Source organism: Coregonus lavaretus, assembly GCF_964263955.1.
Source record: "Coregonus lavaretus genome assembly, chromosome: 14".
NCBI classification, from domain to species: domain Eukaryota; kingdom Metazoa; phylum Chordata; class Actinopteri; order Salmoniformes; family Salmonidae; genus Coregonus; species Coregonus lavaretus.
This window is the reverse complement of record NC_140001.1, coordinates 18,462,092-18,605,606: the sequence shown is the minus strand read 5'-3', so window position 1 is coordinate 18,605,606 and position 143,515 is coordinate 18,462,092. Positions and strand designations below refer to the sequence as shown.

Genomic DNA, 143,515 nt, shown 5'->3' with positions numbered 1-143,515 from the left:
TTGAGGGAGAGGTTGTTATCCTGGCACCACACGGCCAGGTCTGTGACCTCCTCCCTATAGGCTGTCTCATCGTTGTCGGTGATCAGGCCTACCACTGTTGTGTCGTCGGCAAACTTAATGTTGGTGTTGGAGTTGTGCCTGGCCATGCAGTCATGGGTGAACAGGGAGTACAGGAGGGGACTGAGCACGCACCCCTGAGGGGCCCCATGTTGAGGATCAGTGTGGCAGATGTGTTGTTACCTACCCTTACCACCTGGGGGCGGCCCGTCAGGAGGTCCAGGATCCAGTTGCAGAGGGAGGTGTTTAGTCCCAGGGTCCTTAGCTTAGTGATGAGCTTTGAGGGCACTATGGTGTTGAACGCTGAGCTGTAGTCAATTAATAGCATTCTCAAGTAGGTGTTCCTTTTGTCCAGGTGGGAAAGGGCAGTGTGGAGTGCAATAGAGATTGCATCATCTGTGGATCTGTTGGGGCGGTATGCAAATTGGAGTGGGTCTATGGTTTTTGGGATAATGGTGTTGATGTGAGCCATGACCAGCCTTTCAAAGCACTTCATGGCTACAGACGTGAGTGCTACGGGTCGGTAGTCATTTACATTAGTGTTCTTGGGCACAGGGACTATGGTGGTCTGCTTGAAACATGTTGGTATTACAGACTCAGTCAGGGACAGGTTGAAAATGTCAGTGAAGACACTTTCCAGTTGTTCAGCGCATGCTCGGAGTACACGTCCTGGTAATCCATCTGGCCCTGCGGCCTTGTGAATGTTGACCTGTTTAAAGGTCTTACTCACATCGGCTACGGAGAGCATGATCACACAGTCATCCGGAACAGCTGGTGCTCTCATGCATGCTTCTAGTTGCTTGCCTCGAAGCGAGCATAGAAGTAATTTAGCTCGTCTGGTAGGCTCTTGTCACTGGGCAACACACGGCTGTGCTTCTCTTTGTAGTCTGTAATAGTTTGCAAGCCCTGCCACATCCGACAAGCGTCGGAGCCGGTGTAGTATGATTCAATCTTAGTCCTGTATTGACGCTTTGCCTGTTTGCTGGTTCGTCGGAGGGCATAGCAGGATTTCTTATAAGCGCCCGGGTTAGAGTCCCACTCCTCGAAAGCGGCACTGATGTGGTGTACTCCTCAATGCCATCGGAAGAATCCCGGAACATATTCCAGTCTGTGTTAGCAAAATAGTCCTGTAGCTTAGCATCTGCGTCATCTGACCACTTCTTTATTGACCGAGTCACTGGTGCTTCCTGCTTTAGTTTTTGCTTGTAAGCAGGAATCAGGAGGATAGAGTTATGGTCAGATTTGCCAAATGGAGGGCAAAGTACTCAGTACTTTGTTGAAGCACCTTTGGCAGCGCTTACAGCCTCAAGTCTTCTTGGGTATGACGCTACAAGCTTGGCACACCTGTATTTGGGGAGTTTCTCCCATTCTTCTCTGCAGATCGTCTCAAGCTCTGTCAGGTTGGATGGGGAGCGTCGCTGCACAGCTATTTTCAGGTCTCTCCAGAGATGTTCGATCGGGTTCATGTCCAGGCACTGGCTGGGCCACTCAAGGACATTCAGAGACTTGTCCCATAGCCACTCCTGCGTTGTCTTGGCTGTGTGCTTAGGGTCGTTGTCCTGTTGGAAGGTGAACCTTCGCCCCAGTCTGAGGTCCTGAACGCTCTGGAGCAGGTTTTCATCAAGGATCTCTCTGTACTTTGCTCCGTTCATCTTTCCCTCGATCCTGACTAGTCTCCCAGTCCCTGCCGCTGAAAAACATTCCCACAGCATGATACTGCCACCACCATGCTTCACCGTAGGGATGGTGCTAAGTTTCCTCCAGACGTGAAGCTTGGCATTCAGGCCAAATAATTAATTATTGGTTTCATCAGACAAGAGAATCTTGTTTCTCATGGTCTGAGAGTCTTTAAGTGCCTTTTGGCAAACTCCAAGCAGGCTGTCATGTGCCTTTTACTGAGGAGTGGCTTCCGTTTGGCCACTCTACCATAAAGGCCTGATTGGTGGAGTGCTGCAGAGATGGTTGTCCTTCTGGAAGGTTCTCCCATCTCCACAGAGGAACTCTGGAGCTCTGTCAGAGTGACCATCATGTTCTTGGTCACCTCCCTGACCAAGACCCTTCTCCCCCGATTGCTCAGTTTGTCAGGCGGCCAGCTCTAGGAAAAGTCTTGCTGGTTCCAAACTTCTTCCATTTAAGAATGATGGAGGCCACTGTTTTCTTGGGGACCTTCAATGCTGCAAAAAATTGACACAATCCTGTCTTGGAGCTCTACGGACAATTCCTTCGACCTCGTGGCTTGGTTTTTGCGCTGACATGCACTGCCAACTGTGGGACCTTTATATAAACAGTTGTGTGCCTTTCCAAGTCATGTCCAATCAATTGATTTTACCACAGGTGGACTCCAATCAAGTTGTAGAAACTTCTCAAGGATGATCAATGGAAACAGGATTCACCTGAGTTCAATTTCGAGTCTCATAGCAAAGGGTCTGAATACTTATTTTTAATACATTTGCAAACATTTCTAAAAACCTCTTTTCGTTTTGTCATTATGCAGTATTGTGTGTAGATTGATGAGGAAAAAAAATAATTGAAACGATTTTAGAATAAGGCTGTAATGTAACAAAATGTGGAATAAGTCAAAGGGTCTGAATACTTTCCGAATGCACTGTATATTCCCCATTTGCACAAGGCTACTAGGCTACTGTTGCCTTCTTGCAATGCAATACTTCAACCACTAGAAACTGTGCGTACGCATGGTTTAAAGTTTGCGGGAGGAGAAACACATTCTCACGTCAAGTAAAGTTTTTATAAACGCCAATTTTGCATGAAAACTGCCACACACATGTTTTGGGGCACATTTTGTACATACACAACTTTTATAAATGAGGCCCCTGGCAAGGTCATTTATAAACACACAATGCCCAGAGGTATTGGGCTACCTTCTGGGTACTTTGGATCACCCTTTTGTATTGAAATATTACCCTTCTGGAAAATGGGAAGTTTGAAAATATTTGATGGGTGTATTTTTATTGGAAGAGAATGTTGGGAATTTGAAAGAAGAATGCCCCTGTGTGCTGACAATAGGTACACAGATCTGGTCAAATCTGAGAGAAGAGAGTATTGGGGCACAGTCTCATAGCAGTGTAGCAGATGCCATTCCATATGTGTGTCATCTCACTCTGGGGAATGGTGCATAGCAAAACTCCACTGCAAGCCTAAAATGTCACTCATACCATTCATAGCCATGAATGCACAATCAACAAGGCCTTGAGGAATTTGAAGATCTGATAATCTGCAAGGAGGTCAAGAGTGATGGAACCCCAATTAGGACCCATTATTTACATTTTAGTCATTTAGCAGACGCTCTTATCCAGAGCGACTTACAGGAGCAATTAGGGTTAAGTGCCTTGGTCAAGGGCACACCGACAGATTGTTCACCTAGTCAGTTCTGGGATTAGAACCAGCGACCTTTTGGTTACTGGCCCAAAGCTCTTAACTGCTAGGCTACCCTGCAGGGACCCCATTAATAATCATATAAACTGTGAAGAGATATAAAATAGATTTAAAGTTACAGTGTTGCATGACCATACTGTTTTACAGGCTATCCTATGTTTGAGTTAAATGATGCCATGTGACCCAGCAATCCCATCAAAAAGTTCCCTAGTCAGCCAGTGCACTCGATCCATCCTTGATTACCTTTAAGAGCACAATTAAGGGAAAGAAACACAGCTTTTATTCCCCTTGATTCCCCAGACAAACATAATGGGTCCCACAAGACTTATTCAGTTAACCGTCCATGTAAATGAAACACACACCAGTGCAGGGGGAGCAAATTGACCATTAAATGGCAACTGCAGCCAGACGTTAGACCCAAAGGCTTTACTGAACTCTTCCAGCTCAATGGACTGAGATTACTATTTGGCAGTCAACACTGAGTTCATGTCTACGTGTTCCTAACAATTTACTAGTAATTCAAGATGAACCAGCCAGAGTATACAACCCTGGCAACGATTCCCTGTTTGGTTTGCCAGACAGACATGACAACTGAAGCATGTTCTGTTCCTGTGTTGGAACAGCAAAGGCTACAAGGCGTTTTTCCAATAGCTCCAATCTGTCAGTCTGTCTAAACAAGAGGATTGTGGTCAAGTAAACTCCTTAGGTATTAGATGTTATCCCCTTCCTCCACTGATAATGCAGCCTGCTCTCTCTCTCTCCATTCAATTCAATTTCAATTTAAGGACTTTATTGGCATGGGAAATGAATGTTAACATTGCCAAAGCAAGTGAAGTAGATAGTAAACAAAAGTGAAATAAACAATACATATTAACAGTAAACATTACACTCAGAAGTTCCAAAAGAATAAAGACATTTCAAATGTCTTATTATGTCTATATACAGTCGTGGTCAAAGGTTTTGAGAATGACACAAGTTTTGGTCTTCACAAAGTTCGCTGCTTCAGTGTTATGAGATCTTTTTGTCAGATGTTACTATGGTATACTGAAGTATAATTACAAGCATTCCATAAGTGTCAAAGGCTTTTATTGAGAATTACATTAAGTTTATGCAAAGAGTCAATATTTGCGGTGTTGACCCTTCTTTTTCAAGACCTCTGCAATCCGCCCTGGCATGCTGTCAATTAACTTCTGTGCCACATCCTGACTGATGGCAGCCCATTCTTGCATAATCAATGCTTGGAGTTTGTCAGAATTTGTGGGTTTTTGTTTGTCCACCCGCCTCTTGAGGATCGACCACAAGTTCTCAATGGGATTAAGGTCTGGGGAGTTTCCTGGCCATGGACCCAAAATCTCAATGTTTTGTTCCCCGAGCCACGTAGTTATCACTTTTGCCTTATGGCAAGGTGCTCCACCATGCTGGAAAAGGCATTGTTTGTCACCAAACTGTTCTTGGATGGTTGGGAGAAGTTGCTCTTGGAGGATGTGTTGGTACCATTATTTATTCATGGCTGTGTTCTTAGGCAAAATTGTGAGTGAGCCCACTCCCTTGGCTGAGAAGCAACCCCACACATGAAAGGTCTCAGAATGCTTTACTGTTGGCATGACAAAGGACTGATGGTAGCGCTCACCTTGTCTTCTCCGGACAATATGTTTTCCGGATGATCCAAACAATTGGAAAGGGGATTCATCAGAGAAAATGACTTTACCCCAGTCCTCAGCAGTCCAATCCCTGTACCTTTTGAAGAATATCAGTCTGTCCCTGATTTTTCCTGGAGAGAAGTGGCTTCCTCGCTGCCCTTCTTGACACCAGGCCATCCTCCAAAAGTCTTTGCCTCACTGGGCGTGCAGATGCACTCACACCTGCCTGCTGCCATTCCTGAGCAAGCTCTGCACTGGTGGTGCCCCGATCCCACAGCTGAATCAACTTTAGGAGACGGTCCTGGCGCTTGCTGGACTTTCTTGGGCGTCCTGACGCCTTCTTCACAACAATTTAACCTCTCTCCTTGAAGTTCTTGATGTTCCGATAAATGTTTGATTTAGGTGCAATCTTACTAGCAGCAATATCCTTGCCTGTGAAGCCCTTTTTGCGCAAAGCATTGATGACGGCACGTGTTTCCTTGCAGGTAACCATGGTTAACAGAGGAAGAACAATGATTTCAAGCACCACCCTCCTTTTAAAGCTTCCAGTCTGTTATTCTAACTCAATCAGCATGACAGAGTGATCTCCAGCCTTGTCCTCGTCAACACTCTCACCTGTGTTAACGAGATAATCACTGACATGATGGCAGCTGGACCTTTTGTGGCAGGGCTGAAATGCAGTGGAAATGTTTTTTTGGGATTAAGTTCATTTTCATGGCAAAGAGGGACTTTGCAATTAATTGCAATTCATCTGATCACACTTCATGACATTCTGGAGTATATGCAAATTGCCAAAATCAAAACTGAGGCAGCAGACTTTGTGAAAATTAGTATTTGTGTCATTCTCAAAACATTTGACCACAACTGTACAGTGTTGTAACAATGTGCAAATAGTTAAAGTACAAATGGGAAAATAAATAAACATAAATATGGGTTGTATTTACAATGGTGTTTGTTCTTCACTGGTTGCCCTTTTCTTGTGGCAACAGGTAACAAATCTTGCTGCTATGATGGCACACTGTGTTATTTCACCCAGTAGATAAGGAAGTTTATCAAAATTGGGTTTGTTTTCGAATTCTTTGTGGATCTGTGTAATCCAAGGGAAATATGTGTCTCTAATATGGTCATACATTTGGCAGGAGGTTAGGAAGTGCAGCTCAGTTTCCACCTCATTTTGTGGGCAGTGTGCACATAGCCTGTCTTCTCTTGAGAGCCAGGTCTGCCTACGGTGGCCTTTCTCAATAGCAAGGCTATGCTCACTGAGTCTGTACATAGTCAAAGCTTTCCTTAAGTTTGCGTCAGTCACAGTGGTCAGGTATTCTGCCACTGTGTACTCTCTGTTTAGGGCCAAATATCATTCTAGTTTGCTCTGTTTTTATGTTAATTATTTCCAATGTGTCAAGTAATTCTCTTTTTGTTTTCTCATGATTTGGTTGGGTCTAATTGTGTTGTTGTTGTTGTTGTCCTGGGGCTCTGTGGGGTCTGTTTGTGTTTGTGAACAGAGCCCCAGGACCAGCTTGCTTAGGGGACTCTTCTCCAAGTTCGTCTCTCTGTAGGTGATGGCATAGGATAGCCTATAAGACATCTCTCTCTCTCTTGACACTCGGCGCTGGGCCTGCCATTGGGCCTCTGTCAGATGTTTGGGATCAAGCCAAACACAACTCTGCCAATAGTGGAAGAGTGGAGACAAGATGGGGTGTGTTTGTCCTGCAGACAGGTTTAAAACACATTATTCAGCTGAGATTATCTTCCAGTTTCCCAGCCTAGATGTTTCACTTTGTACAAAAGCACACTCCACTCTACTGTGGTCTTACTTGTTAGTTTGTCAGGTATTTTGTGCTGTTCCCTGTGGTGTACGGATGTACTGTAGTGTTGGCACTGGCAGGGACCTATAATCTCCTCTCCACTTTGTTCCTCTCCTCTCCTCCTGTCTCTCCTCCTCTCCTCTCCTCCTGTCTCTCCTCCTCCCCTCTCCTCCTGTCTCTCCTCCTCTCCTCCTCCTGTCTCTCCACCTCTCCTCTCCTCCTCTCTCCACCTCTCCTTTTGTCTCTCCTCCTCTCCTCTCCTCTCCTCCTGTCTCTCCTCCTCTCCTCCTGTCTCTCCTCCTCTCCTCTCCTCCTGTCTCTCCACCTCTCCTCTCCTCTCTCCACCTCTCCTCTCCTCCTCTCTACACCTCTCCTCTCCTCCTGTCTCTCCTCCTCTCCTCTCCTCCTGTCTTTCCTCCTCTCCTCTCCTCTCCTCTCCTCTCCTCTCCTCTCCTCTCCTCTCCTCTCCTCTCCTCTCCTCTCCTCTCCTCTCCTCTCCTCTCCTCTCCTCTCCTCTCCTCTCCTCTCCTCTCCTCTCCTCTCCTCTCCTCTCCTCTCCTCTCCTCTCCTCTCCTCTCCTCTCCTCCTGTCTCTCCACCTCTTCACCATCTCCTCCTTTCCCAGCTCCTCTCTCAGCACATGGGCTCAAGATGCTTGTCAGAGTTTTTCTGTTCCCACCTGTATGCAAGTCATTCAGTCGGCTTTGAAATGCCCTTTTCCCACTCCACAGATATGGCTGTGTTCCCTTTTGTTAGCCTCTACATGTCATACTGAGCTGTTTAAAAAGAGCCGCTGACGACTCTACGGCATTTACCTTGATACATGCATAAGAAGATTTGTACAGTATAATAATGTTGTATTACAAAAATACATACTCCACGTAATGGAACATAACAATACAGTAATCAATGGATTAGGCTTAATACAGGCATGCTGGAATGTCCAACCATAAGCACCTTGTTTTCAACACCTTGCTCTGTTCAGTACCGTGCTGTAACTGTACAGTGGACTATATGCCCTGGTGAGTTGTGGAATGCTGAATGTGGCTCACAGCAGGCTTTTCATCAAGTTATCAGAGAGTAGTCATGTGTGACTGGAGTCCTCCAGGTCTGGAGGGAGACTGCTGCAATGTGAGAGACAGGCGACTGAAAGATTAATGTGATCTGCAGTTAACATGGGAGTGTTTTCACCACACACACACATGCACGCAGGAACACACATGCACAGGCATGCACGCAAACACACATAGTCACACACACACCACAAGAGGTTGGTGGCACCCTAATTCGGGAGAATGAGCTAATGGTAACGACTGGAGCGGAATCAGTGGAAGGGTATCAAATACATCAAACACATGGTTTCCATTTACTCAGTTCCAGCCATTATTATGAGCTGTCCTTCCCTCAGCAGCCTCCTGTGACACACACACACACTCCAGATAAGGAACCTGCTAGTAAGCATTTCGTTGGACGGTGAATACCATGTGTATCACGTACATATGACTAGTACAACTTGAAACTCAGAAAAAAGCAATGGGCTTCCGTATGTATATCCGGGTTGTTCTTGAATTGCTGTGGTATTTGCGTCCCTTGACTTTGCAACCATGAAATACACTTTAAAATACAACTAGTTACAGATCATACATGTTTTTGTTTATATTTAACTGTTTTTCAATTATAAAGCATAATGCAAGTCCTTTATACTGCAAAACTTTATGCTTATGCATTGTTTAATGTACTTAGGGTAAGCAAATTGGCTTGTCCCAGTAGTGATGTGTAGAGGTGTAGTGACATGTTTTGGGGATTTAGAGATATCTATTATTTTGAACAAAAGTATTTAATATATTATATAGATCAATAAAAACAAAGGAGGCTATTAAAATGGGGAAAAATTTACAAAATTATTTTTTAATCTTCAACATAGGAATGCTACCCAAAAGAACTTAATGAAACTGGTTACAATTGACGGAGTCACCCATAATTCACCAAATGATATTTTGAAGGAAGAAACAAAGTACTTTAAGCATATGTTTTCTTTTCAGTCGCCTCCATCTCCTCTAACTGAAGCTAATTGTAGAGATTTTTTTTCTATTGATAATGTCAAATTAACAGCCACACAGAAAGACTCATGTGAAGGTGAAATTACAGAGGAGGAACTTCTGGATGCAATTAAAGACTTTAAGTCTGGGAAAACTCCAGGGTTGGATGGCATACCAGTCGAGGTATACCAAACCTTTTTTGATATACTAAGAGGACCGTTATTAGCATGTTTTAACCACTCCTATGTAAATGGTAGATTATCTGACACTCAAGAAGAAGGTCTGATATCATTATTACTGAAACAGGATACAAGTGGAAAATATAAAGATCCAGTCCATTTACAAAATTGGAGGCCACTTACACTTCAGTGTTGTGATGCAAAAATCCTAGCAAATGTATAGCGCATAGAATTAAAAAGGTATTGTCGGATATTATTCATTCTAATCAGACAGGTTTTTTACATGGAAGATACATTGGAGATAATATAAGGCAAGTATTGGAAACAATAGAACACTATGGAAAATATGGGAAACCAGGCCTGCTATTCATAGCAGACTTCGAAAAGGCATTTGATAAAGTTTGACTGGGGTTTATATATAAATGCCTGGAGCATTTCAATTTTGGAGAATCTCTTATAAAATGGGTCAAAATCATGTTTAGTAACCCTAGGTGTAAAATAGTAAACAATGGCTATTTCTCAGAAAGTTTTAAATTGTCAAGAGGAGTGAAACAAGGTTGTCCACTATCGGCATATCTATTTATTGTGGCCATCGAGATGTTAGCTATTAAAATCAGATCCAATAATAAGGATCTGAGGATTAGAAATACAGGGCTTAAAAACAAAGGTGTCATTGTACGCTGATGATTCATGTTTTCTTTTAAATCCACAACTAGAATCCCTCCACAGCCTCATAGAGGATCTAGATACATTTTCTAACCTCTCTGGATTACAACCAAATTATGACAAATGTCCTATATTACGCATTGGATCACTAAAAAATACAATTTTTACATTACCATGTAGTTTACCAATAAAATGGTCTGATGATGATGTGGATATACTCGGAATACATATCTCAAAGGAAATAAATGATCTCACTTCAATAAATTTTAATAGAAAGTTAGCAAAAGTAGATAAAATCTTACTACCATGGAAAGGAAAATACCTGTCAATTTGTGGAAAAATCACCCTGATTAACTCTTTAGTATTATCCCAGTTTACCTATTTGCTTATGGTCTTGCCTACGCCTAGCGAACAGTTTTTTAAATTATATGAGAAAAAAATATTCAATTTTATTTGGAACGGCAAGCCAGACAAAATTAAAAGGGCATATTTATATAATGAATATGAATTCGGAGGACAGAAATTATTAAATATTAAAGCATTAGACCTATCACTAAAAGCTTCAGTCATACAAAAGTTATACTTAAATCCAAACTGGTTCTCAAGCAAATTAGTAAGATTTTCTCACCCAATGTTCAAGAAAGGCCTTTTTCCCTTTATTCAGATTACAACAACTCATTTGCAGTTATTTGAAAAGGAAATCATCTCCCAAATATCACTATTTCTAAAACAAGCCATAGAAAGTTGGTTGCAATTTCAATTTAATCCTCCAGAAACAACAGAACAAATAATGCAACAATTATTGTGGTTAAATTCAAATATACTAATTGACAAAAAACCTTAATTTTTTGACAGAATGTTTAAAAAAGGTATAATCTTCGTAAATTATATAATCGGTAGGACTGGTGGAGTTATGTCGCACATGCAGCTAACATTTACATTTACATTTTAGTCATTTAGCAGACGCTCTTATCCAGAGCGACTTACAGGAGCAATTAGGGTTAAGTGCCTTGCTCAAGGGCACATTTACGTCATTTAGCAGACGCTCTTATCCAGAGCGACTTACAAATTGGTGCATTCACCCTATAGCCAGTGGGATAACCACTTTACACTTTTTTCTTTTTTTTGGGGGGGGGGTATTCCTTAAAGAGGTGGGGTTTCAAATGTCTCCGGAAGGTGATGAGTGACTCCGCTGTCCTGGCGTCGTGAGGGAGCTTGTTCCACCATTGGGGTGCCAGAGCAGCGAACAGTTTTGACTGGGCTGAGCGGGAACTATGCTTCCGCAGAGGAAGGGGAGCCAGCAGGCCAGAGGTGGATGAACGCAATGCCCTCGTTTGGGTGTAGGGACTGATCAGAGCCCGAAGGTACGGAGGTGCCGTTCCCCTCACTGCTCCATAGGCAAGCACCATGGTCTTGTAACGGATGCGAGCTTCAACTGGAAGCCAGTGGAGTGTGCGGAGGAGGGGGGTGACGTGAGAGAACTTGGGAAGGTTGAACACCAGACGGGCTGCGGCATTCTGGATGAGTTGTAGGGGTTTAATGGCACAGGCAGGGAGGCCAGCCAACAGCGAGTTGCAGTAATCCAGACGGGAGATGACAAGTGCCTGGATTAGGACCTGTGCCGCTTCCTGTGTAAGGCAGGGTCGTACTCTCCGAATGTTGTAGAGCATGAACCTGCAGGATCGGGTCACCGCCTTGATGTTAGCGGAGAACGACAGGGTGTTGTCCAGGGTCACGCCAAGGCTCTTCGCACTCTGGGAGGAGGACACAACGGAGTTGTCAACCGTGATGGCGAGATCATGGAACGGGCAGTCCTTCCCCGGGAGGAAGAGCAGCTCCGTCTTGCCAGGGTTCAGCTTGAGGTGGTGATCCGTCATCCACACTGATATGTCTGCCAGACATGCAGAGATGCGATTCGCCACCTGGTTATCAGAAGGGGGAAAGGAGAAGATTAGTTGTGTATCGTCAGCGTAGCAATGATAGGAGAGGCCATGTGAGGATATGACAGAGCCAAGTGACTTGGTGTATAGGGAGAATAGGAGAGGGCCTAGAACTGAGCCCTGGGGGACACCAGTGGTGAGAGCACGTGGTGCGGAGACAGCTTCTCGCCACGCCACGCCACTTGGTAGGAGCGACCGGTCAGGTAGGACGCAATCCAGGAGTGAGCCGCGCCGGAGATGCCCAGCTCGGAGAGGGTGGAGAGGAGGATCTGATGGTTCACAGTATCAAAGGCAGCAGACAGGTCTAGAAGGACAAGAGCAGAGGAGAGAGAGTTAGCTTTAGCAGTGCGGAGAGCCTCCGTGACACAGAGAAGAGCAGTCTCAGTTGAATGACCAGTCCTGAAACCTGACTGGTTTAGATCAAGAAGGTCATTCTGAGAGAGATAGCAAGAGAGTTGGCTAAAGACGGCACGCTCAATAGTTTTGGAAAGAAACGAAAGAAGGGATACTGGTCTGTAGTTGTTGACATCAGTGGGATCGAGTGTTGGTTTTTTGAGAAGGGGTGCAACTCTCGCTCTCTTGAAGACGGAAGGGACATGGCCAGCGGTCAAGGATGAGTTGATCAGCGAGGTGAGGTAGGGGAGAAGGTCACCGGAGATGGTCTGGAGCAGAGAGGAGGGGATGGGTTCAAGTGGGCAGGTTATTGGGCGGCCTGCAGTCACAAGTCGCAGGATTTTATCTGGAGAGAGAGGGGAGAAAGAAGTCAAAGCATAGGGTAGGGCAGTGTGAGTAAGACCAGCAGTGTCATTAGACTTAACAAACGAGGATCGGATGTCGTCAACCTTCTTTTCAAAGTGGTTGACGAAGTCATCCACAGAGAGAGAGGAGGGGGGGGGGGGGGGGGATTCAGCAGGGAGGAAAATGTGGCAAAGAGCTTCCTAGGGTTAGAGGCAGATGCTTGGAATTTAGAGTGGTAGAAAGTGGCCTTAGCAGCAGAAACAGATGAAGAAAATGTAGAGAGGAAGGAGTGAAAAGATGCCAGGTCGGCAGGGAGTTTAGTTTTCTTCCATTTCCGCCCAGAGCCCTGGGGAGAGGAGGGTTGAGGAGGCAGAATCAGGAGATTGGAGGGAGAAGGATTGAGCAGAGGGAAGAGATGATAGGATGGAAGAGGAGAGAGTAGTGGGAGAGAGAGAGCGAAGGTTGCGGCGGCGCATTACCATCTGTGTAGGGGCAGAGTGAGTAGTGTTGGAGGAGAGCGAGAGAGAAAAGGAAACAAAGTAGTGGTCGGAGACATGGAGGGGAGTTGCAGTGAGATTAGTAGAAGAGCAGCATCTAGTAAAGATGAGGTCAAGCGTATTGCCTGCCTTGTGAGTAGGGGGGGACGGTGAGAGGGTGAGGTCAAAAGAGGAGAGGAGTGGAAAGAAGGAGGCAGAGAGAAATGAGTCAAATGTGGACGTAGGGAGGTTGAAATCCCCCAAAACTGTGAGGGGTGAGCCATCCTCAGGAAAGGAACTTATGAAGGCGTCAAGCTCATTGATGAACTCTCCAAGGGGACCTGGAGGGCGATAGATGACAAGGATATTAAGCTTAAATGGGCTAGTGACTGTGACAGCATGGAATTCAAATGAGGAGATAGACAGGTGGGTTAGGGGAAAAATTGAGAATGTCCACTTGGGAGAGATGAGGATTCCTGTGCCACCACCCCTCTGACCAGATGCTCTCAGGGTATGCGAGAACACATGGTCAGACGAGGAGAGAGCAGTAGGAGTAGCAGTGTTTTCAGTGGTAATCCATGTTTCCGTCAGCGCCAGGAAGTCGAGGGACTGGAGGTTAGCATAGGCTGGGATGAAGTCAGCTTTGTTGGCAGCAGAACGGCAGTTCCAGAGGCTGCCTGAGACCTGGAACTCCAGGTGTGGGGTGCGTGCAGGGACCACCAGGTTAGAGAGGCAGCAGCCACGCGGTGTGAGGCGTTTGTGTAGCCTGTGCAGAGAGGAGAGAACAGGGATAGGCAGAGGCATAGTTGACAGGCTGTAGCAAATGGCTACAATAATGCAGAGGAGATCGGAATGAAATGAACTAAACATCTGGGAGAGGAGAGAGCAGGGCCTCCCTCACCAAAACTTTCACCTCAGAAACTATAATTGTTTCACTGAACCACCCGAACAAAAACTCTCCCAACTTCCACCTTTAGAAATCAGAATTGTTGTGAACCACAGCGGTTCAATGTTTCAAGGAATAGACTCAACCCACTTTATTCAGCTAGCTAACTATGACACCATAGCTAACTAGCATGCTAGCATCCAATAACACACAGTTTAGCACCAACACTTGGTCACAACAAACCACCAATAGTGTGTTAACACACTAAACAGATAATTCGTGTCCGTGTCTAGTTCCTTTCATAACGCAGCAATAATTAAACGTTGGCTAGCTAGCACAAATATATTGTATTTTGCTGCCACAGTACAGCACACAATGGCTACTGTGTTGACTCTGTTCGAAAAACGGCTAGCTAGCTAGCTTCGTGCTACACCCGGCACCGCCGAAAACAATGCTAACCTACAATAACTACCCACAACAGCCCACGATGCCTAACTATGACACCATAGCTAACTAGCATGCTAGCATCCAATAACACACAGTTTAGCACCAATACTTGGTTACAACAAACTACCAATAGTGTGTTAACACACTAAACAGATAATTCGTGTCCGTGTCTAGTTCCTTTCATAACGCAGCAATAATTAAACGTTGACTAGCTAGCACAAGTATATTGTATTTAGCTACTACAGTACAGTTAGCTGGTCGTGTTGGCTAGCTAGCAATGGCTACTGTGTTGACTTTGTTTGAAAAACGGCTAGCTAGCTAGCTTCGTGCTACACCCGGCACCGCCGAAAACAATGCTAACCTACAATAACTACCCACAACAGCCCACGGTGCCTAACTATGACGCCATAGCTAACTAGCATGCTAGCATCCAATAACACACAGTTTAGCACCAATACTTGGTTACAACAAACTACCAATAGTGTGTTAACACACTAAACAGATAATTCTTGTCCGTGTCTAGTTCCTTTCATAACGCAGCAAACCTCCTGCTAGAGAAAACACAACCTCTCCTGACCACAGCTCCTTGTTCAGCTAACAAAAACATATGGAAATGTCTGCTCTACCCAAAATTACAACCAAATAATTGCAGCCTTACCGCAAAAGTGGAAGAGGAAAGTGGAAGGGGGAGAAAGTAAGGAAGTTGTCTGTCGGCCTTGCATTAAAGAACATAATTGGTTAAGGAAAACTGTAATAAATAAAAAAGTATATCAGTTTCACTTAAGGATCAAAGGATTGACAGCCGTCCCATATAGATTGCAAAATAGTTGGGAAGAGATCTTTGACGTACCGATCCCATGGCATAGTGTTTATGAACTGACACGCAAAACGACACCGGATCAAAAATTAGAATCTTTCAATTTAAATTATTATATAAAATTCTTGCTACCAATAGAATGTTATTTATATGGTGGATACAATCTTCCCAGCTCTGCAGATTTTCCTGTGAAGAGACAGAATCATTAGATCATTTGTTTTGGTTCTGTCCATTTGTAGCTTGTTTTTGGACACAGGTCCAGGAATGGCTAAAGGATTGCAATATTTACCTGGAGCTAACCTTGCAGATAGCATTACTGGGTGATCTGAAAAGTCATAGTCAATCGATCAATAATATAATAATACTTTTAGCAAAACATTTTATTTTTAATTCACAATCTGTAGAAGCAAAGAGAATAGAAAGGTTCAGAACTTTTGTAAAACATCACAGTACGGTTGAAATATATATGGCAAATAGAAATCCTATATGGATGGTGTTAAGAGATAGATAGGAGGTATTGAATAGAGATGAAGGATGGGGCTAATAACAAATAACAACAAATAATAACAAAGATAGCTAATAATGTAAGCATACTGTGTCCATAATAAGTATATAGGTTGTATGTTGGGAGCTTTTGGGAAAGAGCACAGTTAGAAAGATATGGCATATAGAAGCAAACCGGATGGACATCATGAAAATGATCGGAGAGGTTGAGAGTAGAAGAAGTTCAGGAGCAAAAAAATAAAAATATATATAATTATTGTAAAATTAACTGTGTCCATAAGGTGTAGATAGTAAGTATAGACCGGAAGTAGAGGCCTGGGCATTGTTGTTCACTAATTTACTCCAAGTAGGGAAAGGATGGCAGGGTTGAAAAGTAATAAAGGGGAGTATATATATAAAAAACATGGGGGATTGGAAGTGTTGCAGACAATTACATTGATAGAAGATACAATCTATCTGCAATATTAAGCTGAACCACCCCCCCCCAAAAAAAAATAATAATAATAGTAATAAGAATAATAATAAGAAGGCTATTAAAATACTTTTTTTTTTTACTTGTATAATGTCTGTCCCTCAGTTTTATGTCATTGGTGTTACCGCCTTAAAAATAACTCATTACAAAGATATACAAGGACCTTGAGCATTCCCTCCAGTGGCAAACTGTTATCGGGGGAGGGGTCTATATTAATGAAAATGATTAGCTAATCACACCGTTTTAGTATGTCATAAATTTGAGGAATCCATTGATCATTTTCTGTGTCTAAATCAAAAGTGTCACTTGGTGTTACTCAATTTAAATTAAGGGAAATAACATTGTGAGCTAAATTATTAATCATATCAATTGAGTAAATTATTTTTTAAAGGTTAATGACCTTAGATTTGATCATCTGTGGCCTCCATTTAAGAAAATCCTCAATAACCTAATATGTCTCATTGGTGTTACCATCATTGGTGCTACTACTCCTACTGGTAGCACAATGTTATCACAATGGTCAAAAGTATTTAAAGTAATTAAGCTGCCATATTAGTTGATTTAGAATGGGAAGATGTACCCAAAAACATTTAATAAATAAAACATCTAGAAAATACAAGCACATGTTTTTCCAGCATGCCAATGCCAAATGCTACCGTAATTCAAGAACGACCCATCTGCCAAGAAGAAAGGGTCAAATTAGATGCTTTTGGAACTCTTGGCAATAAAGAAGGAGAACCCTGAGGCCTGTGATGTCTTGATCCTCTCAGTACACATGTACAGACATCATTATCTATCTATCTATCTATCTATCTATCTATCTATCTATCTATCTATCTATCTATCTATCTATCTATCTATCTATCTATCTATCTATCTATCTATCTATCTATCTATCTGTCTGTCTGTCTGTCTGTCTGTCTGTCTGTCTGTCTGTCTGTCTGTCTGTCTGTCTGTCTGTCTGTCTGTCTGTCTGTCTGTCTGTCTGTCTGTCTGTCTGTCTGTCTGTCTGTCTGTCTGTCTGTCTGTCTGTCTGTCTGTCTGTCTGTCTGTCTGTCTGTCTGTGTCTATCTATCTATCTATCTATCTATCAATATATATATATATATATATATATATATATATATATACAGTACCAGTCAAAAGTTTGGGAACACCTACTCATTCAAGGGTTTTTCTTTATTTTTACTATTTTCTACATTGTAGAATAATAGTGAAGGCATCAACACTATGAAAAATACATATGGAATCATGTTGTAGCCAAAATATATTTTATATTTGAGATTCTTTAAAGTAGCCACCCTTTGCCTTGATGACAGCTTTGCACACACTTGGCATTCTCTCAACCAGCTTCATGAGGTAGTCACCTGGAATGCATTTCAATTAACAGGTGTACCTTGTTAAAAGTTAATTTGTGGAATTTCTTTCCTTCTCAATGCATTTGAGCCAATCAGTTGTGTTGTTACAAGATAGGGTTGGTATACAGAATATAGCCCTATTTGGTAAAATACCAAGTCCATATTATGGCAAGAACAGCTCAAATAAGCAAAGAGAAACAACAGTCCGTCATTACTTTAAGACATGAAGGTCAGTCAAGACAGAACATTTCAAGAACTTTGAAAGTTTCTTCAAGTGCAGTCGCAAAAACCATAAAGCGCTATGATGAAACTGGCTCTCATGAGGACCACCACAGGAAGGGAAGACCCAGAGTTACCTCTGCTGCAGAAGATAGAGTTACCAGCCTCAGATTGCAGCCCAAATAAATGCTTCACAGAGTTGAAGTAACAGACACATCTCAACATCAACTGTTCAGAGGAGACTGTGTGAATCAGGCCTTCATGGTCGAATTGCTGCAAACAAACCACTACTAAAGAACACCAATAAGAAGAAGAGACTTGCGTGGGCCAAGAAACACGAGCAATTGACATTAGACCGGTGGAAATGTGTCCTTTGGTCTGGAGTCCAACCACTGTGGCTTTGTGAGACGCGGTGTGGGTGAACGGATGATCTCCGCATGTGTAGTTCCCACCGTAAAGCATGGAGGAGGAGGTGTTATGGTGTGGGGGTGCTTTGCTGTTGACACTGTCTGTGATTTATTTAGAATTCAAGGCACTCTTAACCATCATGGCTACCACAGCACTCTGCAGCGATACACCATCCCATCTGGTTTGGGCTTAGTGGGACTTGCATTTGTTTTTCAACAGGACAATGACCCAACACACCTCCAGGCTGTGTAAGGGCTATTTGACCAAGAAGGAGAGTGATGGAGTGCTGCATCAGATGACCTGGCCTCCACAATCCCCCGAGCTCAACCCAATTGAGATGGTTTGGGATGAGTCCGACCACAGAGTGAAGGAAAAGCAGCCAACAAGTGCTCAGCATATTTGGGAACTCCTTCAAGACTGTTGGAAAAGCATTCCAGGTGAAGCTGGTTGAGAGAATGCCAAGAGTGTGCAAAGCTGTCATCAAGGCAAAGGGTGGCTATTTAAAGAATCTCAAATATAAAATATATTTTGATTTGTTTAACACTTTTTTTGGTTACTACATGATTCCATATGTGTTATTTCATAATTTTGATGTCTTCATTATCATTCTACAATGTAGAAAATAGTAAAAATTAAAAAAAGCCTTGAATGAGTAGGTGTGTCCAAACTTTTGACTGGTACTGTATATATACACTACTGTTCAAAAGTTTGGAGTCACTTAGAAATGTCCTTGTTTTCCATGAAAACATACATGAAATGAGTTTGAATAGGAAACATAGCAAAATGCATAGGAAATGTAGTCATTGACAAGGTTAGAAATAAGGATTTTTAATTGAAATAATAATTGTGTCCCTCAAACTTAGCTTTCGTCAAAGAATCCTCCATTTGCAGCAATTACAGTCTTGCAGACCTTTGGCATTCTAGTTGTCAATTTGTTGAGGTAATCTGAAGAGATTTCACCCCATGCTTCCTGAAGCACCTCCCACAAATTGGATTGGCTTGATGGGCACTTCTTACGTACCAAACGGTCAAGCTGCTCCCACAACATCTGGTGACTGTTCTGGCCACTCCATTATAGACAGAATACCAGCTGACTGCTTCTTCCCTAAATAGTTATTGCATAGTTTGGAGCTGTGCTTTGGGTCATTGTATACACTAACGTTCAAAAGTTTGTGGTCACTTAGAAATGTCCTTGTTTTCAAAAGAAAAGCAATTTTTTTGTCCATTAAAATAACATCAAATTGATCAGAAATACAGTGTAGACATTGTTAATGTTGTAAATGGCTATTGTAGCTGGAAACGGCTGATTGTTAATGGAATATCTACAGAGGCCCATTATCAGCAACCATCAGTCCTGTGTTCCAATGGCACGTTGTGTTTGCTAATCCAAGTTTATCATTTTAAAAGGCTAATTGATCATTAGAAAACCCTTTTGCAATTATTTCTCAGAACAAGAATAGACTGACGAGTTTCAGAAGAAAGTTCTTTGTTTCTGGCCATTTTGAGCCTGTAATCGAACCCACAATTACTGATGCTCCAGATACTCAACTAGTCTCAAGAAGGCCAGTTTTATTGCTTCTTTAATCAGCACAACAGTTCTCAGCTGTGCTAACATAATTGCAAAAGGGTTTTCTAATTATCAATTAGACTTTTAAAATGATAAACTTGGATTAGCAAACACAACGTGCCATTGGAACACAGGACTGATGGTTGCTGATAATGGGCCTCTGTACGCCTATGTAGATATTACATTAACAATCAGCCGTTTCCAGCTACAATAGCCATTTACAACATTAAGAATGTCTACACGGTATTTCTGATCAATTTGATGTTATTTTAATGTACAAAAAAATTGCTTTTCTTTCGAAAACAAGGACATTTCTAAGTGACCCCAAACTTTTGAACAGTAGTGTATGTATATATTTTTTTTACATTATCCATTGCTGTGTGGAGTCATTATCATGGGTGGACATTTATTCTCTAAATAATGCATTAGTTCTCAGATGACCACCTAGCTGGCTACTGGCTAAAAGGCACTGTTAGTAGTTTTCCTTTTGCAGCATCAGTTTATTTATAGATGCAACAGGTGCCTGGGAAAACATACATCAACTTATTTTTTCACAAAATTGGAAGCTTTTGGAAATTAAACTTTTAGCCATTAGGTTTCTTCTTTACTATTATGGCAGCTATGACTTTTACTTCATGCAATGACAAACTCTTTATCTTCTAAATCGAATTTGTCTGAAAGTTCTGCTTTTGTCAAACCATGCCAAAATGAAGCATGCCAGAACATGAGAATGAGCTCACGAACTCCGTCATCACAATGAATAGTAGGCATGCTAAGTTACTTAGGGAGTACTCCTCTAGATCCCCTCTCCCCGGGGTACTAAGCGAGATAAATGAATTCTGCCATGGGTATTTCTGCAGCTCACCTCCGAATCATCCATTAGGGTTGCTGTGGGAGCTTCTGGCAGGGAGGCAAGGCCGGGGCTGGGTGGTCAACAGGACAAAACACTGAGCCAGCCTCTGCTTGGCTTCTCGTACATCGTTAACCATGGAATGGATGATGTACCCACTCTGCATGAAAACCAGACTGTGGTGTGAAACTAACAGCCAACATGTAGGATAACTGAGATGTGGTGCAATGAAGCATTTTTTCTTCTTTTGACTCTATACTTCAAAAGTTTGGATTTCAAATCAAACAATTACTTTGAGGCTTAGGGGAGCAAAAGTATTGGGATAAATTCACTTATATGTGTATTAAAGTAGTCAATGTTTAGCATTTGGTCCCATATTCCAAGCACACAATGACTACATCAAGCTTGTGACTCTACAAATTTGTTGGATGCATTTGCTGTTTGTTTTGGTTGTGTTTCAAATTGTTTTGTGCCCAATAGAAATGAATGGTAAATAATGTATTGTGTCATTTGGATGCTACCATGATTACGGAAAATCCTGAATGAATCAGGATTATCCGTAATGATAGTAGCATCCACATTCATGTAGAAGTGTTTAGAAACATATTCTATTCTTATTTAAAATAAAAGTGACACAGTGCATGCCTCCAGCACCATTTTGTGGATCCATTACTGGTAACGTCTTGATGGCCGGAGGTCCTCTCTCCGCAGCGGTGATAAAGTGTCTGTTTGTTCATCATCCTTCATTCAAGGCTGTTTCTGTTCTGGGCTGCTGCCCCAGTCCTCACTGAAAAATAAATGAACAATATTAGGGCGTCATTTCTCACCCACTGTGTGCACTCAAAGAAAATACTGCTCTCTGTGTCCCTGCTCTGCTAAATGATTACACTGGCTCTACTGTGACTACATGTGGAGAAGTGCAGGCTTGAGGTGAGATGTCAAGGGAGCAGAACTGAGAATGAGACCCGGATGGAAACGCTGTTCAATCTGTCATGTTGGCCAGGGGAGGACTCAGTGGTGTAAGAGGTGTAGTGAATTGCTGCTGTCTTGTCCTGTTCTTCCTACAGAGAAGGTGAACGTGTTGGAGCTCCTGTCCCAACTGGCAGTCAACACTACTAATGTATCCTTATCTGTGGGGACCCAGAGGTGTCCGACTCTTCACATTGGCCTGTACGCCACACTGGCAATGGCCACACGCCAGGCATTTGGACCAAGGTACTATTCTGCATAACATACTATTATATTATACTGACATAAATTAACATTTTGTTAAAGTTATTTATATTGTGTTCCCTCCCAGGTTTGTAGATGAGTTCAGTGTGCTGATGGAGCTGCGTAGTGTTCAGCAGGAGGAGAGTAGCCTGGTCACCATGCTCAATCCCTACAGCCACATCCAGCTGCAGCTCCGTCTCAGCCCACACACAGTCACCTTCGTCTCCACTCACCACAGACATTACGAGTACGTTGTTAGTTTCACCTCCTAGTTAAGATGAATTCTGTCTTTCTGTCTTTTTGTACAGTATATCTAAGTAAATGAAGCTGAGGTACTTTGCTCCATTTGGAGCTAAAAATAATAAGTCAGGCAATACAAGTCGAGTAAATTAAGTTTGTGAAGCTGAGTCCAGTAACCCCTCCCGTCCTGTCCCTCTAGGTTCCCAGTAGGTATGCTGCCCGACGGCCTGTGGCACCAGGTCTCTGTAGGTGTGTCCTCCAGCTGGCTGGCCCTCTATGTGGACTGTGAGCTGGTGGAGAGGGTGAACTGGACCTACCCTGGACAGGACATTACCACTGATGGACTGCTGATGCTGGGAGGCATCATAGAGGGCTTTGAGACCCCATTTGAAGTAAGGGTTTCTCAGATGCTCAAATGTTACTCTCACTTTCATCTACAGTATTCACTAGTAATGTAACAGTATATAATAAATAATAATCTGAATATTTTTCTATTTCTCATTATGATTTCAAGCACTAGATATGTTCAGAGAGAAGGTGCCTGCCACTCGATGGCAGTAGAGAGAAGTTACTGTCCCGTCTCACCAATTACTAGGCAGTTGTCAGCTTGACTTACTCAGTGAGAATGATTTCACTTAATTTGCTGTTGGTTTTCTGCAGTTGTAATACTATATATCATCAATCCAGAATGTATCTTTCGAATTCAGTCATGCAATGAGCTTTGTCATCTTAAGTGATGTAACAAAATGTAAACAGAAATAGTTATAGGGAATCTGGTCATTCTCTCTGCCTGCTCATTAATCCTCCAAGAGAGAGTTTACTGATTCTTCTGAAACCAGCTCCTCTTCACTTTAATTTAATCCAAAGCCGTTACTCTCGGTGCCAATTCATCACGGACGGACACAGGCAGAGTTTGGTTGCCATATCTTATTGGCTCTAGTCAGTTCCTATATTACTATCACAGTACTGCCAAAGTATCTAGATGATCTCAGCCTACTATACTGCAAAGAGTAAAGGTTAGGAACAGCTGGCTGGGCTGGTTGGAAGGGATGGTATGGGAACTTCATGGTCAGGGTTGGGATTTCCTTGGGTATTTACACTTGACTGCCTGTCCAATTGACCTGTCCTAAATAAATCTCAGTGAGATAATCCAGTACTTTAGACTGTGACTGTTGTAAGTAATTAGGCTGGGGTGGTAGGTGGAAGGTGAAGCCTTCCTTCCTGTGTGTCTGAGGAAGGAAGGCTTCACCTTTCAGCAACAGAGTTTCAGGTTTCTACCTGTCTGTTATTCTGTTCAACCTGTCGGTCTGTCTGTCTGTCTCAGGGTGCTCTGAGACAGATGACCTTTGTGATGGGTGACCCCGACGCAGCCAGACACCACTGTAAGCTCCACCTCCCTGTGTGTGACGGACCAGCCCCCAAAGCTCCACGCTCCCCCAGGACACCCCACACACACCAGGTACTAACTAACTACAGCACTTTGAAGTCCTCTCTGAAATATCAAGATATTTTATTATTATTATTATATTTCATAAAAAATTCAGACAATATGTATGTAATTTATAATGGGATTAAAAATGAGAATGTATTATACAATATGCATTTAGATCGATTATTTTACATCTACTGCCTTTTTATTTCTCAATATTTTAGGATGTCGAGTTGTCCTCTGGTGACCTGCTAGATGACTTCACAAACATTACAGGGAGTTCCAGAGAGAGTTCCACAGATAAAGTGGATGCTGTCATGGTGAGTACCTTTGATAGGGAGATAAGTTTCATTGTCATGAACAGTAGTTGATGTAAAGCCATGTGAGTCAGCCCAATTTAGACAAAAGCCACTGATTTGCCAGTGTTTAAAGTCTTTAATCTCTTTTGAATGATAGTGCATTAGGGGATAATGGGTCCCTCACATGTGTTTCGAACAGGCTTCCAGTGTACCAGTGGTAACAGTTGTAGTAATCTATGCTTACAACACAATGAAAGGCAAATAAGTGACAGAAGGAGTGGTTGGTTAGAGATATTGCCTGAACAATCTGGATAGTGTATCATTGATGGAGGTGAGGTGAGGGGATTCCACTGATTTCTCATTTGTCGCCATAAAGCTCTAGTTTTATTTTCCTAATGGGGAAGGCTGTGATTCATTAGAGTACTGGGAAAAAGCCTGGTTCACAGCCGGCCTCTTCAGAGCAGTGTGTGTGTGCTGAAAGCAGTGCTGGCTTTGACAAACGCCCCATCAGGGAGGGATATGGGGCTGCCCTGGCCCTGGGTCTCACACACTGCACTGCAGCTCATATATACATCCAGAGTACTTTTACCAGCTGTCCTCAAAAGTCATTACCCACCTCGCAGGCTCTTTACTATAGGCTTAAAAAGACCAAGTGCATACTTCAGAATTAGCAGTGTATACTTGTTATTTTAAACATTTGACAATAAGTTTTCCTCATTATAGATTATGTGTTCAAGTTGGCATTTCTTTGTTTTATTGAAATCTGGTTGCCCATGGCTGTTCTAGACTTGATGATGCTCTGTTTAAATTATCTCTGGGTGTACTATACATTAAAAATATTTACTGCCTTTGTTAATCTGTTTTACGTACACAGCATGTTTGAGGAGTGCATTAAGGGTTTTCACTGTTTTCTTGAACTGGCCTTGCTTGCTTAGAGTCCTCAAATGCCCAGAGTAACATACCTTTAGTATAACAATGATAGTTTCACCAGTCCATACCTGTCTTAGATCATCAGTCAACCACTAAATGGGGGGAAGTACTGATTTATAACTTCAACTCAAAGTGTTAAGATTTGCAGGCAGCCTTGTGGGCTCCACTTCACTTGTTGAGAGGTCAAATTGAGTGTGACACAAAAAAATTCTTGTCTGACCCCCATAATACCCCCACAGGATGTGTACTCACTCTGTCCTTTTAAGATGAGCGATATGGGCCACAGAAGGTGCCGAAGAGCCTCTGGATCATAATTCAGAAGTACTTAAACTCAGGATCAGATGAGGTCTATTTCCATTATCCATTACCCTACAACCTCTGTGCTGAAAGTGAAAGTGAGGGGACTGTTGATCTGATGTCCACGCTGTCACTAACACATAGGTTAACCTGCTAATGAACCATCATTAGAGGATGACTTTACAAGGGGCAATAGAATAAAAGGTGAGCTTGCAGGTCAGGGGCCATTTAGCAAAAATCAAGGCAAATCTAGATCAGACATCAGCCCAAGAGCAATACCATTTACAACTTGCCAACTATTTCTCCCAAACCACAACCTCATGACTCACAACCTTATGTGGTGTTTTATTACATTGTATCCCAAGTAGCAGGTTCCAAATAACATTTCTTGACTGTTCTGCCATTTATCAGCATATTAGATTGGGACATTCATCCACAGGTTTGTCGCTGTACTGCACGCATCCATCTATGGTAGCTTATACTGTAAGTCACATCATTGAAATGACAAAAACGGAGGAACAAGAAAGAAGCGGTTATGACTCATGGTTGCTAAGCTACTGTACCTCACTAGTGAGCAGAGTAATAATGGCCCAGGCTTGTGGGAGTTCTGCTCTGAGCTGGTACTGTATCACACAGCTCTGTGTTCTCATCTCTCGTCCCAGTCTATCATCTGCGACTTTGACCTCAGACCACTGAAACTTGTAATCATATTCACTGGGCTATCATTTAGTTAAACCCACTTCAGCCGAATAAAAAAGAATATGAGAAGAGAGGGAGGTGCTGAAAAAGGGTTGCTTTATTACTAGCCTATTGTCTCCCATCTCTATTCACACCCTTGCTAAAATGTACATGAGAAAAATGTGTTCTCTCACCTTATGTTTTAATGGAAACCACATGCTATATACTGCGGCCTAGCCTCGATGTGGTAAGTGTAGAGAGCAGCTTATTCCATGGACAGAGGCTCTGGAAGCAGTTAGCAAACCTGTGTAGATTGGTGATGGGACTGATGGAAGTTTATTTGCTAAGGGATTTTCCTCTTATGTCTCCAGTCTAGTGAAAATGGGGAAAACCTCAAGAGATTTTTCCCACTCTTAAGTAAAGCATATTCTGTAGTGGTTTCCCTTGGTTTATGCTATTGCCATGGTTTCTCATTAATACCCATAATCCCTCCTGTTTTAATGACCTTGTGGTCACTGCTGCTTTGATTCTGAGTGCTGTAGGTCTCCAGCATAATAATTGTAATAGCCTCCGTCAGATCATTAGCTGTGGTTTTATATATTACATCTGTCTCTGTGGCCTCGCTGTGTCATTTCAACAGCTCTGAAGTCTCTTTACCAGTAGTAATTGGACTCCATCTACAGAATGTGTGTGATCCTTCCTATTTTCCCACCAAGTTATCTCATTCACCTCTTGGTATGTTTAATTATACAACATTAGCGCATACATTCATATCACTTAGTACTAGAAGTCTAGTGGTGGAAGTCCTAAGATCCACCTGTGCCTCGGGCAGCCATGATAGAGTGATGAGGTGATGGTCATCCATCCTCCTGTCCCCTGGCTTAGCCTGGCACAGCCCACCACACCCCACCCACCCCAGCCACCCCTACCCACCCAGCCACCCCACCCCACCCCATTCCACCACACCCCACCCCACCACACCCCACCCACACAGCCCCCCCACCTCATCTCATCCCACCCCACATCACCAAGCCACCCCACCCAGCCACCACACCACACCCCAACCCACCCCACCCCAGGCAGCCATGCCCAGCTGTGGGTGGGAGACTGGGAGTGGGAGCTCAGCCCAGGGTGTGTCTATGTGTTCCTGCTCACGGGGAGGGCACTAGGAGAGAGCACTGCATACTCTGCCTGGGAAGACTCCTGTGGACTAGGAGGGGTGTAGTAGGAGTGATGCTCATCTCTTACTGTCCTGTAGCCATGCAGTGTTTTACCTGGATACTGGGCTGCTTAATGATGGATTATTTCCTCCTTGGACTGTGTGTGGAGGGTCAATGGAGAGCATCTTACATGGTAGGGAACCACCAGACCATTTAGATACTATAGGGAGAATTCACTACTATATAGTTCATAGTTGTGATGATCAGATTGTAGACTTTAATGTCAAATACATTTGCTGCTGTGCTGACTACAGGAACACTATTGTCCCCAGGTGATAAATACAGAACTGCTTAGAAATCCCAGATGTAACATCCACTGTTGTGATTGTGTTGATGTACTGTAGTACAGTGTATGTATGTTCATCCTGGTTATTAGCCCATGGTTTGTTTACTTTACGTCTATCATAGACATTGACATGCTTGTTTTTGCCTTAGAAATATTTTCTTTGGTGTTATTTAGTTCATCATGGGGTATTATACTTTAGCCAGAAGACAGAGATTCCTCTAAACAGATCCATATGAAGCAAGCTGCTTCATTGCCAGCACATGTGGGTACATCCTTTTTAAACAAAGGTTTTCTTATGGCCTTGTTGTAGAACATCAGAAATTCTGTAATCTGTAGTGATCTATCCTAAAATAGAATGTGACAACAACAGAAGATGTGGTATAGAAATGATACTCACAGAACAAAGGAAAATGTCAAATATACATTATTAATTCTAGGGACCTGGGACATCTTTGACCCCACTGTTGTATCTCCTCTTTGAATTACATCATGTGCTCATCCCTCTTTTTACTCTTCTGCAAATATCCCATTTCCTGCTCGAATAATTCTAATACAGGACACGTCCTCATAACATCTCTGATGATTATATAAAGCTTGGGATGATGGAGTGTATTTGCCCAGCTGCATTTTTAAACACATGGCCGGTGAAGATCATCCTCTTACCTGTGTCTAAGATTGATGGTCCTCCATCATAATTTACTGTTAGGTCAGCCCATTGGATACAGATTCTCCCCTGCCTGGGGGCCAGCGGGCTGGCCCTTCCTTCAGGAGTCTCTCACATGGTGCTCTGTCATACTAAAGTCTCTGGGTGACATAGTCTTTGTTTACATTTTCCAGTCTGACCGTAGCGATGACCTTGTCAGCTATACGTCTTCCCCGTAATGAAACCATTTCCTGGCTGTAGAATGCACCGGTCCCCATTCAAACCTCACTGCTACATGATACAGGAATAATGCACTCATCTCATCAGTCAATCACTGTTCGGGAAGCATACAAATAGCTAGATAGTTTATATTTATATAGGTTCATTTATACGTTATATATGTTTAGCTATTACACAAATGATCTGTCACCAGGGTTTTGTGTTTGTTTGCACTATTGGAAAAGCAAATTATATTTTATGGAATTCTAATGTTTTGTGTGTCTATCTGGTAAGATGTGTTTAGAGATACATGCATGATTTATGACTTTATAATCAATGTGAGTTTGTAAAGTATGTACTGTATTATGCTGAGATGAATACCAGGGATCCATATTGGCCTACTGCAGAGATCAAAGAGTCTGGACTACAGAGTACTGTATTCCCTGGCCACATGCTCACCTCCAGTTCACACTGTAGAGCAGAGCTCCACACCTCCAGACCCCACTCACTCATCGAACTCTGTTCAATTCTCCTGCAGCCACTGGCAGTGGGCCAAGTATGGTGCCTCTCTGTCAGATGTTAACAGTGTATTTTCCCACAGTGTTTCCATACGGCATCAAACCTCCTATAGTAAGATTGTGCCTGACGTGTGCAAGGCTCTCACCAGCACTATTGTTCTGTTAGTGCTCTGCCTCCTCCAATACAGTGCTTCCACTCTAGGGCTCAGCCTGAGGATGAAAGGCAGAGCTATAGGGAGGTTGAGGAGATTAGTTGGACAAATAGTTTCAGACCCAGGGAGATCAAGTATCCGCTCATCTAAGAGAGAGAGAGAGAGAGAGAGAGAGAGAGAGAGAGAGAGAGAGAGAGAGAGAGAGAGAGAGAGAGAGAGAGAGAGAGAGAGAGAGAGAGAGAGAGAGAGAGAGAGAGAGAGAGAGAGAGAGAGAGAGAGAGAGAGAGAGAGAGAGAGAGAGAGAGATGCAATGCAATGCTAGCTTATTACAGATAAAGGCCCATTGTCTTCTGTAGGAGAGGCCAGTGTGAGGTGGATTGAAGCTCTGCCACTCACCTGGGTGCAGTTATCTCTAATGTAATCCCAGTTTCTCTTTGAAGTTCATGGTCATCAGGCCCAGACTTAATAACCCATTTTTATACTTATGTAAGTGATGCACAGCATTGGTTATAGTAAAAAACGACCAGTACTGTTTTTATATTAGAGATGTAGGATCTTAATTTGAGCCAGTTTACTACAGCAGGAAAATTATCCTGCAGCAACAGGAAATGTGAATTACTATGTGGATTATAATTATATTTCGTTGGGGCAAATCAAATCAGAATTTTGAAAGTGGAAATTACAAACTTTAGAAGCCTTTTTAAAACTTAAATAAGTTTGCATTTCCTGCTGGAAAATTCTCAGCAACAAAAGAGTGATCAAATTAAGATCCTACATCTGTACGCACCTTTTATGTTGAGGTGAAAAAAAGAACATGTAATTGTTGAAATGTCTACCTATTTAATGCTGTTTCAGTCAATTGTTGTTCATTTGATGGAACTGTTTGATAGAGATGTATCTGTTATGGGTGAGTGATCATTCTAGACACTGTGTATCAGGGGGATCTGGTTATGTGGCTGCAACCATTAACCATAGTTTTCTCTTTCTCTCTTTGTAGGATCCCTCCCTCCCAGAAGGCAACTCTCCTATCTCCCAGCACGCAGCCACCCTACAACAACAAGGGAATGGGTTTGTGGGAGTTGATGATGCAGACCCCTCTATCCTCACCCTACACCACACGGATACAGGTGCCCATGACAGCAATTCCCCCTATACAGTCACAGCCTTGGATGAGAACATCACCACAGACGCAGAAGACAGACCACAACATGACATCATCGACCTGGACTCCCCCGGCCCCTCCCCCAGTTTCCAAAGGAAAGGCTCTGACCAGAAGAGCCCATCCCAGTCTGGTCACCCTGACCCCAGTGTGCTCATGGAGGAGAACCTGTTGCCTCCTGCAGTGGAGCAGGGAAGGACTAGTAGTGGCTCTCTCACACAGAGGGGCCAGGGGAACAGTCAGGGGGTCGGAAAGGCTGGCTCTGACCACACAGGCTTGCTGACAGTGGCACCCAGTGAGGGTGATGTCATAGTCGGATCTGACAACAAGATTTACAGGCTCCTTAGTGGTCCTCTAGGGCCAGTTGGCCCTCCAGGAAAACAAGTAAGAATCTCTTAGGGACAGTTTTTAGAGTCAGAAATGCTCATATAGATATCTGTTTTCAAACTCAGATCCTTTAAATATCACCAGGACTTACATGCCACATAGAATCAAAGTCAGTGATTTCATAAAAGCAAAGTGATGTTCTGAACACATTATTTTATGGAGACAGGAAGCAGAATAAACTGACATGAGTGGGGATCTTAGAATAGAGAATAGTCATCCATTTGTTCCTCATGAGAAGTACTTCAGGGGTTTATTCAGCTATGGTTTTCTTGTAAAACACTGATATCTTTGTCTCTATTGGAAAAAATGAAAACATCAGTGGTTTAATAATTGTCTTTAATTTTAATTCAAATATTCCCCACTGCAGCTCACGTAATGCAAAAAAACTAACTCCCTTTAATCTTTTGATTTTTTATTGCTTATAAGTACAGGTTACGGAAATACTGTACAAGCGCTGTGGTTAAATCTACCCATATGACATGGACACAGACTGATTCATATGCATTCTACAAAATTACAGGAGAGAAAATAAACATCTCAAAAAGATGTGGCAGTAATATGCTGCTGCAGACCAAAATGTACACTTAGCCACTCTGTTGCATCATCTTTAAGTTCTATTGCCAAACCGTGATCTTTGCCGGTTGTTCCAGTATTATTATAACTTCCTGTAGATATCTGTCCCTATGTTCACCACATTGTCGTGTTTACAGGGATGTGCTGGCAAAGAAGGCTATCTTGGGTTCAAGGGAGACAAGGTAAGGGAATAGATCACTGGTGAAATAATTGTTTTTAAAATGTTTCAGTAATGCTGCTGATTGATGAGTAAACCCCAAATGACTTATGAATGTCATTTTTATGGTAAATACAGTATGTGAATGTGTTTTTTCAGTGTGTGTGTTGGTTCTATACATAAGGGAAAATCATCTGAAGTTTCAAAGTGGAAATTACAAACTTCAGAAGCTTTTTTAAACCTCAAATACACAGTTTTACATTTCCTGCATTGCAGGAAAGTTCTCCTGCAACAGGGTGATCAAATTAAGATCCTATGTCTGTACCTGTTGTGACTTGCACTTTGTTGACCATCACTTACTGGCATAGACTGCTCTCTTATCTCTGCTTTCCTAGGGATCTCAGGGTGTCAGAGGGCAGGAGGGCAGGAGAGGTGAGACAGGCCTCCCAGGTCCTCCAGGCCTACCCACCCTCTACCTGTGGAGGAACTCCCAGGAGGATTGGACGGACTTCAGGGTGAGATTCTTTCTGTCTGCCCAGTGTCCACCTATCTCACAGCAGCCTGCCTGGGAGTATTATAAAACTTAATGTAACAATGCAGTTTTGGTGTATGTGCTGTGCTGTCGAAGAATAACTTGACCTCCCAGTTCACCTGGATATGCTGTTGGAGGCTATACAGTAGAGCAGCAGCCACCACCGCCCACTGCTCTGGCCCTGGCTCCGGCCCTGGCTCCGGCCCTGGCAGTGACTCAGCCATTGCAGTTTTCTCACCAGACTCCCCAGTCAGGCTATTTCGGACTGGAAATTTCAGCTTTCCTTAATACCACAGTCCAGCCAGGTTGCTGTAATTGAAGGCAGTTGTATATAAACTCAGCAAAAAAAGAAACGTCCTCTCACTGTCAACTTGGCTTATTTTCAGCAAACTTAACATGTGTAAATATTTGTATGAACATAACAAGATTCAACAACTGAGACATAAACTGAACAAGTTCCATAGACATGTGACTAACAGAAATTGAATAATTTGTTCCTGAACAAAGGGGGGGTCAAAATCAAAAGTAACAGTCAGTATCTGGTGTGGCCACAAGCTGCATTAAGTACTGCAGTGCATCTCCTCCTCATGAACTGCACCAGATTTGCCAGTTCTTGCTGTGAGATGTTACCCCACTCTTCCACCAAGGCACCTGCAAGTTCCCAGACATTTAGCCCTCACCCTCCGATCCAACAGGTCCCAGACGTGCTCAATGGGATTGAGATCCGGGCTCTTCGCTGGCCATGGCAGAACACTGACATTCCTGTCTTGCAGGAAATCATGCACAGAACGAGCAGTATGGCTGGTGGCATTGTCATGCTGGAGGGTCATGTCAGGATGAGCCTGCAGGAAGGGTACCACATGAGGGAGGAGGATGTCTTCCCTGTAACGCACAGTGTTGAGATTGCCTGCAATGACAACAAGCTCAGTCCGATGATGCTGTGACACACCGCCCCAGACCATGACGGACCCTCCACCTCCAAATCGATCCCGCTCCAGAGTACTGGCCTCGGTGTAACGCTCATTCCTTTGACGATAAACGCGAATCCGACCATCACCCCTGGTGAGACAAAACCGCGACTCGTCAGTGAAGAGCACTTTTTGCCAGTCCTGTCTGGTCCAGCGATGGTGGGTTTGTGCCCATAGGCAACATTGTTGTCAGTGATGTCTGGTGAGGACCTGCCTTACAACTGGCCTACAAGCCCTCAGTCCAGCCTCTCTCAGCCTATTGCAGACAGTCTGAGCACTGATGGAGGGATTGTGCATTCCTGGTGTAACTCGGGCAGTTGTTGTTGCCATCCTGTACCTGTCCCGCAGCTGTGATGTTCGGATGTACCGATCCTGTGCAGGTGTTGTTACACGTGGTCTGCCACTGCGAGGATGATCAGCTGTCAGTCCTGTCTCTCTGTAGCGCTGTCTTAGGCGTCTCACAGTACGGACATTGCAATTTATTGCCCTGGCCACATCTGCAGTCCTCATGCCTCCTTGCAGCATGCCTAAGGCACGTTCACACAGATGAGCAGGGACCCTGGGCATCTTTCTTTTGGTGTTTTTCAGAGTCAGTAGAAAGGCCTCTTTAGTGTCCTAAGTTTTCATAACTGTGCCCTTAATTGCCTACTGTCTGTAAGCTGTTAGTGTCTTAACGACCGTTCCACAGGTGCATGTTCATTAATTGTTTATGGTTAATTGAACAAACATGGGAAACAGTGTTTAAACCCTTTACAATGAAGATATGTGAAGTTATTTAGTTTTTTGCAAATTATCTTTGAAAGAAAGGGTCCTGAAAAAGGGACGTTTCTTTTTTTGCTGAGTTTATTATTCTTATGATGATACTATAGGTCTAAATGCTAAAATTAGCCGGCTAAATTAGCATGACTCACTCATTATGAGCACAAACAAGCTCTGTGCGATTATATTCCCCAGTATATATCAACATTTCATCCAAATAAACCAAATAATTGTTATTTTGGTAAACATTTTGTTTTCAGTGTGTGAATGCTTTGTGGGTGATAATATGTTTGCTCTTTGTCTTTTCCCTACAACGTTTATCGCTCCAGTTTTGACATCTTGTATACAATATTTAGTCTCAATGGTTGAGTTTGATTACATTATTTACATAAAATAATTAAATGCTTTGTTTCTTGAATAAAATTGATTGCTGCAATTCTGTAAGTGCGTCAACGTGGCAGATAAGTTACTGGAAGTATATTTTAAGGATCAATGAATTTGTGACACAACATAAAAGTTGTATCTTATAATCATACACACATACACAAGACTAGTATGGATTTTATACACAAGAGCTCCCTGCATCTCATTTTCAAATGGATACGTTGTATTCAAACTTTACTTTCTCAAGTCGTGTTTATCTCCCACATAAACATCTTGATGTGTGATTAGATTAGGCAAGTGCATGTTTTTCCATATGTAATGAAAATGTAAACCTAGGCAGGTTTTTATAGACTCAAGGCCCTCTGTGATCCTTTGGGGGTAAAGCCTGCTTCTATTTCAGGGCTGGCTTGTGTAACCCCTTCCCAGTGGTTTCTAGCTGGAGCCTTAAAGCCTGTTTAGATGGCCACAGCTGAATGAGACTGAAGCAGGTCTCCAGCTCCATCAGGAACACTCTGATGTAGCTAACTACAGTAATGAGGCTTGATGTGTCAGCGGAGGGAGAATTGTAACTGAAACCGCCAGTATGATGCAACGGTCAGCTTATGTGCTCTGGATTCCCCCTCTCTCTGCAGTGATTAAAGGCCCTGAGCTGTGTGAATGGTCTACAGTGTTGCTGGCTGCTGGGAGCACACTGGGGGCTCTGACAGCCTGTTAACCCCCACTCACCCTTCAGTTTAGCTAGGCCAGTCTGTGGAGACCAAGATTTAGGGGAGGTCCAGGCCTCTCATCCTTTCTGAGCTTCACCTTAACTGGGCATGCAAGGCAAGCCTTCTGCCCTGGGGAGCAGAACCAGAACCGGAGCTCTGGGCCAAGACAAACACTACCCAAGCAGAGGCAGCCAAGGCGGTTTCATATAAGCCCTATGTGTAATTCTGTGGGAGTCAGTTGCCTCCAACTTACCCAGCCCACAGCTTACAGTGACAGCATGCTCTGTGCCAATGCCACATCCCTTATCTACCATCTGAGCAGGCAGGGAGACTGCATGGGGCTCTCAACACTTTGCCCTTATTTCATTTGGCTGCATCTCAATGCAACGGCCGTAAGTGTTACAAGAAATTATGGTTGAGATTTGACCTTGAGCAAACAGTTGCGTGTTTCCCTCTCAGCAGTATCTGGGTGAAGTAGCTGGCACTTATTCCATATACTGTAATAGTGTTGCAGTAGAGCCTGTATGAGCCCAAATCTACCTGGGAGCTTAACACATCTGTTCTCCATAAAGAAATAACTACATTACCATTCTTGCCATTATATACAGTACAGCAGTGTCTGCATTACAATGTAGTTTTATCACGCTGTTGTTAGCTAGACATGGGGAAGTTGTGTTATTGTCGTAAGGCAGGTTTCGTTCACATGATGTAACAACTCTCCGTCCTATATTATGCCAATGATCTCTGCTTGTTTTTTTCCAGCGATCATCCTTCTTCCAGTTGCTGCAGGCAGGCTGGCCTGTAAGTATCACAACTCTGTTATGTGTACTAGCTGCACTACAGTGGGTCAAAGAGGCTGTGTGTGTCTGAGTGTGTTACTGATGGACCTCTTCCTATTAAATCCTCAGACAGAACAGGGACCTACTGGACCGATAGGGGAAATGGGAAAACCTGGCCTACCAGTGAGTGATATATCCATTTACAGTACACTAATCACAAATGAATTATGGTCATATGCCCTTGCATGAACTTATCAATGCAAAGACATTCATGCAAGTGTAGGTGACGTTGGGCTAGTAACCGATAGGTCGCTGGTTCGAATACCTGAGCCGACAAGGTGAAAAATCAGTCGATGTTTCTCTCCACCTATCCCGTGTATGTGACAATAAAACATATTTTTTTATTTTTCTGCAGGGCATTCCTGGAGATCCTGGACATAGAGGAATGCCAGGACACAGGGGAGACATGGTAATATTAACAATACAACTAGCAACTTGTTATACAAATGTTCTCCTAGTGGTTAATGCACATTCAAGGCTCAGTATTGTCTGCCATCTGAGATCTCCTAGTCTTCTCTGAAGTTTTGTTCTAAGCAGCTAAACGTATGAATCATGCCTGGTGTTATGTCTGTGCCAGGGTTACCCTGGGCCAAAGGGCGTGTCAGGTCGAGCAGGGACCTGGGGCAGAGATGGTGGACATGGCCTGGATGGACAGCCAGGACCACCGGGATTCCCTGGGTTTCAGGTAACACCAAAGACAATCAGATGATACATTATTTACAGTCAGTCTATACATTTTAACTGAGTAAAATCAACTCATACAAGACAAGATTTGATTAGAATGAAATGAGAAAGAAAGTATGGACTTCTATGACTGTAATGGCGATGGTTTCTATTTCAGGGTCCTATAGGCTATAAGGGAGAGAATGCTCCTCTAGGGGAGAGAGGAGATGAGGTGAGAATACCAGTTTAAGGCACAGTACACTACATGTCTGTACGGTACTCAGTACTATTCAGTAGCAAAATGTCCGATTAGTGCAGGGAAGTGGCTGTCAAACAAGCACCCTTCTCCAAACTGTGCCTATGGTCAGATCTCACAGTTAATACAGTATACCCAGTCAGTGGAAACAACCAGTATGACAGTAGGTCCAGGAGCTTTTCCTTGTCACAGAACCTGGAAAACCATGAGACATGCTCTAGTAATAAGCCGTCTAATAAGCCGTCATCATCTAGAGTCTGTTAGTTACTGTGTTCTATTCCCCTGTGATGATGATGACCGATTCCACATTTGTGTGTGAAGCTGCCTGGTTCCCAAACATGCCACCAGTCACCAGCTGGTGGCACTAGGGGACACTGCAAACCCCATGGTCATACATGTTGGTTTATAGCAGGAGTCTCCAACCCTGTTCCTGGAGAGCTACCTTCTTGTAGGTTTTCACTCCAACCCCAGTTGTAACTAACCTTGTTCAGCTTATCAACCAGCTAATTATTAGAATCAGGTGTTCTAGATTAGGGTTGGAGTGAAAACCTACAGGAGGGTAGCTCTCCAGGAACAGGGCTGGAGAGCCCTGGTTTATGGTAACATCACTGGCATGTCTCCTCTGTCTCTCTCCTCACTGAACTACAGGGTTTCACTGGTGAGATAGGTCCATGTGGAGACAGAGGGAAGACTGGAGAGAAGGTAACTTTTTAAATATCAAAATTGCTACTCTTTAAACCTATTTTGTCCTCAAAGTGGAAGTAGGCTGATGTTGCGCTACACGTCCATAAAAGTGTTATTGCACTGCCCTCTAGTGGAAGGAAATTGACGCTTTACTCAACACTAGAGCTGGTTTCTTTTCAACTCATCCAAGCCTGTTTAGAACATGCTTGTATTTTTTTGTGGTTTCACTATCATAGGCATACATAGAATAATTGTATATATTATATTAAATATATTAATTCACTTTTCATTATCATCTTGTAGCCTATGCTTAGTACTGTAGTTTTCCCCAAGTGTAGACATATTACTTGTTATGTTCTCCAGGGTTCTAAAGGGGAGCCAGGGGAACCAGGTTCTGTTGGCCCACTTGTGAGTAGAACACTTCCATCCTCTGGCCCTAATTCAGCTCTCAAATGCTGACAAGTGCTGTTGTATTGACTGTACTGTGGGTAATAAAGATGTTGTGGTTTATAAAGCTTGTGCATCATACAGTAACTGTTTTAATTTCAGGGGCCGGTTGGTAAAAGAGGAGTCCAAGGGTTTTCAGGGCCACTTGGGCCTCAGGTAAGACTTTGCATAACAATCAATAATCCTTATGGAACACAACTGTGTTACAATCCATGCATCCACACTATTTGATGGTGGGGTGTCCTAGATCAGTGGATCCCAACTCCAGTCCTCCAGTACCCCCAACAGCTCACACTTTTGTTGTTACCCCGGACAAAAAACAACTGGTACAGGTGTCCCTCTACATGACTCTCTTCTTGTTAACTGTTTTTCAGGGCGATTCTGGGTATGATGGCGCCCAAGGTCCACTCGGGCCAATGGTGAGTGTAGGAGTCCCATGCAAGCACTGACGGTTACTATCACATCTACCTACATTACCTCCGCAGTCAGAACACACTTGACAAATCAGTGCAGACGTACCACTTGCAGAGGAAGACAATGGACGATGGTAGTTTTTTTATGTTTGCATATTCACATATGTACTGTATGTGCCCAAACAGGGGGCTCCAGGTGTGACAGGCATGATAGGAGCACAGGGGGTGAACGGCTCAAGGGTCAGTATACTGTATTTACCAATGCACAGTGGATTGATGATTGATTGGCACAGACCAAAATTGTGTAGCTGGTCGGCACTCAAAAAGGAGATTCAAGGTTTCTAGTATTTATTTCATTCAGGAGTGGGTAGATAGACAAACATTTCGGCCTTTGTCAGTGTCATCAGTGTCTCCTCCCAAGGTGAGATTCTTTATTGTGAGCTCATTAAGGGTATCGACCGACAGGTGCGTTCATGTGTGCGCTCCTGGAACAGACACACATGTCAATAATGCATCTAAAATATACAATACACAATCTAATATCAAACAAGTAACTTTCTATAATGCATTGGAAAAACATCAATGTCTATAAATAGTTACAGGAAAATAGGAATTAACAATATAAGCTAGGTTCAGAACCCCCCTGCAACAAGCAGCCTAGTCACAAAAAGGGCACCAAATCCATCTCCTCGTTAAGTCCACCTGGGTATAGTGTGCGTAATGTGAAAATCCAAAAGGACTCTCTCTGCAGGAGACTTCTTTCAATATTGCCACCTTTAGCCTGAACCTTTTCTATACCAATACACCATAAGTCCATTCTATGGCCCGCTTCCATAAAATGTCTGGCAACAGGAGAGTGCGGACCAGCTACACAATTTTGGAATTCTATTACATTTTGGTCAACGCACCTGTTCTGAGCGCAGTGGTCACAACAACTTTGATTGACACATACTGCATGGTATTGAATTTTATTTGACAATAGATGAAAAACAGCCATGTAACAGCCATCCTGTGTAAGGGTTTGTCCCTCTGCTGTGTTACTCACAGGGAGAAGCAGGGCCAGATGGACCACTTGGCCGTAAAGGGCCCCCAGTATGTGTCTTTGTTTTATTATTATATCATTGAGACTTCCTTTTTTCTTTTAGACATTTGTTCAAATTGAATCAACAGTCATTCTTATGCGTATTGTTTTTCTCATAGGGTCCTATAGGATTGTCAGGACAGAGAGGATCTCCTGGACTTCGAGGAATCCAAGTAAGCAGGGGCGGACTTGGACCAGAAATCAGCTCTGGCATTTTTCCTTGAGGCCCCACACCGGACCATTTTAGTCCTTGAGGCCCCCATTATTAGTCAGAAAATGATCATTTTGCGCAAAAAAAAACTACTTAAACAGGCCCACTAGGCAAAAAATGTGTGATGGCGAAACAATATTGCGATATCATATACATATCGCAATATTATTTATTGACGATATTATATTGATATTTGACTCCAAGTATCGATTTGTAAACAAATATATGTATATATATTCAAATCAAATTGTATTGGTCACATGCGCCGAATACAACAGGTGCAGACATCACAGTGAAATGCTTACTTACAGCCCTTAACCAACAGTGCATTTATTTTTAACAAAAAAAGTAAAAAATAAAACAACAACAAAGAAAGTGTTGAGAAAAAAAGAGCAGAAGTAAAATAAAATAACAGTAGGGAGGCTATATATACAGGGGGGTACCGGTGCAGAGTCAATGTGCGGGGGCACCGGCTAGTTGAGGTAGTTGAAGTAATATGTACATGTGGGTAGAGTTAAAGTGACTATGCATAAATAATTAACAGAGTAGAAGCAGCGTAAAAAGGATGGGGTGGGGGGGCAGTGCAAATAGTCCGGGTAGCCATGAGTAGCTGTTCAGGAGTCTTATGGCTTGGGGGTAGAAGCTGTTGAGAAGTCTTTTGGACCTAGACTTGGCACTCCGGTACCGCTTGCCGTGCGGTAGCAGAGAGAACAGTCTATGACTAGGGTGGCTGGAGTCTTTGACAATTTTGAGGGCCTTCCTCTGACACCGCCTGGTATAGAGGTCCTGGATGGCAGGAAGCTTGGCCCCAGTGATGTACTGGGCCGTACGCACTACCCTCTGTAGTGCCTTGCGGTCGGAGGCCAAGCAGTTGCCATACCAGGCGGTGATGCAACCAGTCAGGATGCTCTCGATGGTGCAGCTGTATAATTTTTTGAGGATCTGAGGACCCATGCCAAATCTTTTCAGTCTCCTGAGGGGGAATAGGCTTTGTCGTGCCCTCTTCACGACTGTCTTGGTGTGTTTGGACCATGATAGTTCATTGGTGATGTGGACACCAAGGAACTTGAAGCTCTCAACCTGTTCCACTACAGCCCCGTCGATGAGAATTTGCTACTGTAGGTGTGAAAATCCAGATTTGCTACTGTAGGTAGCGTTAGCTAGCGCTAGTCGGCTGTACCTGCGCCAAAACTTCTGTATTTTTCATTCTATAGCTTGTTCTCCATCTTCTTTTTACACTGAACACAAATATAAACGCAACATGTAAAGTGTTGGTCCCATGTTTCATGAGCTGAAATAAAAGATCCCAGACATTTTCCACACACACAAAAAGCTTATTTCTCTCAAATGTTGTGCACACATTTGTTTACATCCCTGTTAGTGAGCATTTCTCCTCTGACAGATGTGGCATATCATGAAGCTGATTAAACAGCATGATCATTACACAGGTGCATCTTGTTCTGGGGACAAAAAAAGCCACACTAAAATGTGCAGTTTTGTCACCACACAATGCCACACATGTCTCAAGTTTTGAGGGAGTGTGCAATTGGCATGCTTACTGCAGGAATGAATTGAGTGTTCATTTCTCTACCATAAGCCGCCTCCAACGTCGTTTTAGAGAATTTGGCAGTACGTCCAACCGGCCTCACAACTGCAGACCACGTGTATGGCGTCGTGTGGGAGAGCGGTTTGCTGATGTCAACGTTGTGAACAGAGTGACCCATGGTGGCGGTGGGGTTATGGTATGGGGAGGCATAAACTATGGACAACGAACACAATTGCATTTTATTGATGACAATTTGAATGCACAGAGATACCATGACGAGATCCTGAGGCCTATTGTTGTGCCATTCATCTTCCGCTATCATCTCATGTTTCAGCATGATAATTCACGACCCCATGTCACAAGGATCTGTACACAATTCCTGGAAGCTGAAAATGTCTGAGTTCTTCCATGGCCTGTATACTCACCAGACATGTCACCCATTGAGCATGTTCTGTATGCTCTGGATTGACGTGTACGACAGTGGGTTCCAGTTCCTGCCAATATCCAGCAACTTTGTACAGCCATTGAAGAGGAGTGGGACAACATTCCACAGGCCACAATCAACAGCCTGATCAACTCTATGCAAAGGAGATGTGTCGCGTTGCATGTGGCAAATGGTGGTCACACCAGATACTAACTGGTTTTCTGATCCACGCCCCTACCTTTTTTTTAAGGTATCTGTGACCAACAGATGCACATTTGTATTCGCAATCATGTGAAATCCATAGATTAATGGATTTATTTCAATTGACTGATTTCCTTATATGAACTGTAACTCAGTAAAACCTTTGAAATTGTTTCATGTTGAGTTTATATTTTTGTTCAATATAAATAGTGAGCCAACATATTTTCAGGACTTTTATTTCCATGACTGATGAACTTCTTTTCTCATGGCTCTCTCTTGTCTCTCTGCAGCAGACATATAGTGAGCAATATGTTTGGAACATCAAATCACAATAAAATTGTAGTATCGAATCGCAATACATATAGAATTGTGAGAATCGTGAGTATACCAATACATATTGTATCGGCACCTAAGTATCGTGATAATATCGTATTGTAAGGTCCCTGGCAAATCCCATGCCTACTAAAAATGGACCCGCCCATCTGTCATTTGCCTAAAATGCCAGATGGCCAGTCCGCCACTGCAAGTAAGACATGCCAGCTAATTTGCACAGCAAATAAACAGGCTCTGTGGTTATAATATTCACTTGATCCTTATGCGTTTTGATATACTGTGTCAGGAAAATAGGTGAAATTATATGATTATAGATAGCCATTTCCAGTTGATTCAATAATAGCACTGGTGGAAATCTCAATGTTCTTGCCAGCTACAGTAGATCTAGGAGGTTACTTGTTGTGTTTTCCTGGTATTCTCTCAGTAAATGTCCAGTTGAGTCTGGGGCTACCTGTTTAGTTTTTGGCATGGTCTAGTCCTAATGACTGCTCCTGCAGACCGAACGCTGGCTCCTGGCAAGCAGAGCAGACAATGGGGCTCTCCCTGAAGCCTTGTAAGACAGCGGTGTAGAGGTGAAAACCTACTTTTAAAATATCCATCTCCTGGCTTGTCTCAGTCTAGTGAAACATTAGCCATATCCAGATGGCCTCATGAAAAGACATAACCATGTGATTCAGATCCTGGGACAGGCCTTATAATCATATTGTTCAGCATTTCAATCATGCAATCATACTGTATGATGACTTAGATGTACTTTATGAACTATTTATAAACAGGCTCTGACATACACAATGTGTATGCATACAACTGGTCTACTTAACATATAGCTTCATCATACGTCAACAATTTATTTTGCTGAAACAGTATTGCATATTCTCATGTATTTTGTTGTCAGGGACATCCAGGGATGGATGGTCTTCCAGGTCAAAAAGGTGACATGGTAAGTTTAGCCACGTTCATCTTCTGTTTAATAAAATGAATATCTTGTCAAAACCCACATAGGCCCAGTCATAAATCAACCCCTGCCTCTATCCCCTAGACACTTGTTGATGGCACCTGGTAGGAGTATGAGTTGGTTTAGTCTATTTGATTATGTTTGTCTATTTCTGATTCTCTAAAGGGTGAAGTGGGGCCAATGGGAATGCAGGGTTTACCAGGCCTTGAAGGGCCCATGGTGAGTCCTTTGTGGATGAGCTGCACATTACTCTACATTTTTATTTGGAGAAACAAGTTTTGGGATAAAACACACACAGCATTCTGCATGGCATAATCAAGATGCCAATATGGACTATCGTGAAAAGTGATTCTAAGAGCTGTTTTGAAACTGGGTCATCAGAATATAAAAGGTTCATTCGCCAGCTTTGTTGTTTGACTTATGGCCACACTGCAGCAATAAAGTTCTTGAAAATCACAAATCTCCATGTGGCTTGCATCTCAAAGCTGGCTTTTATACAGAAACATATGAGTTGACTTCTCACTCATTTTACAACTCTGCCAGCTGGTATTTCACTCACATGTTTTAGCTCCTGGTTTTAGTTCAAGCTCCAAAACAACAGAAATGGAAAACATATTTTGGAAACGCCAATCTGTTTTACAGGGGTTTCCCTATTGGAATGAGGTCATACCTATATTTACTCTTAACATAGTATATAATAAAATGGTCCCTACTTTATCTCACCAAACAATGGGCCTGAGATCAGATCTAGCTAGATACACTGGGATACACTGTAGTGTAGAGAATCAAAAGCATCTGTGTGAAATCCACATTTCACTGTCTCTCTACCTCCTCTCCTCTCTCTGTCTATGTGTCTGTCTTTTAGGGGACTGCTGGAATTCCAGGTCTGAAGGGGGTTCCAGCTGGAACAGTAAGATGTATATAATTATTATCTTGTTTATTAAACAGAAGTGGCATCTTTAGAGAGGAGTGAGGCTCTATTCTATGAATCCTATCTGAGCGGATCTGACTTTTCCTGTAGGGCTTCAGAGGACAAGATGGAGAGAAAGGAGATGCTGGACCCAAAGGAGACAGGGTAAGGACTTGATTATGGGTTTGGAAAGCCTTTTCTTGGAAGCAGTAGTAAAATAGTCATGACTATCACAAAGGTCATGTTCATGAAGATCTCGTAACATGTTTTTTTCTGAAAAACATACATCTTCATATCATATGGTGTTTTGATACCATTTGTATTTTTTTCCGTCAGGGTTCTGTTGGCGCGTCAGGGATCCTAGGCCGTCAGGGTGAGAGGGGTCAGAGTGGCCTCTCAGGCCTTCCTGGTCTCAGAGGTCAAGCTGGCCCCCAAGGCATTCCGGTAAACATCAGGATGACACCTGCTATTCACAGCTTTTATCAACATACACTAATAACACTCCCCATCCTCCTACTGTACCTCTTCTGCTGTTACATACTGATACATGATTAATGTAAAATGTATAAAGTATTATGTTGGATACCTGTAGTTTGTGTTTATGAAATGGCACGGCTCATTTGAACCTTTGATGAGAGAGGCTCTGATCCCTTTCTCTCACATGCAGGGTGAAGACGGAGAAGTCGGCCTCCAGGGAGTGGTTGGAAAGGAGGGGTCAAAGGTCAGGAGAGTTTATCAATGTCTGGTGGAGTGATTACAACAAACTAGACTTAGACTTTGAATGACTTTATTTTTCCTGAGGGAACTTCATGTCCTGAGGGAACAACTAGAGCTCTGCTGTTAGACCTCACCTCTGTTCTAGTCTACTTGCACCTGCATTCAATGAGCCAATATTGAATGGCCAGCTTCCCAAAGATGTCGAAGTCTTATAACCTGAGTTTCAATACAATACAATACTGACTGAGAGTTATGTCATGCCATATTCTTGTATCACATGCCATATACAGACTCATAATCTTCATTTTGAATGTCTCTCTTTGTTTCCACCTAAGGCCCACAGGGGAACTCCAGGCCGTAACGGGAAATCAGGACCTAAAGGACCCAGGGTAACTGTCTCCTCTAATACAGTGTTTCCCAACTCCAGTCCTCCAGTACCCCCAATAGTACACATTTTTGTTGTAGCCCCTGACAAACTCACCTGATTCTACTCATTGAGGGCTTAATGATTAGTTGACAAGTTGAATCAGGTCTGCTCGTCCGGGGCTACAACAAGAATGTGGGGTACTGGAGGACTGGAGTTGGGAAACACTGATGTAATAGATAATCTTTGTAGATACATTACTATACCCTTCTCTGGAAGATGTTGTTGGGACTGGGGGAATAATCACATTCTCCCTCTGATGTCTTCTATTTCCAGGGTCATACTGGACAGCCTGGTCTTTTTGGTATACCTGGAATCCCGGTAAGAGAACAGTACTCATTCTCATATGAATATTACTTGACAGACAATCCTTGATGGATACTGTAGCTATAGTAACAATCAGCTGTCCTTTTTGTGTGTAGTATGTACTGTATGCCAGACGTGTTTGTGTGTATGTCTGTGTGTTCTGTTGCAGGGTTTTAGAGGCCTCATTGGGACTGAGGGTGCAGAAGGAAAGCCTGGTACACAGGTTCCCATTTTATAAGTTTTCATTTTTTAATATAATTTATTAGGATTTTCTACTGACTCCTTAATTGTCTACTGTGCATTGTCAATGCAGTTCCTTGAACAGGTACTAACCCAGCTATTTCAATCATTATTGATATGTAGCCTACACAAAAATCTGAAGTTTCAGGAAACATTTCTGTGTACAGATATGTTGCATAGAACTTTCCTGCACAGCAGGAAATGCAAACTTGTAGTGTATTTGAGTTTTTTAAAGACTTCTAAAGTTTGCAATTTCAACTTTGAAATGTCAGACTTGATTTGCCCCTACAAAAATCTCCATGAATTATAATCCACATAATAATTCACATTTCCTGTTGCTGCAGGATTATTTTCCTGCTGTAGCAAACTGGCTCAAATGAAGATCCTACATCTGTACAAAAAATAAATGTATGGCATGATTTAAATAATATGTGTAATGTGTTGTTGTGTGTGATTGTAGGGTGAGCTTGGCTGTACTGGTATTCCTGGAACTAAAGGAGACAGAGTGAGTCACACCCCTTTAGCCAATCAGCTCTAAACAAGTAAAAGTCAACAGTAAAAAGAACAGAAACACAAATTGCTCAATCATTGCTGAACTCTCATAAACCACAGCAATAAAGAGAGGAGGTGTGATTGGTTCATTATCAGATGATCCTCCTTAGACACAGATGTAACCGCCTGCTGTGGGCCTGTGGTGGTTATTGCTGTCACAGCACTCCTCTTTATACGAGCACCTAAATGTCAGACAGACAAGACTAGATAGGGTACCAGTAAGAGGTTTACAAGGCCCTGAGCATCCCAAGGGGTTTGTAGGCTCAGTCAGTCAGTGTCCTTGTAAGACACATTCAGCATGGCACAGCCGTGGATGATCTGAGGTCATCAACACTGCTTTGTAAAGTCTTGATATGTGATGTTGGTAGGGCACATTGAATTAGGGTATGGATTTGTTGCTACAGTACATGGTTGTATATTCACCAGTTAATGTGTGTTTAACCTCTCTGTCATAAATCCAGGGATTCTCAGGTCTGGGGGGAGAGCCAGGACGAGCAGGTCCCCCAGGTGCTCCGGTATGTCCAACAATAAATGTCGCTCACCTATCATTGCTGAACCTGCACATTCCCCCTCAACCTACTCATTCTTACCCTCTATGTTTGTATCTATTTCATGATGCCAACAGGGTCCTCCAGGAAAGTCTGGGCAAGACGGCAGTCCTGGGCCACCTGGTGATAGGGTGAGTACTGTAGGCCAAAAGCCTCTGTCTCAGAACGAAATATTACCGACATTACTCGTTAATGAGTCTCTGTCTGTTCACTAGGGCTTCACAGGGAAAGCTGGCGTGGAGGGTCGCCAGGGGCCAGTGGGCATGTATGTAAGTGTTACCTGTCCAAACCCAACAAGGTGTTATGGCTAGTGGCCATAACCAGTCTACATTTCATTTATCTTAATGTGTTTAGAAAAGTATTTTTATAATCCCGCTGTGAGAGTTCATGCTCTGTAGGTGTTACTGTAATCTGTTATTTTTTCAAAGAAAAGTGTAACAGATAGATGTTTAAACCAATTATTATCTTAGTGCAGTGGTACCTACTGCTGCCAACAACCAACTTTGTGTGGAACAACCAACTGTAACCGTAACTGTGGAAACCCATTCCTTGTGCAGGGCTACCCAGGAGCAGTGGGTTTAACTGGGAGACCTGGTCATTTTGGAGAGAGGGTAAAAAAAATACCCCCTACAGTTCTACAACATGTTAGTATTAGTATAGTTGTTGATTTCATTGAATGCCACCTGTCTGTCTGTCTGTCTGTCTAACCTCAGGGAGAACCTGGTGTGAGAGGCCCCGCTGGTATTCCTGGGAAGAGTGGACCACCGGTGAGGACACTGTACTGACACTCACATTATGGAGAGAATAGTGTAAACTAATATTGGTGGAAATATTACACATTGGTACCTTTTTATTACCACGTTGATGTTTTTGATCTGTCTTACAGGGGTTAAAGGGATCTCATGGGGAGAGAGGGCCCGCTGGACCTCAGGTAAGGAAGCTCACTTTTTAAGACGTATTTTACTCATACAGACTAGCTTTAGACACACTGGATGAGGTTTTCCCCTGGGGTTATAACCTGACTCTGTTGTGATGTTTTTCTGGTTTATCCACCTCAGGGTCGTCAAGGAGACACTGGACTCAATGGCATACAGGGGTCACCAGTGAGTAGCACTTTTACATCATGTCCTTGTCCTCTTGTGTGGTTAGATGGCACTTTGACAACTGTATGATGATTTGGTCATTTTGTTTTCTAGAGACAGAGGAAGTTATGAGGTCCATGGTTGACTGATGTGAATGCACTATGGTCCATATTTGTCTTGTGGTTGAATCATAAAACAATATGTTTTTATTGTCACATTCACCAGATAGGTGCTATGAAGTGTTGTTTTACAGGGGCAGCCATAGTAGTACGGAGCCCCTGGAGCAAATTAGGGTTAAGTGCCTTGCTCAAGGGCACATCAACAGATTTTTCACCTTGTCGGCTCTGGTATTCGAACCAGCGACCTTTCGGTTACTGGCCCAATGCTCTAACCGCTATGTAACTGGTTTTAGGGTCCTCCAGGCATACCAGGGCCAGAAGGCAGGACCGGGAAGCCAGGCCCCCCAGGAAGCCAGGGGCCTCTGGGGCCTCAGGGGCCAGCCGGGCCAACCGGGTTTCCAGTGAGTGGGTACTTTTCATCTTTCTCATTGTTTCATTCCAATAAAAAAAATTGTCATCGGAGGCCTACCTGTATATTATTCCTGTACCAAAGTTAGAAAGATATTTTAGTATTATTCAAAATTCTGTTGATTTTATATTTTAATGAACATTACAGAGATTAAAATGTATTATCAATACATGTATAGTCACTCTTGAGTCTGGTAATGTATATTATCTACTGTATCCAGGGCTCTCCTGGGATGGATGGAGTGACGGGGCAGGTTGGAGAAAATGGAGTGCAGGTGAGTTCAGTGCCTGTTACAAGAGGGGGGTCGCAATTCCGGAGCGACCCACTAGGTGTCATCCTCCGACAACCTTAGGCACCTCCTCACTCACAGTCTGGACTAATCATCATCCTGTTGGTGTCACCTGTGTCTATCTGTTCACCTGTGTATTTATGCCTTCACTTCCCTGTGTTCCCTTGCTCAGTTTTCTCTGCTAGTTTCTTTATGTCCAGCAGTACTACTCAGTGTCTGATCGGAGATCTATGTACAGGTACTTGAGAAGTGTTCTCCCTGTTTCGTTATTTGTTTCAGTCTTGGGTAGTATTTTGTATTTTGGCTGTCAGATGGTTTTTGGAGACTTATTTGCTCCGTCTTTCTTTTATCGTGATAAGTCCATTATTTTGTATTTTGTCTTCGGGACCACCAGTAAAGATCCTTGTTTCACCATCTCTGCCTACTGCCTACTGTATATCCTGCACCGCACCTGGATCACACCTCACCCCAACCCTTACAAATGCCAGCCCTAGCTCTTGTCTTTTTCTGTTTTCCAATGATAGATTGAAAGGAATCGAGCATGAATCATGACAGTCAGTAATGCATTGAGTGATGTACTGTTGTGTCTGTTTAGGGAGCAGCAGGGCCTGTTGGGGACAGTGGGCCATCTGGACTGGACGGACAGCAGGTGGGCAGTGGATCTGTGTCTGTTCTTAGACAGTCATATACCCATCCACCTCCAATATGACTGCTGTTGTGTTTTTTCAATTTTTTTGTTTTCATGGTGTCAAGTGTGGTATATCATACAATACCTTTGCAATAGTGCTATCATTGCTGACATTGATGACCCTGTACTGTATTCTTCTGCCTCCCAGGGTCTCCCAGGAACAGTTGGTGAGGAGGGGCCGTCTGGCAGGAAGGGGGAACCGGTCAGTGACGTCGTCACAATAGGATTTCCTCCCTTTTTCAGTAGTTCAGTTCAAATGTGTTAATAAGATCTCTCCCTAATCTATCCCCACCTCGCTGACTCCATCTATGTTGCTGTGAGACAGGGAGCTCCAGGTCCCTTTGGAAAGCCAGGGCCGAATGGACTACAGGGAGAGCCAGGGCCACAGGGCTCACAGGGGCTGCAGGGTGAGCCTGGGCCAAGGGGCAAAGAGGTCAGTTGTATTACCCTCGCTACTAAGCTCATCTACAGATACAGGCTGCGATCATTATCAGGGTGGGATGTGGTTTCATGGTTTTCTGTGATTGTCTGTTGCAGGGAGAGATTGGAGGTTTCGGCATCAGAGGAGATCCTGGTCCTAAAGGACAAAAGGTAATGGAATGAACAGAATAAAGTAGGCCTACTTAATATATGCTTTATGTGTGGTTCTATATGTATGATAAAACGCCTGTTAAGATTTTCAGAAGCCTTTGAAAAATGTATTCTTGCTCCTCTGCCATACAAATCCCATTGTGAAACTTTCCATGTTGTTGTTTTTCCTCTCCAGGGGGACATAGGACCTTGTGGATTCTCTGGGTCGGAGGGGCCCTCAGGAGCGCTTGGGGACAATGGGAAAAGAGGAGTGAAGGGAGAGAAGGGCTATGTAGGACTACGAGTAAGTGACTGATAAGGTGTATTCTATACTAATGTTTGATGGTTTAATAGAAGTGATGTGTGTGTGTGATATGTAGATGTGGCCCTTCAGCAGTGTTCTGTTTCTGTTCATCAGGGCCAGGTGGGGTTGATGGGGGAAGCTGGACCATCAGGCTTGTCTGGGCTGGAAGTAGGTTTGAAGTAGACTGGCGTGTATTGAAGGCAAAGCCTATGATAGTTAGGAAATCTGTTATTACTCAGTACTGGCAATGTCTGTAATGGCTTTGTAGAATACTCTGCCTACCAACCTGTTATTGTTCCAGGGTGTTCCAGGGCCTTTTGGATTGGCTGGGGCTAATGGACCACAAGGGCAGAAGGTACAGTATGATGTTGAAATTCTCTAATCACGATCGGGACAATGATGCCTTATAGGTGTACAGTAACATGGAGTTGTCATTTCTCTAGGGGGACAAAGGCCCTTATGGTATGGCTGGGAACTCTGGAAACTCAGGCCTTAAGGTATGTATTGCCAGCACAATTGTTGTTCATTTTCATGTATTCATGTATGAATTATAGAGAGTAATGTAACTGTAGGTTGATGGATTTTATTGAGCTGTTGTCTTCGAATGACAGGGGCTGTCAGGGATCAGAGGAGTGAATGGTGACATGGGGAAACCTGGACCAAAGGTACCTAGTATATCTTGCAATTTATATTGATAAGATTGCAATTCAAACCATATGCACAGTATCATTGACTGAAATTGCATGGACAATTTCTGTCATAATTACATTTTGATGGTTTATTGCAGGGAGTGGGGGGAGGCATGGGGAGACAGGGAGAGATTGGTCCAAAGGGTTTCCCCGGATTTGAGGGGCCCAAAGGCGAGCCTGGAGAGAAAGGAGAACCAGGAGAGCAGGTGAGGCTGATTGAGATGTTTCTTTCTATAGAACATCTAAATTGTTAATTAAGATGACTGTCTGAATGTCTCTGTTGGCTCCAGGGGCCAGAGGGTATTCCAGGCGACAGGGGGCCCCAAGCGTCTCCTGGATTGGAGGTAAGAACACAGACACATGAGAACTGTGGTGTTGATATGTCTTTGGCAACATGACATAAGTTGGTAAACATTTTGGTTTATGTTTTTTTCTACTCATCCCTACTCTTAGGGTTTGCCTGGTGAGGTGGGGCCTCAGGGAACTGTTGGCCCACCAGGACCTTTGGTCAGTGCTACAATAACGTGTTAGATCTTATATACAAATTAAACAGGCATATTCCGATATCTTCACCAGAAATAAATGTCTACTGATGACGTTTTTAGGTAAGTCAACATGAACTTTTTTGCTCTTCAGGGACCAAAAGGTCGACCAGGCCCTGAGGGAAGACTAGGCCAGAAAGGTCAAAAGGTCAGGTTAAGCTTCACCTTTCACCTGTCTTTACAACTACATATACAGTATTTAGCACTCTGTCCCATTCTGACATCCTACCTGTATCAAAGGCCATATCATAATGTCCACTTAGTGTAGTATGTGATTGTGGGTCTTTCTTTTTGTCAGGGGTATGATGGTCGAAATGGGTATCCAGGAAAGACCGGACACATCGGAAGGAGGGTGAGAATTACACCATTGCTTATTCAGTCTCTCTTTTTCATATGTTAAAAATGTATCGCTCCAACTAATATGGATTTTGATTCTAAAAGCTGTTTTTGTTTCCATGTAAGGGGAATCGAGGAAAAACTGGAAGCAAAGGCTTAAGAGGAGGGAGAGGAGAAAAGGTCAGTAATCACTATTGACCGTGAGAAACTGGCCCGATTTTGCATTCGCCATAACATACAGTATAATGTTTATTGACCTTTAATACAATGCTAATGTTTTGCAAGGGTGAGAGTTTGTGTAAGGTCAACGGGGTATCAGATTTTAATCAAGATTTTACCTTCCTATGGCCTACAGGGAAAGAGGGGAGATTTTGGTTCAACCGGGCCTCCAGGAAGACAAGGGCCTTACGTAAGTTATTTGATCTGTTTTGGAAATGCTGTGTGCACTTTTCAATGCCAGGAGGATTAGCTGTATAACTCAATCACTGGGTCCCCAAAACTCAGGAAATAACTTCCCTTGTTTCTCTCAAAGGGGACACCTGGCTTACAAGAAGAGAAGGGTGAAATGGGCGGACCAGGTGTAGAGGTAAGACCTTGACTGAAGCCTCAACAGGATGACCATATGATTGAAGAAGTACAGCACTTTGAGCTCATTTTATGTGAGACTAATGTATTTTCCCTGAACTTACAGGGAGAGAAGGGGAAGATGGGACTAACAGGCCCTCCTGGAGGTCAGGGGTTGAAGGTACTTTAGAGCTCATTTATCCCAAGAAGCGTATTACACTTGAGTCAGATGTACAGATGTACTAAAATTGTTAATTTAGATTCACTATGGATACATTTAGCCTCCATCATTCCCATGTTCATATCCCTATACATTTCCTGTATGTAATAATGGACACAGCTCCATGATGTATTGAGTCAGTCGAGTGTCTGTTTCAGGGGACACAAGGCCCTTTGGGACAGACAGGGACGGATGGCCTAAAAGGAGAACAGGTAAGATGCACCTTCTAGTATCTGTCCGTCTAGTGCAGGGTTCTTCAATTCCGGTCCTGGAGGGCCGAAACACTTCTGTTTTTTATTTCTACCTGGTAGTTAATTGCACTCACCTGGTGTCCCAGGTCTGAATTAGCCCCTGATTAGAAGGAGAGGATGAAAAACAGAGGTGTTTCGGCCCTCCAGGACCGGAATTGAAGAACCCTGGTCTAGTGTGTTCCGACTCAGTGTTCTGTTAAGTATTCATCATTAATCGTGGCATTGCTATTGAGTTGTATTGACAGTGATTTATGTGTTCCGTCTTTGTAGGGAGACATTGGTCTTCATGGGGAATGGGGGACCCCAGGTCTACCTGGACTGCCTGTAAGTTGTCCTTTTTCAGCAATATGCTACTTTATTTCCCTTGTATTTCTGAAAATATAGTAAAGGTAGTTAAACAGAGAAATTAAATGCTAATGTGATTAATTTCCTCTTTCTGTAGGGTTTGTTTGGAGAAAAGGTATGTGTATATAACAGTTCTCTAAATACAAATACACACATTTGTTCCGTTTTTTTATGCATACCTTTGTGTTCTGTACATGTATTATTTGGAGATTGGTGGATTGACTGAGGGCACTGACTAAATGTGCCTAATTATCAGGGTCTAAAAGGATTTGCTGGAAAATCAGGTCCTGCTGGAGTGAGAGGCCTGCCTGTGAGTATGACCCTACTCACTTCACAAAACATTACAAAAACAGCCGCTTAACACCTGTTTAATGAAATCAAAATGATTCCAGACCCAATCTGGCAACCCGGGCAATGAGTTTAACTTTCATATTGTGTTTGTTTTTCCTTGTTTATGTCAGGGCCTCCCTGGACCTCCTGGCCCCCCTGGAACTTCTCTGAACCTCACTCTGGCACAACTCAAGGCAAGTCATTGGTCATCTATCTAAGCACATCCAAATACTTCATTTCAGTTTGGAATTCCCTTGAATTTTGAAACTAATGCCATTCCGGCCAATTCAGCCATTACTATTTATCTTACAACACTTCCTTGTTTCACCCCCTGCCTGACCAGGACCTCATGTACCTGTCAGACAAGCCCAACTACCTCCTGATCCAGACTCTTCTGGATTCATTGCACCAGGACCTGCGCTTGTTCATAGATCCACCAGACGGCACCAAAGAACACCCGGCTACCACCTGCTTGGAGCTCTGGCTCTCCCAGCCCAACTTCACTAACGGTATGGGCTTCTTCCACAATGTGACGACTTCTCCGTTATATTCTAATACCATAATATTGATATCAGTTATTTTAAAGCATCTTAAATGTACAATATGTTTATTGGGTTTGTGTGGGAGTGGTTGTACAGCAGCAGAGATTGAACCCAGCTCCGTTTCTGATGTAAAGGTTGTTCCATGTTCCAGGTATGTATTACATTGATCCTAACCAGGGCAGCCCAGCTGATGCCCTTCTGGTGTACTGTGACTTCACTGCAGCACCAAAGACCTGTCTGTCTCCGCTCCAGCCTCAGGTACTTCCACACACAGAACTATAGATCTTATGTGGTAATAACATATGCTATATGCATGTAATAACATATGAAATACCTTCAAACTTCAGGTGCCAGTAAAAGCATGGCTGAAGGATTCTGGGACAAATAACTCATTTCATTGGTTGAGTTCAAAGGAAAAAGGCTTTCAGGTAAGCCTCAAAACCAATCATGATTCTCAAATCGAATCAAATCAAAGTTTATTTGTCATATGCAATATGCAAAGGATATACGTGGTGTACACAGTACAATGAAATGCTTTTATGTTTCTGGTTCGATTTCCTTCCTTCCATGCCCTCTCCCAGTTTGAGTATCTAGGACCCGACGTGGTGCAAATGAGGTTCCTGAGGTTGAACAGCAGGCTCACCAGTCAGAACATCACCTACTCCTGCCAGCCTGGGAACAGACAGGGGCCAGGCGAAAGAGAGGTGAAGTTCCTGGCAGACACACAAAGACAGAGTTACCTGGGGACATTACAAGATTGTGTGGTATGTTTTTAGACTAGCCTATAATGATTACCATGTACTGTATTAGATTATGATGGTGGTGGTGGTGGTGATGAGGAGGGGAGGCTGTTGAGGGATGGTGAAGAGTCCCTTCAATGCTTAATGTACTTTGTGTTTATCTTGGCAGCCCTCTGAGGAGCTACATTCCGGAGGCCGTCGTGAGTCAGTGTTCCAGTTTGAGAGTGAGGACCTAGATCTGCTTCCCTTGAGAGATCTGGCAGTGTTTGGCAGCAGTGACCTCACGCAGGAGTTTGGATTCACTGTCGGGCCTGTGTGCTTCAGCTAAAGGAAGATAGACACTCTCTCTAAGGACTGCCAAGAGCAGAGACAACAATGAGACAACCACCAGCCAGTGGGGAAATGACCCAGAGAAATGGGAGAGAAACAGATACAGAGAAAGACATCAGTATCTCTTCTCTTCTCATGACATTCTTGTTTATTGCTAAGACAAAGTAGACGTACCAACCAACAGGAAAAAGTGTATATTTTCTCTATCCAAAGGTTGACCAGTTACACATTTTCAGAGGTCAGGGATATTCTTGAGAGAAATGATCTTTGTGTTTTGTTTACATTGATTTTACTTGTGATATTAAAACATGCTTATTTATGTAATTGGTTTAAAATGACTGGGGTTTCTTTAAATGCTAAAGGTTCCAATAATTCTGTTTTCACATACATTCCCCATACTTAATTCAGGTATGTTCTTGACGAAGAGCACTGTGGTTTACACATTAACCTTCACTGCTGCAATTTAACAATGTGTCCCAAATTTGAGACATAGCTAATCTCTATGTGTATGAGCTCCATGCTCACTCTACGTCATATGTACTACTACCCTTACATCTGCAGTTAGAAACATACCAATATTGATCCCTTGGTCAAAAACTAGGGAGACTAATAATATTATGATTATTATTAGAAACTATGACAATGAATTCTGTCTGGTGATAATATTGTATGCATTATTGCATCACCTGATCGATGCAGTAGCCTAATCACAATTTCTACCATTTGTGAAATTGTGATGTTTTGATGTCTGTTGATACAGAGGAACAATGCAGTACTGTAAAAAAAAATGTATCTTTTACGTTTTTCCTCAGTTTCATCTTTGTTTCAAGATATGTGTTTAATTGTGTGATTTACTTAATTTATATGCTGGCCATTTTTCTTTCATATTTTTATTTTCAAGTTTGAATAAATATCAATCATTCATATTCTCTCGTTTTGTATTGTGCCCCCGAGATAATAGTAATTTTGTTTGACGGAAATGTGTGAATAAATGAAGGGACGGAACTAATTCATAATTCATTGGTATTGTCACATGGAATATTACACACAATTTATTGAGCACCCAAACAAGTTGAAAATAAGCTCTTATTTTCAGTAAAACTTGCAACAATGTGATTTTACTAGATTCGAATGAAATTAACTACTTATGTTCGTTTCATTAAAGTCATCGGACGAAGTGTTGACTGGCGAGAAAGGCGTGTAGTTACAATGTATCATCCTCAGACTTGTATCAACGATTGTATTTTGTTGCTTCCGCTCTGTTCGGTCAGGTTACTTTTGTAGCACTAAGCGCGTGGAATGTATATACATTTCATTGCTGCTCTGGGGTAGAGAATCGTTCTCTTCAAGGTATGCAATCATTTTAAACGAACACTTGCCTTTCTCCTGTTAGACATGTTCCTCGTTTGTATTAAATTAACTTTACTCGTGTAACTGCTTGTTTTTAGGCTGTAGGCCTCATAATGCCTCGGTCTATAGTCGCTCTGTGAATCGGTCAAGCCTCGCTCAATATCCAGGACATTGGAATTGTGAGCTCCGAAGAGCACGAGCGACGATACACTGTAGACTAAAAGGTAAAGTACATGAATTTCTAAATTCAACGTCTTATTTTAGTCTACGTTTTGATTGTGTTAGCTTGCACATTGTTTTTGTTTGCGTGGATGTTTTCAGTCGTAATTATCAGGGGCGTATTCATTACGCCGATTATGTTGTAAAACATTTCTTAAACGGAAGAAAACGGAACGAAACGGGGTGTGACCTGCCTGAATTTGTCCAATAGAAACTCTTGTTTTTCTCCCGTTTGGTTCTTAAACGGTAAACTGTTTCCGTAATGAATACATCCCAGCTGTTGCGAGTAGCCTTCAGGAATCCTCTCCTCTACCTAGCAGATTGTAACGGGCTAATGTGATGCTCCATTAGCCGTTACAGGATAGGTACTGTTTGGAGAAGCACAGAGAATTTTCGACCAGCCTTAACTTGGCGATACTATCTTCGTTCTCGATTGGGCCAAACATGTATCTTCTAATATGCCCGTGTCCAGTTGCAGGTGGTTTGTTTGAATTTAGAAAATGCTCCGATATTAAAATGAATGTTTTGCTCCAAGTAATCCGACAATGTGTACGCAGCCATCTTGTCTATTTCAAATCTTCTCTCTCATTGCTCAAGACAGTGGAGTGTCATCATGACATGCAGCACTTTGGGGTGGTCACCCACCTGTTTCAATGATGGGATTCGATTAATCTGAACCCGGTAGGTGTTTTGCACCGGGTGAAAGTTGATTGAATTCATTTTGGAACCGGGCTGCTCCCTGGCATGAACCAGGTGCCCTGTTCAAAGCCCACAGTCGGCTCAACACAAAAGTGACGTAATGAGTAGTATTCTGTGTTTTCACATGCAAAAGTGATTGCTTAAAAAAATATATATATATATATTACCTCTGCCTTCCCAATGACTACTAGTTTGAACATTCTAACATAAAAATGTATGCACTCACTAACTGTAAGTCGCTCTGGATACGAGCGTCTGCTAAATGACTAAAATGTAAATTTTATGGAAAAGTGATGCATGTTTCTGGACAATGCTGCCTTGTTGACAACATGACGGAGCGGCGCCGATTACTATTCGATTTGAGAAGAGTGCGCCTCCCTCACCGCTTTTGCCCATTCACGTTAAGGGCATAGACCGGTGGTAGTGCCCCCCCCAAATTGTATTTTTTTTATTTAATTGCATTTTTTAAAGGAACTCAGTCCGGCTTTAAACTTACTCTTGAAAGTTGTTATAGTAGAATGCACAAGGTGCAATTTCGAAATTGGGTAGTGCATAATCAGTTCCTCTTGTCATGTTAGTCATTGCATACCTTAGAGAGCTATTTATAACTTGTCGGAAGTCTCCAGATCAACTAGCCCATGTCAGCTAATGTTTTTTATTTCGTTTTTTTAGCCCATATAAATTGTTGTAATTTTTTAGTCATTCAAATATCACATGAATACACATTAGACATGGCAAAATGAGTAGAATTGCAAGAAAATTAGCTTTGAACCGGCACAATTATCTCCACCAACAAGAGGGGTGTGAACAGTTTGTGTCATGGACAGTGCTTGTGCCCATAGAAATAGACGTGGTGCAGGGGGGGATGTTCCCCAATGCTGGAAGGGGGGCCCGAGTGAAAAAGTTTGGGAACCAGTGGAGGCTGCTGAGGGGAGATGCACACAGTGTCGAGAACGAGGTGGCCGTAGATTTCAGCGCGCATATGGGTGCACACAGTGTTGAGAACCAGCTGAGCACTCGCTCATGTCCGGATCAGTGGAATCTATTTAACACGCCACTAAAGCCATACAATACAGGTTACAATACAGGTTGGCTAAGCCTAACTACAATAATGGATGTTACTGTTTCATCAGGGAGCCACAAAGATCAAGTAAACAAATGTCATCGCTGAATTCACGTTATGTTTACTATTTCATGCAGCCACTGAATAGAAAGAAGCTAAACACATTTTTACATTTATCATTTAAGTCATTTAGCAGACGCTCTTATCCAGAGCGATTTACAAATTGGTGCATTTAACTTATTATGGTCAGTGGGACAACCACATCTTGATCACAGTAAGTACACTTCTTCAAACAAGCAGCTGTGAGCAAAGTCAGTGCAATCAGGGACAACTACATCTCCATCACAATAAGTATATTTCTTTAAACAAGTCAGTGCTAGCAGGTGAAATAAGTCAGGTGTTCGTTTAGACAAAAGACAGTGGTAGTAAAAGGGGGGTAGAAGGATTACTATTCCAGGTATTCCTTAAAGAGTTAGGGTTTCAAGTGTCTCCGGAAGGTGGTCAGTGACTCCGCTGTCGTGGGGGAGCTTGTTCCATCATTGGGGTGCCAGAGCAGCGGAAATGTGTGAATAAATGAAGGGACTGTACTAATTCATAATTTATTGGTATTGTCACATGGAATATTACACACAATTTATTGAGCACCCAAACAAGCTGAAAATAAGCTATTTTATTTTCAGTAAAACTTGCAACAATGTGTGTATTCGAATAAGAAATAAGTAGAGATATCATTCACGCAAAGTCATGAGGCTGCGTGTGTAAGTACCTATGCCTCCAGGATAATATGGTGAAGTTGGCCTCATGTATAGGCCCAACAAACAAATAAAACCAAGGACATACAACATCCATCAGATTAACCGTTTTTAATGAAGCCAGCAACGCAAAAAATTAATCTCAGTTATTGACAGTATACAGGTATTATTGCATGTTGACTAACCAATCGCAGTGAAATTAGATTAAATCTAGTCATGATACATTTAATGTATTTCATTAAGGTAAACTTGGTAGATTGGCATTTGACGTTGTTGGTTGGCTAGCAAGGACAACCTGGCGTTACCCATCGTTCACTTTTCGGAAAACTGGTCCAGCCACTTGGTAGCTAGCTATCGTTAGTGCAAATAATGCAGAATGATGAATCTATGACTGTGCAATTGTAAACTATGAATTATAAACCCACCATAGCTTAATTTATGAATGAGGTCCCAGTCGGAGTTTTCTCGGTTGAACGCGCATCGAACAGTCCTTGCACTTTGAAACCCACGCCCACGGTGACGTATAGCACCGCCCACCGGGTGAAATAGCATGAAAAGAGTGTGTCCCTACGCCAAACAGTACCTATCCTGAGTGTTGCCAATTTAGCGACTATTCATACCCCTCTAGCGATACATTTTCAAAAAAGCGACTAGCGACAAATCTAGCGACTATCTCGGGTGTTATTGGAGACTCTGACGTGAAAGCACGTATCGCTCTTACTCTTCTCAACGAGCAGCGGGTGCTGCCGGGCCCCACCCCCGTCCCCCACCCCCGTCCCAAAGCACTCACAGGCGGCCCAGTCGTCGCGCAGCAGTCCCTCCCAGCAGCAGTCAGAGCAGGAGATGCTCACCCCTCCGCGTCCAGACTGCAAATGAATCGCGCATGCGGGAAGCCGCCGCTGGCTGATCCCGCCCTGGCTTACATTCAGGGCGGGATGTAAATGTAAAATGTTCTTTGTCTAAAATAAATCACTGCATTTGACTCACACAGCCTCAGTCACTTACTCACCTAGTCCACTGTGTGTGTGGCTCTCTGTGACATAAGCTAAACATCTAGCTGGCTAGCTCATCATGTCTCAGTCTAAATTGTACACTCAAAAATACAGAAAGGAGTGGGAATCAAACCCTGAATTCAAAGGCTGGTTGAAGCAGTTTGTTGGAGCTGATACACGGGCATACTGCCTGTATTGTAAGGCTGATTTCTACGCCAAACTTAGTGATGTAAAAAAACACATGACAACTAAAAAACATACTCAAAAGGCAAAGCCTTATAACAGTTCCACCCAAAACAAGCTGCCATTTATGGTTAAAAAAATTGACTGCAAAAAAGGCTGAGGCCACCATGGCATTAGCTATCACTGAACACTGTTCCATGCTGGCATGTGATCACATTGGAGAAGCATGTAGAGCTGCTTTCTCAGACTTCACTGCTGCTACCCACTTCAAAATGCACAGGACAAAGTGCACATAAATGATTAATGGTGTTCTAGCACCATACTTTCTGAAAAAATTGGTCGCAGATGTGGGTGACCAGCGTTTCAGCCTCCTCCTCGATGAGTCCACGGACGTAAGTGTTTCCAATTACCTGGGGGTTGTGATAAGTCTGAAAAAAAAAAACAATTAACCTGAATTAGGGCCAGACTAGTTACCATCATTTTCTCACATTGCCATTGACAGTTTTTTTCTATTGTCTCTTTTTGGTCCATTTAGATTGTTAATGTAGATTGTATACAAAAAAATGTTTAAAATGTTATGGACATAAAAAAAACAAGAATCGACAGAAGAAAGTTCATTTGTAGTTCTAAACATATGTAGGGTGTTTGTTACTCACTTTTTGTCTCTCCCACGACGTTATTCCTCTCTCCTACAGCGTCCATCACAATTACATGCACATGGCAAATTATGTGATGACGTCATTTAGCGACTTTTAGGACAGCCAATAGCTACTTTCCTTACTGAGGAGTTGGCAACACTGACTGAGCATCACATTAGCCCGTTACAATCTGCTAGCTACCTCTTGTCAACTGGCATACTGTATCCTAAAAGTAATTTATTTCCTTTCGAAGCTAATTTGACCTGTTTGGGAACAAATGTAAGCAATATTTTCTATAGTTAGGACAATAGGCTGGCAGGCTGCAATAAGGAAAGACAGTGACAGTGAGAATAATGTAAACATAATAATATATGCCATTTAGCAGACGCTTTTATCCAAAGCGATTTACAGTCATGCATGTTTACGTATGGGTGGTCCCGGAAATCGAACCCACTACCCTGACGTTACAAGAGCCATACTCTACCAACTGAGCTACAAAGGACCACTCAAATACTCACTAACAATAGTTGGCTGTGATTGACAGAAATAATTTCAAACATGTCAGAATTTATCAATAAAAGGTTTGTAAACGAAACTGCATTGCTTTGTTTTCAGATATTATGCTTTATTTCTCAATTGAAACAAAATCATCATTGTATGCTATATCCTGCAAACATTTAGCCCTATTTATAATGTGTCCTCAATATTCAGTAATTTGGTCTAATAAAGCACATCTCTCTACAGTTGAGTTTGTATAATTAGAGAAGGGAGTTTGTGTTGCCTGTGTTGCATCTGCTGTAACATCTAATTTGCATCCTACTTTCCCCCTCCAGCATAGAGTCTATGAATTCACTGTGGGGTAGGCTGGAGACATGCACTCACCATCAAGGAAGGACTTTGTGTCTTTAACCTTCACTGGAAGTGGCAACTATAACAGCAAACAGTGGAAAAGACAGTCCTGCTGGAGGGTGAGTGAGTGCTGAAGGAAGTCAACCAACCTACTTATCTTAATCACAAACTCTGATCTGATGACTTACTATGTACTATTTACAGTTGATTGATAGGCTATACTATATATCCCACTGAATGTTTTATACCGCAAATGCAGCATTACATTTTAATGGTTAACTAACTTGATTGAAAAAATGCCTCGAGACACATTATCATCATATCCATAATATAATGTGATAGTCACTCAAACAGAAAATGATTGTAGCTCAGACTTGTCATTGTCAATCTTTGGAGATATGACACCAGGATGTTGATGTTTATCAGAAGAATATGAAAATGCAGTGCCTCTGTACAGTACGTAGCAGCATGGTACTGACAGTTGATCAGACATGTAGCACTTTGTGGCATTCAGTGGTTCTTCTGTATTTCTTGCTTATAGTGTGAATGTCTCTCCTGACAGACAAGCCAGTGCAGTCAATTGTAACTGAGTTTTTGTGTTTTTCGCTCTGTGCTTACAGCTTTGTAATTTTCTATCTCATCCAATTTGCACCCATTTCTCCACAGAAATGGAAACAGTTATCCAGATTGCAGCGCAACCTCATCCTCTTCACCATGGCTCTCATGTTAGTTTGTGGGATTGCCACTTACCCCACTGTCACAGAACACTTCCGAGGTAAGGCCAGCAAAAAAATCTAATTGTTATGATGTATGGTGGTGGTGACTCTGTTTTTGAGGCACCAGAGACTGAGCATCCTCCCCTATGTACCTCCTCAGGCCTTACTGTTGTTGTGAAGGAGGAAGGGGGCCATGTTCTGAAACCTGTCATCCCTGAGGTCCTACCTGAGTCGGACAAACAGAACCAACTGCTAGTACCAGAGCCACCTTCAGAGGTTGGTACATTCCACTCCTCTGCTTTACTACTAAAGCTAGCCTTTGGCTGTGAGAAATATGTGCCGTGATACATTCAGTAAGCAAAGTTTTTGAATTAAAGCACTTCCCTCCCTTTAACGTGTCTCCTCCTTCAAAAGCAGAAGAGGGCACCCGATAAGCGGGGTCCACCGGGCCTGCAGAACCGTCTGCAGAAGAAAGGCAATGGGTCAGATATCCAGGTGGAGGAGAATCAGATACAAGAAGCAAAGAAAGCTGACATAGAGGAGGGAGAGAAGCCACTTGTTAAGTAAGACTAGTCTCTAATCAGTGGAGATGACTAATGGATAATGAAAGTAAATTCATCTCTGATACATAAGCCTTTATTGCATGCATGGGTTAGGGAAGCGATTGTGATGAGTACTCGGAATAGAAACTACAACTCCATTCCAACCAAATATAAACATGTTTTCTGGTCTTCTCATCTTGACTGACACCTATGTGTATTTAGCAGGCGTGGGGCCTTGATTGAGGCTGACCAAGCCACCGAAGGAGGAACTGCCAAGGAAGCAGAGAACAAGGTGGATGTCCCAGCAGTTGAGCAAGAGGACCATTCACACAAGGAGCCAGGTCTGTACCCTGCTTCTGCCGCTTCTCTCTCTCTCTCTCTCTCTCTCTCTCTCTCTCTCTCTCTCTCTCTCTCTCTCTCTCTCTCCCTTTCTCTCTCTCTCTCTCTCTCTCTGTCTCTCTGTCTGTGTGTGTGCAAACCCTCCATAGCCCACCATTCATGACCATTAACAACAGTTGTTTATTAACCACAAGTTGAGTTTGATAGAGGGCAAACTAGAGCTTTGAGAGGAAATGTGCAGATTTAGTTATTGGAAATAGAAGTAATTCATTTATAATTCTTTGGATGGTAGCTAATTATCTTGGCGTGTGTGTTTCAGAAGTCGATAGGCTTGAGGCAGTACGAGATGCTTTCAGACATGCATGGAAGGGCTACAAAGAGTTTGCTTGGGGCCAAGATGAGCTGAGGCCCATCTCTAAGTCCTATGGAGAGTGGTTTGGCCTGGGCTTGACCCTGATTGATGCACTGGACACCATGTGGATCCTCAACCTCAAAGAAGGTACTTCAGTGTTTCCCCTAGGGAGTTTTTACAGCAGTGATGGCAAAGTTAGCTGTTTTAAAGCTAATTTCCTGCAATTCTACACATATTGCCATGGAGCAAAGAGAACATTTGACAGTTGTAAAGCTAGTTTCCTCCAATTCTACACATTTTGCCATGGAGCTGAGAGAAATGTGATAGTTAGTTCTCAAAGATTATCTTATTAAAACAATATATATAGCTCCATTATCTTTTCTACATACTTTATATCTGGTTTAAGTTGACACTGAAAACGTTTAACCATCGCAAAAATTATTCCCCCCCCAAAATTTTTTTAAAATATATACAGTATATTATATACAGTATATTATTATATTATTATACAGTATATAAATAATATATGACAGTATATTTAATTTGGCGGCCACGATTTAGCAGCGCCGGTGCGCCACTGCTAAATGCATATAGGGGAAACACTACCTACATTCATGATCCAACTTTTCTTTATACCTGCTATATCAGAGAGTTTACATGGAGTTAGACCACTAAAGTTGTGGTTGGCCTCTTTTGGACAGAGTTTGAGGAGGCTAAGACCTGGGTGTCCACGGAGCTCTCCTTCAATAAGAACGTTGATGTGAACCTGTTTGAGAGCACCATCCGTATCCTGGGCGGCTTGCTGAGCACTTACCATCTGACTGGAGACACTCTGTTCCTGGACAAGGCTGTGAGTCACATATACAGACAGAGAGACATACAGAGAGCTGGCTGTTACTGCTGCTGGGCCTCTGACACTTCCTCTTCCACTCCTTCTGCCTCTCAAAGACCCTTTCATGGGCTACTGCTAATGCTGCTGCTGGTCATATGAGTTCATTCGTGAAATAACTTGTTTTTCTGTGGGAGGGGGTCTGGCTAGGGAAACATATTGATCAGCCTTCTGTTGTTCTTTTGATGACCTTGCAGAAAGATATAGGAACAAGGTTAATGCCTGCCTTCAACACCCCATCCAAGATCCCTTACTCAGATGTGAACATTGGAAAGGGTACGGCCCACCCCCCTCGATGGACGTCGGACAGCACTGTTGCTGAGGTTACCAGCATCCAGCTAGAGTTTAGGGAGCTGAGTCGCCTCACCCAGGACACACGCTACCAGGTAATATTCATAAGCAATGTTCTAGTGAAAGGACTCGATTAATGTCAGCCTTTTGTACAACGTTCGATTCTACAGCACTTTATCAATTATCTCTGACAACACTTTGAGCTAGAATCCTTAGTTGCTACATCAATTTCTGGACTTATAGATTAATGATGTATACCTCATTGATTATTGAAAAAGATAACTTATAAATGCCTCATGAGCTTAGTTCAACTGTCGTATCCCATCAGAACCAAAAATATAAGCTTGTTTTACTCCAATGTTTGTAAATAAAGAAAATGTAAACAAACACTGTATATCCTCAACATGATTAAAACTATAATGTTGATATCATGGATGATCAGTCCTTGCATCCATAGCTCTGTCTATGAATTTGAGTGGTTACATTTCCCCAGGCCCATTCCTCAGCGTTGTACCAAAACAGAAGCGGGGTGACTGCTTTGTTAGTGTTTCAGTTAAGGATTCTAGCTTTAACTTCCATATTCCTCCTTCCCCCTTTCTCATCCAGGCTGCAGTGGATGAGGTCATGCAGAAAGTCCACAAGCTGGAAGGGAAGCAGGATGGCCTGGTGCCAATGTTCATCAACACCAACAGTGGTCAGTTCACCCATCTAGGGGTGTTCACCCTGGGGGCCCGGGCAGACAGCTACTACGAATATCTCCTTAAACAGTGGATACAGGGAGGCAAGAAGGAGACAGAGTAAGTTGGATTGGATTTTCTAAACACTTTTCCTGTCTACTTTTCTCAAGGCTGTCATGAGTTTGAGGCTGACACTAATTCACAGTCAGGTCTAGCTACTCGATTCCTACTCATCTTGTCTAGGCTCCCTGCTAAGTACTGGGGGCAGGCAGCAGAGTTGTCACTGTTCTAGCTTGCTGTCATGTTTGACAGTCCTAAAGCTTGATCTCCTCAGCTCCGTTGATGTAACTGACATGACTTAAACAGCCCCGTTTCTCTGTTACCTGCAATTCTGTGTGGATATGGCAGAATGGCTGTATGCCGTATCAGGCTGTGCATAAGACTGAAATATTAATGATTGTCTGGGAATATTTGCTTAACGTCATGCACAACTAGGTCTTCAGAGCTGCTTTAGAAAACATTTATCCTCAGTTGGAACAGCTCTCACAGACCCAGCACAGCTTGAGGACTTTGATGCTTGAGGACAGATTTAGTTATTGTGCTATGTTTAAAGTACTTCTTTGAAATTGTATTTTTATTTCCTTGGCTCAGCGCTGTATCAGTTGGTGTTGACACTAGATTCTATGGGACACTTATCAAGCAATAATAGAAAACTACACAAGTACCATTCAGCTGATGATGTTTCTAAGTACAGTGAGGGAAAAAAGTATTTGATCCCCTGCTGATTTTGTACGTTTGCCCACTGACAAAGAAATGATCCATCTATAATTTTTATGGTATGTTTATTTGAACAGTGAGAGACAGAATAACAACAACAAAATCCAGAAAAACGCATGTCAAAAATGTTATAAATTGATTTGCTCAAATAAACCTACCATTAAAATTATAGACTGATCATGTCTTTGTCAGTGGGCAAACGTACAAAATCAGCAGGGGATCAAATACTTTTTTCCCTCACTGTATTTGTACAGTTATTGGCCATATTCCTTTCAGTCAAGCCAATAGTGTTTTTATACAGAGCAGGACACATAGACTGGTGGAGGTACTGTTCCAGAGTGTTTGGCTGTAATGCTGTGTCTGTACGTGTGTTCTCCAGTGTTTGGCTGTAATGCTGTGTCTGTACGTGTGTTCTCCAGTGTTTGGCTGTAATGCTGTGTCTGTACGTGTGTTCTCCAGTGTTTGGCTGTAATGCTGTGTCTGTACGTGTGTTCTCCAGTGTTTGGCTGTAATGCTGTGTCTGTACGTGTGTTCTCCAGTGTTTGGCTGTAATGCTGTGTCTGTACGTGTGTTCTCCAGTGTTTGGCTGTAATGCTGTGTCTGTACGTGTGTTCTCCAGTGTTTGGCTGTAATGCTGTGTCTGTACGTGTGTTCTCCAGTGTTTGGCTGTAATGCTGTGTCTGTACGTGTGTTCTCCAGTGTTTGGCTGTAATGCTGTGTCTGTACGTGTGTTCTCCAGTGTTTGGCTGTAATGCTGTGTCTGTACGTGTGTTCTCCAGTGTTTGGCTGTAATGCTGTGTCTGTACGTGTGTTCTCCAGTGTTTGGCTGTAATGCTGTGTCTGTACGTGTGTTCTCCAGTGTTTGGCTGTAATGCTGTGTCTGTACGTGTGTTCTCCAGTGTTTGGCTGTAATGCTGTGTCTGTACGTGTGTTCTCCAGTGTTTGGCTGTAATGCTGTGTCTGTACGTGTGTTCTCCAGTGTTTGGCTGTAATGCTGTGTCTGTACGTGTGTTCTCCAGTGTTTGGCTGTAATGCTGTGTCTGTACGTGTGTTCTCCAGTGTTTGGCTGTAATGCTGTGTCTGTACGTGTGTTCTCCAGTGTTTGGCTGTAATGCTGTGTCTGTACGTGTGTTCTCCAGTGTTTGGCTGTAATGCTGTGTCTGTACGTGTGTTCTCCAGTGTTTGGCTGTAATGCTGTGTCTGTACGTGTGTTCTCCAGTGTTTGGCTGTAATGCTGTGTCTGTACGTGTGTTCTCCAGTGTTTGGCTGTAATGCTGTGTCTGTACGTGTGTTCTCCAGTGTTTGGCTGTAATGCTGTGTCTGTACGTGTGTTCTCCAGTGTTTGGCTGTAATGCTGTGTCTGTACGTGTGTTCTCCAGTGTTTGGCTGTAATGCTGTGTCTGTACGTGTGTTCTCCAGTGTTTGGCTGTAATGCTGTGTCTGTACGTGTGTTCTCCAGTGTTTGGCTGTAATGCTGTGTCTGTACGTGTGTTCTCCAGTGTTTGGCTGTAATGCTGTGTCTGTACGTGTGTTCTCCAGTGTTTGGCTGTAATGCTGTGTCTGTACGTGTGTTCTCCAGTGTTTGGCTGTAATGCTGTGTCTGTACGTGTGTTCTCCAGTGTTTGGCTGTAATGCTGTGTCTGTACGTGTGTTCTCCAGTGTTTGGCTGTAATGCTGTGTCTGTACGTGTATTCTCCAGTGTTTGGCTGTAATGCTGTGTCTGTACGTGTGTTCTCCAGTGTTTGGCTGTAATGCTGTGTCTGTACGTGTGTTCTCCAGTGTTTGGCTGTAATGCTGTGTCTGTACGTGTATTCTCCAGTGTTTGGCTGTAATGCTGTGTCTGTACGTGTGTTCTCCAGTGTTTGGCTGTAATGCTGTGTCTGTACGTGTGTTCACCAGTGTTTGGCTGTAATGCTGTGTCTGTACGTGTGTTCTCCAGTGTTTGGCTGTAATGCTGTGTCTGTACGTGTGTTCTCCAGTGTTTGGCTGTAATGCTGTGTCTGTACGTGTGTTCTCCAGTGTTTGGCTGTAATGCTGTGTCTGTACGTGTGTTCTCCAGTGTTTGGCTGTAATGCTGTGTCTGTACGTGTGTTCTCCAGTGTTTGGCTGTAATTCTGTGTCTGTACGTGTGTTCTCCAGTGTTTGGCTGTAATGCTGTGTCTGTACGTGTGTTCTCCAGTGTTTGGCTGTAATGCTGTGTCTGTACGTGTGTTCTCCAGTGTTTGGCTGTAATGCTGTGTCTGTGTGTGTGTTCTCCAGTGTTTGGCTGTAATGCTGTGTCTGTACGTGTGTTCTCCAGTGTTTGGCTGTAATGCTGTGTCTGTACGTGTGTTCTCCAGTGTTTGGCTGTAATGCTGTGTCTGTACGTGTGTTCTCCAGTGTTTGGCTGTAATGCTGTGTCTGTACGTGTGTTCTCCAGTGTTTGGCTGTAATGCTGTGTCTGTACGTGTGTTCTCCAGTGTTTGGCTGTAATGCTGTGTCTGTACGTGTGTTCTCCAGTGTTTGGCTGTAATGCTGTGTCTGTACGTGTGTTCACCAGTGTTTGGCTGTAATGCTGTGTCTGTACGTGTGTTCTCCAGTGTTTGGCTGTAATGCTGTGTCTGTACGTGTGTTCTCCAGTGTTTGGCTGTAATGCTGTGTCTGTACGTGTGTTCTCCAGTGTTTGGCTGTAATGCTGTGTCTGTACGTGTGTTCTCCAGTGTTTGGCTGTAATGCTGTGTCTGTACGTGTGTTCTCCAGTGTTTGGCTGTAATGCTGTGTCTGTACGTGTGTTCACCAGTGTTTGGCTGTAATGCTGTGTCTGTACGTGTGTTCTCCAGTGTTTGGCTGTAATGCTGTGTCAGTGTGTGCCAGAGTACTTGGCTGTAAAGCTGTGACTGTGTTCTTCAGGTTGCTGGAGGATTACCTGCAGGCCCTGGAGGGAGTGAAGAAGAACCTGCTGAAGAAGTCTTCTCCTAACAGGCTGACCTTCGTAGGGGAGCTGTCCCATGGTCAGTTCAGCCCCAAAATGGTTAGTATACGAACTATGCACACCAGATGAGTGTGGGTGAAAGAGCTGTTGTTTTCTATAAATCAAAGGAACCTCAAGGTTTTCTTTGAGGCAGGTATGCATCCTGTTTAAGGTTGGGTATTTAAAGCCCAGTTTCACCCAATACTTAAATGTTTCCAATATCTCATGTGTCGCTTTGATGAGTCAAACAAGTGTCAACTCCCAACCAACTGTAGTTCCAGTCTTTTCCATTAAAAGATTGTGGGCTCCATTCTGCAACATGGACATGCTATTTCTCCACTGACTCCCCAACCCTCTGTCTGTCAGGACCACCTGGTGTGTTTCCTCCATGGGACCCTGGCTCTTGGGGCCCACCACGGCCTGCCAGCCGACCACATGGAGCTGGCCAAGCAGCTGATGGAGACCTGCTACCAGATGTATGCCCAGATGGAGACTGGCCTGAGCCCTGAGATCGTCCACTTCAACATGCACGAGGGCAGCATCAGAGATGTAGACGTCAAGGTGGGTATAAAGAGGTGCTCCCCTCATAGCAGATATATTGTTAAACAATACACTACTGACGTATAGTGGGGTTTCTGACCATTTATTTTACTGTTGTGAAGTTTTTCATGGATATGATCAATTTCCTATGTGATTGTTTCTCGTGTCTGTCTGTCCTCTCCTCAGCTTGCAGACAGACACAACCTCCTTCGCCCTGAGACAGTGGAGAGCCTGTTTTATCTGTACAGGTTCACTAAGGACAGGAAGTACAGGGACTGGGGCTGGGAGATCCTCCAGAACTTCAACAAGTACACCAAGGTGAGAGAACACAGTCACTACCCAGCCTAGACTACTGTTAATACTGTAAGTAAATTAACCAGCCTGGTCCCAGATCTGTTTGACGTGACAATGACCATAGGAGTTGGCAAGACGGCACAAACTGATCTGAAACCAGGCTACTGAGAAATGCATGGTTAATGAGATATTCAGTATGTGGTTATTGAGTGAGTATTTCCCCAGAGATTACAGATCCTACTTTTATAGCGTGTGTTGTGTTGGTCTGTGTCTCTCCTCAGGTTTCTACTGGTGGCTACACATCCATCAACAACGTCCGGGACCCAGAGTACCCCAGCCCCCGGGACAAGATGGAGAGCTTCTTCCTGGGGGAGACTCTCAAGTACTTCTACCTGCTGTTCTCAGATGACCCGGAGCTGGTCAGTCTGGAGAAGTATGTGTTCAACACAGAGGCCCACCCCCTGCCCATCTGGCCTTCTGCTGAGTAAGCGACACACCGGCCAAGTCAACAGGACACATACATACAGTAATACATCACAGCTCAGGGCTTGGCTAACACCAAGATATCTCATTACTCATTTTTATATATCTGTGACTCAAGTTTGGGTTGGTTTACCCTCTCCCAACTCGACAACTCTGGAAAAATGCATATATAAAAATAAAAATAAACGGAATTAATTGTTCGTTAACAAATGATTGTAATAGCCATGGGGGAATGACAGCAGTGCTAGTGTGAGATTGAGGCATGGTAGCCTTGCAATTATATATCTATTTTTTTGTCTGTTCTCACCACATTGCTGGTGCGGAGTCTGTCTGTCCTCTGATAATGACAGTTGTTTACTCTGAAGGAAGAGTGGAAAACATGAGAGCCAGCCAAGCTGTGTACTTGGCTCATCGTGGTTATGTTGTCCACCAACACTAGATAATGAGATGAGTGTGACTGAACTCCAAGCTGTGTCTTAGTCAGAGGCAGCAGAAGCCTGAGAGGAAGTGGAGGTGCTAGTTTGGCAGAATACAACTCTACTCTAGGAGACCAGTGACACAATACTGGGCTTTACAGGAAATGACATTGCATTGGGATAGAACTTCCTGTGTACCTGGATCATGTCACTCTCCAGTCTCTCGATCACATTCTTAAGAAATGGTTTATATAAAAAAGTATTTAATGTTAAATCATGTCAGGCATAGAACAGTCTGGTTTACTTGCATACTGTGAACATTTTTGTGTATGGGGACTACAAGCACTTATTGTTGAATTTCCTTGAGTTTGACTGACTCAGCTGCTATTATCTTTAATGAATGTTCAGTTTTCTTATTTTTCCTTATCATTTGTCATCATTTCCTTTTACGTTGTGTGGCATCAAACTAGAGCAAGCCAGTGTGGACACTTGGGTAGTTTAGTTATACAAATGTATTTGTGAGATTAAGCTGAATTTAGTTCTTATCATTTGAATTGATTTGTAGTGTATTGTGGTATAGTATATCTGGATAGACTGAATTAAAATTGTGGTTTATTCCACAGAAACTGGAGTAGCAGTAGAACTGGGCCCGGTTTCCCAAAAGTATGTTAAGGCTAAGTTCATCGTTATTCATAGCAGACTTCGAAAAGGCATTTGATAAAGTACAACTGGGGTTTATATATAAATGCCTGGAGCATTTCAATTTAGGTGAATCTCTTATAAAATAGGTCAAAATCATGTATAGTAACCCTAGGTGTAAAATAGTAAATAATGGCTATTTCTCAGAATGTTTTAAACTGTCAAGAGGAGTGAAACAAGGTTGTCCACTATCGGCATATCTATTTATTGTGGCCATCGAGATGTTAGCTATTCAAATCAGATGCAACAATAATATCAAGGGATTAGAAATCCAGGGCTTAAAAACAAAGGTGTCATTGTACGCTGATGATTCATGTTTTCTTTTAAATCCACAACTAGAATGACTCCACAGCCTCAGAGGATCTAGATACATTTTCTAACCTCTCTGGATTACAACCAAATTATGACAAATGTACTATATTACGTATTGGATCAAGAAAAAATACAATTTTTACATTGCCATGTAGTTTACCAATAAAATGGTCTGATGGGGATGTGGATATACTTGGAATACATATCCCAAAGGAAATAAATGATCTCACTTCAATAAATTATAATAGAAAGTTAGCAAAAATAGATAAGATCTTGCTACCATGGAAAGGTGGGTGCCTGTCAATTTGTGGAAAAATCACCCTGATTAACTCTTTAGTATTATCCCAGTTTACCTATTTGCTTATGGTCCTGCCTACGCCTAGCGAACAGTTTTTTAAATTATATGAGAAAAAAATATTCCATTTTATTTGGAACGGCAAGCCAGACAAAATTAAACGGGCCTACTTACATAATGAATATGAATTCGGAGGACAGAAATGATTAAATATTAAAGCATTAGACCTATCACTAAAAGCTTCAGTCATACAAAAGTTATACTTAAATCCGAACTGGTTCTCTAGCAAATGAGTAAGATTGTCTCACCCAATGTTCAAGAATGGCCTTTTTCCCTTTATTCAGATTACAACCACTCACTTTCAGTTATTTGAAAAGGAAATCATCTCCCAGATATCACTATTTCTAAAACAAGCCATAGAAAGTTGGTTGCAATTTCAATTTAATCCTCCAGAAACGACAGAACAAATAATGCAACAAATATTGTGGTTAAACTCAAATAAACAAATTGACCAAAAAACTTTTTTTTTTGACAAAATGTTTTTAAAAAGGTATAATCTTTGTAAATGATATCATCGGTAGGACTGGTGGAGTTGTCGCACATGCAGCTAACAAAAACATATGGAAATGTCTGCTCTACCCAAAATTACAACCAAATAGTTGCAGCCTTACCGCAAAAATGGAAGAGGAAAGTGGAAGGGGGAGAAAGTAAGGAACTTGTCTGTCGGCCTTGCATTAAAGAACATAATTGGTTAAGGAAAACTGTGATAAATAAAAGGGTATATCAGTTTCATTTAAGGACCAAAGGATTGACAGCCGTCCCATATAGATTGCAAAATAGTTGGGAAGAGATTTTTGACGTACCGATCCCATGGCATAGTGTTTATGAACTGATACGCAAAACGACACCGGATTCAAAACTTTGAATCTTTCAATTTAAATTATTATATAAAATTCTTGTTACCAATAGAATGTTATTTATATGGGGGATACAATCTTCCCAGCTCTGCAGATTTTGCTGCGAAGAGACAGAATCATTAGATTTGTTTTGGTAATGTCCATTTGTAGCTTGTTTTTGGACACAGGTCCAGGAATGGCTAAAGGATTGCAATATTTACCTGGAGCTAACCCTGCAGATAGCACTACTGGGTGATCTGAAAAGTCAGTCAATCGATCGATCGATAACATAATAATACTATTAGCAATTTTATTTATTTTCAATTCACAATCTGTAGAAACAAAGAGAATAGAAAGGTTCAGAACTTTTGTTAGACATCACAGTACAGTTGAAATATATATGGCAAATAGAAATCCTATATGGATGGTGTTAAAAGATAGATGGGAGGTGTTGAATGGAATTGAAAGATGGGACTAATAACAACTAACAACAAACAAAAACAAGATAACTAATAATGTAGGCACGCTGTGTCCATAATAAGTGTATGGGTTGTAGGTTGGGAGCTTTTGTGAAGGAGCACAGTTAGAAAGATATGGCATATAGAAGCAAACCGGATGGACATCATGAAAATGATCGGAGAGGTTGAGAGTAGAAGAAGTTCAGGAGAAAGAACAAACAAAATGTAATTATTGTAAAATTGACTTTGTCCATAAAATGTAGATAGTGGGTATGGGCTGGAAGTAGAGGCCTAGGCGTTGTTGTTCACTAGTTTACTCCAAGTGGGGAAAGGGTGGCGGGGTTGGAAAGTAATAAAGGGGAATATATATATTTTAAAAAATTATAAAAAATTCATCGTTAAAACCATAGGACCCTAACGATGAATTTAGCCTTAAGATGCTTTTGGGAAACGGGGCCCTGGGCTGTAGATCCCATACGTCACCATCATTACTGTAAATAGCTATTGTGAATGTTATATGATATACACTTTCACTTGGATGATTCTATTTGTAGTGGTATTTTATTTAACTGTTTGTATTGAGACCAAACTCAACATCCTAAGTGTATTGTGTGAAATGTAATTTCCTTCGGTATTTGAATGTGCAGCTCTCCCCTCCTTTAGTGTTGTTTCACTTGTGCCTTCAACGTTGCTCTAGACAACACTATGAAACAATTTGGACATTCATAAATTGTTGTTTTGTTATTGAAATGTATATAGTTGACGTGAATAGTTGTGCAAAGATGTGTATTTGTTACATAATCATGGTGTGATTTTGAAATAAGGAATGTCATTTTCCAACAGTCCTTCAACCATTTGCTGGGTATACTTCCATAACGCTCAAAACTGTGCATAGACTTACAGTACATATCATGAAACAAAGGGCTCTCTGCTTCCTATCTCTCTTTCACATCTCTGATCAGTTAGTATACTGCTGGTCATTTCTGATTCCTTTTAAAGAAATCCTTCAAAATGGATCCTAAACTTTTGTACACCAAAGATATCCTAGTTAATAAAATAACTGGAATCTGGAATTATTCTAAATTCATCATTCTGTTAGGAATGACAAAATAAGCCATTTCCCGAAGCCATGTTTTATAACAATGTAAATGAAATGCTATTGGAGATTTTGATACAGCATCTGAAGTCAGCTGCTGCCTGCTGGCAGCTCTCTGCTAACCAAGGTCAACAGTGATATTGTCATGGTTAATTAAGGGCTGGATTCAATCCGTATCGGTGCAGATCCGTCTCATAGCACGATTGGGCAGTGTTCCCGCGTTAGTGGAGACCCCATTCACGGTAAAGGCTGCAGATGTCGGCTCAATCGGAAATTACTTTTACATTTTAACACAGATCTTCTGCAATAGTTCCATGATACAGATTAAATCCAGCCCAAAGTCTGCTGCTCTGACTGACTCAGCCCTCAAGCTGTGGAGGACCATTTTATTTCAAACCACTAATACCATATGAAATAAGCCTACCCAACTGGGACTTCAAGGGAAAATAAGGCCTAGATTCAATCAGATTGAGCGTTAACCTGCGATAGCCAACATCTGAGTGTCTGAGGTGTAACAGTGTTGGAGCTGTCAAATTGGTGAGCAGCTGCTCTTGATCATTGTCACAAAGCCACACCCGTCCCACTCCTGTTTGAAATTCAGACCGAGAAAGTGTAAGCTATATAGAAACACTCAAATTGAAAAATCATTCAACAAAATGAGGGTTTCTATCATCCTAATGGAGGTGTAGATTACATCTCACATTCCAGTGTTCCAACTTGTAAACAAGGCTGTATGGGATTTATATTAATGCGACTCTGTGCAGCCAATGGCGATGTCCGCTTTAGGTATAATGCCAGGAGCCGCTTGTGTATTTGACAGCTCTAGCGCAGTTCCACCTCCCAACACCACCAAAACAACCGCTATGCGGACGTCAGCCAAAGCGGATCTGATTGAATAGAATGGTTATTTTTATTGCAATATTGTAGACATTTGCAATCAATATCAAATTGGTGAGAATCTGCATTTCAATGAAACTATGCGCCTGTGTCATTTGCAATACTGTATTTTGGGACACCCTGTGTGTTATGACCCTGCAACATCAGTGACTCAGCTGGAAAGTAGTACACTGTTTTTCAACTTGGGAATGAACATGCTAAACCAAGAGCTGGGGGCTAATGGGACCAGTGTTTGGTTATGGGTCTATAAAACTGTCTAAATCATGAACTTACAAAATGTGTCACAATGTCACTTGGTTTACAATAACACTATGGACCTGCTTTACATTTGTATAAATGTCAAGATTAAAATACTTTATTGAACAACATTTTACAACTGTCACTGTCGATCATTACAATCCATGTCGAAGGCATTTCATCTGTATCTCTCCTCCATTTTCACCCACTTGGCGATGATGTCTGACTCCATCTTACGGGCCTTTATAACTGATGCTGGATCAGCGGCATTGGCCTCTCTGGGAAATTACATTAGCATTGAAATGCAACCAGTCCCATGTGGTGGTACTGTATAAGCGACTAATATTATAGAGAAAATAATTGTATACTGTGTGAATTTACAGTAGTTGATTGTTGAGTGGAAGAAAGTCAAGTGACATTTCTAATAAGTTCTCACCTCAGGTCCAAATGGTGAGCCCCCTCTGAGATGTTGATTGCAATCAGTGATGAGCTCAAGGACTTTCTCACCTACAGAACAAAAATCTTACAAGTGAGACACTAGACTGAATGCATCACTGGCTGCGTTTAGACAGGCAGCCTAATTCTGATATTTTTTCCACTAATTGGTATTTTGACCAATCAGATCAGAAAAAGATCAGATGTGATTGGTCAATAGACAAATTAGTGGCAAAAATATCAGAATTGGGCTGCCTGTGTAAACGCAGCCACTGATGAATAGCATTTAAAATGTGAGGGTTTAGAAAAGTAGCTCTCAATAAATACATTTGATTCATATCTTACCCCTCCATTTGCCCATGGGTCCAGATCTCCATTAGAGAAAATGATGTTGCTGGCCGTGGAGAGGGCTGATCAAGGCAACAAACAGAAACATAAAGAACAAAACATCACTGAGGAAACATTACTATGGAAATATCAAGCAGACAAGGGTGGTACTAAAGAGAGGTGGTCCTGTATGGCTACATTAGTATAGCATTGCGCTTGTAACGCCAGGATTGGGTGGTTTGATTCCCGCTGGGGCCACTCATACGAGAAATGTATGCACGCATTAACTGTAAGTCGCTTTGGATAAAAGCGTCTGGTAAGTGGTAATAACGGTTCAAGAAGCAAGCCATGTGTACTGTATGGGAATTTCAAATGAGCAGAGCAGCACACTGACACTAACAAAGTAAATTATGTAAGGTGTACAGTCGTGGTCAAAAGTTTTGAGAATGACACAAATATTAATTTTCACAAAGTCTGCTGCCTCAGTTTTTATGATGGCAATTTGCATATACTCCAGAATGTCATGAAGAGTGATCAGATGAATTGCAATTAATTGAAAATGAAAATGAACTTAATCCCAAAAAAACATTTCCACTGCATTTCAGCCCTGCCACAAAAGGACCAGCTGACATCATGTCAGTGATTCTCTCGTTAACACAGGTGAGAGTGTTGACGAGGACAAGGCTGGAGATCACTCTGTCATGCTGATTGAGTTAGAATAACAGACTGGAAGCTTTAAAAGGAGGGTGGTGCTTGAAATCATTGTTCTTCCTCTGTTAACCATGGTTACCTGCAAGGAAACACGTGCCGTCATCATTGCTTTGCACAAAAAGGGCTTCACAGGCAAGGATATTGCTGCTAGTAAGATTGCACCTAAATCAACCATTTATCGGATCATCAAGAACTTCAAGGAGAGAGGTTCAATTGTTGTGAAGAAGGCTTCAGGGCGCCCAAGAAAGTCCAGCAAGCGCCAGGACCGTCTCCTAAAGTTGATTCAGCTGCGGGATCGGGGCACCACCAGTGCAGAGCTTGCTCAGGAATGGCAGCAGGCAGGTGTGAGTGCATCTGCACGCACAGTGAGGCGAAGACTTTTGGAGGATGGCCTGGTGTCAAGAAGGGCAGCGAGGAAGCAACTTCTCTCCAGGAAAAACATCAGGGACAGACTGATATTCTGCAAAATGTACAGGGATTGGACTGCTGAGGACTGGGGTAAAATCATTTTCTCTGATGAATCCCCTTTCCGATTGTTTGGGGCATCCGGAAAAAAGCTTGTCTGGAGAAGACAAGGTGAGCGCTACCATCAGTCCTGTGTCATGCCAACAGTAAAGCATCCTGAGACCATTCATGTGTGGGGTTGCTTCTCAGCCAAGGGAGTGGGCTCACTCACAATGTTGCCTAAGAACACAGCCATGAATAAAGAATGGTACCAACACATCCTCCGAGAGCAACTTCTCCCAACCAGCCAAGAACAGTTTGGTGACGAACAATGCCTTTTCCAGCATGATGGAGCACCTTGCCATAAGGCAAAAGTGATAAGTAAGTGGCTTGGGGAACAAAACATCGACATTTTGGGTCCATGGCCAGGAAACTCCCCAGACCTTAATCCCATTGAGAACTTGTGGTCAATCCTCAAGAGGCGGGTGGACAAACAAAAACCCACAAATTCTAACAAACTCCAAGCATTGATTATGCAAGAATGGGCTGCCATCAGTCAGGATGTGGCCCAGTTGGTAGAGCATGGCGCTTGCAACGCCAGGGTTGTGGGTTCGATTCCCACGGGGGGGCAGTATGAAAAATGTATGCACTCACTAACTCTAAGTCGCTCTGGATAAGAGCGTCTGCTAAATGACGTAAAAAAAAAAAAAAGTTAATTGACAGCATGCCAGGGCGGTTTGCAGAGGTCTTGAAAAAGAAGGGTCAACACTGCAAATATTGACTCTTTGCATAAACTTAATGTAATTGTCAATAAAAGCCTTTGACACTTATGGAATGCTTGTAATTATACTTCAGTATACCATAGTAACATCTGACAAAAATATCTAAAAACACTGGAGCAGCAAACTTTGTGAAGACCAATACTTGTGTCATTCTCAAAACTTTTGACCACGATTGTATGTAGTTTGCATCTGTAGCTGTGGTGATTAGAGGGGGGCAGCTCTTACCATCACCCCAAAACTGGGTTTTGAGCCAGCCAGGTCGGGGGATCACCCCCCAGCGCTTGGAGCAGTACTGTTCCCTGTGTTTCTCAGTGAAGGGCATAGGAGGGAACATGTCACTCACATTGTTGCTCTCATAGTACATCTCAATCTCTGTGCAGGCCTGAAAGAGAAGACATCAGTCTTAGTGAGAAAAAATTCCAACTATTTCCATAATTATTCCATTTTCAGTAGCTCTGCTCCTTAGTTTTCCAACTTGATGAGCAAAGAACAAATGTCAACAGCTTGGTGATGTATACTGTACCTGGTAGTCCCAGGCCAGGCTATCGAAGCCCAGTCCACAGCCAGTTGGGTCAGCACACTCCACATACAGGGTGTATAGGTCAAAGCAGGTCAGATCTCCTGTAGAGTTGTACACTATCCCTGTAGGAGATTTGGCATTACATCAAAAACATATTACACCATTACAGTTACTGGTAGACCTAACATTGCATTTTCATATGGAAATGTGAGCACCTGCTATAGAGAGCATCAATTATAAATATATAATAATATAATATATAATATGCCATTTAGCAGACGCTTTTATCCAAAGCGACTTACAGTCATGCGTGCATAAATTTTTGTGTATGGATTTCTGGGTTGATTTGGATATATGGTTTATAGTGATTCTGCCTGAGGAGCAGCTGGGGAATGTGTAGGAGGAGTACCCTCTAGTGGAAACTGATATGAAATGCCTCAGTGATACAAAAGTCAACTGGCAGAATCCTTGAAGGCTCATGGAGAACTCACTGGACATCCCTCTCGCCTACTTACCTGCAGTGTCTTTTAGGGCATGCAGCAAATCACCTGCACCCAACATGGTGTCACAGGCCACCTACAAGCACATATAGTTCTCTTCTTAGTTCATCACAAACAACATAGTATGGGTTGAACAACATAGTAGGGGTGAAATTCCAATGAGTTGTTATCTGTGAGCAACAGTACCTTGACTGGGTTGGCAGGCATGCTACCCATGAAGTGGGTGCTGTAGGGGTAGTCCAGCATGGCCATGAGGGTGAAGGCATTACGTAAGAGCCCATTCAACTGGTGGATGTCCTTATACGAGGATGGAGTCTTGCACAGGGAGAACGCTGACTGGATACGGCCATAGTCTGAAGTGGGACAAACATGCAAAGGAGACAATGAGCATTACTGTAATGATGGAAAATCACAGTGGTTGTATTGTGACATACAACCCTATACGTATCAGTGATGACATTAATACTTTGTAAAGGCATATTCAAATGATGAACCCAATTCTACGAGGGCTTATCTGATATTGTGCATGTGTAAAGGATGTCACGCTGCTTGCTTAGCGAATACCGTTTCCTCCTGATTCGGCACATACCAAGGCTCGAACCCAGGACCTCTGCCTCGCAAACACGTGACCGTCATCCTAAAGCATATTAAGTTGTGCCACCAAAAAGCTAGCTATTCAGCAGCGCAAGTGGAGACACTTCAGGCTGAGGAGTGAGTTTCACAGATCCCCATTTGCTACACATGCAGACCTTACCTTCCATTTGAGCCAGGTCTCGCAGCCTCTGGAACGCCCCTCTTACAGCATCCCTACACTCTGGGGCATAGTTCTCGAAATCCTACACACACAAAAAAAACATTGGGTAATGTTAACAGAGAAATTTAAAAATCAAGGATGTAGAAAACTTTGGTCACTACAACTAAGGGACAAAATAGACCAGCTAATGTGAGACTATCTACTGTAAGTCTGAACTTACAGATGTGACATCCTGGAAAAACTGTTTGGATTCCCCCATCCCTGCAGTAGACAGGATGGGAGCGCTGGCAGCCAGAGCCCCTGCTACAATGTTTGGGTACCTCAGTCTCATGTAGACCGACAGCATTCCTCCATAACTGAAGGCGAGAGAGAGAAGACAACCTTTGTATGAGAGCCTGGCCTCTTATCTATACTGAAGTTGATGATGTCATTGTATCATTGAGTTTCTGTCTGATACTTTGGAAGTACAAAATTGGGAATTAATTGGATATGTAAAGAACATAATTATGCTTTCATTGTGGGAAAAGATACTTTGCACTGCAATTATTTTGTATCTAAAAGCATAGTTTTCTTTGTACCATTTTTCAAGAAACAAATGATAATAATATGCCATTTAGCAGACGCTTTTATCCAAAGCGACTTACAGTCATGCGTGCATAATTTTTTTTTTTTGTGTATGGGTGGTCCCGGGGATCGAACCCACTACCTGGAACTTGCATTTAGCTACAAAGAATACAAATGACAGATTTCAGATCACTGAAACCAATACGGAAATCATTCAATAGACATTTGGTTTCCAATTGCCTGTAATAAAACTCTTACCTTCCACCAAAGACAATGACTGGACATGCGGAGGCTCCTAGCTGCTGTTTCAGTTCTGTGATCATGATAGCATAGTCTGCTAGGGCCTGTTCCACTGTGAGTAACCCAACCTCTGGGATGTTGAACGAGTCCTGGCCAAATGGGAGTGATTTGCCATAGTATCTCTGTGGAGAGAAAAGTGGAATATTAATCAAACATTCAAGGTAACTGTATGCATCATGTTACAGGTAACACCTCTACTTGAGTGTTTGTCTGCCCTTCTCAAGGACATTCTGTAGCCTGGTATCAAAACGATCATAACAGAACTGATCTGAGACTAGGGCCTGTATCCACAAAGCGTCTCAAAGTAGGAGTGCTGATCTACAATATTATGATGCTAGATCAACACTACTACTCTGAGATGCTTTGTGGATATGAGGCCAGCCTATTTCTGTGACATGGTTGAGTAACTTCCCCAGTTCTGTCATGGTCACAAGCTTCAACATGAACATGTGACACATTATGGCCTCTTCTTACATGCTCAGCAAAAATGACCAGGGCTCTTTGCTGTGCTGCCAGCTCTGTGATGAATCCAGAGTTCAGGGCAAACTCCCAGATGTCTCCCTCGTTGCCCGTGTAGAAGAACATGGGTCCAGAACCTCTCTTCCAGTACTCATCTAGAAGGACACAGAGCATGGTAACAGTTAAAAGTGGGCATGCATGTTGGACTGAATAAGAGAGACCAGCACAAACTCTGCAAAATAGCAATAACAATGATATTCACCTGTGATTAGGTACCGTTGCTCATAGGTGCCATTGCCCATAATGTTGAAGTTGAAGTGGTCCATTATTTGGGAAAAATATTTCTCTTTAAACTGGGGTTTTGGGTCAGTGCTGTACTCATGATTCTTGGCCTAGTAATAATAATGTAAAAGCATGAGATGTTCAGAGGAACAAACCTGATGCCTATAATGTAACATCTGAGATCATAAACATGCTAGAGTGAATGAAAGAACAATGAATCCAACAGCAGTCTCTCTAGTCTTAGCCATTATGAATATACCCAGCTAGCACTAGACTATAACTATGAACACGTGTACTACGAATATAATGTAACTATGAACTTCGTTTACGAAATGAGAGCTAGCTAGACATACTATCAGCCATGCTCCTGACATTAGTCAAACCCAGTAACAGTGAACACTGAACGTCTGGGTTAAAAAGTTACCTGAAAACGCCTGTGTGTATACCCCTGCGTCTCGGAGTAGAGGGAGATCAAAACAACAACACAAATAAAACCCCGATTTGGCATATTGAAAAGGCTGTTGGTGAAAGCCTCTGTAAATAACTGTTTCGAAATGTTCATTGTCTAAATCACATGACATGGCTTCCTCACAGCTGATGTTGTTTATGGACCCTTGAACCCAGGCAACGTATTGGCCCTGTGCATAGTGGAAGTTGTAGTTCTTTCAATCGACTCAGCTGTGACGTCCTAAAAGACACATCTTCTTCTTCAGTGGGGTTTATCATCGGTTGGCATCCAACGTTATGGTGTATTACCGCCACCTACCGTACTGGAGTGTGGGCCAGAGACAGGGAGAAACTAAATCCTACCTGCCAACCCCGTTTCTCTTAAAAAAGGTTACAAAATATTTGAGACTATATCTAATGACGCTCTACTCAATATACTCTTTAAACTAATTTCCTGTATCCCCTTCTCCCTCATACTAAATCTCATCCTCTCTCTTTCCCTCTGATACTGCCCACAGACCCGTCGCCAGACCTCAGTCTTAAGGGGGGCATATGAAATGCATGGGAGGGCAGGGCACAATTATTATTAGCCTACAGTACGTATATTTAATACAGTACGTATACAGTACGTATATTTAATAGCTCAGTTGGTAGAGCATGGCGTTTGCAACGCCAGGGTTGTGGGCTCGATTCCCACGGGGGGTATGAAAAATAAAAACATTTACATTTACATTTTAGTCATTTAGCAGACGCTCTTATCCAGAGCGACTTACAGGAGCAATTAGGGTTAAGTGCCTTGCTCAAGGGCACATTTACGTCATTTAGCAGACGCTCTTATCCAGAGCGACTCACAAATTGGTGCATTCACCCTATAGCCAGTGGGATAACCACTTTACAAATTTTTTTTGGGGGGGGGGGGGTAGAAGGATTACTTTATCCTATCCCAGGTATTCCTTAAAGAGGTGGGGTTTCAAATGTCTCCGGAAGGTGGTGAGTGACTCCGCTGTCCTGGCGTCGTGAGGGAGCTTGTTCCACCATTGGGGTGCCAGAGCAGCGAACAGTTTTGACTGGGCTGAGCGGGAACTATGCTTCCGCAGAGAAAGGGGAGCCAGCAGGCCAGAGGTGGATGAACGCAATGCCCTCGTTTGGGTGTAGGGACTGATCAGAGCCCGAAGGTACAGAGGTGCCGTTCCCCTCACTGCTCCATAGGCAAGCACCATGGTCTTGTAACGGATGCGAGCTTCAACTGGAAGCCAGTGGAGTGTGCGGAGGAGGGGGGTGACGTGAGAGAACTTGGGAAGGTTGAACACCAGACGGGCTGCGGCATTCTGGATGAGTTGTAGGGGTTTAATGGCACAGGCAGGGAGGCCAGCCAACAGCGAGTTGCAGTAATCCAGACGGGAGATGACAAGTGCCTGGATTAGGACCTGTGCCGCTTCCTGTGTAAGGCAGGGTCGTACTCTCCGAATGTTGTAGAGCATGAACCTGCAGGAGCGGGTCACCGCCTTGATGTTAGCGGAGAACGACAGGGTGTTGTCCAGGGTCACGCCAAGGCTCTTCGCACTCTGGGAGGAGGACACAACAGAGTTGTCAACCGTGATGGCGAGATCATGGAACGGGCAGTCCTTCCCCGGGAGGAAGAGCAGCTCCGTCTTGCCAGGGTTCAGCTTGAGGTGGTGATCCGTCATCCATACTGATATGTCTGCCAGACATGCAGAGATGCGATTCGCCACCTGGTTATCAGAAGGGGGAAAGGAGAAGATTAGTTGTGTATCGTCAGCGTAGCAATGATAGGAGAGGCCATGTGAGGATATGACAGAGCCAAGTGACTTGGTGTATAGGGAGAAAAGGAGAGGGCCTAGAACTGAGCCCTGGGGGACACCAGTGGTGAGAGCACGTGGTGCGGAGACAGCTTCTCGCCACGCCACTTGGTAGGAGCGACCGGTCAGGTAGGACGCAATCCAGGAGTGAGCCGCGCCGGAGATGCCCAGCTCGGAGAGGGTGGAGAGGAGGATCTGATGGTTCACAGTATCAAAGGCAGCAGACAGGTCTAGAAGGACAAGAGCAGAGGAGAGAGAGTTAGCTTTAGCAGTGCGGAGAGCCTCCGTGACACAGAGAAGAGCAGTCTCAGTTGAATGACCAGTCCTGAAACCTGACTGGTTTGGATCAAGAAGGTCATTCTGAGAGAGATAGCAAGAGAGTTGGCTAAAGACGGCACGCTCAATAGTTTTGGAAAGAAAAGAAAGAAGGGATACTGGTCTGTAGTTGTTGACATCAGTGGGATCGAGTGTTGGTTTTTTGAGAAGGGGAGCAACTCTCGCTCTCTTGAAGACGGAAGGGACATGGCCAGCGGTCAAGGATGAGTTGATCAGCGAGGTGAGGTAGGGGAGAAGGTCACCGGAGATGGTCTGGAGAAGAGAGGAGGGGATGGGGTCAAGCGGGCAGGTTGTTGGGCGGCCTGCAGTCACAAGTCGCAGGATTTTATCTGGAGAGAGAGGGGAGAAAGAAGTCAAAGCATAGGGTAGGGCAGTGTGAGTAGGACCAGCAGTGTCATTAGACTTAACAAACGAGGATCGGATGTCGTCAACCTTCTTTTCAAAGTGGTTGACGAAGTCATCCACAGAGAGAGAGGAGGGGGGATTCAGGAGGGAGGAAAATGTGGCAAAGAGCTTCCTAGGGTTAGAGGCAGATGCTTGGAATTTAGAGTGGTAGAAAGTGGCCTTAGCAGCAGAAACATATGAAGAAAATTTAGAGAGGAGGGAGTGAAAAGATGCCAGGTCGGCAGGGAGTTTAGTTTTCTTCCATTTCTGCTCCGCTGCCCGGAGCTCTGTTCTGTGAGCTCGCAATGAGTCATCAAGCCACGGAGCTGGAGGGGAGGACCGAGCCGGCCGGGAGGATAGGGGACACAGAGAGTCAAAGGATGCAGAAAGGGAGGAGAGGAGGGTTGAGGAGGCAGAATCAGGAGATTGGAGGGAGAAGGATTGAGCAGAGGGAAGAGATGATAGGATGGAAGAGGAGAGAGTAGTGGGAGAGAGAGAGCGAAGGTTGCGGCGGCGCATTACCATCTGTGTAGGGGCAGAGTGAGTAGTGTTGGAGGAGAGCGAGAGAGAAAAGGAAACAAAGTAGTGGTCGGAGACATGGAGGGGAGTTGCAGTGAGATTAGTAGAAGAGCAGCATCTAGTAAAGATGAGGTCAAGCGTATTGCCTGCCTTGTGAGTAGGGGGGGACGGTGAGAGGGTGAGGTCAAAAGAGGAGAGGAGTGGAAAGAAGGAGGCAGAGAGAAATGAGTCAAATGTGGACATAGGGAGGTTGAAATCCCCCAAAACTGTGAGGGGTGAGCCATCCTCAGGAAAGGAACTTATCAAGGCGTCAAGCTCATTGATGAACTCTCCAAGGGAACCTGGAGGGCGATAGATGACAAGGATATGAAGCTTAAATGGGCTAGTGACTGTGACAGCATGGAATTCAAATGAGGAGATAGACAGGTGGGTTAGGGGAAAAATTGAGAATGTCCACTTGGGAGAGATGAGGATTCCTGTGCCACCACCCCTCTGACCAGATGCTCTCGGGGTATGCGAGAACACATGGTCAGACGAGGAGAGAGCAGTAGGAGTAGCAGTGTTTTCAGTGGTAATCCATGTTTCCGTCAGCGCCAGGAAGTCGAGGGACTGGAGGTTAGCATAGGCGGGGATGAAGTCAGCTTTGTTGGCAGCAGAACGGCAGTTCCAGAGGCTGCCTGAGACCTGGAACTCCAGGTGTGGGGTGCGTGCAGGGACCACCAGGTTAGAGAGGCAGCAGCCACGCGGTGTGAGGCGTTTGTGTAGCCTGTGCAGAGAGGAGAGAACAGGGATAGGCAGAGGCATAGTTGACAGGCTGTAGCAAATGGCTACAATAATGCAGAGGAGATCGGAATGAAATGAACTAAACATCTGGGAGAGGAGAGAGCAGGGCCTCCCTCACCAAAACTTCCACCTCAGAAACTATAATTGTTTCACTGAACCACCCGAACAAAAACTCTCCCAACTTCCACCTTTAGAAATCAGAATTGTTGTGAACCACAGCGGTTCAATGTTTAAAGGAATAGACTCAACCCACTTTATTCAGCTAGCTAACTATGACACCATAGCTAACTAGCATGCTAGCATCCAATAACACACAGTTTAGCACCAACACTTGGTCACAACAAACCACCAATAGTGTGTGCACTCACTAACTGTAAGTCGCTCTGGATAAGAGCGTCTGCTAAATGACTAAAATGTAAATGTAAATTCCCTCAAGTTGGGGGGAGGGGGGGCACAAGCATTTTTGGGGGCGGGCCCGGCCCCCTATGGCCCGCCCATAGCGACGGGTGTGACTGCCCACACTGTAGCAATACATGCTCCATAGACAATAATCACACTTTCCTGATGGATGCTTTCCTATCACGTTTAATGTCTTATTCAACTGGCTGTGTCCCACCCTTAATCTTGTAAAAATAGCCTCCTCTCTTCTGTCCCTTCCTGCCGTCCTCCCCTCCCCGACTTTCCTCTGTACTTGAAATAAATGTCTTCCCTTATATTCCACTGCTCCTGCCATCTCTTCACCATCACTTTATATATCATTATTTTTGCCTCTGCCTCCACGGAGAACTTTGCGGTGACGCTTGCGCCTCCTTTTCCGAGTCCCGCTCATTGACACTTTAACATCAACATCCCCACTACCAAGTGCATGTTTAGCCTGTTCATCTACCACCTTGTTCCCCTCCACCCTCACATGGGCTGGAACCCAAGTAAATCTTATCTGAATACCCATCTGTTTAATCCTGCCATGGGTTTGTAGCACCTCATAAAGCAGGTGTTGTCTGCTACGTGAGCTAAAGGACTGGAGACTCATTAACACTGCACATGAATCAGAGCAAATAACTACTCTGTCTGGCTTAACTTCCTCCACCCACTGCAAGGCCAACAGTATGGCCATCAGCTCCTCCGTATATACAGCCAGATGATCTGTAATACGTTTCCTGACTTCCACCCCACATTCCTGCACTACAAATGCTGACCTAGTACGTCCTGTCCTTGGATCTTTTGAACCATCTGTGTAAATGGCCACAAAATCCTGATATACAGTTTCCAGACGTCTCTTAAAGAAATCAGCTGGATCAACACCCTCCCTATCTTTCTGTAGACTCTCCAACACTTCTAGATCAACTACTGAAGACGGGAGTAGCCATGGTGGATTTACAGGAATACCTACCGTTGGACTAAACTCCCTTCCATACAGTCTCCTAAAAGACACAAGAGGGAAAAACTACTAAATATTGCTCCACTAAAGGTATCACATTATGGAATCTACAGCATCAGCCTCTCATGGGGAATAAAATACAATACAATTCAACTGTTGACTAATTTGTCCAGATAGATAGATATAAATTAGATGTGAATGTTGGTGGTAAAAAATCAAAATGTCTGTCATAATGAGTAAAACTGTAATTCATTAGTGTCACGTTCGTCGTGTAAAGGATTGGACCAAGGTGCATCGTGGTATGCGTACATGTTTAATTAAGAAGTAAACACACAACAAAAGCAACGTAACGTGACGTGACATTCTAATGGGATACACATAACCACGCCAAACCAGAAACAAGATCCCACAACATAGGTAGGCAACATGGCTGCCTAAGTATGATCCCCAATCAGAGACAACGATCGACAGCTGCCTCTGATTGGGAAACACACACGGCCAACATAGAAATAGATAACATAGATCTACACATAGATATTCACACCCTGACCAAACCAACTAGAGATCTCTATGTCAGGGCGTGACAATTAGAGATTAATATTGAGTGTGAAAACTCGACTAATAACATTCAATATCAATGTGGAGGTATGTCTCTCTCTCTCTCTCTCTCTCTCTCTCTCTCTCTCTCTCTCTCTCTCTCTCTCTCTCTCTCTCTCTCTCTCTCTCTCTCTCTCTCTCTCTCTCTCTCTCTCTCTCTCTCTCTCTCTCTCTCTCTCTCTCTCTCTCTCTCTCTCTCTCTCTCTCTCTCTCTCTCTCTCTCTCTCTCTCTCTCTCTCTCACTCACACACCTACTCTTGCTCCCACTCTTGCTCTGGCTCACTTTTTGTTTCTCTGTATCAGATATCATCACCTGAGTTTGATTGTGCTTGTATGGTTGCTGAGTCCATATTGGTAAACTACAACAGACTGGATTTAGTAGACCAAAACTGATATCTTGAGATGAAGAACTGTAAGACTTGGTATACTCTACAAGGTGGGGCTAATAACTCCAGTCAATTGATTTTAAGAAAGCAAAGACCACGGAAGACAAGTTAAAATCAAGACACGCAATGGTATCTTTTATTATATGAAGATTTTTTATTTTTTTTACAGATTGAAAGTCAGGTAGAGGGATAAAAATACATTTTATGCAAATTCAACTTTGCAGGAAGGAAACATTTTATTGCAGATACTACAGCCTTGGGTTTTAATTAATCAAATTGAGAACTTATACCATTCACAGCATCTCACAAAGCATCAGGGGAGGACACAATATAGAATCAGGACACCCCACAGTCTTCCTTTTTACATCATGTAAAAAATCATCCAACATTCATCCAAATAATCATCTGTGGATTATTTTGTATCACAGAAACAGTCAATAAATAATAATTGTATAACTCCTCAATATTTATGTTATTATTTGTCTGTAAGGGCTTAAAACATATGTTATATTTACAGTGAGGGAAAAAAGTATTTGATCCCCTGCTGATTTTGTACGTTTGCCCACTGACAAAGACATGATCAGTCTATAATTTTAATGGTAGGTTTATTTGAACAGTGAGAGACAGAATAACAAAACAAAAATCCAGAAAAACGCATGTCAAAAATGTTATAAATTGATTTGCATTTTAATGAGGGAAATAAGTAATTGACCCCCTCTCAATCAGAAAGATTTCTGGCTCCCAGTGTCTTTTATACAGGTAAAGAGCTGAGATTAGGAGCACACTCTTAAAGGGAGTGCTCCTAATCTCAGTTTGTTACCTGTATAAGACACCTGTCCACAGAAGCAATCAATCAATCAATCAGATTCCAAACTCTCCACCATGGCCAAGATCAAAGAGCTCTCCAAGGATGTCAGGGACAAGATTGTAGACCTACACAAGGCTGGAATGGGCTACAAGACCATCGCCAAGCAGCTTGGTGAGAAGGTGACAACAGTTGGTGCGATTATTCGCAAATGGAAGAAACACAAAATAACTGTCAATCTCCCTTTGCCTGGGGCTCCATGCAAGATCTCACCTTGTGGAGTTGCAATGATCATGAGAACGGTGAGGAATCAGCCCAGAACTACACGGGAGGATCTTGTCAATGATCTCAAGGTAGCTGGGACCATAGTCACCAAGAAAACAATTGGTAACACACTACGCCGTGAAGGACTGAAATCCTGCAGCGCCCGCAAGGTCCCCCTGCTCAAGAAAGCACATATACAGGCCCGTCTGAAGTTTGCCAATGAACATCTGAATGATTCAGAGGAGAACTTTGTGAAAGTGTTGTGGTCAGATGAGACCAAAATCGAGCTCTTTGGCATCAACTCAACTCGCTGTGTTTGGAGGAGGAGGAATGCTGCCTATGACCCCAAGAACACCATCCCCACCGTCAAACATGGAGGTGGAAACATTATGCTTTGGGGGTGTTTTTCTGCTAAGGGGACAGAACAACTTCACCGCATCAAAGGGACGATGGACGGGGCCATGTACCGTCAAATCTTGGGTGAGAACCTCCTTCCCTCAGCCAGGGCATTGAAAATGGGTCGTGGATGGGTATTCCAGCATGCCAATGACCCAAAACACACGGCCAAGGCAACAAAGGAGTGGCTCAAGAAGAAGCACATTAAGGTCCTGGAGTGGCCTAGCCATTCTCCAGACCTTAATCCCATAGAAAATCTGTGGAGGGAGCTGAAGGTTTGAGTTGCCAAACGTCAGCCTCGAAACCTTAATGACTTGGAGAAGACCTGCAAAGAGGAGTGGAACAAAATCCCTCCTGAGATGTGTGCAAACCTGGTGGCCAACTACAAGAAACGTCTGACCTCTGTGATTGCCAACAAGGGTTTTGCCACCAAGTACTAAGTCATGTTTTGCAGAGGGGTCAAATACTTATTTCCCTCATTAAAATGCAAATCAATTTATAACATTTTTGACACGCGTTTTTCTGGATTTTTGTTTTGTTATTCTGTCTCTCACTGTTCAAATAAACCTACCATTAAAATTATAGACTGATCATGTCTTTGTCAGTGGGCAAACGTACAAAATCAGCAGGGGATCAAATACTTTTTTCCCTCACTGTATGTTGTTTGTATACACCTTTCAGATTTCTTCCTCAGTGATACAGAGTAAAATATATGTTCTGTATGTATTGTTTTGTTTTTATTACTGTGGATCATTGTGAAACCTCTTATCCAAATGGCATGCTTAAGACTTAAGATTTCTGAAACAAAATCCTGCTTACATGGGAAATGCATATTCATATTTACATTGAAACAAAACCAGCCTTAGGCTCAAACAATTGGAGGGAGAGGGAAAGTTAATTTCCAAATTATTTAGAATAACATTTTGACAATTTCTTGAATGACTAAAAGTAACAAGGGACACAGGACTTAGAGACTCAAGCCTGTTCTATTAACTGTCAATCTCCAAGCTGGAGTTATACTGTACATTACCTCACCATACCCCCACCCCCAACACATACAAACGCAGCGCCACACACACACAAACAGACAATCCAATCAAGAGGCTTATGTTCCATTTTTCCAAGAACTACTTACAACTCTAGCACTTTATTTAGCAGATTCTTGCTTTTGGTCAGAGGACCTGTTTGAAATGTGAACATGGAAACCAGCTACTGTAATAAGATCATTTATTCATACAGCATCCCTGACCACAGCTGAGAAAAATATGACTATTTTTTATGACCGTTCGCTCTGTCAACAAATAAATGCAATGTTCTTCAATATTTAACAAAACTCAAACACAAACGGAAATAACACTGGATTTAAGATTATACTATAAAAAAATCTGGTGAAAATGAAAAGGCAACATTTCTAAACAAATAAATACCCAGTGTATGTCTGAATAACTCAGTATACTGCAGACAAAAGCACTACATATAAAAATAAACAAAGCTACAGTATCCCTACAAGTTTCACTTTCTCTGCCCTGACTATGGCCTGACACCTTGGATCCCACATTTATGTAAGCAGGTGGAAGAAAAGGTATAAATAAGACATTAATAAATAATAAGAGAAGGAATAAAACATAGGTCATTCTTACTGTTAGTATAAAAGCATATAAAAAGAGCTTTCGGTCAAATCAGTTCATAGCTCTGTCTTTTTGTTTTGTTTTCTCAAGAGTGCCTTTTCATACAAAAATATCCATCAGTCCATTTGGCAAAGCAATGCAAACTCTCTACTTGAACTGGTCGGGGATATGTCCGATCTGAGACTGCATGCTGCTGGTTGGTGGACTTGAGATACCCTCCGACCAGTCAGACATGTTAGAATGCGGGGATGAGCTGGACCATTGGTCAGGAGACCCGGGGGAGGGGGTCAGAAAGGGGTGGTCAGGGACCTGTAGCTGGAGGTTGGGGGTGTTGTCCATGGGGCCGGAGTAGCTATGCTGGGATGGAGGGGTAAGGTACTGGGTGCTGGGCAGGTTCTGGCTCATGATCTGGGTCTCCTGGGGCAGGATGGTGTGGATGGGCATGGAGCCCTGGTTCCCTGTGCCCTGCTGGATCTCTGAACCACTCAGCTCGGTGCTGATGAAGTTCTGGCTGCTGGCATGGCCACTGCTGCCAGTATTAGAGTTCTGGTGCTGCAGCTGGATGCTCTGTTGCTGTTGCTGGAGCTGCTGCTGCAGGTTCTGTTGGTGCTGCATCTGCTGCTGCATCTGCTGCTGGGCCTGCTGCATGGGGTGGGGCTGCGAGGCCAGCCGGGTGTTCTGCAGACCCTGGTAGCTCAACATCTGGGACAGGCTGGTGGTAGGAAGCCCGGTGTGGAGAGAGGTCATCATGCCGTGCTGCCCGCCCCCCTGGTGCAGACCGCCCTGCCCCCCGACAGGACCAACCCTCATGGCGTTGAACTGTCCGGAATGGCCCATGCTGGCGTGCATCCTGGAGAGCCAATCACACTGGCCATTCATGCCCCCAGAGCCGTTGGAGCCTGACAAGGGAAGGTGGGTGAGACGGGGCGGAAGCGGGTCAAACTGCATGCGCGCTAGCTCCTGCTTGTTGGGCATGCCCATGTGGTTGACCCCCATGTGGGGGTCGGACATCCCCTGGAGGTGGTTGAGCGACATGGACGGGGACTGCTGGAAGGGGGAAGTCATCATGGGAGGGGACGCCACGTCAGAGATATACCCGTGTGGAGACTCAAGGGAGTCCACGGGGGACAGAACAGCTGAGCTGTCCAACAGACTTCCTCCCTTCCCATCCTGGGAGGTTTTCTTCTTGTTCTTCAAGTCCTTGCTGTCCTTGCAGCCGATGCCCTTGGCGCTGTGCTTGCGTGCCTTCTTGCTCTGGACTAAGGGCTTCATGCTGCCCAGGTAGCTGTTGGGGGAGCAGAGAGGAGGGGATAGGGTGGTGCCCATGGAGCCTCCATGGCCATGGCTGTGCATGGGCGGGCTGCGGACCAGGTTGTACTCGTCCATGAGACGGACGATGTCATGGTGCATCCTCTCTTGCGCTATGTCTCGGGGCAGCCGGTCCATGTGATCAGTTATCTCGCGGTTAGCAAAGTGCTCCAGCAGGACCTTGGCCGTCTCGTAGCTTCCTTCCCTGGCAGCAAGGAACAGAGGGGTCTCCTCCTGAGGCAGATACAGAGACACACAGAGATAAATGTGTTTACAGTGGACCACAGACAGACAGCTCTCTCTTGCTAAAGAGATTTTATCTCAGTGACAATAACCTGTATAAAGCTTAAATGATAAAGGAATGTAGCTTACAGAAATATTGTATTATATTGTGTTCCATCAGGCGGCAGAGATTCCTTACCTTGTTGTTCTGCATGTCCTTGTTGGCTCCATTCTTCAGTAGTACGGTAGCTGCTTCCACGTTGTTCACTGCTGCTGCCCAGTGCAGAGCAGATTTGCCTGGAGAGAGAGAGAGACAGGCAGAGACACACGTTCAGTACACAACCCATACCTGTCTAAACTGACCTTAAGAAACCTGACTATAACAATTTTCCAATCCCCACGTTATTTCAGTCTAAGTAAGAAAACATTTTGTTAAAGTACATGTACTTTACCTTATCTTCTGCCCATTTCCAATGACAAATTCCATGTTTTATTTAATGAATCGATTGAATGTGCTTCACCTTTACTCTAGATGAATACGATGAGGCCATGGAGCCCATAGAGACATAGCATTGAGATAAGAGCCCTACCGAAGTCATCGATAGCGTTGACGTCAGCATGGCAGTTGATGAGCTCCTCCACCATGCCCTCCACTGCCAGGCGGGCTGCCAGGATCAGAGGGGTGGTGCCATCGTGCATGCGGGCATCCAGGTCTGTGGCACGATTCCTGATCAAAATCTACAGAAAGATACAATGAGTTGGTTAACCTTGTATGACAGGGTTCCCCAACTGGCGGCCCGTGGTTTCTTGGTGTTTTTCATTCTTGGACATAAAAGACTGTAAAAACACCAGGAAATCAGTGATTTTAATTTTGGAACTCTGTTCCCAAGTTTTCCCACGCATAACAGAGATACACGTGATCGTATACAAATGTAAGCAAGGTTTGAAATGATTATGTTTTATTCAAATATGATATCTGTTTGAGGCTTCTTGCGGTCAATTTGCAGTCTACAAATTATTTGTAATTATGTTCCGGCCCCCCGACCATCTAGTTGATGATCCCTGTTGTATGAGATTATCTTTAAAGATACTAAGGAAACAAGTGCACATTGCCAATCCAATACAGTAGATCTCTTTCCTACACAAAAACCAAAATATATCTGCATTTGACCCCCCACCTGGAAGACGCCCTGTGCGTCAGCGGCCACGGCAGCGTGTAACGGGGTCTTGCCCATGTTGTCCTGGATATTGGCATCTGCACTGGCCTCCAGAAGACGCTTGGCAGCATCAGAGCGGGCGTAGCGGGCAGCGAGATGAAGGGCGGTCTCCCCTGTGCGGTCTGTCTGACTGTGGAGGTTAGCACCCTGGTAAATGAAATCACTGATCACGTTGGCAGAGGAGTCTTCCTCCTCCTCGCTGTTGCCTGTTTCTAGACCTCCACCACTGCAGGAGGCGATCATCAGGGGGGTGAAGCCATCTGGATGGAACAGAGGGAGAGAGGGAGGGAGAGACCATACTTTAGTACCAGAGGAGTTGACCACACCTCAGCATTGGCAGTCCAGTGCACTAGCTCAGGGTCAGCATAAGACAGAGCCCAGTTCCTGGTACAAACTATACTTCAAAGTGTGGGGAAGATCAAAGCAACAAACAAATTGAATGTGGATTTGATGCATTTGCCTGGGTGAATCATCACAGCTCTCTTTTCGATAACGGATTCTGATCAAGCCCGGCATTGGGGAGCTGCATGAAGACAAAGAGCTTGGGTAAACCTAGGCAGATGGAAAACTGAGCATTATCATCTCTGAGAGGAGGCTCAGCCAGTCGACTTGGATGGGTTTCTCCTCTTCAAAATAATAGCAAGCCCCCAGATCTCACAGATTTGGTCGATTCAGGCTGTGTGTTGTGCTCTACTGTTGAAGAGTGCCTTACATTAGATTTTCTTAAACACTCTTCAGGGGGTTTGGCTCTCAATAAAAGTGTGTTCTTGATTTTTGTTCTGTTATTGGTTTTATTAATAAAGCATATGACGAGAACGACCCATTAATTGTCCAATGATGAATGTAAGCAGAAATCAGGAAGGGAGTTTTCCCCTGGGTTTATGGCTTCTAGCTGCATGCTTTGATCTGGATCCCCTTACCCCGAGGACACAGGGCTTTAGCTACTCCTACACACACATACACACACACGCTCTCTCTGTCTCTCTACCTTGCTATTGCTCACTCAAATAAGGTGTAAATCAAACAGCTAATATTTGAGGAGGCAGAAAAATACCTTAAAACATGATATTAAGACAGTTTTGTTTAACTTCTATACAAAGCAAGATTTTAGGTAATACAATACAATACAATTAAATAGGAATAACTATGTTAATTACTTAATTTAATGAGCATAACTAATTAGGAGTTATGCTCATGTGAATCGTTATAAAATAATAGCTTATCTTTTTATCTAAATGTACCCTGCCACTTCCAATGACTCATAATTATGTACAGCTCTCATCTTTCTAACTCTACACCAGTACTGATAACTGAAATGTACCATTCAAAAAATATTTGGACTTGACCTGTGCACCGCAGCTGGGGCAGAATTCACCAATTCCACATAACCGTTTTACTGAAGTCCTACACACCAGGTGACTGATTAAATGGTACAATATTCTGCAAGTTAAATGGTAAAACATTCTGTATTCACCACAAATATTGTCATGTAATTTCATGACATTTAATAATAAAAACATTCCCCTCATAATCAGTCAGAAGGCAAATAGGAGGGGTATGAAGTTCACCGTTAAAATCAGTCCTAATTTCCCTAACGATGAACCGAGCAGTTGTGTACACACCTGGTCCCCGTACGTTGACGTCCATGCAGTCATTCTCGATCTCGCCCTGAGGGGGTGTGGGGGCGATGGAGGGGATACGGAGATCAGCCGCGTCTAGGTGCTGCTGGGTCCACTGGCGGTGGTCTGTCTGGTCATCCAGGTCCAGCATCGCCTGCTCCTCAAACTGCTGGAACCAGATCAGGGGCAGATGGACAGTCAATTATCTCACACCGCAGCCAAAGCATTTCAGCTCAAACCTATTTGTAGCCTAATGTTTAACTAGCCAACTTTTACTTACTAAAATGCTGACATTCAGGAAAATAAAACCAAAAACCAACACAAATGAGACTATATTTTCTATATCTAAACATTGGTGGATATTACATTAAAGCTAATTAAATTGATTGAATAGCCTATGTAAATGCATAAATAAAAAAACTTGAATCTAGTGATATTTGAAGACTATTATCAATTATGATAAAGAGAAAATCCCTGACTGAAGATCTTTTCTTATTATTTCTCTATAGGTATTTCTTTATATGTCCATGTTCTACTCTTGTTCCCGCCTTTCTCTCCCAATTCCAGTATGTGGGGTCCTTAGACTCCTCACCCTAAAGTGTTTGGTGTCCTTAGACTCCTCACCCTAAAGCGTTTGGCGTCCGAAGGCTCCTCTTCTCCCCATTCATTCTGGTTGTCGTCCATCAGTGATATGTCCGAGGGGTTTTTCAGTGGCCTGTGGTCAGAGAGAAATCCCATTGAAAATTCTGATACAGCAAGTGAGCTAGCTAACTATCCCAGCTGAACCCTCTTCCTTAGTGGCAGTGCACCAACTCTGAAACAAAAGCATTGACCCCCCCCCACCGCTCCGACAAGTCAATTAATGTGCCCGTTACCTATACCTGCTGTATCATTATCATTAATGATCCGAACACACCCCGTCCCCTCCTCTTTCTCATCGCCAGCTACATCCCTCAGTACCATAAACTCTCTTCACCGTTCCACACCCTGCAACGACCAAACCCACAACAAACAAACTGTGACCCATGGTGGGAAAACGATGTGGTGGCGCATGGAAACCAGGGACACTTACTTCAACCCCACTGAATCCTCCCCCACCGGCTCCCTCCTCTTCTTCTTGTTGGGCTCACTGGTCTTGAAACCCTCCGGGAACCACAACTGGCCGTGCTCGCGACGACGCTTCCGTGAGGCGACCATCCCCACTCCCACGAAAGCCAGGAGGGCCAGCCCGGCCAGGACCACGTAAATGGGGTAAAGCTCCGACGGAGGCTGGGGGTCAACCTCACCTGGAGGGGAAAAGGACAACATGGTAAGTCGGACAGCGGCGCAGCCTGAGAACCCAGGCAGGCAGGCAGGCAGGCAGGCGCTGAGTTGGTCTGAGGAGGACTGCTAGTCCAGCTCCTCTAGTCTAGTGAAACCCCCTCCTGGAGCCTAGTCCTAGTATTCCACGGCCAGAGCTACAACGGGAATGATGAGCGCCGTTTGTAAAACAAGGTTGTTCCTATTCTGTAATAATCAGAATTGCTAACCACTTTTCATCAAATAGAGCTAGCGATAAAAAAATTAAAAAACCACCACCACCTCCTCTCCCCTCTCAGCCCAGGGTACCAGGAGACAACTCTACCATTTCTTCTTTAAGGGAAAAAAGGGAGGGATTAATGAACTTCAAATTACTGCACGCGCTTTAAGCTGTAAAGACCAAGGATTTATTAGGATTTTCAAGATAACAAAGACTAGCACACTCCCGATCAATTCTTCTTCTCTTTTTTTTGTACTAATGATTTTGAAATGATAAACTCTCCCAACCCAAACCCTTAGAGATACATAAAGTCCTGGTATTACATTCAGCAAGCTGAAGGTTGCAGCAGCCTTACAATGTGGGATAAATGTGTGTGTGTGTGTGTGTGTGTGTATGTGTGTGTGTGAGAGTGAGAGTGTGTGCGTGTGTGCGTGTGTGTGCGTGTGTGTGTGTGTGTGTGTGTGTGTTTGTATGTGTGTGTGTGTGTGTGTGTGTGTGTGTGTGTGTTAGAATGGTATGTGGATAGGGTAGGGGGCTGGATTAGTTGATTTACGGCAATTAACCATTTTGGAGCCTGAAGCCATTGGATTTACACACAGACTGCTGCATTGATTGTTTAGTTCATGTGATTCACAATTACATTTGTTCCATTGTTGAATACCAAATACACAATCAAAGAACACCCCATCACCCTTTTGTGGTGTTGGAGGGTTAAGACCTAGGGGATGAATACCTTCAGTGTGTGTGTGTGTGTGTGTGTGTGTGTGTGTGTGTGTGTGTGTGTGTGTGTGTGTAGGGCTGAGGTATGATTAAGGGGGCATTAGGGGTGCAGACCTGGCGTGTTGCCGCAGTACTCTTGGCCTGGTGACTGTTAGCATGGAAGAAGATAGAAACTCACTGTGAACAGCCTCTATGATGTAGGGAATGTTGAGGTTTCCACTGGAGGCCAGGGCCCCCAGGAAGGCTGCTACATCGGTGGCACTCTGGAAGCACTCTGTGGACTGCTGAAAGCACTGGCGGTTGTCAATCTCCAGGTACACTATGGAGCTGTGGAGGACAGAGTCATATTATACACATTTGACCTGATCTAAAACCCAGAGAGACGTAGTAGAGCACAATGGTTTCTGTTCAGAGAACTAGCAGAAGTTCTTAGAAAGCCAGACACTAATATATTTGTTATATAATCAGCTATAGCGATGGAAAACTAAAGATATGAAAGGACAGTTTACTTTCCACAACAAAGAGCTTAGTCCTAGCTTGACTTTCACATTTTACATTCATGACAATGTGAGGGTTGCATGAAAATTCAGCTAAAATCCAGATTCCAAATGAGGTTTGTTTCCAGAACATTTCTCTAATCCTTACCCTTTGATCAGCATGGGGTCCAGCTCCCTGCGTCTGCGTCTGTTTCCATTGGCTATAGTATACAGGCTGTTCTTCATGGAGCTGAGCATGGTGCCAGGGATCTCTGTCCAGCCCACTGAGCGCTTTATGTTGTGTTTGTTCAGCTCCTGCTCACTGCCGTAGTACGGGTAGATCATCATCTCTCCCTTGGCGTCCTGCCGGAACACCACGTTGGTGTGGAGAACGCGGCTCAGCTCGCGCAGGAAGCCAAACGAGTTGTTCCGGAGCTGGTCGGGCATGATGTGGACCACGATGACCAGGCGGCCCACCGCAAGCTTCTCTGGCATGTTGTTGGCACAGTCCAGACCATCCCACTCACACTCAGCGTTGTTGCAGCCCTGGTCACAGTGGCCGTCCGCATAGTGGTCTTTACAGTACTGGTCGTATAGAGGGCTGGAGAGACAAGAGATTAGAGTATTATTCAGTATGGCTTTTAATGGGATGTATAATGATTAAAGAAAAGCTTGTATCTCTACTCAGACTTTATTTATCATCTATTATCTACAGCATTAGCTGAATCAAGTGTTTTATAGTAGGTCTAGAGCAGAACCCTGCATAGCCAGTAGCTCTCCATGAGGACTGGCCTCCCCTTAGCTAGTATTCAGTGTTTAGACCCTGATGACACTCACTTGCACTGGCCCTCCAGGTTCTGACAGTCAAAGCCATCATAGAGACAGCCGGCGTTGTTGCACTGCTCGTCACACTTCCCGTCATTGAAGTAACGCCAGCACTGCAGGGACGACGTGCAGTTCTTCCACGGGTCGTTGAAGTTGAGCGAGCAGTCGCCCCCGTCCCAGCCACACGCGTGGTTGTTACACAAGGTATCACAGAACTTGTTCCCCTTCCTCTCCTCACACTGGGGGATCTCACAGCTCACCTCCACCTCCGGCGGGGGAGTGATGTCACGGCCGAACCCACCCAGGAAGCTGTAGTCCAGGATGTGACATAGCAGGCCGTTGAAGTTGGTGGGGCATACGCAGTGGTAGTATGGAGCCTCTGAGCTGTACTCACAGATTCCCCCGTTGTAGCAGGGGTTGGTGTTACAGGGGCTGTCTGTAGGGTATTCACACTCTGGCCCCGTGAACGAGGACGGGCATAGACACTTGGGGCTCTTGTTTCCGGAGAGGCAGGTGCCACCGTTCCGACAGTGGAGACTGCCACAGGAGTGGGCATCGTACTCACAGGTGGAGCCAGTGTAGCCCTGTAGAGGGGAAGGAGAGGAAATGTGTCAATCTAGTACTACTATTACTATTAAGTGTATTACAGTACATTTAATGAATGACAACACAGTGTAATACATCTGCTCAATATCTTTATACACAGTATGTGTCTTGTATACAGTATAATATGCCAGCAGCCTTGGTTGTGTGTGAACTTACAGGTGGACACTTGCAGATGAAGCCGTGAGGAGTGTTGCTAGCTACGGCACAAGTCCCGCCGTTACGACAGGGTTTGCCCTTACAGCCGTCAAACACTGTGTCACAACGCTGGCCTGTAAGGGAGAGAGAGATGGTTGCATCAAGGACTGAAACTTCCCCTTATAAATAAGCCAATCACAGGTTAACATTTAATGCCATACAGAGTAAATACTTATCTTCTGGGGTTATATACTATAGAAAAACAGAGACGAGGTGGTATAATATAATTTTTTTTACTGTTGGGATTTCTCCTGCAAGGCCAGTGATTTGTCTTGAAAAAGACAGACAAATGTCAACAATAAAAAAAGACTAAATTAATTCAGTTTGTCCTTGCTTTCCCATATAAACCCCATGAAATAACTGTAATTGTCACCCCCTGGCTCTGGGGACTCTAGTATGTTGAGCCAGGGTGTGAGTTTTCATTTGTTTTTCGTTCTAGGTTAGTATTTCTAGGTTGGCCAGTGTGGTTCTCAATCAGAGGCAACGTGTATCAGCTGTTGCTTGTTGTCTCTGATTGGGAACCATACTTAGGCAGACAGTTTTCCCACAGTGTTTGTGGGATCTTGTTCCTGTTTAGGTTTGTGTCTGAACCGAGGACGTCACGTTATCGTTTATCGTTTTGTTCGTGGTATTACTCAAATAATAAAGATATGTTCACCTTCCACGCTGCGCCTTGGTCCTCTGTTCCCGACGATCGTGACAGTAATTGACATGAAACTAAACCCAACCCCACTCTCCAGTCAGATCCAACATGTCTGCCTCCTGTAGATTATATATGTTACCTGTGTATCCAGTTCGGCAATCACAGCGGTAGTTGTTGGTGAGCTGGATGCAGCTGTGTGTCCCACGGGTATCACATGGGTTGGACAGGCACTCGTTGACGTCCCCCTCACAGCGCTCCCCAACGTAGCCGGCGGGACAGATGCAGTGGTAACCTCCCACCCTGTCCACACACTTCCCCTTGTTGAAGCACTTGGGCTCGTTGGTGATGGGGTCCGTGAAGGGGTTGCAGTCGTCTATGTTGATCTCACAGTGAACGCCTGCGAGGTAGAGGACGGGAGGGAGAGAGGAGAGGAACAGTCAGCCTCTTCTAAAACACTCAGCTGGGACACCACCATAAGGGATCAAAGGAGGATGGATGTACTACCTGCACTTGTCCAATACACATTTTCATTTACCGTTTCAAAAGGTTTTCTCTCGTTTGCTTCTATAAAACCACACTTTTTTGGCTACATTCATTTCACCAGCACTTTAGCTGACCAACAAGACACACTCCCTTCATGACCGAGAGAAAAATCAATCCCGTGTTTGACGGGGACGAGAGTTTCGGACATGTGCTGGACGCTGTTAAGCCCTAATTAATGAAGTGTGGTGGATGGAGAGAGAGAGAGAGAGAGAGAGAGAGAGAGAGAGAGAGAGAGAGAGAGAGAGAGAGAGAGAGGGAGAGGGCGGAGAGGAACAGTGGAGACTGGGGGGAGAGAGAGGAATAGACAGAGAGAGAGTGGGAGGCTGGAGAGGAGCACGGAAAGAGAGAGGGAGGGGGGTGTTGTGGAAGAGTGTGTGGAGGTGGGTGGCAGGGCCCTGACCTTGGGTTCCCCTGGGACAGGAGCATTTGTAGGTATTGATCAGGTCAATGCAGGTGCCTCCGTTCTGGCACGGCTGGGAGAAACACTCATTGATCTCATTGGAGCAGTTGGTACCGACGTATCCCGGCACACACTAGGAGAGGAGAGGGAAAAGACAAATCAATGAGTGACATGAAACAAGGCTGTTTCTGTTTACCTGGTTGTTTTGCCAGTTTTCTACACAGGACAGCAAATTCTCTTCCATCAGAGATCTACAGTTGAAGTCGGAAGTTTACATACACATAGATTGGAGTCATTAAAACTCGTTTTTCAACCACTCCACAAATTTCTTGTTAACAAACTATTATTTTGGCAAGTCAGTTAGGACATCTACTTTGTGCATGACACAAGTAATTCTGGAAAATTCCAGAAAATGATGTCATGGCTTTAGAAGCTTCTGATAGGCTAATTGACATAATTTGAGTCAATTGGAGGTGTACCTGTGGATGTATTTCAAGGCCTACCTTCAAACTCAGTACCTCTTTGCTTGACATCATGGGAAAATCAAAAGAAATCAGCCAAGACCTCAGAAAGACCTCCACAAGTCTAGTTCATCCTTCGGAGCAATTTCCAAATGCCTGAAGGTACCACATTCATCTGTACAAACAATAGTACGCAAGTATAGACACCATGGGACCACGCAGCCGTCATACCGCTGAGGAAGGAGACGTGTTCTGTCTCCTAGAGATGAACGTACTTTGGTGCGAAAAGTGCAAATCAATCCCAGAACAGCAAAGGACCTTGTGAAGATGCTGGAGGAAACAGGTACAAAAGTATCTATATCCACAGTAAAACGAGTCCTATATCGACATAACCTGAAAGGCCGCTCAGCAAGGAAGAAGCCACTGCTCCAAAACCGCCATAAAAAAGCCAGACTACGGTTTGCAACTGCACATGGGAACAAAGATCATACTTTTTGGAGAAATGTCCTCTGGTCTGATGAAACAAAAATAGAACTGTTTGGCCATAATGACCATGGTTATGTTTGGAGGAAAAAGGGGAAGGCTTGCAAGCCGAAGAACACCATCCCAACTGTGAAGCACGGGGGTGGCAGCATCATGCTGTGGGGGTGCTTTGCTGCAGGAGGGACTGGTGCACTTCACAAAATAGATGGCATCATGAGGAAGGAAAATTATGTGGATATATTGAAGCAACATCTCAAGACATCAGTCAGGAAGTTAAAGCTTGGTCGCAAATGGGTCTTCCAAATGGACAATGACCCCAAGCATACTTCCAAAGTTGTGGCAAAATGGCTTAAGGACAACAAAGTCAAGGTATTGGAGTGGCCATCACAAAGCGCTGACCTCAATCCTATAGAAAATGTGTGGGCAGAACTGAAAATGTGTGTGCGAGCAAGGAGGCCTACAAACCTGACTCAGTTACACCAGCTCTGTCAGGAGGAATGGGCCAACATTCACCCAACTTATTGTGGGAAGCTTGTGGAAGGCTACCTGAAACGTTTGACCCAAGTTAAACAATTTAAGGCAATGCTACCAAATACTAATTGAGTGTATGTAAACTTCTGACCCACTGGGAATGTGATGAAATAAATAAAAGCTGAAATAAATCATTCTCTCTACTATTATTTTGACATTTCGCATTCTTAAAATAAAGTGGTGATCCTAACTGACCTAAGACAGGGCATTTTTACTAGGATTAAATGTCAGGAATTGTGAAAAACAGAGTTTAAATGTATATGGCTAAGTTGTATGTAAACTTCCGACTTCAACTGTACATAAATGAGCAGTTTGTGAGTCTGTTTATAAACAACCTTTTGTCATCAGTCTGGATACAGTTTGATAGGAAAAATTATTTAGAAAGAACACCCACACACTGATTTGTTTTCTGATTTAAATCATTCAATGGAAAGTGAACATGACTGACAATGTTTCTACGAGACCAAGACCAGGAAATGCACACTTTTTTGGCCACATGAATCGCTGTTCGGCCTAGGTATCATTTCTACATTAGGCTACATTTGTTATGCATTTCACCCAGCACCTGAGAAATAATGGATACAATTACACTACCGTTCAAAAGTTCAGGGTCACTTAAAAATGTATTTATTTTCGAAAGAAAAGCAATTGTTTTGTTGTCCATTAAAATAACATCAAATTGATCTGAAATATAGTGTAGACATTGTTAATGTTGTAAATGGCTATTGTAGCTGGAAATGGCTGATCTTTAATGGAATATCTACATAGGCGTACAGAGGCCCATTATCAGCAACCATCAGTCCTGTGTTCCAATGGCACGTTGTGTTTGCTAATCCAAGTTTATCATTTTAAAAGGCTAATTGATCATTAGAAAACCCTTTTGGAATTATGTTAGCACAGCTGAAAACTGTTGTGCTGATTAAAGAAGCAATAAAACTGGCCTTCTTGAGACTAGTTGAGTATCTGGAGCATCAGCAATTGTGGGTTCGATTACAGGCTCAAAATGGCCAGAAACAAATAACTTTCTTCTGAAACTCATCAGTCTATTCTTGTTCTGAGAAATGAAGGCTATTCCATGCGAGAAATTGCCAAGAAACTGAAGATCTTGTACAACGCTGTGTACTACTCCCTTCAAAGAACAGCGCAAACTGGCTCTAACCAGAATAGAAAGAGGAGTGGGATGCCCCGGTGCACAACTGAGCAAGAGGACAAATACATTAGAGTGTCTAGTTTGAGAAACAGACGCCTCACAGGTCCTCAAAACACCAGTCTCAACGTCAACAGGGAAGAGGCGACTCCGGGATGCTGACCTTCTAGGCAGAGTTGCAAAGAAAAAGCCATATCTCAGACTGGCCAATAAAAATAAAAGATTAAGATGGGCCAAAGAACACAGACACTGGACAGAGGAAGATTGCAAATAAGTGTTAGGGACAGACGAATCGAAGTTTGAGGTGTTCGGATCACAAAGAAGAACAATTGTGAGACGCAGACCAAATGAAAAGATGCTGGAGGAGTGCTTGATGCCATCTGTCAAGCATGGTGGAGGCAATGTGGTGGTCTGGGGGTGCTTTGGTGGTGGTAAAGTGGGAGATTTGTACAGGGTAAAAGGGATCTTGAAGAAGGAAGGCTATCACTCCATTTTGCAACGCTATGCCATACCCTGTGAAGGCCGCTTAATTGGATTCAATTTCCTCCTACAACAGGACAATGACCCAAAGCACAGCTCCAAACTATGCAATAACTATTTAGGGAAGAAGCAGTCAGCTGGTATTCTGTCTACAATGGAGTGGCCAGCACAGTCAACGGATCTCAACCCTATTGAGCTGTTGTGGGAGCAGCTTGACCGTATGGTACGTAAGAAGTGCCCATCAAGCCAATCCAACTTGTGGGAGGTGCTTCAGGAAGCATGGGGTGAAATCTCTTCAGATTACTTCAACAAATTGACAACTAGAATGCCAAAGGTCTGCAAGGCTGTAATTGCTGCAAATGGAGGGTTCTTTGACGAAAGCAAATTTGAAGGACACAATTATTATTTCAATTAAAAATCATTATTTCTAACCTTGTCAATGACTACATTTCCTAGGCATTTTGCTACATTTCCTATTCAAACTCATTTCATGTATGTTTTCGTGGAAAACAAGGACATTTCTAAGTGACCCCAAACTTCTGAACGGTAGTGTAAATTTGATGTAACTTAATTAGGACAATTCGTACCAATTGGATGTAATGTGCATATGCCACAGTGCTGTGTTCCTAGTGAGCCGCCTACCTTGCAGGAGTACCCTCCTAGGAAGTCAGTGCAGGTGGCTCCGTTCTGACAGGGGTTGGGGATGCACTCATCCACCTGCTCTTCACAGTAGCTGCCTGTGTAGCCCGCCTGGCAGTGGCAGTAGTGAGTGTTCCCTGAATCCAGACACTGGCCTGAGTTACGACACAGAGCAACTACCTCCACACCTGGAGGGCAGAGAGATGGGAGGGGAACAGAGATCAGTATGTAGTCTGTGTTTTGTTAGTGGTGTGAAATTAATAGCATAGTGATGATTGAGGCTAACACAAACACACACACACATTCCTCAAACACACCTCATACATGCAGAAGGACTGACACACAAACACCCTCCTTCACACCCCCAGTGTTACCTCTCTGTTTGGCTGCCACCTCGCAGGAGACGCTTGGCACATCACAGTAGAGCCCTGTCCAACCGGTCTGGCACTCACAGCTGTAAGTAGTGCCAGTCTGCCAACATGTGCCCCCGTTCTTACAGGGGGACGAGTCACACCAGCGTACCAGATTCTGAGGAGACACAGTGGTTAACTAACTTCTAGCTACAGTTATTTATACCACCTTTATGTAGCCAAGTACATGATCCATAAAAGCACATTTTACTTGACAATAACAACCTGGTATTTAGCCTACAGCTAGTCTACTGTAAAGTCAGTGTGACTGGGCCTGTACTGTACCTGGCAGTTGAGTCCAGTGTAGCCCTGGGGACAGTTGCACTTGTAGGTGCCATAGCTGTCCTGGCAGGTGCCTCCATTCAGGCAGGGTCTGGAGTCACACTCGTTGATGTCGTGTTGGCAGTAGCTGCCAGTGAAGCCAGGTGGGCACAGGCAGGTGTAGGTGTTGATGCCGTCCAAACACGTCCCACCATTGAAACAGGAGCTGGGGAAAAATAACATAAATGTTAAACAAAACATCCACAAAGCAATACCAGAAGTGTTATTCAAAAACCAAATTCAATTCACTTTAAAACAGGGTATTTTTAAGTCCAGTTAGTAAAGTGAATTGAGAGTGAACATCTTGGGCTATAATGGGATATTTGAGTCATTTTGTGTTATTAAACTTTCTGCCACAGGGGGCAGAAGTGGACAAGAGAAAGTAGTTAGGAGACGCATTCGCCGTTTGTGACAGAGACGCAACAGGCCATGTGAGGAAGAGAAATCCAAACTAAATAGGAATTCAAGTTCTCTTTACCTCTCAGTGCAGTCAGGTGTGTTGTTCTCACAGTGTATCCCACCGAAGCCAGGTGGACAGGTGCAGGTGTAGCTGTTGACACAGTCTGTACAGTTGGCTCCATTCTTACATGGGTTACTGTCACACTCGTTGATGTCCTCCTCACACTTAGTGCCACGGAAACCAGGCAGGCAGGTGCACACAAAGTTGTCCACCTCATCCCGACAGAAACCTCCATTGCTGCAGGGGTCTATGGGGGAAGAGAGGAGGGAGAGAGGTTAGCTAATAACTTAGCAGACTGGCAGCAACTCAGTCATAAAAAGAAAAGAGGAGAAGGGAGCCACTTTAGAGTATTGAGACACAGCCACTGTCTCATATTAACCTGTTTTTATGAGGAATTCATGAAGATGAGATGATAGGAGACTTACTGGGCTTGCAGTCATCAATGTTGGTCTCACAGTTGCGGCCAGTGTAGCCAGCCTTGCAGCCACAGCGGTAGTTGCCTTTGGTGTTCTCGCAGGTGGCCCCATTGAGACAGGGGTTCTTCACACACTCGTTAATGTCCACTTCACAGGTCTGGCCTATAGAGGGTAGTGGAAAGGAGGGAGGGGAGAGGCTTACTATACAACACTGAGATTATTTGCCCATTTTCATATGTTGATATAGACATATTTTGATATGATAACATACAGATAACATAATACAGATAACATACATTTCTGCCTTCAGAAAGTATTCATACCCCTTGACTTATTCCACATGTTGTTGTGTTACAGCCTAAATTCAAAATTGATTAAATATATATTTTTTCACCCATCTTCACACAATACCCCATAATGACAAAGTGAAAACATGTTTTTAGACATTTTAGCAACTACTTTGTAGAAGCACCTTTGGCGGCGATTACAGCTGTGCGACTTTTTGGGTAAGTCTCTAAGAGCTTTGCACACCTGGATTGTACAATATTTGCCCATTTTTCTTTTTAAAATTCTTCAAGCTCTGTCAAGTTGATTGTTGATCATTGCTAGACAGCCATTTTCAAGTCTTGCCATAGATTTTCAAGACGATTTAAGTCAAAACTGTAACTAAGCCACTCAGGAACATTCAACGTCATCTTGGTAAGCAACTCCAGTGTAGATTTGGCCATGTGTTTTAGGTTATTGTCCTGCTGAAAGGTGAATTCGTCTCCCAGTGTCTGTTGGAAAGAAGACTGAACCAGGTTTTCCTCTAGGATTTTGCCTGTGCTTATAGCTGTATTCCGTTTTTTTATCCTAAAGAACTCCCTAGTCCTTGCCGATGACAAGCATACCCATAACATGATGCAGCCACCACCATGTCTGAAAATATGAAGAATGTTACTCAGTGATGTGTTTTGTTGGATTTGCACCCAAACATAACGCTTTGTGTTCAGGACATAACGTTAATTTCTTTGCCACATGTTTTGGAATATTTTTATTCTGTACAGGCTTCCTTCTTTTTCTCTGTCATTTAGGTTAGTAATGTGGAGTAACTACAATGTTGTTGATCCATCCTCAGTTTTCTCTTATCACAGCCATTAAACTCTGTAAGTATTTTAAAGTCCCATTGGTGTTTGAAAGTCAACATCCCTGAGCAGTTTCCTTCTGAAAAACCTCTGGAGTTTGTGGTAGAATCTGTGCTTTAAATTCACTACTCGATTGAAGGGCCTTACAGATAATTGTATGTGTGGGGTACAGAGATGGGGTAGTTATTCAAAAATCATGTTAACCACTATTATTGAACACGGAATTTGTCCATGCAACTTATTATGTGATTTGTTAAGCACATTTCTACTCCTGAACGTATTTAGGTTTGCCATAACAAAGGGGTTGAACACTTATTGACTCAAGACAAAATTCCACTTTGACATTATGGGGTATTGTGTGTAGATTAGCAACACAAAATCTCAATTTAATCAAATGTTTTATTCAGGCTGTAACACAACAAAATGTGGAAAAGGTATAGGGCTGTGAATACTTTCTGAAGGCACTGTACATGCATAGGAATTACATATAATCTACTGTAAATATATTGCTCGCTCACCTTGCCAGCCTTCTGGACACACACAGGAGAACCTCTCGTAGTCTTCAGACTCCTGACACACACCTCCGTTCTTACAGGGCTTGGGGCTGCAGGGTGCCAGCAGGGTCTCACAGTTCTCACCTATCACATACACACACACACCACACACACTTTTAGATATTGGACATGAAAAGTGTTCAATACTATTGTTCTCATATTATTACTGCGTCTAACATTATTGTTTTCGGAACTAGAGTATCATAACTGGAAGTAGTGGGTGTCTGGATAGACCGCCCTACATAAATAATGTTTTTATTGGACATTTAAACACACACTTCATTCAGGAGGCTATCAGGAGGCTTCTTGCCCACAGTGAAAAAGTATGTGAGTGTTAGAGAGCAGAGCTGGTTGGGCCTACGGAGACATTTCCCTATCTGTTTCCACGACACCCAGCACGGACAGGAAGCAGGCTGGAGTTTCCTGCTATTGTCAAGGCATTTGCTGTTCTGTGAGACAGGAAGTCTGCAAACAGGAAATGTGTCAAGCAGCTGGGCCGTTCAGTTCCCACCCCTCCATCACACAACCAGAGCCACTATTATTCCAGCTCTCAACGCCGGGTGGAATTTTCCAAAAAGAATAATAAATAAAAAAGGTTGCCCAAAGGCAGTCAGTCCATCATTATCTGTTTTATCAAATAATACGAGGGAGGAATGGATGTGAGGACTTCTGAAAAATATTTCCCTGTACTGTTATCAGGGACACTTGTCAAGTTGTCATGGAGGGCCAACGTCAACACAACAATCGCTGGAGTTTTAGCCAAGAGGAAATCTTGCTGCTGAAATTTCATTGACAGCTTGGTCTTCCAGAGCATGTTTTTCCCGTATGTCCAATGCCTTAGAGAAGCTAGAACTTTGAGCCCCACAGCAAGGAAATACCAAAACATTACGCTTAGACAGACAATCAGACAAATATTTCACAATAGCCAAATATTATGTTCATACCAGTATATGGCAGTAGGCAGTTGCACTTGTAGGCAGAGACATCATCGATGCAGGTCCCTTGGTTCAGGCAGGGGTTGGAGGCACATTCGTTGATGTTGGTCTGACAGCTTGGACCTGGAATCAAAAGGTCAAGAAGATATCAAGCACATGAGTTTGAGTTAGAGTCAGGGTCAAATAGACCAAACAGATCAAAACAGTATACAATGTATTGATGGTGGGAGTGTGATCTCGAGGACCATACACACGTACACACACATTTACTCACCAGTGAAGCCGATTCTGCAGGAGCAGACATATCCGCTGGTCATATCCTTGCAGGTGCCTCCGTTCATGCAGGGGTTGGACTCACACTCGTTGTTGTTGATGTCACAGTTCTTGCCACTCCAGCCATTGTCACACAGACAGTGGTAACTAAGGAAAAAATGGGAAAGCTCAATATCAGAGTAACAGACACTAACTTCCACTTTGAGTCCTAAAATCCACACTTTTTATCAATGCTTAGGGATTTACTGTAGATATATTCATACCATACACGTAAGGAAGATTTCTAGCTGTAAATGAAACACAACTTAGTGATTTCCTTGGCATTGAAACAGATGAGAAAGACAGACTCACCCATTGACTTTGTCCTGACAGTGGCCATGGATACATGGGTTGCTAAGGCACTCGTTGACCTGGGCGAAGCAGGTGGCGTCATGGTAACCCTCTGGACACAGACAGGTGAAGCTGTTGATGCCATCGATGCAGGTGCCACCGTTGTGACACGGGTTGAGGGCACATTCGTCAACGTTGATGTTGCACATGGTCCCTGTGAACCAGAACCCAGGAAGATGTTTACTTCTCTGACCTCTCGTACAGTAGTGTCTCAACTTTATAGAACTAGGAACATTTAGAGTTTACAAACTGATTCAATTGGTGTTAGAAAATGTTACAGGTAACTGCCAACGTAAAGGAAACTCCAACATAAAGTGTTGTAATGGGGCATTGGGCCACCACGAGCCAGAACAGCTTCAATGCACCTTGGCATAGATTCTACAAGTGTCTGGAACTCTATCGGAGGGATTCGACGCCATTCTTCCACCAGAAATTCCATAAGTCTGTGTTTTGTTGACGATGGTTGGAAGACACCGTCTCAGGCACTGCTCCAGAATATCCCATAATAATAATAATAATAATAATATGCCATTTAGCAGACGCTTTTATCCAAAGCGACTTACAGTCATGCGTGCATACATTTTTGTGTATGGGTGGTCCCGGGGATTGAACCCACTACCTTGGCGTTACAAGCGCCGTGCTCTACCAGTTGAGCTACAGAGGACCATAAGTGTTCAATTGGGTTAAGATCTGGTGACTGAGACAGCCATGGCATATGGCTTATACCATTCAGTGACCACTCGTGCCCTGTGGATGGGGGCATTGTCATCCTATGGGGTAATAGCCATGGTAGCCAAAATAATGGCCTGCCCAGGATTTTAATACATGACCCTAAGCATGATGGGATGTTAATTGCTTAATTAACTCAGGAACCACACCTGTGTGGAAGCACCTACTTTCAATACACTTTGTATCCCTCATTTACTCAAGTGTTTCCCTTATTTTGGCAGTTACCTGTACAAATTAATAACACCTTATAATTAGAACTTATGAAACTTCTAACATAATATCATGTCGTAATCTTTGGAGTTTGGACTTGGTCAGAATCCATGAAGATATCATTTTGAAGTAAAACACAAAGCCCAACCCGTGCTACACCAGACAATGGACCACACAATGGGCACTATATCCCCACAGTAAATGTATCCACCTCGAGAAACATGGGATTTTTAAGTCCGGTTTTGTTGGCCACTTGAAATGCCGCCGCCATTCAGCGGGTGCCACGCATAACATAAAGAGAGGCCATTTAGCCCTAAAGCACGGACCAACTTCCCCCCCTTTTAAAATATCAACTTTCAGGAATCTTTCAGGGGATCTTTCCTCCTGTGAAATCCCCGGTGAGTGTTGGTCCTTTCAGAGCCTGGTGAGAGAGGCCAGCTTGTGTGTCTAGGCAACAGGTTGGGGGGGGGGGTCTGGAAAGTGACACCGCCACAGAAGGCCTCAAAAGGAGTGCATTCACTTACCATCTGTCACCTCTCCCCCTCTTCCATCCCTCCACCCTACCCTCTATGCTCTTGTTTGTCCTGCCCTCACCTGAGAGGTCTGAATAGGAGAGGTTGGAGTACCACAAACAGACAAACTGGTCCCCTACTGTAGCTACTTACCGCTATAGCCGGGCTCGCAGGCACACTCGTAGCCGTTGATCTTGTCGAGGCATGTCCCGTAGTCACATGGCTTGCTCTTGCAGTCGTCCAGGTTGACTTCACAGTTTATACCTAGAAGCAAAGAAATTAGCGTCAAAGTTTCTATAGTAACATTTTCACAGATTAAAGTAAATCTGGGTGATTTTATTTATTGTCGAGGACAGTTTCGAGCTGAGAGGAGAAGTCTTTTAGTGTGTGTGTGTGTGCGCGTGCGTGCGTGCGTGCGTCTGACCTGCAGTGCCCTTGGGGCAGGTGCAGATGTAGGAGTTCTCGCGGTCCTGGCAGATGCCTCCGTTCCGACAGGGCTGACTCAGACACTCGTTAATGTTGGTCTCGCACAGCCGGCCCGTGTAACCAGGGCGACAGTAGCAGGTGAAGGAGGCCAGGCCATCCTTACAGGTACCATAGTGACAGGGGTCCGAGAAACACTCATTGATGTCAGTCTCACAGTGTTGCCCCGTGTAACCTGGTAGAAAGACATGTTGGTCACTTCAGTCTCATTTCTCTCCATTCTATTCAGGAGCCAGAAAACATTCAATCAGTTTTTGTTTCTTTTGAAATCATTGATTGTTGTTTTGTTGTTGTTTTTATGAGTAAAAAGAAGAAACCCGCACACTGCTCCTGCTAATATCACTGCTCTTTATTAAGCTTACGTATTAAGCTTTTAATTTGCACCATTGCTCCACCCACATCTGTTCAATGCATCGAATGGGGTTGGAGTCGAGGGAATGTGTTACTAAATATAACAATGTGCTGTTTTTATACCTTCAGTGCATTCACAGGTGTACTTGTTAGGGCCGTCCGTGCACTTGGCGCCATTCTTGCAAGGCGTGCTGGCACACTCATCAATATCTATCTGGCAAAGGTACCCAGCAAAGCCTGGAAAAACAAGAAGAGGTAGGGAGTGAGTGAGTGTGTATCACTAGAGTGATCTTAACAAGCCCAAACTATTCCCAGTCTATCCCTGGAAGTTTACATACATTATGATGAGAGCCCTCCATGACAGAGATGGCTGCATTCATCAAAACGCCTGCCGTACTACAAGCTTACTGTTTTTCTTTGTCCTCCTTTTCACCACTGCTCCCCAAAAGAGGGGGGGAGAAGGGGAGAAAACCTTCCAAGGCCTCATGACCAGGGGTGAGAGACAAAGGGGGGACTGTCTGCACAATGTAATGCAAAGCCGAGCCAGTTGCCTCTTTTGTCCCCCAAAACTTTTCCATCACAATGTGCATTCTCCCGTCCTGCTCTCACCCCTTTCCCCGCCCGCTTCTCCCAAAAGGGCCAGCTTGACCTCTGAACTCAGCTATTCAAATCCCTCTTCATTCAAAATCAACCAGCAGGCTCCCTTTTTTTCTCGAGTTATTCTAATCTCTGTTTTTATTTATTCTTTAAATCAAATCAAATGTAATTTGCCACATGCACCGAATACAACAGGTGTAGACATTACAGTGAAATGCTTACTTACAAGCCCTTAACCAACAATGCAGTTAAAAAAAAAGAAAAAAAAAAGTAAGTTAAGTAAAAAATTGATAAGTAAAAAATAAAATAACAGTAGGGAGGCTATATACATGGGGTACCGGTACAACTTCTGTCGCAGGAACTTGTTCAGTGTTCAGTAGGAGCACATTTGAATTCTAAGTGGTAAAAAGAAGGATTCTGTTTGATAAAGAGATGAAGCTTTTGGAACACACAGGTGGTCTAAGCCAAGCAGCCAGCCAGACATCCCAGTTGTCACTAATCCAAATAGGAAGTAGCTACATGGCTATCTGTTAGCTCTGCTCCATTCACAACAGAGGGCCCTTTCAATTTTCAGTGTCCATCCATGCTAACGCTAATGTTGCCTCACACACACCTCCCAGAGCCAAAGACGGGATTTAGCCCGGGCTTCTGGATTCACACATTTCAAAAGGGACGAGTGGGGTTTCCATCGAGATGGTGTGTACAGAAATTAAAGGAGAGAGGACCATACCCTACCCCGGCCTGGGCTTACACAGGAACAAATTTACATCTCAAGCAGGCAATGGGGTCCCCAAATTCCCCTCTCAGCCCCCGCCCCTACCCCATAACCCCTTCTAGAGCATAACCGTCTGTGCGTCTCAGTCCCCTCCAGTACCCCAACACCTCCCACCCCTTCCACTTTCACTACTGTCTCATTCAGGCCTCTCTCCTGCCCCCCTTACCCTATCCTATAGATATGGGTGGCTTTTCATCAGCTAAGCTCTTGTGTTCTTTGCTGTACCGCTCTACTATTAATTCATCAGCTTCCTAACTGCACTTTCTCAACACAAGGAGCTTCCTGCCTTTCTCTATGAGCTGTCTTTGATCAGAACCGACTGAGAACTGCACTATTTTCCTTCAGAATTACTTCCACCTCAATAGCCCTGCTGAAAGAATGAAAACAAAAAGCCTCACGTTCTTCTATCAGAGCATTCCTCTGCTAACAAACCCTCAATGTCTCTTGTCACATACTGTAGTCCAACCTCAATGAAATCCCTGTAGAAATACCTCATGAAATCATCTAGATTCTACATGCAACAAATCACTACACACAAAACTCAAACCTCACCACAACAGCTTCTACAACTACACAGAAATGTAATACATGAAAACACAACACTATTTCAGCTGCTATTCTTAGTCTTTCTTTCCTTAATTCTCTCTCAATTAACGTTATTGTGGTTAGCTACATCCAAACCAAGTTTAAGTGCACACTCATCAGAGTAAAAACTTGTTCTAAGTGAAAACTTCCTCAAGCCCTTCCTTATGGATTTTCCTCCTCGTGGGGCGCTGGCCTGCTAAAGCCTGCCTGAGGGCAGGGATTAGAGCCTGCCTCCTGCGCCCGTCCCGTCCAGGGGGTTGATCGACCCCCCTCAGCCCGCCGCGGCGCGCTGGGGCTCACCTGTGGGGCACTGGCAATGGAAGGTGTTGATCTTGTCGATACATTTCCCATTGTTCAGGCAGGGGTTGTTGGCGCACTCATCCGTATTGATCTGGCAGAACAGTCCCTCGTAGCCTGTAGCCAATTAGCAAGGGAAACAAGACACAGGGCCGGTTAGTCAACTAGTCAGTTAGTCAGTTAGTTAGTTAGTCAGTTAGTCAACTAGTTAGTTAGTTAGTTAGTTAGATAGATAACCATGAGATTTGTACAGTAACATTGCCAAAGTGCCTGACTTCAAATATATAGGTTTAGATTGTGGTCATCCTTTGATTGAAATGGTATCTTTGAACTTGCTAACAAGAAGAAATTATACTGATGTAGGTAACTAACCATATGTGTGAGTGTGTGTGTGTTTGCGTGTGTGTGCATGCATGAGAGTGTGCTTTCATGATCGTGTGTGTACATGAGTTGGGGCCTGTGTGTGTGTGTTTGTGTGTGTCAGTTACCTGGCATACAGATGCAGTGGAAACCTCCTATCTGGTCAAGGCAGGTGGCTTCGTTCTGGCAGGGGTTGGAGAGGCACTCGTTGACATCGTGTTCACAGCGAGCCCCAGAGAAGCCGGGCTGACACTTACACTGGAACGAACCCTTGGTGTTCAGGCACTTCCCTCCATGCTCACAGGGGTTGCCACCTAGACACACAGAGAGATAGAGTGTATCTTAACAAACATGTTGCAGTGCGTACTCCTTCACAATGCTGTGTAGTGGTTGCTGTCTGTCTGCATCTCTGCTGTGTAGTGGTTGCTGTCTGTCTGCCTCTCTGCTGTGTAGTGGTTGCTGTCTGTCTGCCTCTCTGCTGTGTAGTGGTTGCTGTCTGTCTGCCTCTCTGCTGTGTAGTGGTTGCTGTCTGTCTGCCTCTCTGCTGTGTAGTGGTTGCTGTCTGTCTGCCTCTCTGCTGTGTAGTGGTTTCTGTCTGTCTGCCTCTCTGCTGTGTAGTGGCTGCTGTCTGTCTGCCTCTCTGCTGTGTAGTGGTTGCTGTCTGTCTGCCTCTCTACTCACGGCCCTCCTGCTACTCGGACGCTCTCTGGCTGATTTCTACCGGCCTCCCCTCCAGCCCTGTCAGCCCTGGCCCATTAGTGGGTTTCTGCTCTCTGAGGTCGAGGAAATCCCATTTCTAGTTCTTGACTAACCAAGCATAATAAAGCCCATGAAGAATAAAGCCTATTCCTGTATTGATCTAATGTGTGTTTATGAAAGCATCCCTCAGTGGTCTGAGTCTACTTACCCAGTGAGCACTCGTCAACATCCTGGTCACAGGCGGCGCCAAAGTAGCCAAGGGGACAGGTGCAGATGGCCTTGCCGTTGACGGGGTTGGTGTCACAGTTGGAGCCTTTCTGACAGGGGTTACTGATACAGGCGTCATCCAGGTGACACAGCAGACCTGGCACAGCACAAGAACAACAGGAGACGTTGATAGGCGTTACAGTTATTTGCTTCGTTAAAGTTATTTATTTAGTTATTCCTTTTCAACCTTGTAATAACTAGCTACAGTAAATACAGTGAAAGTATATGTGCTGCTGGCACTGTAAAAGGAAAGGCTACCAATTTAGTATCACTGTAGTAAACACACAAGTTTCAGCATAAAATGGTGGTAGATATACAAGAGTGAAAAGCTCAGGGTCAGAACAATTAAAAAACAAGGAGAAATGAAGAAGACCAAAGTCTATTGGCTGACCTGTGCGACCATGGGGACACTCGCAAAAAAAGGACGCCACACGGTCGTGGCAGATGGCACGCTGATCGCAGGCAGCATTGGCGCAATCGTCAATATTCTCTCCACAGTCATCACCCGTCCACCCATTGACACAGACACACTGGTAGGCACTGTAGATGTTATGGCACGTTCCACCGTTCTGGCACGCGTTGGGCATCAGTTGGCACTCATCAACGTCCTCTGTACAGAACTGGCCTATAGGGGAGAACATGGGGGAAATGCACTTGTAAACAGGTTACAGTGCACCCAAACGGGTCAAAAGAGAGTCAAAGATGAATAAGAATGAAAAGAAAGGGGGTTTCCATTGTAGAGTAGGGTCAAAGTTATCCCATAAAGACTGATGCAGGGTCATACAGTATATGTTTGTATTCACCTCATGATCTAGGTTAGGATTGGGGGTTAGTAATCTGATCCTAGATCTGTATTTATGAGCAACTTCTACCTGGAGCGTCGAGATGAGTGGGTGGGTGGGGGGTACTGTATGGTTACCTGTGAATTCTGGTTTGCATTGGCAGTTATAGGTGTTAACCCCGTCCACACAGGTTCCTCCATTGTGACACTCGTGTCCTGGACAGTCGTCAATGTTAGTGTCACAGTTCTGACCCGAGAAACCTGGAGAGGACAGGACATAATGTTAAATACACACATATTACACACTGTTGTTTTTAATATCAGTCCCATCTCAACAGAAGATATCATGTTAGATTTTCATGAATAAAAAGGGAATATCAAGGAAGATTGGATATCTGAATATTTCTGTCTCCTTGGATCACTCTCTTTGTTTTTCCTTGTTAAAAAAATGCGTAGTTGGTTTCTTTCAAAACAAGAGAAGTGAAACTCTTTTACAGTTAATGCGGTCAACGTTCTCCTTCTTCAGAGGATAATGAATGGCAGCGGTGGCAACCCTCCTTGAGTCTGTGGCAGTCAGAAAAACAGCCAGCCAGACCACAGCTACCCTTCCTGCCCTGGCATTACACAACACACCAGCACACTATTGTTTGGCACCCTGACTGCAGAAGAAAAAGACAGGGACATTTAATAGGCAATACTGCCAATTTTGTGGAAGTAGAATCTGAGCTTCATTGGAATATTGATGATGGGAGTACTTGTCTTGATTCATAATATAAATGATTTCTCTTTCGTACTGGAGTTACTGTGAGAGCCGTCCAAAATAGTGTGTAAGGCACAAAGAGAGTGGTGTGGCGCTTGCTAGGAGCTCAGTGGAGGTCTGTCTATCCCAGCCTGGCTTTGGAGCAGGGTGGAAGTGGTGACGTGATGGGTGGGGAGCAGAGAGAGGGGAGAGAGGATGACTAGTCCTGGTAACCCTGTCTACAGGACTAGCAGGCTCTGCTCTGCTGTGAGAATGTTGTCCCTCAGCCATTTCCTCACAATGAGGCCCAATGCTTTCCTGCTCCCCTCTGTTCACACACAGCTCACACACACGCATACACACACGCATACACACACACACACACACACACACACACACACACACACACCACTGTGGAGCCACTGCACACACACACAGTTTCCTCCTCCTGTACTCACATCATGACATCCTGACCAGCCACTACACAACAGAGGACAGTACACCTAGTTTATTTCACAGTGGTTTTGGATGTTTAATTGAGACAAGATGGCTTGAAGTGGATAGACTGGCGGAGAAAACACTTAAGTTGAAAGTTAGTACAGGGTCAAATCCTAACTTAATATAATCTCACATAACTCTTAACTTTTTCGTAGTTGAATGGACTGATTGTAAATCGTTCGGGATACAAGCGCCTGCTAAATGACTTAAATGTAATGTAAATGTAGGCTTCTGCCCATAGTGGATCAGACAGGACCACATTAAACAGAACAGTACCTGGCACACAGGCTTCTGCCCATAGTGGATCAGACAGGACCACATTAAACAGAACAGTACCTGGCACACAGGCTTCTGCCCATAGTGGATCAGACAGGACCATATTAAACAGAACAGTACCTGGCACACAGGCTTCTGCCCATAGTGGATCAGACAGGACCACATTAAACAGAACAGTACCTGGCACACAGGCTTCTGCCCATAGTGGATCAGACAGGACCACATTAAACAGAACAGTACCTGGCACACAGGCTTCTGCCCATAGTGGATCAGACAGGACCACATTAAACAGAACAGTACCTGGCACACAGGCTTCTGCCCATAGTGGATCAGACAGGACCACATTAAACAGAACAGTACCTGGCACACAGGCTTCTGCCCATAGTGGATCAGACAGGACCACATTAAACAGAACAGTACCTGGCACACAGGAGCATTCGTAGGTGGTGTCTCCCTTCTGGACGCAGGTGCCGCCGTTGTGGCAGGGGGAGGGGTTGCAGGGTAGGTAGCGGGTATCACAGTGCTTGCCTGTGTACTCCTGGGGACACTGGCAGCGGTAGGTGCCCACTTCGTTCACACACACCCCTCCGTTCTTGCATGGCGAGGGGCTCTGGGCACACTCATTGACGTCCTGCTTGCAGGTCTGTCCGTAGAAGAAGGGGGTGCAGGAACAGATGTAGTGGGACTCGAAGGGGGTGCACTGTCCGCCGTTGGCACAGGGGTTAGAGGCACAGGGGTCTGCCTGCTGGCACTGCTTGCCTGGAGGAGACACACTCATCTTGTAAATAAAGGATGAAACATTTAATAAATCCCCCAAAACATTCACAGTTTTAACTTTATTTACATTAGGGCTGGGAATTGCCAGGGACCTCACGATACGATATTATCACGATAATTAGGTGCCGATACAATATGTATTGAAATTCTCACAATTCTATATGTATTGCGATTTGATACTGTGATTTTATTGCGATTCAATGTTTCGATAATGCTCACCATATGTCTGCTGCAGAGAGACAAGAGAGAGCCATGAGAAAACAAGTTTTGATCAGTCATTGGAAATAAAAGTGCTGAAAACAAATAGGCTCCCTATTTAAAAAGATGGAGAACAAGCTATGAAGGAAAAATACTGGAGTTTTGGTGCAGGTACAGCCAACTAGCACAAAAATTATATTGCGATATTGTCAAAACAATGCAATATATCGTCAAAAATAATATCCCGACATGTAACTGTATCGATTTTCTGTCCCCCATCACTACTTTACATACATAGCTGCTTGTATTTTAAGGAAAATAATGCACTACAGTAAGTTGTAACCATGGTCAGTTTACATTTTTCAATGAACAGAAGGCCAGTTAGTAATGCTATTTGTTACTACTAGAGTATGCAGCTTTTCCCTCCAGTATTCTGACTACAGTGTGAGTATTAAATATGTTTACCTGACCAGCCAGGGGGACATCTACACTTGTACTCTCGGAGGTTGACCAGATCGCAGGTGCCACCGTTCCGGCAGGGAGAGCTGAGACAGGCGTTGTCGATTGGCGTCAGACACAGGCGGTCCGTGAAGCCCGGTCGGCAGAAACACGTGGATTCCACTGAGCTCCCATTGGGCACCACGTGACACGAGCCGCCATTTTTACACGGAGAGTAGGTGCAGGGGTCCCGGTGCTGACACCTGTTTCCTACGAATCCATCCCGACACCTGGAGAGAGAGAGAAATAGAGAGAGAGAGAGAGAGAGAGAGAGAGGCAGGATGTGTCAGCATTAAGGGTTTAGGGGAAGTTGTATTCAACAGGTGAGGACCGACAACAACAAAACACATAGTGAAATGTCTTTTTTTTTGTTAACACGAGTCAAGCATGTGTGGGCATTGCAATGCCACCTGTCTTCGTCTGTTTTAGTAGATATAAGATGTGGGAAAGCAGGAAGGGTGAAAGCAAATACCTAGTTGGCATCCACTTTATTGCTTTCACCTGTTTTCAGAGGTCAGCGCAAACAAGGACAGAAAGCCACTTTAGGCAATTGAGATTTCCCTACTGTGTGCTCATCAATATAAATCTCCAGCAGCCTGCGAAACAGCCTCAGCCTGATACTAACTAACTAACTAACTAACGAACTAACTAACTAACTAACTAACTAACTAGTCCCTGCTCACTGTGAAAGATACCCAGATGGCTCAGTCAGGATGCTGTCTCTCTCTCTGTCCTGCCTACTATTCTTACAACACGGCAACATAGCCATGAGAAACTATGCAGCAAAACCACACATTTGCCTTTTCACTGTTGTCCTCTCAGACAATGTGTTAGGCCATAAACCACAGCGACTCCAGGACAATAATGGTAATCCAGTCTCATTTTTGACATAAAAAGTAGCCACCATGGTGCCTATCAACAGCTCTTAGCGAGAAATATGCTCCACTCCACTCCTTTTTTTCAGTGCTCATTCATTCAAAGGACAAGGCAGTGTCTATACCAGTCTTTAAACTCAGCGTTAACATCATGGATACTCTCTCTCTCTCTCTCTCTCTCTCTCTCTCTCTCTCTCTCTGAGACAAGGGATATAGAGAGAGCACTGTAAACTTTTTTATCAAGAGCCACACAGACACTTTTGATATCAGTCATCCTCCTAGCAAAGCTTTCACTAATTCCTTGTTAATTCCCCCAAGGCAAAACATTAAGACATGAAAAAAACATGAAGAGTCCTTACTATTGGAGGTTGTTGCGTTTTTGTTCTATAGTTGCAACTAGTATTGCATTTATTTAAATCTCTAATAGCTGTTGATTACAGCTACTTTGTGTCATTGATTACATAGTGTTACGTCTCAGCAACATTTTAATAACGTTAAAAGTTCTGTCACTCCAAAATACCATAACAGAGTTGTCTATTACTATTAGCCCTGGGGGGCTGGCTAAATCACGTCCCCAAACATTCCCAGGGGGCCGTTGGTTGTGTGAGCGAGGAGACTGGGGGCCTGGGGCAAAGCAGAGACCCCTATGGGGACAGACGTGTTTAGACAGGGTCCCTCTCTCACAGGATTAGGGTGACCAGGGAAAGAAAACATCACATGCTAGGCTGGGCGCTAGCTACACAAACATTAAGGATGCGATGGCATGTCACTATGCTTTAATGCTAGGCTAGGCAACCTTTCCACTCACTGGGATATACCATGGAATCACCCCTTTTTGGTTACAGTGAGCATGTTTGTTAGGATGTTTTTTTCTACAGAGATATAGAGTGCAAAGGAGGAGAAAAGGCCATCTACCAAAGTCCCATCCTTGCCATCCTTGCTATTTTAGGACTATTCTAAATCACTCATCTAATCACGGTCCCATTTATTTTGCTGTGGTGAGAATAATTCATCCTCAGTTCATCCTTGTTCTCTCTAGTTTTACTACAAGCCCTTTCATTTTTCAGATAATTCACATAAGTCGCTATCTTTTTAAATTATGACAGATGTATAAGTATGTAGAAGCATTCCGCCAGGCAGCATTCATAGCAATGCAGTTCTGAAATAGGGGGAGTCTATAAGCCAACCCAGGTCTCCCATAGAGGGGGACACTGCAAACACAGCGGGTGCCTGGTACTGGGGTTGTGAGGCTGGGCATGCGTTGCTTTCTGGGCCATCGTTCCCAAAAGGCTGCAGCCAGGGAGCAGGTGCGCATGTTAATGAGGAGACGGCAGCTGCTGCCTAGCCACCGCTCACTCACCCCTCCCTCCAGCCCTCCATCCTGCGCCCTCCGTGCCCATCTTCTTCCCTCCGTCCCACCATCCCCCGTCCCCAGGAGAATAGCTAGGGCCTGGGCTGCGGGTGTCTGAATGGCCCCCCTACCCCCCAGCCCTGGAGGGGGATAGGATGAGAGGCCCCATTGTTTCTCCTCCCCATTCAGACCTGACCACAGGCAGGCCAGGCCAGGCCGGGCCAGGAGCCTCCAAGCTGAGAGTGCATTCAGCTGTTAAACCTTCTCCTCTCTGTTCCTTCTTCCCTCCGTCCACAAACAACTTTTTCTGCTCTCCTTTCTATCTGGCTCATCCCTGGTCTTCTCTCACTCCCTTTTTTTGGTCCTTCGTTCAGTCTTCTTTTAATTTCCTTACTAGCGACTGTCCTTTCACTCACCCCTCCTCCATGAACCTTCTTTCGCTCTCTTTCCCTCCAACTGTTTTCGCCCACTCTCTCTTTTCATGGCATCCATAGGGTTGACTGGTTTTGTTAGCCACCATATTAGGATTTATGAGTCTCTCTCGACTGGGTCTTCGCTCCAAACACCTTCTGAGTCTGTTTGTTACTTTTCAATGGTCAACCATGGGGGGGTGGGGGGGAGGGGTGTTTTGACGACAAGTGAAAGAGGATCCTATAAGTGGAATTTTAAAAACAAACCCCAAACACACTTGAAAGATGCAGAGAGACACAAACAAAAGCTGTCTGAATGAAAGGAAATTTGAAATGGTTTTGGGGGGGGGGCAGTGGGAAGCCAGTGAGGACTGAGGAGGTTGCTGTTTTGGAAGGAATGTTAGTGTTTACTCTAAAAAAGCTTTCCCCCGTCTCCTGAACCTCTGGACTGCAGTCCTCAATGGAGGCTTCTGGCAGCCTCACTTTACGGGGCTCCGCAAAAACTCACACCAGTTTTGAAACGGGGCCCAGACCTGCGTGTCCACACAAACAGAGCAACGTCTCTCACAAATGCACCCATACACACACACACACATGTACACACAAGCACATACACAGAGGCCTAGAGAGCTGCCGTTCCTTACAACACAGCCCACTCTCTCACACTGGGGCTTCAAAGACAAATACATAAAGCACCCTCTCCTCTGCCTCGGTCCACGTGGCACCGCTGCTCAAATACACTCTGGCGCTGGCGTTTGCACAGAGTCAACCTCAACACGCGCTAGCCAAGAATGCTAACAGTTTGCTCTTTAACTTGGCGAGAGGTCGACAAATACGCTGTCAGCACAAAATACGTTTTACAGGACACACACGGCTAACCGTCTTAATGCCTCACAAAGACTATAAAAGGGCAAAACAAAAGACACTCAGCTAACTCTTTTATGGAGTCTTTAGTTTGCCCCATTCAGAACAAACAGCGAAAGGCAGCTTCTGCTACAACAGACTCCTGGCTGCGTCATCTAGAGCTCGCTAATCTCGGCAGCAGGTAAACTTTCTGCTTGAAAGTTAAATAAAGAAGAGCTGAAAAGAGGAGAGGAATCAGAAGCTGTTCAAATATCAGGTGTGTGGCGGGCCAGAGTGGTGTCGCATAACAGGAGAACAGGAGGATCTCTAGTAAGGCTGATGCTGTTGTTGTTATCCTTTCACTGTCGTGCCTTCCTCCCTCCCTGCCCCAGTAGCCTCCATTGTCCTGCTGGGATATATTTTCTTCCTGGCCACCAGTAACTCGTGGCAACAGATCTCTCCCTCTGTGTGTGTGTGTGTGTGTGTGTGTATGTGTTTGCTCATGTGTGTGTGTGTCATTGATGCAGTGTGCATCAGGCGGCTCAGGATCAGCCCAGGCCGGGAGCAGATGTTGTCATGACACCTGACCTCAGGAGCAGACACCACTCTGGGGGTTTCCATACTGTTGGGCCAATCTGCCATCTGTCACTCTCTGAGGTCGCCATGCACAGAAAGGCACTGTGGCTTTGAAGACAGACGGGCACGCAGGCGTACACATGCACACACAGAGGCATACAGGCTCCAGTCTCCCACTTGCCTGCTGTTGTGGCCTACCTCTGGACCTAACAGGGCTGTGCTTTGTTTCAATAGATCCTATCACAGCCATGAAGCCCCTCTATGTTTACCATTGACCTACAGTATCGTACTGTAGTTTCTCTAGAGAGGAAAACAGACCAAGCAGACAAACGGTAATTAGCAGGGAGTGGCTGTCCTATCGCATCTCACCACCGAACATCGGCCGTCATTTTCTATTAATTTCCGACAATTCTACATGTTGAATGCTTGAATCGCCAACTTCGTCGACACCCAACAGGTGATGTACTGCGCAGGGCGGATGTTTTGGTTGGTCTGTCAGTGGTGTAAGAGAAAAATAACACTTGAACTGTTCTAATTTAATTTAATAACAACACCACATATTACTTTGAGAATTGAACCTCTTCTTTTTCAGATTTCAACACAGTGTATCCAAGTAAGTGACAAACTGTTCCATTTTGGGCCTCGAGCTAATCAAGTGTTTTTTTACAAACTGTCTCTCCTTTACATGCCTCCTCCACTTCTTTCTCTTTATGGCACTAAACTGCCTTCAGCCTGGAGTCAAACTGTGCTAGGAACACTATATTCCCCTGCATCACTTCTCTCCACTCTCTTTTCCAGGCTGTTTGGTGTCTGTGCCTTTGCTAAAGTATCCTTTACTCTTGTCTGATCTGTTTAAAAGCACTCCCCCAGGGCCTGCTTTGGTACTGTGCCTCAGCCTCTCTCTCTCTAATCGTATACATGAGAGCTGACCTTCCCAACCCAAATCTGTTAGTGTTCATTAGAGGCCTGTTTATTTGGCCATATTACTGACAGAGCCCATGGGAAAGGAACCGCTCCCCCAGGGACAGGGATACAACACAGAGCAGAGGCAGGAGGACGACAAGGGAGGCAGAAGGAGGACAGGGAGGCAGGAGGAGGACAGGGGAGGCTGGAGGAGGACAGGGGAGGCTGGGGGAGGACAGAGGTGGCAGGGGGAGGACAGGGGAGGTAGGAGGAGGACAGGGGAGGCAGGAGGAGGACAGGGGAGGCAGGGGAGGACAGGGGTGGCAGGGGAAGGACAGGGGAGGTAGGAGGAGGACAGGGGAGGCATAAGGAGGACAGGGAGGCAGAAGGAGGACAGGGGAGGCAGAAGGAGGACAGGGGAGGCAGGAGGATGACAGGGGAGGCAGAAGGAGAGGCAGGGGAGGCAGAAGGAGAGGCAGGAGGAGACATGGGAGGTAGAAGTTGGGGAGGCAGCAGGATGACAGGGGGGACAGGTGGAGGACAGAGGATACAGGAGGATCCCAGGGAGCCAAGGGGGAGGACAGAGGAGGCAAGAGAAGGACAGTAGAGGCAGGAGAGGAGGGGCAGGTCAGGGGAGGCAGGGGTTGGGGAGGCAGGAGGAGAGGCAGGGTAGGCAGGAGGGTAAGGGGAGGCAGGGCTGGAGAGCAGTAGAGATATGGGGAGAGACAGGAACAGGGACAGGGGTGGGAGGCTGCCTGGGGGACTTCTGACTCATAGCTGCCTTTTCCTAAGACTGGTGGCGCTCACGAGCCAAAAGAAGTCCCCGGAAATTGCGTACTACGTTATAGATGTGCAGATATGTGCACCACGTCATTGCCCTCTCTCTCTAGCTTTACTGTGGATGCATCATGTGCATCTTGCCAGCTGTCACCCATAAGGCGAGGGGCTGAAGCTCATTGGTTGAATCCGAATCACTAGGGGGCTGGCCCACGTGGGGGAAAATTTGGGGAATGGCGCAGCACAGCTTCCAGAAAAGCAATTGCTTTCAAACTAGAGATTTCGTGGCTAATTGGGGGTAAGACAGTAATTTTGCTCATAGATTATGCATGTATGAACTACACATTGATACATCCAGCCCAAAGTGGGAGGTTTAAAAAATACTTAGTAGTCAACAAAGTTTTAGAGCATGTCTTTAAGTGCTTAAAGGTGGCTGAAGGTGTGTGACATGGAAGCAGACCCTGAGGTAGTTACTGTACAGAGTACACTGAGCTAAGTGTTGTTTGATTGAGATCTACCTCTGAGAAAATGAAGTAATCCTAATGTATTTTATGAAGTTTAGGTGATTAAAAAAACAGATGCCCTTGGCGTCAGAATGTTTGTTGCTGTTTTTAAAACTTTAAAAGGACCTCATCACTCCATCCAGAAGAAAGGCATTAGCTTACATTTCATGTTCTCTTTGTTGAGAGTATCCTGTGTGAGTATGTGTGTGTGAAAGATCATAGAACACCTGCCACTGTGAGGCAGAAGTCTTCTGTTTAGAGTTGAATGGCAAAACCACAAGTAATCATGGGTATTATGGAGCGTGCTGCCTTGTGGGTAATGTAAGTACCTTTCAGTTGTTCTGTTATGATCCACAGACAGACAGGTGGTTGGGTTCAAATACACCAATTGAGGAAATGTTCCTTTAAAATTGTATTTCCTGCCCCGCTTCACACGCAAGACTGTCAGTCATATTAGCCGGTGATCAAAGTTTATGTGATTTTTCTTGGCATGTGTCACCCCTCCGGTACAAATATCTCTAATCCGACGTTGAAGTTCCCCAACATCAAGTCACTACAATCAGTCAGAACAGAACAGAATAGAACAGTTAGCGGCTCAGCTCAGCCTCTCTTTCTCTCCACTGAGGTTTGTGCCAAAGGGAAGCTGACACCGGCCCCGGCAGCTCATGAAAGCACAGGGTAAAAACATTTGAATTAAATCACTTTTTGACAGCACCCCTTTCGATCTGAATGAAACCTTCCATACATACAGTATTTGCCCATTGTAGAAGTGGTCAGAAAGTGACTTTTTGGACCTGAATGGCAAAACTTTCAAGAGATGAAGGTGATCAAAGTTGACCCATTTTGCATACCCCACCATACCATGAGACGACATCCATGTCTTCATCACTGGAAAAGATAAACGGTTGAGATTGATACTTAAAAGCTTCCAAACAGGGTTTTGTAACTATTTTATCATTTCTGGGGGGGAAAAAAAGACTATTTCTTTACACCACTTTTTTCAAGAAATAAACAAATATTTTCCAGTGATGGTATGGTGGGGAATGCAAAATGGATCAACTTTGAGCACCTTTATCTCCTGAATGTTTTGGCATTCAGGTCCAAAAGGTCACTTTCTGACCACTTTCTGACCACTCTTCCATGGGCAAAAACATCTATGGAAAGTTTTGTTTAAATCAAAAGGGATGCTGTCAAAAAGTGATTAAATTAAAAATGGATTTACCCCACAGGGCCCTGTGTGATGATATGATCACAAGCAATACAGCACCTTTTCTTTTCCCAGTCCTTCGAGGCTGTTTCCTGTTTTCTGAATGAAAGGATGGGTTGTGGTGGTGGTGGTGGGAGGGGGGGGGGGGGGGGGGGGGGGGGGTATGGGCCTCATCTGCCCGTAGCAAACAGAGGTTGTATTGAAGCATCCCTGGCCAGAGACAATGGCCGCTTTCATTCATGATGATACTGTAGTCAGTCACCACCACACCACACAATTAATGGGCCTGCTTCTTATTTAACTTCAGTCAGAGAGTTTTAACACACACGTAGCTACGCAGCTAGGCAATCTAGCTAGCTATCCTGAAGGGAATTCAATAAAGCCTGGACAGAAACCTGAGAGATTGATTATCTGAGGTTATCTCAGTTCCAGCTCTTTGAATACAGTGCCTGTAGATTAGAACATGTCATAGAAGCCTCTGCCTCAGGCGCTAACTGGGCTATTTCTGTCTGTCTGAAGGAAGGGTGACTGGCTGTTACTAAAGAATACTTATTTTACCAGCCAGGCTCATAGACAGGCAGCGCAGGGGACATCTATGCTAGTGTGTGACGTACCCCTACCTGTCCCAGACCTGCTGTTTTCAACTCTTAATGATCGGCTATGAAAAGCCAACTGAGATTTATTCCTGATTATTATTTGACCATGCTTGTCACTTATGAACATTTTTGAACATCTTGGCATGGTTCTGTTATAATCTCCACCCGGCACAGCCAGAAGAGGACTGGCCACCCCTCATAGCCTGGTTCCTCTCTAGGTTTCTTCCTAGGTTTTCGCCTTTCTAGGGAGTTTTTCCTAGCCACCGTGCTTCTACACCTGCATTACTAGCTGTTTGGGGTTTTAGGCTGGGTTTCTGTACAGCACTTCGAGATATTAGCTGATGTAAGAAGGGCTATATAAAATAAAATTGATTGATTGATTGATTACTGATGCCTCAATTTAGCAGACATCCTCACATCAACAGCAAGCTGGAGACGCTGCAGTGACATATTGGAGTGGCCGGAGGGAGACAGGCTGTTACTGCAGATGACTTATCTCATCAGGCAAAGTAGTGCACTACATAGGAAATAGGGTCCATGGGCCCTGGTCAAAAGTAGTGCCTACATAGGGATTAGGGTCCCATTGTGATTAGGTCTATCTACAGTACATGACAGGTTGGTGAGTGACAGGCAGCCAAGCCAGCCATATTGCCCAATATGCCCTGGCCCAGTCTCATCCATACCACATCACCTCCAAATCTTCCCTCTCCAGTGACGGACTAAGCCCTCCTTTGAAGTATAAGAGGTCACGTGACTCACTGTAGTTTTGAGGAGTAGTTTTGAGGAGTCTCTTCTGTTTGCCTGCCGACTGACTGAGGTATGTGAACTCTGGGCATGGCAGCCCTCTCCGGACCATCGATCTCTCATCTCTCTGTCTGAGGCTTGGAGGCTAAGCCCCTTGATTCTAGCCATCCCAGATAGGGTTGAATATTCCGGTATTTTACAAATGTTCCATCCCGAGATTAAATCACTTTTCTCCCAGGTAACCCGGTATTTCTCGCCCAAACCGGAAGTGTCATTCTAACGCATATAAATATTTGGCCCTGATGAGCCCTACATTAAAGATATTTTATGAGCCCTACATTAAAGATATGTTATGAGCCCAAGCCCAAAAAAGCCCAAATGATTGTGCTGTTATCCAATACATAGCCTATGATATATAGACTAGCGCATATTATGCACAACAGAAAAACTTTAAAGCCCATAGATGTAGCTATGCTCTCCTGGGTAAATGAATGAAACAAGCTCCAGTAAGCTAATATTGTTGAGTGTGGACTGTATTACTGTACTGTATTGTATCATACTGTATTATATGGAATAGAATTACGCACCTCGTTCAAACCATGAAGCTGGGAGAGAACATGTGATCCTGGTGCAGGATATGCGGCCTACAAAGTAACAATTATTGAATAGCATTTTTTTTTTTTTTACACTACCAGTCAAAAGTTTGGACACACCTACTCATTCAAGGCTTTTCTTTGTTTTGACTATTTTTTACATTGTAGAATAATAGTGAAGACATCAAAACTATGAAATAACACATATGGAATCATGTAGTAGCCAAAAAAAGTGTTAAACAAATCAAAATATATGTTATATTTGAGATTCTTCAAATAGCCACCCTTTGCCTTAATGACAGCTTTGCACACTCTTGGCATTCTCTCAACCAGCTTCATGATATAGTCACCTGGAATGCATTTCAATTAATAATAATAATAATAATATAATATGCCATTTAGCAGACGCTTTTATCCAAAGCGACTTACAGTCGTGCGTGCATACATTTTTGTGTATGGGTGGTCCCGGGGATCGAACCCACTACCTTGGCGTTACAAGCGCCGTGCTCTACCAGCTGAGCTACAGAGGACCACAAGGTGGGGGGTGGGGGGTGGGGGGGGGTATACAGAAGATAGCCCTATTTGGTAAAAGAACAAGTCCATATTATGGCAAGAACAGCTCAAATAAGCAAAGAGAAACGACAGTCCATCATTACTTTAAGACATGAAGGTCAGTCAATACGGAACATTAGCTTTCACTGGGCTGAGCGGGAACTGTGCTTCCGTAGAGGTAGGGGGGCTAGCAGGCCAGAGGTGGATGAACGTAGTGCCCTCGTTTGGGTGTAGGGTCTGATCAGAGCCTGAAGGTAAGGAGGTGCCGTTCCCCTCACAGCTCCGTAGGCAAGCACCATGGTCTTGTAGTAGATGCGAGCCTCAACTGGAAGCCAGTGGAGTGTGCGGAGGAGCGGGGTGACATGAGAGAACTTGGGAAGGTTGAACACCAGACGGGCTGCAGCGTTCTGGATAAGTTGTAGGGGTTCAATGGCACAGGCAGGGAGCCCAGCCAACAGCGAGTTGCAGTAATCCAGACGGGAGATGACAAGTGCCTGGATTAGGACCCGTGCCGCTTTCTGTGTAGAAAATGTCGGTGGAAATTTGTCCTTAGGTCTTGAGTCCAAATTAGAGATTTTTGGTTCCAACCACCGTGTCTTTGTGAGATGCGGTGTGGGTGAACGGATGATCTCCGAATGTGTATTTCCCACCGTAAAGCATGGAGAAAGAGGTGTTATGGTGTGGAGGTGCTTTGCTGGTGGCACTGTCTGTGATTTATTTAGAATTCAAGGCACACTTAACCAGCATGGCTACCACAGCATTCTGTTGCGATACGCCATCCCATCTGGTTTGGGCTTAGCGAGACTATCATTTGTTTTTCAGCAGGACAATGACCCAACACACCTCCAGGCTGTGTAAGGGCTATTTTACCAAGAAGGAGAGTGATGGAGTGCTGCATCACATGACCTGGCCTCCACAATCCCCCGACCTCAACCCAATTGAGATGGTTTGGGATGAGTCGGACTGCAGAGTGAAGGAAAAGCAGCCAACAAGTGCTCAGCATATGTGGGAACTCCTTCAAGACGGTTGGAAAAGCATTCCAGGTGAAGCTGGTTGAGAGAATGCCAAGAGTGTGCAAAGCTGTCATCAAGGCAAAGGGTGATGAGATGATACATGCATTGTGAACTGCGCTCCATACTGAGATGCGCTGTCTGTCCCCACCCTGAGCATTGATGATTGATCATACAGATAGCCGAAAGAAGGCCATAGAGAAGACAGATTTAGACATCGCATATAGTTTAACAGTTCCATTTCACGTCATACTGTTCATAGAAATTATGTATTAGAATTTACTGGTTTCTCGCAGTTATTTATACCGGTTAACCCGGTTCCCGCTACTCAACCCTAATCCCAGAGCCTCGCCAGGAGCATGGATCATATCTATCTCTCTCCTGGCTCTGCTGGGCTCAGCTTGGCCCTACACTGCACTGCTTTCTATTACTGTCATGTCATCCTGCTAGATGAAAGGCCTCCTTCAAGGCCTCAGAGATAAACTACCCTGATCCTGGTGGCTCTCATTCGCCAGTCCAGATATGAGGTGGGGCCGCGGTATTCATGGCATGGAATGTAAAGTAGGCATCCCTGCAGTACTATATAAAACTGAAGCATTGGATGGCACTTGACCTGGGAAAACCACTTGTCTTGACTTCAGATCGGCATGGTTTTATTTGAGGTGAAAGAACGTCGTAATCCTGTTACAAATGGAAACATGGCAGTGGAAAGACACTTTCTGTCTGCTCAGGGAAGGAGTTTCATGGAGACCATCAAACATAGTATGTAGCCCATATCATTCAGTGGGTTAGACAGGCTGTAACACAGAGAGACACCACCACACCTCACCACACCCCACTCTCTCTCTGTGAGCATCTCATAAAAATTCCAACATAAGGCCTTTGGTATACATAGAGCTGGGCGATATGGAAAAAAATCCATATCTCGATAAATTGCTTGAATTGATGCGATAATGATAACTAGAACGTTAAGTTTATAACATTAATATGCACCACAGTTATCCTTTAAACTACTACAACTAGTTTGATGGTTGTAGCCATCAACTGTCCCATTAACAATCCCCCATATTAGAAACTTATTTCATTTCAAACTTTCTCTAGCATAGAATCCTTATTGTATTGAACAATATCAGCAAAATGCCTACGATAAGTGATCAGTATGATCGGTGTCGATGATTTTCGGCTTATCTTCCCAGCTCTACTCTACAGTACCTTGTGGGTTGATTGGTAATTCATTAGGCCTAACTTACAACATGAAAAGGCACAGTGGTGACCCGTCATTCAGGGCAGGTGTTTTGAGCCCCACATTTTTAGCTAAAAAAAAGGCTTGCCTGTTTTGCATGTTGTTTTGGCATTAATGCGTGTCGCATATCAGTTTGCAAACAATGTAAAAAAATATAAATAATATTTGACTTAATACAGCCGCATACAAACATGGTCTCTTATTTGCTTTCTTGAGTAAGGCAGCTCCAAAATGCAGGTGTTTCAGCCTAGCTCAGTGCTTTCTGTGGTGGTGGGGCAGCCAGCGGAAAATACGAAGCGTATGTTTTCTAGTTGCTCTGTGATTGGCTCAGTGTTCTGTCACTCATGGGCACACTTTGTCACCGCCAAGTCTAAGGGTAGAGCTCGAAATTTCAAGCCCCTTGGGTGCTGCCATAGAGTTACATTAGAAGTGCCCATCCAAGAAGGCTTAAGGTCATTGGTCACAGATAAAATGACGTCAAATCACGTTGTAGCCTATAACCTGTTTTAGAGAAATGTAATCATTGAATATTGTAAGAGCTTTCATTGTCTGCTTATATGCCCCCTTTATTTATCCTACGGTTCTGACTTGGTGTACAGGGAGAACACTGTAAGAACGGCCCATGTTCTGAATTCTGTCGCTGTACATTTAAAAAGTGCTGAACAAATAGTTATATTGACTACGTCCGTCCTAGCTCGCTCATTAATGTCTTAATCGAAATTACAGATTGCCTCTTATCCACTTGTCGTCCCCTTATGCCATAGTTTGTACATCTCAATTGTCAGTAGAAACTTGTTGAAGCAAGTCAGCCATATCAGCAATGTTTTTTTTAAAGGCAGTAAATGAGGCTGAATTAACTGTTTCTCTGCCAGACAAGGCTCCGCTGATAGCCAGGTGTAGCGGTGGTAAGGTGTTGGGACTGCTGTTGGGACTCTGCTGTTGGGACAGCTTTATGTAGGCCCTAACAGTTTGTGGGCACCGTTTGTCACCGTTATAGTGCAATTGTTTAGTGTTGTGTTGTGTAGTGGCTATGCTGGCATGCATCCCACATACATTTATTTTTTTGCCCCACCAAGATTTACATGCTAAAATCACCACTGAAAAGGCACCATGTTAATTATCTGCAGAAATAATAATAATAATAATAATATGCCATTTAGCAGACACTTTTATCCAAAGCGACTTACAGTCATGCGTGCATAAATTTTTGTGTATGGAGAACCCACCTGGAAGCAATTAGACCATCCAGGCATTCACTTATATTGGAGGCCTTACTGTATTATTTTCCCACAATGCTCACAACATTTAGCAACAATTCAGTAGGATCTGCCACACAATTCTTCCATTTTGAAAAGACACTGGTGAGAAATGCTTGTTGAAGATTCAATTGTTATGGAAAGAAACTAGCAGCATTGTTAACATTAGGCCACAGTATTAGTATTAGATCAATCTGATAGGGTGCACTTAGCTTGCGCCGCCAAATGTTCCCATTTCAGGCACTTTTTCACATCACTGCACTGTTTAAAGTTTGTCAAAACACTGTTTAAAGGCCCAGTGCAGTCAAAATTCAGTTTTCCTGTGTTTTATATCATATTGTACAACAGCTGAAACTAACACTGTAAAAGTGTGAAAAGATTTGAACAGTGTTATTTCCTGATAGTTGCTGGTTGAAAATACAATATACACAGGACCTTCTAATCAGCAGGTTTGCATGGGCAGGAGTTTTGGCTTTCCATGGTGACATCACCATGCGGTAAATTGGTTAATAGACCAATAAGAAAGAATTTCAAACCTCTCTGCCAATAACAGCTAGTTTTCCGTTTTCCCCTCCCCACTCAGACCACTCCCAGACAGTCCTAGCAAGATTCTTGGTTGAGGAATAGTTTTTTGCTAAAAAGCTATTTGTGCTCATTTTAATGGAAATCTATTACAGCAAGGCACTTAATTGTGGCCCAGAAATTATTTGACATTGATATAAAAATGGCTGCATTGGGCCTTTAAAGTTTGTCCAAACATACTGTATATCCATAAACAAACAGCATTTCCTGCAATGAACACTAGAGAAGACACAACCTCTGACCTCTGCCTGTACATTTCAGGCACATTGTGTGATTGTCAACTCTTGCTACTGCGTAATAATAATAAAATAATAAGCATAGTAAAAGATACACAAAATTAGGCCTAGTGAAAAACTCCACCCCTCTCCAAGAAACATGGTGCTCCAGTCTAGCAGGCCGCTCATCACAATCTCCATGTTTAATTAGAAGAGTCTGAGGACAGTGAGAGGCACAATGATGGCTTTGTGGCCCAACAAGGGGGTTCTGCCAGACAGAATTAAGATGTGGCCAAGAGCCAAAATGGCTGCCTGGGCATGCAGGAGCCAAGAGCAGACCCGGCCTGATTGAGCTGCTCCGCCAGCCCAGCTTCACCACACTCCACTGCAGCTCAGTAAGACGACACTGGCACTTCAATGCCACGCTGGAAACAGAGCCAATGTTCAGGTAGCCTTAATGGAACAGGGGGTAAGAGGGTTCAGGGGACAATAGAAGTTCTATGTGTCGGTGATGTAGAAGAGCTACTCAACACTTTGTACAGAACTGCTCCTTTCACTTTCAAAAACAGTGAATAACAACAACATCAAAAACAACCTGAGATATGCATTACAACTTGTTTACTAACTTCCAGTTTCCTTGCATATCGGCTCCCAATTATGAAACCATCCAGTCTAATTACCCTCTACCGCCATCTGTCCTACTGATTGAATTCTCTCAGAGAGAGAGAAAGCCCATTCAACATTCAACAGGGGGACAAAACCCTTGAGCAGGGAGAGCAGGGGTAGGACAGAGGGAGTAGGGGGTAGGACGGGGCAGTAGGGGGTAGGACGGGGGGAGTAGGGGGTAGAGGGTAGGACGGGGGGAGTAGGGGGTAGAGGGTAGGACGGGGGGAGTAGGGGTAGGACGGGGGGAGTAGGGGGTAGGACGGGGGGAGTAGGGGTAGGACGGGGGGAGTAGGGGGTAGGACGGGGGAGTAGGGGGTAGGACGGGGGAGTAGGGGGTAGGACGGGGGGAGTAGGGGTAGGATGGGGGGAGTAGGGGGTAGGGGGTAGGACGGGGGGAGTAGGGGGTAGGACGGGGGGAGTAGGGGTAGGATGGGGGGAGTAGGGGGTAGGGGGTAGGACGGGGGGAGTAGGGGGTAGGACGGGGGGAGTAGGGGGTAGGACAGGGGGATTAGGGGGTGGGTGAGTAGGGGGTAGGACGGGGGGAGTAGGGGTAGGACGGGGGGAGTAGGGGGTAGGACGGGGGGAGTAGGAGGTAGGACGGGGGGAGTAGGGGGTAGGACAGAGGGAGTAGGGGGTAGGACGGGGGGAGTAGGGGGTAGGACGGGGGGAGTAGGAGGTAGGATGGAGAGAGTAGGTGGTAGGACGGGGGGAGTAGGACGGGGGGAGTAGGGGGTAGGACGGGGGGAGAGGCAGTAGGTCAGGGGGGAGTAGGGGGTAGGACAGAGGGAGTAGGGGGTAAGACGGGGGGAGTAGGGGGTAGGACGGGGGAGTAGGGGTTAGGACGGGGGGAGTAGGGGGTAGGACGGGGGGAGTAGGGGGTAGGACAGAGGGAGTAGGGGGTAGGACGGGGGGAGTAGGGGATAGGACAGAGAGAGTAGGGGTAGGACGGGGGGAGTAGGGGGTAGGACGGGGGGAGTAGGAGGTAGGATGGAGGGAGTAGGTGGTAGGACGGGGGGAGTAGGACGGGGGGAGTAGGGGGTAGGACGGGGGAGAGGCAGTAGGTCAGGGGGGAGTAGGGGGTAGGACAGAGGGAGTAGGGGGTAAGACGGGGGGAGTAGGGGGTAGGACGGGGGAGTAGGGGGTAGGATGGGGGGAGTAGGGGGTAGGACGGAGGGAGTAGGGGGTAGGACGGGGGGAGTAGGGGTAGGACGGGGGGAGTAGGGGGTAGGATGGAGGGAATAGGGGTAGGACAGAGAGAGTAGGGAGTAGTAGGGGTAGGACGGGGGGAGTAGGGGGTAGGACGGGGGAGTAGGGGGTAGGACGGGGGGAGTAGGGGGTAGGACGGGGGGAGTAGGGGGTAGGACGGGGGGAGTAGGGGTAGGACGGGGGGAGTAGGGGGTAGGATGGAGGGAATAGGGGTAGGACAGAGAGAGTAGGGAGTAGTAGGGGTAGGACAGGGGGAGTAGGGGGTAGGACGGGGGAGTAGGGGGTAGGACAGAGGGAGTAGGGGGTAGGGGGTAGGACGGGGGGAGAGGCAGTAGGTCAGGGGGGAGTAGGGGGTAGGACAGAGGCCACAGCCAGCACTCTGGGAAGCCTCACACAGATTAGTCACACAGAATTAATCTGACTGGAGAACAATGGCCGCCGAGCTTCTGGCAAAGTCCAGCTGTCGCTCCGTGAAAGAAAAGAGAAAGAAGATTTAGGGCCCAGAGTGACTGTCTCGAACGTAGACTTCTGCTGGAGAGAGGGAGCCTGCATTCAGTAGCAGTGGGCAAGGCTGGGCAGGCCACGAAACACACAGACACAGCGACCCCCGGTGCAGTCCTCATCAATAAGCCTGGGTTGTGTTTGCCTTCCAAGAATAGGCATGTGCTGCTCTCTGTGAGAACTGAAAATGCCTTCAGAGGCCTCAGCTCAACATGATAAAATTAAACAACTTTTTGGGATATGTCATTTACTAAATGATCTCTGGAATGTATAATATGTGTTTTATAAACAGGCTGCAGGTGTTTGCTGTGCATTTTTGCCTCTAGTCAAATAATGGGATTTGAAACTTACTTGCACTCTCCATTTCCATCAGCTGTGGCCTCACACCTCCCCAGGTTCAAACACAACTCGGTGGACATAGAGCATCTTAAGCCTGCAAACAGAATGTGTCAATACAACAACAACAACAACACATTCCAAGTACAAATACTCGTCTTCTTTCCATTTTCACAATTGAGGAGAAGATTTTCATATACACAGTCATCACCATTTTCATCAATGGATGATTTTGGAAAAGCAGCAAGACATGAACAAAATAACACCCAAATGCTTTGTTAACTAAACCACGAGTAGTAAATGACAGAACTGTCCCTAATGACGATGATTGTATGGCCTAGGTGTGACTACAGCCATCTTGAAGTGCAGTTTGAGGTGAAAGGGACTTCACACCACACTGGTAGGTGCATTCTTCTTCCGTTTGCAGCTGTCCCATAGAATGTACTATACTTGGGGAGTAACATGGCGCTGCGAAAACGGTTCTGTGTAACTCGACTCAAAACTACCCCAATGGCCGATGCTTGAGTTTTCATATTCCTGTGAAAAGTTATAGACTGAACGGTGAACTTTCTGGCAAACAATTCATGCACAGCGAACCGTCTGTTGCAGCGTGTCTGGCACCAGGTTGGTCTGGCGCGAGCTGCGTCTGCGAACCGAGAGTGCAACAGCTGTCTAGCGAGAGGCGCACGCACAAAGAATACATCCACATGAAATTTATTGAGGAAATATAAACAATATCCAATAAAACCTACATAGAAAGTATACGTTGGAATGAGAATTAGTTATAACGCCGTACAGAGCAGTTATACATACATCTTAATTGGTTATCAGTGCGTTGTGGGGGCTCAAATCACTGTAAATGAAAAAACTTTCTCACCACAATTGTGGGAATCATGCATGAGACTACAACCACTATCAATATGTCTGATGTTGACAATGTAATGCCTGGCTATCTGTGAATACAAAATAAACTTTAGATAGAAACAAAACTGAAGCTGACGAAAAATGAAGCACAACTAAAGAGGCACTTTTGCCAAGTAATTCCCATATGTCAAGCCATCATCAAAGAGAGAAGCTGCCTTTGAAAAAACGCTTGGAGATCGAATGCAACAAGTGCAACGTTCTGAGATCGTTCTACAATCAAGTTTGCGACTTCTTCCTATTTGTTGTTGCCTGCACATCATAATTTACTTTGCACTAATACGAGTGTATGTAAATTAATTCATGGAAAACATCTCCGTAATAGGCTAAATGTATAATTTCACCTTTTTTAATTAATATTTAGCCACTGTGTATCGAACCAAACATGGTGTAATATTATTATTGCACATACCTCGTGTTAGAACAATCAGCGACAACAGGAAAGTTAGTTTCACAAAGAAAGGATGCATTCCTTTTTTTCTGATTTAAAATTGATATATAATTCCACCTGGAGTTATCATAGATCCTATTTTATTTTCCTCTTCGACAATTAAAAAAACGTCGAATTCATAATTTCATAGATCCAAAAAAGTAACAGTTTGCAGCGCGTCTCTGTGAACTCCGTAGCCTACATGCAATGTTGCCACTCCAGTTTCCGAGTTGTAAATGACTTGAGGGAGTCAATTCTCCATTCGCATGTCCACATCTAGGGGCGTTATTCTTCCGTACTACAAAAGGCTTGTTCACATTGGCAGTTTGAAGTGACTCAATTATTATTATTTTTTTCGAATCTGTTCTTTTTCCTACAGTCTGAACAGCGAAAAGCACATGGAATCAGATATTTCAAGCCACATTTCAAACCACCTTCGTAGGTGGTTTGAAGTCAGATACAACTCTGATTCCTGGCCATGGGACTTGTGTCTGAATGGTCAAATCTGATTTATTTGCCCTCAAGTGGTTTTTAGACCGTTATTTGGCACATCTTGTTGCTTGCTAGCTACTCTGTTGACAGTTTGCCAAGAACATGTGGTACAGTCCCTTGTGGCGCAGTTGGTAGCGCATGGCACTTACAATGCTAGGATTGTGGGTTCGATTCCCATGGGGGACCAGTACGAAAACATATTCACTCGCTACTGTAAGTCGCTCTGGATAAGAGTGTCTGCTAAAATGTAAAAATAATAATGTATCTAGCTTGTTGATTGTTCACAAACAAGTAGCTAGGTAGTTGACTGCTGTGGCTAGCCAAAAATGGTCTTGTTTTGAAAGTTGGATCATCTTATCCTTTGAGGCTTTAAAGTATTCTTAACAGTATGACTTTGAACATTCAAAGCAACTGGGACGTCCATGGCAGGCATTGTTGTCACCTTAGCTTGCTACATAACATCTGAGTGGTCAAGTTCTTTTTGCATGCCCTGGGTGAGTGGAGTTTGCTCATTTTAGATCATTCCATTGGTCCTTAAGTGAAATCTACACCCACCCGGGGCACCAGGCCATGCAAAACAAACTCCTCGAGGGATTATAGCCATTTCAGCAAATGACTGATGTCTGAACACACACAAATCCGATTTGGTCACTTGTAACTTGCTGTTTGGACAGTCAGTATTCCAAAATGGATTTGAAAAACAACTGTATTGAGCATTAAGGCCTACAGTGTGAACAAGTAATAGGCCTACTTCAACCATGACAACTATTCATTGTATCCAGAAAACTTTCTGAAGAGCAGTGGGAAAATATACCCACTCTATGTAAAGGCATCAAAGTAGCACATTTAAAAACATTTCTCAAATCAAATCAAATTGTATTGGTCACATGCACAAGTTTAGCAGATGTTATTGCTTGTGTTTCTAGCTCCAACAGTAATATCTAACAAGTAATATCTAACAATTTCACAACAATACACACACATCTAAAGTAAAGGAATGGAATTAAGAATATATAAATATTTGGACGAGCAATGTCAGAGCGGCATAGACTAAGATACAGTAGAATAGTATAGAATACAGTATATACATATTAGATGAGTAATGCAAAATATGTGACTATATTAAAGTGACTAGTGTTCCATTATTAAAGTGGCCAGTGATTTCAAGTTTTAGAGGCAGCAAGTGGCCAGTGATTTCACCTTAGAGGCAGCAGGTGAAAGGTGCTAGAGGTGGCTATTTAACAGTCTGATGGCCTTGAGATAGAAGCTGTTTTTCAGTCTCTCGGTCCCAGCTTTGATGTACCTGTACTGACCTCGCCTTCTTGATGATAGCGGGTTGAACAGGCAGTGGCTCGGGTGGTTGTTGTCCTTGATTATCTTTTTGGCCTTCCTGTGACATCAGGTGCTCTAGGTGTCCTGGAGGGCAGGTAAATTGCCAAAGGTGATGCGTTGGGCAGACCACACCACCCTCTGGAGAGCCCTGCGGTTGCGGGCGGTGCAGTTGCCATACCAGGCGGGGATACAGCCCGACAGGATGCTCTCAATTGTGCATCTGTAAAAGTTTGTGAGGGTTTTAGGTGCCAAGCCAAATTTCTTCAGCCTCCTTCACCACACTGTCTGTGTGGATGGATCATTTCAGTTTGTCAGTGATGTGTATGCCGAGGAACTTGAAGCTCTCTGCCGTTTCCTGTTAAATGGTAGGCTAGTGCAATCACTGACAAAACAACACATACATTAAAGCCACAGTATGTAGAATTCCCAGTAAGCCTAGGCTAATTTCTATTAATGAAAACCTAAATATAACAAAATGAATTATCAATTAAAACAGGTAAATTAAACCAATTAACCCTTAGTTTGGAAGAATATGTATTTTGTTTTATGCACTGTATGTCTTATGTCATAACCAAATGATGTAAGGGATAATCAAGAAGGGGCTATGCGTTCGCAGCAAATAATGCATGACGTGGAAGGTGTGTTCCACGGCGCATTAGCGCATAGAGCCCTGAGTTGATTATCCCTTTTATAACATGACTATAAATTAACATATTTGCCGCTAGAAATGTATTTATTTGCCAATAGAAATGTGAAAACATCCACTGAAGTAGCTAGCACGTTTACTAGCTAGCCGGATAGCTACTGGTAGCCAAACAAACAGACTTGCTAGCTTAGCTAACCAAACCATCATCTTACCTTGCTATTATGAAAATCGAATTCAACAATGCCAATAATGTTTTCGAATAGACTTTTGCTTTCAAAAGCAGCTCAAAAATAGAACATGTAAGAATGAACTTCATAGGCATTGAATTATACTGTGCAATTATACCCTGTATTATAGTGAAATAATGCACGCTCTAGAATGCCCTTCAAATATTCAACAATGCCATTGTATAATTAAGCAATAAGGCCAGAGGGGGCGTGGTATATGGCCAATATACCACGTCTAAGGGCTGTTCTTAGGCACTACGCAACGCCATATACCACAAACCCCCGAGGTGCCTTATTGCTATTATAAATTAGTTACCAGGGCCTCCCAAGTGGCGTAGAGGTCTTAGGCACTGCATCGCAGTGATAGAGGTGTCACTACAGAGCTGGGTTTGATCCCGGGCTGTATCACAACCTCGTGATCGGGTGTCCCATAGGGTGGCGCACAATTGGCCCAGCGTCGTCTGGGTTAGGGGAGGGTTTGGCCGGGGGGCTTTACTTGGCTCATCGTGCTCTAGCGACTCCTTGTGGTGGGCCGTGCACCTGCAGGCTGACTTTGGTCGTCAGTTGAACAGTGTTTCCTTTGACACATTGGTGCAGCTGGCTTCCGGGTTAAGCGGGCGGGTGTTAAGAAGCGCAGTTCGGTGGGTCATGTTTCAGAGGACACATGACTTGACCTTTGCCTCCCGAGCCCTTTGTGGAGTTGCAGCGATGAGACAAGATCGAAAAAGGGTGTAAAATAAAAAGTTAATTGGTTTCCGTAATTAGAAGAGTAAAAATAAATGTTTTGTCATACCTGTCGTATACAGTCTGATATACCATGGCTTTCAGCCAATTAGCATTCAGGGCTCAAACCACCCAGTTTATAAAACCAAATAAAGGATTTATTCCTACATTGTTTATGTTTTTGTTGGTGGCCCACACTTTGATTGTATGCACATCTTACAGAGTGTGGCTTTCACATCAGTAAAATACAAATGTAAGCCTACAAGAGCTCTTTAAGCAGCCCAAGTGAAGATGTACTGTAAATTCACACAAGACACAACTAAAGTGTTCTCTGGTTACTATCATCTTCACGTACTCAACATACAGACAAAATCGTTCTGTCTTGCAAACACTTGTGGGAAAATGTTCTAATCTACTCATCCCCATATGTTATATGCATTCCAATTCCTTGGAACAGCTTCTAATGTAGAGCATCACAACCTTTTCTCAGAATGTAGGCCGATGCATGATTCAAATCTGTCATCTACCATGACAACAGATCTAATCCTCCATAGCTGATAAGTAAATGCTGACAGTAGGCCTGGAACTCAGGTAAGTACTTTCTGGTTGTGCTGAACCACCAAAAACAGAGCAGGTCAGATTTCAAGTCAAATCTCATCAAATTGTATTTGTCTTGGCGCTCTGGTACCGCTTGCCGTGCGGTAGCAGAGAGAACAGTCTATGACTAGGGTGGCTGGAGTCTTTGACAATTTTTAGGGCCTTCCTCTGGTATAGAGGTCCTGGATGGCAGGAAGCTTACCAAGCAGTTGCCATACCAGGCAGTGATGCAACCAGTCAGGATGCTCTCGATGGTGCAGCTGTAGAACCTTTTGAGGATCTGAGGACCCATGCCAAATCTTTTCAGTCTCCTTAGGGGGAATAGGTTTTGTCGTGCCCTCTTCACGACTGTCTTGGTGTGCTTGGACCATGTTAGTTTTTTGGTGATGTGGACACCAAGGAACTTGAAGCTCTCAACCTGCTCCACTACAGCCCCGTCAATGAGAATGGGGGCGTGCTCGGTCCTCTTTTTTTTCCTGTAGTCCACAATCATCTCCTTTGCCTTGATCACGTTGAGGGAGAGGTTGTTGTCCTGGCACCACACGGCCAGGTCTCTGACCTCCTCCCTATAGGCTGTCTCGTCGTTGTCGGTGATCAGGCCTACCACTGTTGTGTCATCGGCAAACTTAATGATGGTGTTGGAGTCGTCCTGGCCATGCAGTCATGAGTGAACAGGGAGTACAGGAGGGGACTGAGCAGGCATCCCTGAGGGGCCCTGTGTTGAGGATCAGCGTGGCAGATGTGTTGTTACCTACCCTTACCAACTGGTGGCGGCCGTCAGGAAGTCCAGGATCCAGTTGCAGAGGGAGGTGTTTAGTCCCAGGGTCCTTAGATTAGTGATGAGCTTTGAGGGCACTATGGTGTTGAATGCTGAGCTGTAGTCAATGAATAGCATTCTCACATAGGTGTTCCTTTTGTCCAGGTGTGAAAGGGCAGTGTGGAGCGCAATAGAGATTGCATCATCTGTTGGGGCGATATGCAAATTGGAGTGGGTCTAGGGTTTCTGAGATAATGGTGTTGATGTAAGCCATGACCAGCCTTTCAAAGCACTTCATGGCTACAGACGTGAGTGCTACGGGTCGGTAGTCATTTAGGCAGGTTACCTTAGGGTTCTTGGGCACAGGGACTATGGTGGTCTGCTTGAAACATGTTTGGTATTTCAGACTCAGACAGGGAGAGGTTGAAAATGTCAGTGAAGACACTTGCCAGTTGGTCAGCGCATGCTCAGAGTACACGTCCTGGTAATCCATCAGGCCCTGCGGCCTTGTGAATGTTGACCTGTTTAAAGGTCTTACTCACATTGGCTACGGAGAGCGTGATCACACAGTCGTCCGGAACAGCTGATGTTCTCATGCATGTTTCAGTGTTACTTGCCTCGAAGCGAATATAGAAGTAATTTAGCTCGTCTGGTAGGCTCGTGTCACTGGGCAACTCGCGGCTGTGCTTCCCTTTGTAGTCTGTAATAGTTTGCCAGCCCTGCCACATCCGACGAGCATCGGAGCCGGTGTACTACGATTCGATCTTAGTCCTGTACTGACGCTTTTCCTGTTTGATGGTTCGTCGGAGGGCATAGCGGGATTTCTTATAAGCTTCCGGGTTAGAATCCCACTCCTTGAAAGCGG

At 44.1% G+C, this 143,515-nt stretch overlaps 4 protein-coding genes and 1 long non-coding RNA gene across 9 annotated transcripts; 3 read left to right on the top strand and 2 right to left on the bottom strand.

The window, feature by feature from the left end:
* The first annotated feature begins 45,575 nt into the window (after positions 1-45,575).
* On the top strand, positions 45,576-46,890 carry LOC311141386. The gene is made up of 6 exons (XR_014614221.1): positions 45,576-45,926; positions 46,037-46,090; positions 46,175-46,228; positions 46,517-46,570; positions 46,673-46,726; positions 46,846-46,890. It is a non-coding gene; the product is annotated as an uncharacterized lncRNA (long non-coding RNA).
* Positions 46,891-47,369: 479 nt separating this feature from the next.
* Positions 47,370-55,484, top strand: LOC311141382 (uncharacterized protein). 2 transcript variants are annotated; one of them, XM_084176688.1, is made up of 30 exons: positions 47,370-47,561; positions 47,790-47,843; positions 48,454-48,507; positions 48,695-48,748; positions 48,872-48,979; positions 49,084-49,137; positions 49,313-49,420; positions 49,535-49,588; positions 49,722-49,775; positions 49,864-49,917; positions 50,032-50,085; positions 50,208-50,315; positions 50,400-50,453; positions 50,563-50,616; positions 50,746-50,799; positions 50,950-51,003; positions 51,114-51,167; positions 51,343-51,396; positions 51,520-51,573; positions 51,679-51,732; positions 51,930-51,983; positions 52,293-52,346; positions 52,465-52,482; positions 52,624-52,677; positions 52,829-52,891; positions 53,041-53,206; positions 53,391-53,497; positions 53,587-53,667; positions 53,821-54,003; positions 54,149-55,484. In XM_084176688.1, the coding sequence occupies exons 2-30, from the start codon at positions 47,802-47,804 to the stop codon at positions 54,305-54,307; spliced, it is 2,115 nt and encodes a 704-aa protein (XP_084032814.1). In that variant the 5' UTR covers positions 47,370-47,561; positions 47,790-47,801; the 3' UTR covers positions 54,308-55,484. The 2 variants fall into 2 exon arrangements, with proteins under 2 accessions (XP_084032814.1, XP_084032815.1); XM_084176689.1 differs by having other exon boundaries at positions 47,370-47,565.
* Positions 55,485-55,793: 309 nt separating this feature from the next.
* Positions 55,794-75,341, top strand: LOC311141384 (endoplasmic reticulum mannosyl-oligosaccharide 1,2-alpha-mannosidase-like). 4 transcript variants are annotated; one of them, XM_084176693.1, is made up of 14 exons: positions 55,794-55,883; positions 61,039-61,173; positions 61,721-61,829; positions 61,931-62,046; positions 62,188-62,333; positions 62,535-62,653; positions 62,971-63,150; positions 63,705-63,853; positions 64,090-64,278; positions 64,790-64,980; positions 68,527-68,647; positions 68,954-69,148; positions 69,314-69,445; positions 69,703-75,341. In XM_084176693.1, the coding sequence occupies exons 2-14, from the start codon at positions 61,078-61,080 to the stop codon at positions 69,907-69,909; spliced, it is 1,950 nt and encodes a 649-aa protein (XP_084032819.1). In that variant the 5' UTR covers positions 55,794-55,883; positions 61,039-61,077; the 3' UTR covers positions 69,910-75,341. The 4 variants fall into 4 exon arrangements, with proteins under 4 accessions (XP_084032819.1, XP_084032820.1, XP_084032821.1 ...); XM_084176694.1 differs by having other exon boundaries at positions 62,185-62,333; positions 62,538-62,653; XM_084176695.1 differs by having other exon boundaries at positions 62,185-62,333; positions 62,974-63,150.
* On the bottom strand, positions 75,295-81,891 carry LOC311141385 (dipeptidyl peptidase 2-like). The gene is made up of 13 exons (XM_084176696.1): positions 81,713-81,891; positions 81,269-81,398; positions 81,022-81,161; positions 80,506-80,669; positions 79,904-80,039; positions 79,684-79,765; positions 79,116-79,282; positions 78,945-79,005; positions 78,433-78,551; positions 78,135-78,291; positions 75,991-76,055; positions 75,647-75,717; positions 75,295-75,488 (listed from the first exon to the last, which is right to left on the bottom strand). Exons 1-13 carry the CDS (start codon positions 81,848-81,850, stop codon positions 75,389-75,391), a joined length of 1,530 nt encoding a protein of 509 aa, XP_084032822.1. The 5' UTR covers positions 81,851-81,891; the 3' UTR covers positions 75,295-75,388.
* Positions 81,892-90,042: 8,151 nt separating this feature from the next.
* On the bottom strand, positions 90,043-138,043 carry LOC311141954 (neurogenic locus notch homolog protein 1-like). The gene is made up of 34 exons (XM_084177476.1): positions 137,859-138,043; positions 136,541-136,622; positions 119,548-119,810; positions 118,528-118,866; positions 116,733-116,855; positions 116,205-116,438; positions 115,755-115,910; positions 114,976-115,161; positions 114,491-114,604; positions 112,357-112,470; positions 111,824-112,057; positions 111,553-111,663; positions 109,910-110,102; positions 109,560-109,705; positions 109,295-109,408; positions 108,315-108,434; positions 106,682-106,834; positions 106,275-106,503; positions 105,761-105,962; positions 105,440-105,593; positions 105,069-105,253; positions 101,325-101,457; positions 100,521-100,778; positions 99,700-99,812; positions 98,950-99,521; positions 98,282-98,713; positions 97,815-97,963; positions 96,470-96,683; positions 96,022-96,112; positions 95,401-95,566; positions 93,740-94,038; positions 93,152-93,299; positions 92,761-92,858; positions 90,043-92,573 (listed from the first exon to the last, which is right to left on the bottom strand). The coding sequence occupies exons 1-34, from the start codon at positions 137,914-137,916 to the stop codon at positions 91,179-91,181; spliced, it is 7,578 nt and encodes a 2,525-aa protein (XP_084033602.1). The 5' UTR covers positions 137,917-138,043; the 3' UTR covers positions 90,043-91,178.
* Between the last annotated feature and the right edge of the window lie 5,472 nt (positions 138,044-143,515).

Bases quoted from the DNA above. Each gene is read 5' to 3' on its own strand.
- LOC311141954 (XM_084177476.1), bottom strand. From the start codon at position 137,916: ATGCATCCTTTCTTTGTGAAACTAACTTTCCTGTTGTCGCTGATTGTT. The intron at 136,623-137,858 runs GTATGTGCAATA...TTCTGTTTGCAG, and splicing joins GCTGATTGTTCTAACACGAG to GCTTAAGATGCTCTATGTCC. The intron at 115,162-115,754 runs GTAAGTAGACTC...CTGTGTGTCTAG, and splicing joins TGTTGACGAGTGCTCACTGG to GTGGCAACCCCTGTGAGCAT.
- LOC311141384 (XM_084176692.1), top strand. From the start codon at position 61,078: ATGCACTCACCATCAAGGAAGGACTTTGTGTCTTTAACCTTCACTGGA. The intron at 62,047-62,184 runs GTTGGTACATTC...CTCCTTCAAAAG, and splicing joins TACCAGAGCCACCTTCAGAG to CAGAAGAGGGCACCCGATAA. The intron at 62,334-62,534 runs GTAAGACTAGTC...ATGTGTATTTAG, and splicing joins GGAGAGAAGCCACTTGTTAA to CAGGCGTGGGGCCTTGATTG.
- LOC311141385 (XM_084176696.1), bottom strand. From the start codon at position 81,850: ATGAACATTTCGAAACAGTTATTTACAGAGGCTTTCACCAACAGCCTT. The intron at 79,006-79,115 runs GTACTGTTGCTC...ATGTGCTTGTAG, and splicing joins TGCCTGCCAACCCAGTCAAG to GTGGCCTGTGACACCATGTT. The intron at 75,489-75,646 runs GTGAGAACTTAT...GTAATTTCCCAG, and splicing joins GCTCACCATTTGGACCTGAG to AGAGGCCAATGCCGCTGATC.
- LOC311141382 (XM_084176688.1), top strand. From the start codon at position 47,802: ATGGATGGAGTGACGGGGCAGGTTGGAGAAAATGGAGTGCAG. The intron at 50,316-50,399 runs GTGAGGCTGATT...TGTTGGCTCCAG, and splicing joins AAGGAGAACCAGGAGAGCAG to GGGCCAGAGGGTATTCCAGG. The intron at 51,397-51,519 runs GTAAGTTATTTG...TTTCTCTCAAAG, and splicing joins CAGGAAGACAAGGGCCTTAC to GGGACACCTGGCTTACAAGA.